Below are 144,179 nucleotides of genomic sequence, written 5' to 3'. Positions count from 1 at the left end.
GGGATGTTATTCGAAAACATAATGTTAACTTTCACTGCTATGCGGATGACACACAGCTGTACATTTCAATGAAACATGGTGAAGCCCCAAAATTGCCCTCGCTAGAAGCCTGTGTTTCAGACATAAGGAAGTGGATGGCTGAAAACTTTCTACTTTTAAACTCGGACAAAACAGAGATGCTTGTTCTAGGTCCCAAGAAACAAAGAGATCTTCTGTTAAATCTGACAATTCATCTTGATGGTTGTAAAGTCGTCTCAAATAAAACTGTGAAGGACCTCGGCGTTACTCTTGACCCTGATCTCTCTTTTGACGAACATATCAAGACTGTTTCAAGGACAGCTTTTTTCCATCTACGTAACATTGCAAAAATCAGAAATTTTCTGTCCAAAAATGATGCAGAAAAATTAATCCATGCATTTGTTACTTCTAGGTTAGACTACTGCAATGCTCTACTTTCCGGCTACCCGGATAAAGCACTAAATAAACTTCAGTTAGTGCTAAATACGGCTGCTAGAATCCTGACTAGAACCAAGAAATTTGATCATATTACTCCAGTGCTAGCTTCCCTACACTGGCTTCCTGTTAAGGCAAGGGCTGATTTCAAGGTTTTACTGTTAACCTATAAAGCGTTACATGGGCTTGCTCCTACCTATCTTTCCGAGTTGGTCCTGCCGTACATACCAATACGTACGCTACGGTCACAAGACGCAGGCCTCCTAATTGTCCCTAGAATTTCTAAGCAAACAGCGGGAGGCAGGGCTTTCTCCTATAGATCTCCATTTTTATGGAACAGTCTGCCTACCCATGTGAGAGACGCAGACTCGGTCTCAACCTTTAAGTCTTTACTGAAGACTTATCTCTTCAGTAGGTCATATGATTGAGTGTAGTCTGGCACAGGAGTGTGAAGGTGAACGGAAAGGCTCTGGAGCAACGAACCGCCCTTGCTGTCTCTGCCAGGCAGGTTCCCCTCTCTCCACTGGGATTCTCTGCCTCTAACCCTGTTACAGGGGCTGAGTCACTGGCTTGCTGGTGCTCTTTCATGCCGTCCCTAGGAGGGGTGCGTCACTTGAGTGGGTTGAGTTACTGACGTGATCTTCCTGTCTGGGTTGGCGCCCCCCCTTGGTTTGTGCTGTGGTGGAGACCTTTGTGGGCTATACTCGGCCTTGTCTCAGGATTGTAAGTTGGTGGTTGAGGATATCCCTCTAGTGGTGCGGGGGCTGTGCTTTGGCAAAGTGGGTGGGGTTATATCCTTCCTGTTTGGCCCTGCCCGGGGGTTTCTTCGGATGGGGCCACAGTGTCTCCTGACCGCTCCTGTCTCAGCCTCCAGTATTTATGCTGCAGTAGTTTATGTGTTGGGGGGCTAGGGTCAGTTGGTTATACCTGGAGTACTTCTCCTGTCTTATCCAGTGTCCTGTGTGAATTTAAGTATGCTCTCTCTAATTCTCTCGTTCTCTCTTTCTCTCTGAGAACCTGAGCCCTAGGACCATACGTCAGGACTACCGGGCATGCTGACACCTTGCTGTCCCCAGTCCGCCTGGCCTTGCTGCTATTCCAGTTTCAACTGTTCTGCCTGCGGTTACGAAACCCCTACCTGTCCCAGACCTGCTGTTTTCAACTCTTAATGATCGGCTATGAAAAGCCAACTGAGATTTATTCCTGATTTATTATTTGACCATGCTTGTCATTTATGAACATTTTGAAAATCTTGGCTCTCTCTAATTTTCTCCTTCTCTCTTTCTTTCTCTCGGAGGACCTGAGCCCTAGGACCATACGTCGGGACTACCGGCCGTGGTGACTCCTTGCTGTCCCCAGTCCGCCTGGCCTTGCTGCTATTCCAGTTTCAACTGTTCTGCCTGCGGTTATGGAACCCCTACCTGTCCCAGACCTGCTGTTTTCAACTCTTAATGATCGGCTATGAAAAGCCAACTGAGATTTATTCCTGATTATTATTTGACCATGCTTGTCATTTATGAACATTTTTGAACATCTTGGCATAGTTCTGTTATAATCTCCACCCGGCACAGCCAGAAGAGGACTGGCCACCCCTCATAGCCTGGTTCCTCTCTAGGTTTCTTCCTAGGTTTTGGCCTTTCTAGGGAGTTTTTCCTAGCCACCGTGCTTCTACACCTGCATTACTAGCTGTTTGGGGTTTTAGGCTGGGTTTCTGTACAGCACTTCGAGATATTAGCTGATGTACGAAGGGCTATATAAAATAAAATTGATTGATTGATTGATTGGTTTAACCTGCTTCATTTATTTTGATCTGTTATGTTCTCTCAGTCTAGATCATGGAAATATAATTTACTCATTAGAATGCATTCTAGCTGTGTTTAGGATGAAAACCATTATCTGATTGCTTTATTCTGCTGGTGCATTAACCCATCTATAATCATGACACAGCTAGATCCAGATAGGATGCATGTATGGAAACAATCACTAATAATTGCCTTGCCTTCATTTACCTTCTACTGTAGTCTCAGGAAAATGACTGGTAAATGGCCTGTGAAATACTCGGTTTACTGTACACACACACATATGCTGTGTATTAGTATTTAGCTAGATATCAAATACCGGATTTAAAATGACACACTAAATCTATAGCACGTTGCTTAGCTTTATGAACAAGCGCGACGCCTAGTGACATCATCCTGCATTAAAATTGGATTTAGAGGTCTGTGCTGGACACATTTCTTCATTACACCGCATCTTTTCATACGACATCCGCAATCGCAAAAACGGGTCCCAAAGCCAACCACTGTTCCGCAATGTTATTATACGCGTATGTGACGCAGCTCACTTTCTAGCCATGGTCCCAGCAATTGTGCGCCCTATAAGCAATATTAAAATGCGCAACAATAACTTAAATAGGTTAAATGACCAGATTCTCACGTGGCCCATTATATTAGACCATGGGTATTACTGGGCTATATTAGCCAATATACTAGATGTAGTTTGACGAGAGCAGAGTTGGAGAGACACTCACTTCATTTTGAGCTATTTTTATAGCCTACCTTTTAGGTGGGAAGATTTTAAGACGGAGAAATATAGGTGATCATTATGTATTTATAGGAAACGTAGTAAGCTACAGCCTAATCATATTTGGGAAGAACATTTCCTTGAAAATATAACTGTCCCGTTCTAGCCTACTCTAATTGAGACCACAGGCGCACCTGATCTCACACGTATGGCTACGGAATTTGAAGCAAGAATGATGAAAGCGGACACATGCACTTTCTCTTGCGCTAAATAGTGCATATAGGATATAGCCTACCTTTTAGGAGGACGACTTGCAGGCAGACGAATGGGTAATCAAAAGTTAATTAAAAGACGCAATGCTCGCTCGTAGCTGGCGCTCGCGTTTTCAATGTTGATCATGTTTTTTTGATTGCACTTGGGTCACGTTGGTTGAGCGCCCTCCACTTTTTTCCATTATCAATATATATTTTACAGACTCTGTAGTAAACTATAGTGTAATCCAGTGGATGCTGCTGTGGGGATGACGGTTCATAATAATGGCTGGAACTGAGCTAATGGAATGGCATCAAACACATGTGTTTGGGGTATTTGATACCATTCCACTGATTCTGCTCTAGTCATTACCACGAGCCTGTTCTCCCCAATTAAGGTGTCACCAACCTCCTGTGGTGTAATCATTTTAAAAGTTACATTCCTTGAAAATAGAACTGCCACTTCATTCTCTGCCCAGGCATAGGCAGCCCACTGTTTCAATGTAATACAATAGGTAGGCCAACTCGTAAAGCAGAAAGACAACCATATCCAAATAATCTACAGGACAATACAAATGTTTTAATCCCAATGTAGTCTGACTGCACGTGCTCACCCGGAAGCATCAGAAATGCGGACCGCACCCCAATGATCTCTGTTGGGACCCAACTGAAAGCCAGAGTCCATGACCATGACTACACTTGGCAGACTGAAAAGGTTTTTAATTATTTACAAATGAAAATACACCATAACATCTCCAACATCAATCTCCCTATTTATGTCATTTACAAAATGGACAAAAATATATAAAAAATGCATAAAAAGGTTATTCAAGGTAGCCAATTCAAGACCCAATTCAAGGTAAATCTTTTGTATTTACAAATGGAGTAGAGACGAGACATGGCAGTAATACCCATCATCCAGGGTTGTGTACATTAGGCTCGTGTTGACAACGTTTTGTTACGAAACACAAAAACAAGTGTTTCTTAGTGGACAAGTTCACACAGCATCTCCTTGTTCCACTCAGTTTCAGACCACTTTCTTTCATTCTATACCTACTGAACAGCACCCAGGAGTATCAAGGTTCTCAGGGAGTTCTATCTCCGTGCCGACCGGCTTTCTAACAGCTGGATGACCAGGCGGGTCTTCAGCGACGGCAGCTTGTTGCTGTAGTTCTGTTGGAGCACGGTGCTCAGTCTACTGCGCAGGCTTCGCAGGCATGGCAGGGAGTCGCAGTCAGGCACATTCAGCAGAGTGTGGAAGAACTCTGTCCACAGATCACTGTGGGGATTTCTGGAGAAGAGAGAGGGAAGGAGAAAGTAGTGTGAATTTGAACTATGCTAGAAATATTTTGGGTCAAAAAGGGGAGATGTTTTCAAAACACAAACAAAAATATTCAAGCGATTACTTGGAGCAACAAAAAGTAGTGAAACCATAAAAGCCATTAGCACTCCTACTCAAGGGTTACCTTCTAAATACTGCATTTGTCTTCCACACACCACCCTCCTGTGTTACTTGCATGTATGTTCCAAAAATCATGCAGTACACCGTTCCAGCTATTCCAAAGTAGTCGGTCTAAAACACAAAGAAACGTAGTTAATATTCTCAACAGGTCGTATCGGACATCCACCCATATCACTACAGGACACGCACTTGACACCGACAGACACACTTTACCTGGTAGTTCCATGGTCTCCCACTCTTCATCTCTGTACACTGGAAGCCTGAGGTCATACACTTGGCAGTGAACGAAGTGCCCTCTGGGAACAGAGTCATGTCAATGCTCTGACCCAGGTCAATCAGGGCAAGGCCATGATCCAGGTTATCTGGGTCAAAGGACTTGTTCTCCAGGAACCTAAAACACAACAGACAATTAGCACAGTGAAGAGCCACTGGTAATCCCTGGTAGAGTACCGCATCCACCCGTTACTAGAAATGACTACAGGGAAAACAAAAACACATCAGAGAGACATAACCACCAGTAAGGAGCCATCCCTACCTATCTCCCAGCAGGAAGTTGTCTGGTTTGATGTCAGCGTGAACGACGTGGATTCTGTGCAGCTGTTCCACCATGTGCAGCATGCAGACAGTGAAGTAAATCACCAGAGGCTGGGGCATCACCTTGTCAGTCAGGTTTTTGTACAGGTTCACAGCGTTCTGGAGGGGAGTAATAAACATGTTTAACTCCATTTAGTGCTCCGGTGTGGCGTCTTTGGGTGCATCCCAATCTCCTTTCTCTTTTAGTGTAAACTTGTTCATTACTTCCCACATATCTAAAAGCATTGGATTGGTAGAGACATGGGCTACTGGGAGTTTCCATCATATTTTTAATACCAGTCATTTCCTTTCAAATCAGTGAAGGGAAGTGAACAAGTGCACACAGACGTAGCCCTGACGTTCAATTGTTTGAGAAAATATGGTGGGTGATGAAGAGCGGTTACTACCCACCAATAGGGTGCCACAGTTGTGGAGCTCGCCCAATAGCACGCTGCCATTCTGAAAGAAGTGGGCAGAGTGGATGTTGCTGAAGAGGTGGCGCACGCTGGGCTGCAGCCGGGCATTCAGCTGAGTGTTGATGTAAAACTCCCATGGATTGGCTGGTTTCTGCACCTACATGTACAGATCAAGATACATACAAGAACTGACAATCAAGCATTCAATAGGAGTGCATGAATTGTGAGGATACGGTCACTATAAAGCCATCATGTTATCATTCCTACCTTTAAAATCATCTTCTCTGAGGTTGTCAGGTCAGTTGCCTGGTAGACCGTGGCAAAGGCACCCTGTCCGAGGACGCAGTCAACCCGTAAGGAGCCTTCACCTGTGGATGACCATCAAAGCGATTTTTAGATTTTAAAAAAATAGGGTGAATTCTTTTTAAGTCACTGCCAGTAAACACACCAAGACTTTCTTACCCATCTTGATGGTCATCTTGGGTGCCACGCTGGGGACTTTGCACTGCCAGGTGATGAAGTTTGGCTGGGAGGTGAGTGGCATGGGCAGTTTGGAGAGCAGGGAGGAGATCAGCTCATCGTCCCAGGGGTCAGAGAACAGCTCTGACCCTTGGTCTTGGCTCATAGGAATATCCATGCCGTACCTCACCTCTGGAGCTGGACTCATAGGAATATCCATTCTGAACTTTGATGACGGATGGACTGGACTCATGGTAACATCCAAGCCAAACTTTGATGGTTCTGGACTCATAGGGATGTCCATGGTCTTCAGAGGGAAGCCATCTGTTCTCTGACCCTGACAGGGACTCATGAAGGCATCCAAGTCCAGGTCGAGTTCAACCCCAACCTCTGGGCTTTTTACCACTAACCAGTCTGGCTTGGGTGCACACTCTGGGCTCATTGGGATATCAAAAGCAGGTGTTGGGGCTTTCTCTGGACTAGTTGAAACATCAAAGTTGGATTTGAAGGCATCAATCTGGCTCTTTGAAAGGGATGCCTCTTCCACAGGTGCACGCTGTGAGAGAGGACAGGCTGGCTTTAAAGACTGCTCTGGGCTCACATAGACATCCCAGTCTGGTTTAGAGGCCTTGGGAGGAGGGCTTTTGGCCCCTGCCCCCTCAGTATGAGCCAGGGGGGCAGTCTGGTCTCTGAAGGACAGTGCGGCCGGGGCATGATGCTGCACCTCAGTCATGGAGCAGGCAGCCAGGCTTCGCTGGGCCAGGGCTAGCCCTTCACCCACGATGGTGCCCTGCTCAGCAAAGCCCTGCGCTCTCATAGAGCACTCAGTGCCGGTCTCAGATATCCCATCAGGTGGGCTCTGCTCTATGATAGGGCTGAGGGAGGGAAACAAACTCATTATCTCCACCATGGAGGCAACTACATGCATTTGACCCAAACACTTGACTACACTTCAAAAACATTGACCAACGAGCATTCGAGTGAAAATGTACAGTACACTGCAGTTACTGGTAGTCTACAATATCAGGTTACCAGTAAGTACCTGAGTTTAGTGGGCTGTCGCAGGAAAGGGCCCTCTTCTGGACCACTAAAGCTTCTGGGGTGATCATTTTCTAGAGGGAGGAGAAAAGAAAAAAAAGTCAGACAAAAAAGGTCAAGTACTTGCTTTAGACCACATTGTTGTTCTGAACTACAGACACCGTTTACCAGGTGAGGGCATTTGATTTCTGAACAGCTCATGGTTGCATCCCAAATGGCACCCTATTCCCTATGTCGTGCATTACTTTTGACCAGAGCCCTATGGTGGCAATTGGGATGCATGCATGAGCTCAGATAGAGGGCTACCTTGGTCCTGCTCAAAGTTCCAGGAGGAAGGAGCTTTGTTTTGGAAGGGGGTGGAGACCAGGTGGGCCGACAGGGAAAAGTCTCTGGTGCTGTTGGGGCAGGTGGCCAGGGAGTTGTAGCGTGCTCCCCACATAGTGCTTTCATCTGGTATCAATTCCGAAGGAGATTCCTGAGCAAACACACACACACGAAACGATAAAGGTTTGCATTGTGTACACAACTTAACATAACCCAACCATATTCTTTCATTGAGTCCTTGCTAAATGAAGATGAGTACGTCACCATGTAATTTTGCACTTACATCTTGTTTCTCTCTTTTTGATACAGCGATTTCTGCTAGGGCCCTTGGTGGCTTAGCCTTGTCCACCATAGTAGCACTAAATGGAGCAGGAAAAGCACCATAAAGCAGTGTTCATAAATTTACTTTGAGAATTAAAGAGATAGCAAAGAAAATGGGATGCAGGAGAAGAACCGCATGCTTCACCTGCAGTTCCCCTTGTTTTCGTTCTCATCCTGAAAGATTGCGAAAGGCACTGCATTGGGGGGCTTGCTGAACAAAGAGGTGCTTCCTTTAAATAATAATTTAAAAAAGAGAAAAAAAGACATTTAACCACAATGTAAAATCAAAAAGGGTGACCTGCCATTATGCATCTTTTATTGATTGTTGTTTTCTTTTACCTCTCATTTTACTGTGAAGTGTTTTGCAATTGTAAATACACTTCTGATTTGACCTACAGACAAACAAAAAGTTGAGAAGTTACAATCGAAGGGGGAATTGAATTACCCATTCTGTGGTAGACAGCATCAAAGCTCTTCTCAGCCTGATGCATTGACATGCTGGGGAACTGTTCCTCCTGCATGAGGGTTGGAGCCTGGAACATGTCCATGATCGCATCTGGAGGGGAAGGTAAAGAGAGGTGAGATACTAAAAAGGACCATATAATTAGGAATTAGAATTCTAGAATGGACATGAACCTTCTAATGGATGGGATGATAAAGGTCAGCCATTTTGGTCAGGGAATTGGTAAACCATGGTTTGCCAGTGCTGTGATAAGATCGTGTAAAATAATGAATTTGAATCATTTATCTGCACTGCATGTTTGTTAGCTACTGTAGCTAGCCAGCTAGTTTTACAGGAATAATTCCATAAATTTTTCTAATTAACTGCCAACATTCCATTCAAACAATATAGTCAATTCACAGCCATTATCCATATACTGGCTGAAATCAGTTGACGATAGGATTGGACATGTTGTAAATGCAACGACTACTGATATTCTATCATATAATAGCACACAGCTTTCCAAGAAAAGCAAATCTGATATATTTATGGTCTGTTTCCATATATTTTAGAGGCTATTTATACAGAAAATGTGTATAAAACCTGTATAAACTATGTATAATTATATGACAATATTAGGTTGACAATTCCATTACACAATTTCTGATATATAGTGCATTCGGAAAGTATTCAGACCCCTTGACTTTTTCCACATTTTGTGACGTTACAGCCTTATTCTAAAATTGATGAAATAGTTATTTCCCCTCATCAATCTACACACAATAGCCCATACTGACAAAGCAAAAACTGTTTTTTAGAAATGTAATAAAATACTGAAATTTTACATTTGCATAAGTATTCAGACCCTTTACACAGTACTTTGTAAAAGCACCGTTGGCCGCGATTACAGCCTCGAGTCTTCTTGGGTATGACGCTACAAGCTTGGCACACCTTCATATGGGGAGATTCTCCCATTCTTCTCTGCAGATCCTGTCAAGCTCTGTCAGGTTGGATGGGGAGCATCGCTGCACAGCTATTTTCAGGTCTCTCCAGACATGTTCAATCGGGTTCAAGTCCGGGCTCTGGCAGGGCCACTCAAGGACATTCAGAGACTTGTCTCCAAGCCACTCCTGTGTTGTCTTGGCTGTGTGCTTAGGGTCGTTGTCCTGTTGGAAGGTGAACCTTAACCTGCTCCAGAGCGTTCAGGCTGAGGTGTTCATCAAGAATCTCTTTGTGGGGCCTCCCGAGTGGCGCAGTGGTCCAAGGCACTGCATCGCAGTGCTAGCTGTGCCACTAGAGATTCTGGGTTCGAGTCCAGGCTCTGTCGCAGCCGGCCGCGACTGGGAGGCCCATGGGGCGGCGCATAATTGGCCCAGCATCGTCCAGGTTAGGGGAGGGTTTGGCCGTCAGGGATATCCTTGTCTCATCGCGCACTAGCGACTCATGTGGCGAGTCGGGCGCAGTGCACGCTGACATGGTCACCAGGTGTACGGTGTTTCCTCCGACACATTGGTGCGGCTGGCTTCCGGGTTGTCAAGAAGCAGTGCGGCTAGGTTGGGTTTCGGAGGAGGCATGGCTCTCGACCTTCGCCTCTCCCGAGTCCGTACGGGAGTTGCAGCGATGAGACAAGACTGTAACTACTACCAATTGGATACCACAAAATTGGGGCGAAAAAAGGGGTGAAAAATACACACAAAAATAGAAAAGAATCTCTTTGTACTTTGCTCCGTTCATCTTTCCCTAGATCCTCAGTAGTCTCCCAGTCCCTGCCGCTGAAAAACATCCCCACAGCATGTTGCTGCCACCACTATGCTTCACCATAGGGATGGTGCCAGGTTTCCCCCAGACATGATGCTTTGCATTCAGGCCAAAGAGTTCACTCTTAGTTTCATCAGACCAGAACATCTTGTCTCTCATGGTCAGAGTCCTTTAGGTGCCTTTTGGTATACTCCAAGCAGGCTGTCATGTGCCTTTTATGGAGGAGTGGCTTCTGTCTGGCCACTCTACCATAAAGGCCTGATTGGTGGAGTGCTGCAGTGATGGTTGTCCTTCTGGAATGTTCTTCCATCTCCACAGAGGAACTCTGGAGCTCTTTCAGAGTGACCATCAGGTTCTTAGTCACCTCACAGATCAACGCCCTTCTCTCCCGTTTGCTCAGTTTGGCCCGGGCGACCAGCTCTGGGAAGAGTATTGGTGGTTCCCCCCAATTTTGTGGTATCCAATTGGTAGTAGTTACAGTCTTGTCTCATTGCTGCAACTCCCGTACGGACTCGGGAGAGGCGAAGGTCGAGAGCCATGCATTCTTGGGGACCTTCAATGCTGCAGAATGTTTTTGGTACTCTTCCCCAGATCTGTGCCTCGACAATCCTGTCTTGGAGCTCTACAGACAATTCCTTCAACCTCATGGCTTGGTTTTTGCTCTGACATGCACAGTCAACTGTGGGACCTTACATAGACAGGTGTGTGCCTTTCCAAATCATGTCCAATCAATTGAATTTACCACAGTTGGACTCCAACCAAGTTGTAGAAACATCTCAAGAATGATCAATGGAAACAGGATGCACTTGAGCTCAATTTCAAGTCTCATAACAAAGTGTCTGAGTACTTATGTAAATAAGGTACTTCTGTTTTTAATTTGTAATACATTTGCTAAAATTTCTAAAAACCTGTTTTCACTTTGTCATTATGGGGTATTGTGCGTAGATTGACGAGGGGAAGAAATTATTTCATCCATTTTAGAATAAGGCTGTAAAGTAACAAAATGTGGAAAAATGGAAGAGGTCTAAATACTTTCTAAAAGCACTGCATCACATACCTTACTTTTATTTTCCTGCATAAGAAAAATCAGGATTATCACCGTACTGCCATTCATTCCTCCCTGACCAATATGGCTGCCATTTTCACCCCATTCTGGAACTTTTATTCAGGTTCATGACATAGCCCCTCTAGTAACTTAATAGGATCTCTCTATGCTAAATCTCCATTGGTTGTACTGCCTTTACCATACACATGTATGGTAATACATTTGAATTATCTCCACCAAAAAAGGGATTGACTGTAGCAGATAGCACAACGGAAGTGATTGATTTGAGCACCAATTGTTTTTCTGCCTTTGAATTTAAATCACCAATATCTGAACACAACACACTATGATTGATTGACCAATACATGTATGAAGAAATGCCTTCATTTCAGTAAATGAAAATAGTTGAGTACCCCACTCACCAAGTGCCTCCCGTGTGTTGACTGTTGGGGATGGGAGAACCCTGGACGGGGTGGCTTGCACCAATCCCAGAGAAGTGTTAGGAGTGATATGGGACAGGTTCCCAGTCCCTCCCTGTGATACTGACAGAGAGAGTGAGGGACGGTGTAATTAAACCTTTTAATTCACATACGGAAACTAATTAGGGGAATAAAGAGCCCAGATTATGATATTTTACTTACCATCTAATTTCACCTCCGACTCAGTACCTTCACTGACAGACACCTCACTGGAAAAACAAAGGGAAATGATTAGCTTCGACGATAAAAGGCTAAATAATTTAAAACAAATTCATTATCTACATCTCTGAGGTGTCTCGCCCTGCCAGAGCTAAATAGGCTAGAGACACATAATAAATTCTGGTTGTGAATAATGACATCTGAAACCAGGACTAATCTTTAGACATGATGACTCATTATCACTTACTGGGAATCTCTGCCATTGTGCTGCTGGAAGCTGCTGCTGAGGTAGTTCACTAAGCCACCGAGTTGGGACTGGGAGCGAACATCCTGGAGAGGATCTGCCCCATGCTGCAACTCAGATTCATAGGCTGCTGGCTTCTTTGGGGCCGATCCAAATGACAATCTAATAGGCTTAGGGTTTTGTCTTGGTTGGGGTTGAACCAGAGAGGCCTGTAGAGAATATGCCTGGGGAGCAACTGCAGATGGTTTTGGTGCTTCTGTACATTGACGCAAGTGACCCATTGGTGCTTTTGGCAGGTGAAAGGAGCAGCTATGGGAGGTGTTTTCCTCTTCCACCTGTCCAGATGGGGGAGAGGACATCTGTGAGAGCAGGGTGTCTGTGATGGGAACCCTGAGATGGACGCGCTGAGTGTGGGCCGCAGGTTCCTTCACTGTGCCTTTTCTGGGGTCCTGTCCACTGTTCAGTCTCAAGCCTGGAGTAGGTTTGATTCCGAGGTTGTTTGAGAGTGGAGGGTGCCTAAAGGACTGTTGTAGGAACCCAGGATTCAGTCCTGTTGCAGGTGTGCAGGATGCCTGAAAACAGAAGTGCATGCCACATTTAAAAAAAGGGTCATACAAATTCTATGGGAACCACGACAATAGAAACAACTGAAGTTAAGGAGCCATGTGGATTCTCTTACCTGCACTTGTGGAGCAATGGCTGAGCTTCCCTGGACTGTAGAGCTCACACCGAGGTTACTCTCCAGCTCCTCCAGCAGTTGGTTCATCCTTATCACTTCCTCCTCCTGCTCTCTAGCCAACCTCTGACGTTCCTCTGGTAATATAACACAAACAAACATTGGTCAAAGCTCACAGTTGGCACTGTGGTAGTGAGGCACACACTCAGCTGTTGGTGCATTTGATTTAGATAACGGGTGTCTGTAAAGGATGTCATGTGGCCAGTTCATATTGATGTCTGACTCCACGATAAAATACAGCCTTGCATTTCTACTGTTAGAGGAGTGGGATGCAACAGCGCTGCGTTAGAAAGTCATATGATCCTACCAAACTCTCTCTGCTTCTCCACTTGCTTGCATCTCACAAAGTATCGTCTGGCTCGGACCTCCTCGAAGCAAAGTTCAGACCCTTCGCAGATGAGGTCTTCAGTATGGTACATCGACACTGTTTGCAAGTTTACAGCCGGGCCTAGATTGGGTTTATTTACCACCACATTTTCAGACCGGGAGATTCTGCGGGAGAGTCGTCTCATTAGAGGGAATATACAATGTAACTTTTCAACAAACAAAAAATATATACACACACGCACACTAAAACGTTTTGTTATTACGCTATAAAGACTTACATGCGAACTGTTCTGTCGGCAGGGAATTGGGACAGACCTTCGGGGTCCTGTGGCAGAAACATTTATATTTCTCTGTTGATCACTTTCTATGAACAAACATGAGAAATGATTCTGAAGCCATTTATAAACATTTTGAAGACAAAAAAAATGTGGTAACTCACCTTGTACTGTGGGCCAGGCTCTCTGTGGGATTGCAGCTGATTTACCAAGTGAGAAGTCTGAAGAGGATTCCGTACACCTTCTGTTTTCATAAACAAATTCAGGTTAGATTGTGGATACGTTAGTCAAAGAACCAGTCCACAAGGAAGAAAACAGTCTCACCTGATGCCCCTGTCCCACCTCTAGAAGTGCTGGTTTGGAACCTCCTGTGAATACATTTAGATGTATCAACAATAAACACAACATGGAAAGGCTAAAACTTTCAGTCAATAGAGTCCTTAATTTTGACATGTAATTCAAACTAACCTGTATTGCTGAAGGACAGTGTCAACTGGCTCAGCTTGGTTCTCCATGGCTCTCTGGTAGACGGCGTCAGCCTGTTGAAGCAGGCCCTGCTGCTCAAACTGTTGAGCCCACGCCACATAAAGGACTGCAGCTCTGGTGCCAATACCCTTACTGTATATGTGACTGTACAGTTTGATGGGCTCATCATAATAACTTGCACATTTGATGCAGTAGTTTACGTATCGGATGTCATTGGAGTAGCGCTCCTCTTGGAGAAATCTTTGTACTAGACGATCTAGCACAAGAGACATCCCCTTGGCGTCTTCAGCAGGTAATCTCTTCTCTAGATATTCAATAAATCTGAAATAATGTAAAAGTATGGTAAAGATAGTTACACATCAATAAATATTCACACACAAAAAAAAGTTGTTACTCACAAACCAGGTGAGATTTGCATGCAAAAATATCCCATCAATGACAGATGCATAACCCTTAATGGTTTACTTTTGTTGGTGGCCCCCTCTATGAAGATAATAATGGAATAAAACGCATGCACAAGTTACAGTACCTGTCCCATGGATCTAGGGGGTCGTCTCCAGTATAGTTGCTCAAACTTTCCTCAAAGCTCCTGTAAAGCCAATTACTTTGATTAAAAACTCAACCGCAGTTTGAACCCCTTTCTCTTCTGCTTAACTGTTACTGTAGCTAGCTAACTTCTAGCATGGATGACAATACGTTTATGTCAATCAAAACAAAGTATTACTGTAAATTGTATCAGCAAAGAAACTCTAGTATCAAATCTTGTATTATTCACCAAGCAGCAAAATAGGAAATAGTTACTTAACATTAGTTGGCTAGCTACTGTTAGCTAGCAAGGAATCAGGATTAACGTTAGCTGGGTGTGGAAGCTAGCTAAGATACCGAACTTACTGTAAATGTGAACCAACATTCATGGTGTGGACTGAACAGCAGACTGGCGGTTCCCACTCCAAATTCCAACAACACAAATATGAGCAATTACACGCAAATCTAAGTTACATTAATTCAGTAACTAAATACCAAGTATTGCATTCGCGTCGCTAGCAAAGACACTGGTGGCTTATTCTATCTGTGTCGCTAGCATGGCTGGTGTCACAGAGTACTGTGAAACTGTCTTTGCCATTGAGCTATAATAAGAACGGACTTTGCTGGTAGGGTATTTCAAATTCCGCGCCTAGCTGATACGTCAAAAATCAGCATCATAAATGAATGCATCCAATCAGCGCCTTTGGAGCGAGAAAAACGCGATTTCATTGGCTGGATGAAAAAAAAGATATTCACCTACGTGAAACTTTCGCTAATGCCTGAATCTGCCATTTTGAATCGTTTGATGAATTCGATTATAAATATGTTACAAAATGTGCAAATAAAAAAGTGCTATATCTTAAAAAGGAATGACAACAAAAATATGCTTTTTGGTCTTAATTTAAAGTCAGGGATAAGGTTAGCATTGTGGTCAGTGTTGGTGAGTAGTGAACCACATGTAGTTCCACTACTAATTTAACTCCATTTTGCAGTAGCATGGTGGTTGTAGAACTACATTCAAATCTTGGTAAACTATATTTTTCTTAAGGGTAAACTATATTTTTCTTAAGGGTAGCTTTAGTGTAGCTTAACTTCTTCCAGTGTGAAGTAATTGGTAGCTTGTAGCTTGTACATAATATTTTCGAAGTAGCTTCCCCAACACTGAGTGTGGTTAGGGTTAGGTTTATGTTTAAAATCAGTTTTTAAAGCTGTAATATGTAACTTTTTGGGAGACTGACCAAATTCACATAGAAATGTGAGTTATAGATATGTCTCTCATTGAAAGCAAGTCAAAGAAGCAGTAGAACTGTTCTATTTCAGCTATTTCTATGCATCCAGTTCTTAAGTTTCATTTTTGCGTCTTTTACTTTCGGTTTTGTACACCAGCTTCAAACAGCTAAAAATACAATATTTCTGGTAATTGAAAATATATTTCACATTATTTTAGATGGTACAATGATTCTCTACACTATACATTGCTTGTTTTGTCATATAAACTGAAATTAGGCGAACTATTAGAATTTTAGCAAACAAGAAATGGCAGAGCGATTTCTGCATATTGCACCTACCGTGGGGAGAACAAGTATTTGAGACACTGCCGATTTTGCAGGTTTTCCTACTTACAAAGCATGTAGAGGTCTGTAATTTTTATCATATGTACACTTCAACTGTGAGAGACAGAATCTAAAACAAAATCCAGAAAATCACATTGTATGATTTTTAAGTAATTCATTTGCATTTTATTGCATGACATAAGTTTTTGATACATCAGAAAAGCAGAACTTAATATTTGGTACAGAAACCTTTGTTTGCAATTACAGAGATCATACGTTTCCTGTAGTTCTTGACCAGGTTTGCACACACTGCAGCAGGGATTTTGGCCCACTCCTCCATACAGACCTTCTCCAGATCCTTCAGGTTTCGGGGCTGTCGCTGGGCAATACGGACTTTCAGCTCCCTCCAAAGATTTTCTATTGGGTTCAGGTCTGGAGACTGGCTAGGCCACTCCAGGACCTTGAGATGCTTCTTACGGAGCCACTCCTTATTTGCCCTGGCTGTGTGTTTCGGGTCGTTGTCATGCTGGAAGACCCAGCCATGACCCATCTTCAATGCTCTTACTGAGGGAAGGAGGTTGTTGGCCAAGATCTCGCGATACATGGCCCCATCCATCCTCCCCTCAATAAGGTGCAGTCGTCCTGTCCCCTTTGCAGAAAAGCATCCCCAAAGAATGATGTTTCCACCTCCATGCTTCACGGTTGGGATGGTGTTCTTGGGGTTGTACTCATCCTTCTTCTTCCTTCAAACACGGCGAGTGGAGTTTAGACCAAAAAGCTCTATTTTTGTCTCATCAGACCACATGACCTTCTCCCATTCCTCCTCTGGATCATCCAGATGGTCATTGGCAAACTTCAGACGGGCCTGGACATGCGCTGGCTTGAGCAGGGGGACCTTGCGTGCGCTGCAGGATTTTAATCCATGACGGCGTAGTGTGTTACTAATGGTTTTCTTTGAGACTGTGGTCCCAGCTCTCTTCAGGTCATTGACCAGGTCCTGCCGTGTAGTTCTGGGCTGATCCCTCACCTTCCTCATGATCATTAATGCCCCACGAGGTGAGATCTTGCATGGAGCCCCAGACCGAGGGTAATTGACCGTCATCTTGAACTTCTTCCATTTTCTAATAATTGCGCCAACAGTTGTTGCCTTCTCACCAAGCTGCTTGCCTATTGTCCTGTAGCCCATCCCAGCCTTGTGCAGGTCTACAATTTTATCCCTGATGTCCTTACACAGCTCTCTGGTCTTGGCCATTGTGGAGAGGTTGGAGTCTGTTTGATTGAGTGTGTGGACAGGTGTCTTTTATACAGGTAACAAGTTCAAACAGGTGCAGTTAATACAGGTAATGAGTGGAGAACAGGAGGGCTTCTTAAAGAAAAACTAACAGGTCTGTGAGAGCCGGAATTCTTACTGGTTGGTAGGTGATCAAATACTTATGTCACGCAATAAAATGCAAATTAATTACATAAAAATCATACAATGTGATTTTCTGGATTTTTGTTTTAGATTCCATCTCTCACAGTTGAAGTGTACCTATGATAAAAATTACAGACCTCTACATGCTTTGTAAGTAGGAAACCCGGCAAAATCGGTAGTGTATCAAATACTTGTTCTCCCCACTGTATAAGAAGAGAAATTGTAGAAATAAGCGGACACCATAGTGCCCACAAAACTCATCACTAAGCTAAGTAACCTGAAACTAAACACCTCCCTCTGCAACTAGATCCTGGACTTCCTGATGGGCCGCCCCCAGGTGGTAAATGTAGGTAACAACACATCAACCACACTGATCCTCAACACTGGGGACCCACAGGGGTGCGTGCTTAGTCCCCTCCTGTACTCCATCTTCCCCCGCGACTGCGTGGCCAAGCACAACTCCAACACCATCATTAAGTTTGCTGATGTCACAACAGTGGTAGGCTGATCACCGACAATGATGAGACAGCCTATAGGGAGGACGTCAGAGACCTGGCAGTGTGTTGCCAGGACAACAACCTCTCGCTCAATGTGAGCAAGACAAAGGAGCTGATCGTGGAGAACAGGAAAAGGAGGGCCAAACAGGCCCCCATTAAAATTGATGGGGCTGTAGTGGAGCAGGTCGAGAGTTTCAAGTTCCTTGGTGTCCCAATCACACCATATCACCAACAAAGAAACGCCACCTGCTGAAGGGAGACAGATTTTCTGCCAAGTTGGGCCTCTCTCTTCCTCTTCCTCACAATGGTGTAGCCGCAGGACAGCTAGTTTCCGACATCCTATGGGTACATTGACTTTAATACAAAACCTAGGAGGCTCGTGGTTCTCACCCCCTTCCATAGACTTAGACAGTAATTATGACAATATCCAGAAGATGTCCTCCAACCTATCAGAGCTCTTGCAGCATGAACTGACATGTCCACACAATCAAAGGATCAGAGAATGAATCTAGTACTGAAAGCATAAGCTACAGCTAGCTAGCACTGCAGGTTATATTATGTGGTGAGTAGTTTCTTCCAAAATGAAGGAGAAGCAAGAGATAGAGAGTCTTTTTATCCCCAGTTTCAGTTTCACTTACTTAGCTAGCAAATGCAGCTATTTAGCCTAATCAAACACCCTGCTCAAACATAGGGATGCTACGTTAGCTAGCTGGTTATGACTATCAACAAAACACTGGCAATCTTCCACTTCAAAGTAAGCTTTTGGTTTTACTAATGTATTGTTTTCCGTAAACAAGCGTTGTAACATTTATGGCCCTATAAAATCTGCAAAAATGTTTGCCTGATTCAGTTGAGTTTTTCCCCAAATTCCTTTGTCTCTGTTTAGTTTTTCCAGGTTTCCATTTCTGAGTGGATTTTTGAGTGGATACCCTTTAATTCCAATGGGCACCTAGCAAGAGGCTGTTTAGTGGCATTTTTGTAGCGCACGTGATGGTATTTTGCAAAACAAATACCCACTGGATTGATGTAAATTATATCATTCATGATATCATTCTGCCACCTTGTACTGTAGTTAACTGTCACACCCTGATCTGCTTCACCTGTCTTTGTGTTCCTAGCTCCAACAGTGCAGTAATATCTAACAATACACATAAATCAGAAGTTCAGACCTCAAGAAAAGACCCAGTGTCACGTTCCTGACCTGTTTGCTGTTGTTTTTGTATGTGTTTAGTTGGTACGCACTGTTCCTTCTCCCCGCACTCGCCCTGAGGTGCGTGCCCTCAGTCCGGTACCACCAGTTCCGGCACCACGCACCAGGCCTATAGTGCGCTTTGAGAAACCAGTGTGCCCTGTTCCTGCTCCCCGCACTAGCCTTGAGGTGCGTGTCTCCAGCCCATTACCACCAGTGCCTACACCACGCACCAGGCTTCCTGTGCGTCTCCAGAGCCCTGTACACACTGTTCCTTCTCCCCGCACTCGCCCTGAGGTGCGTGCCCTCAGTCCGGTACCACCAGTTCCAGTACCACGCACCAGGCTTATAGTGCGCTTCGAGAGTCCAGTGTGCCCTGTTCCTGCTCCCCGCACTAGCCTTGAGGTGCGTGTCTCCAGTCCGGTACCACCAGTTCCGGCACCACGCACCAGGTCTACTGTGCGCCTCAGCAGGTCAGAGTCGGCCGTCTGCCCAACGCCGCCTGCACTGCTCGTCGGCCCAGCGCCGTCTGAGCTGCCTGCCTGCCCAGCGCCATCTGAGCCACCCGTCTGCCCAGCGCCATCTGAGCCATCCGTCTGCCCAGCGCCATCTGAGCCATCCGTCTGCCCAGCGCCATCTGAGCCATCCGTCTGCCCAGCGCCATCTGAGCCGTCCATCTGCCACGAGCCTTCAGAGCCGCCCGTCTGTCCCGAGCCATTAGAGCCGTCCGTCTGTCCCGAGCCATTAGAGCCGTCCGTCAGTCAGGAGCTGCCAGAGCCGCCAGCCAGTCAGGAGCTGCCAGAGCCGCCAGCCAGTCAGGAGCTGCCAGAGCCGCCAGCCAGTCAGGAGCTGCCAGAGCCGCCAGCCAGTCAGGAGCTGCCCTTCAGTCATGAGCTGCCCTCCAGTCATGAGCTGCCCTCCAGTCATGAGCTGCCCTCCAGTCATGAGCTGCCCTCCAGTCATGAGCTGCCCCTCTGTCCTGAGCTACCCCTCTGTCCTGAGCTACCCCTCTGTCCTGAGCTACCTCTCTGTGCTGGGCTACCTCTCTGTCCTGGGCTACCTCTCTGTGCTGAGTTGTCTCCTCTATTTAGGAGGGGCCTTGGTGAAGGTTCCTGGACCATGGTCGGGGGCGAGGGTCGCCACTCAAGGGACGCTAAGGAGGGGGACAAAGACAATGGTGGAGTGGTGTCCTCGTCCTGCGCCGGAGCCGCCACCGCGGACAGATGCCCACCCAGACCCTCCCCTTGAGTTTTAGGGGTGCGCCCGGAGTTCGCACCTTGAGGGGGGGGTCCTGTCACGTTCCTGACCTGTTTGCTGTTGTTTTTGTATGTGTTTAGTTGGTCAGGGCGTGAGTTGGGGTGGGTATTCTATGTTATGTGTTTCTATGTTGGGTTAAATGTGTTGCCTGATATGGTTCTCAATTAGAGGCAGGTGTTTGACGTTTCCTCTGATTGAGAACCATATTAAGGTAGGCTGTTCTCACTGTTTGTTTGTGGGTGATTGTCGCTGTGTCTGTGTTTTGTTGCACCACACGGTACTGTCTTGTTCGTTCATTCGTTTTTCCTGTTCGTGCGTTCTTCGTTTTATGTAGTTCTCATGTGCAGGTCTGTTTAACGTCGTTTGTTGTTTTATAGTTTATTCAAGTGTTTTGGTAGTTTGTCTTGTTATAATAAATCATTATGTCTACCTACCTCGCTGCGTGTTGGTCCGATCCATGCTCCTCCTCGTCTGAGGAGGAGAACGACTTCGACGACCGTTACACCCAGATGCAGACAGTTCGAAGTAACAAAGGTTTATTACAAAAACAGGGGGCAGGCAAACGACAGGTCAAAGGCAGGCAGAGGTCAGTAATCCAGAGCAGAGTCCGAAAGGTACAGAACGGCGAGCAGGCAGAGTTCAGTATTCCAGGGCAGTGTCACAAGGTACAGAATGGCAAGCAGGCTCGGGGCAGGCAGAATGGTCAAATCCGGGAAAACTAGAAAACAGGAACTAGTGCAACACAGGAGCACGGTTAACACTGGTAGGCTTGACAAAATGAACTGGCAACAAACAGAGAACACCGGTATAAATACACTGGGGATAATGGGGAAGATGAGTGACACCTTGAGGGGGGTGGAGACAAGCACAAAGACAGGTGAAACAGATCAGGGTGTGACAGTACCCCCCCCCTCTAGGGGCGCCACTTGGTGTCCTACCTTGTTGACCGGGGTGCTGCCGTTGGAACTCAGCTATGAGGCCTGGGTCCAGGATGTCCCTAGCAGGGATCCAGCACCTCTCCCTCCCAGTCAAGACACATGAAAAGTGGGATGTATACGGAGGGTACGGGGCAACAGAAGACGAACAGCAGAGGGGCTAATGATCTTGGAGATGGGGAAAGGGCCGATAAAATGGGGGGCTGGTTTGCGGGACTCCACCCGGAGGGGCAGATCTCAGGTGGACAGCCATACCCTCTGCCCGAGACGATACAGGGGAGCCAGGGTCCAGTGGTGGTCCACTTGTAGCTGATACCTGGAGGTAGAGAGCCGACTGGACTCTCATCCAGGTACGGCGATGGACAAACATCTGGGCAGAGGGTATGCCGACCGCTTCCTCTTGCTCCGGAAAGAGTGGGGGCTGATAGCCCAGGGAACCATCGAAAAGGTGAGAGCCTGGTGGCAGAGCAGGGGAGGGTGTTGCGGGCGTATTCAACCCACACGAGTTGCTGGTTCCAGGTGGTGGAATTGGCAGAGACCAGACAGCAAAGAGTCGTCTCCAGATCTTGATTGGCTCACTCCGACTGGCCGTTGGACCGAGGGTGGAACCCGGAGGACAGGCTGGCTGACGACCCAATGAGTGTGCAGAACGCCTTCCAGAACTGGGACGAGAACTGCGGATCCCGGTCGGAGACCATGAAGGAATGTGTCGAACAGGGATTCCAGGTTCCAGGCACTCTCGGCAGCCAATGTGTGGAAATCAACCACATAGTCCGCCACACTGTGGGAGTCTTGGCAAAGCTGGAGTAATTTACAGGCAGCCTTTCTCCCGGACAACAGAGAATCTAAAACATTTTTCACCTCAGCCATGAACTTCTCCAGGCTGAAACACACGGCAGATTGTTGTTCCCACACCACTGTAGCCCAGGCAAGAGCCCTCCCGGACATTAGCGTTATGAGACACGCCATCTTCGAGCGGTTCGAGAGGAAGGACGAGGGCTGCAGCTCGAAGATGAGGGAACACTGGGAAAGAAACGCCCGACAGGTTCCTGACTAGGGTTGCAAAGGGTCGGAAACTTTCGGGTAAATTTCTGGAATTTTTCAGAAAAATTTCCATGGGAAGTTCAGCCTGTGAATTTTGCTTAAATTCATCAAAAAAAGTTAGCTAACAGTTAACCTTTGTGAGATAAACAAGGCATTTCTAGGTCTTGTGGCATATTTTGGTTAAACTATCCCCAATTCAATGGAATTGCAACCCTCTGCATGCACAGTGCATTCTTCCATCACATGTGCAGTGCACTCTCCCATCACATGTACAGCTGATTCTCAAGATCTTGCACCCTAATGAGATGCTATTGAGCCCACACAGTTTCCATAAATGTTCCATAAAAACATGTATCTTACAAAGGAGTTGTTTAATCTAACTGCTTAACTATTTATCTGTACATGGAATTGTATTTGTTTTTTAAAATCTATTTTTTCTCATCTTTAAAGGAAAATGCCACGGGCACTATCTGATGTGTGGAAACATTTCACTGCAGCTAATGTAGAAGGAGAAGCTGTGTACATTTGCAAATACTGTGCCAAATCATATGTGAAGAACATAAGACACAGAATCTGGCGAAGTGCATATAAAGTTCCCTCAGAGCTCACAACCTCTGACAAAAGTCCCTCTACTTCTAGTCGAGGTGAAAATGATGAATCAGACACCTTATCGATAGCAACAGCTCATGGTCCTCCTGGAATCAGACGTGTTTGACTCAATGGAGGAACGTAGTCAGAGAAATGCTGATGAATGTCTTGCTCGAGCGGTGTATGCAACTGGTTCACTTCTGGAGTCCTACCCTCACATCACACCCATTGGCTGTGCTGCTCATGCATTGAATTTGCTCCCCAAGGACATGGCACTGAAAACAATGGATACACTCTACAAGAGAGCTAAGGAAATGGTTAGGTATGTGAAAGGTCAACAAGTTATAACAGCAATCTACCTCACCAAGCAAAGTGAGAAGAATAAGAGCACCACATTGAAACTTCCCAGCAACACCCGTTGGGATGGTGTTGTCATCATGTTTGACAGTCTCCTGGAGGGCAAGGAGTCTCTCCAAGAAATGGCCATATCACAGTCTGCCAATATCGACAGCCCCATCAAGAGGATTCTCCTGGATGATGTATTTTGGGAGAGAGTGGTAAGCAGCCTGAAACCTATAGCAGTAGCCATTGCACGGATTGAGGGAGACAATGCCATCCTGTTTGATGTTCAGACTCTGCTTGCAGATGTAAGAAAATAAATCTGTACCTCCCTGCTCACTTCACTGTTGCTCCAATCAGAGGAAACTGCAGTTCTGAAATACATAAAAAAAGGGCGAAGACTTGCAGCGTACATATTGGACCTCAAGTATGCTGGCAAGAGCATCCTGTCTGGTGCAGAGATCAACATTGGTTATTAAGGGTTACTAAGTGTGAGAAATACTTTGTTACGCCTTGTTGAATACTGTACGTGGTTTTGAGAAACAACTTTCTTTTTGTGTTTCATGCTAGTAGTTGGAGAAATCAGTCCACTGCTCTTTATTATTTTCATTGAGGGTTATCAGTCTGAAGCTACAGTATATCAGTGTTTGATTGTATACATTGACTATTGAGGCACCATACTGTTGCTTTTGTTTTGGTGTGTTGACTATCAAGATTCCCGACTCTATACCACTGCTCCTAGTGGATGAACATTGTTTATGTGAAACATTCTATAATTCTAAAGGAAGAATAGAAGAGACTGAGACACTTCGTATGAATGGGTGGAATTAAACCAAAGAATTCTAAACGTTTATCTGGACTCACTGCGTGGATTGATTAATAGAGGCCATGCTATTGCACTCTTATTACACTCTTACGCTTAGATTGTTATGAGTTTACTGGATGTACATTGAGTATACAAAACATTAAGAACACCTGCTCTTTCCATGACAGACTAACCAGGTGAATCCAGGTGAAAGCTATGATGCCTTATGGATGTCACTTGTTAAATCCACTTCAATCAGTGTAGATGAATGGGAGGAAGTGGGTTAAAGAAAGATTTTTAAGCCTTGAGACAATTGAGACATGGATTGTGTATGTGTGCCATTCAGAGGGTGAATGGGAAAGACAAAATATTTAATTGCCTTTGAACAGGTAATGGTAGTAGGTGCCAGGCGCACCAGTTTGTGTCAAGAACTGCAAAGCTGCTGGGTTTTTCATGCTCAACAGTTTCCCGTGTGTATCAAGAATTGTTCACCACCCAAAGGACATCCAGCCAACTTGACACAACTGCTGGAAGGATGGTCAACATGGGCCAGCATCCCTGTGGAACGCTTTCGACACCTTGTTTAGTCCATCCCCTGATGAATTGAGAATGTTCTGAGGGCAAAAGCAGGGGGGGTGAAACTCAATTTGAGGAAGGTGTTCCTGATGTTTGGTATACTCAGTGTAACGACCATGACATTCTGGCAACCTTGAGAAAAACTATTTTATAGCAGAGTTGTGCCTGTTGTTCACACATGCATCTGCCCTCTCATTTGCTAGAATATTCCCACATGATCTTGCCTCCTCCCGCCTGCTTTTCACATGCATTTCCATCTTCTTTCATACTGGACGCAGACATAAAAATAGTATCCACGTGTTCATCTGACTCTGGGGAAGTACAGTACCAGTCAAAAGTTTGGACACACTGACTCATTCAAGGGTTTTTCTTTATTATGGCTATTTTCTACATTGTAGAATAATCGTGAAGACATCAACACTTTGAAATAACACATCGAATCATGTTATTCACTCAGCTTCCCTTTATCTAATATTAGGTTTTGGTTGAAAAAAAAGTGTACAAAATGTGGGAGCCAGAAAGGGGCAAATACTTTTTTCACGGCAATGTACATTGTTGCAATAGGTTTCACATACAAACTTTATAGCCCATGTCCGAACTCAGAATCAAATAGGCTTTGCAACAAAAAAAACATGGTCGCTGTTATAGAATGTTTATTTTGGTTGCCGATTTTCTGCATTTACTTAAGTTCCATGGCATCAGGTAGACTGATTTCAGATGTGTCCATGTAAACAGGATTATTAGGGAAATTGATCTTCTTGCAAAGCATGTAAATGTTTTAACTATTATATTAATCTGACTATCCACAATAATCGTATTATTGTGTGCATGTAACCATACTCATTGTGATCTGTATCAGGGCTGACCATCACTGGCAATGCGGAGACTACAGTTTTGCCTTATTTTAATCTACAAAGCTAAATGACAAAGTACTAAATTAGCGCTGAGTTTTTTCATATTGACTGTAGTGTTTTGTGTATTAACTCTATTAACTTTTCTTTTAATAAAGATAATTTAGCCAAGTGCATTCTGTCTTGAGTTTTTGGTTTCACTGCTTAGGGGTTTGTCACCTAAGCATCATTCTCCTTTGGCTGAGAATGATGGCTTGTGGAATCTAATGACCTCACCATGTCTGATCTTATGAGAGAATGTGTCATTGTTTCAATTCTATAGAGCTAAGTTCTCTAAAAAATCATATTGGGGATATGTAATTCCTAAGGAACAGGCCATGTTCAATTTCATAGTGGTATGACACAGCTCTAATGAATTTGGCATAATTGGCTCAAGGTGAGGGAGCAATTGTCATTTGAGAGAATGGAGAAAGACTATTCTGTAGAGGTAAGGTTTGACAACTGATATTTAAAATGCTTTACACGTGGCTCTCTCAACATGGACCTTATCAATCAAAACATGTTTCAAGGGTGAAAGTTTTCCACAGCATTGCTTATTATCCACAACGTGGAGATCTACAAGATATTAGACTAATAGTTCCAAGGACCTTACCATAGACTCTAGAGGAGATGGTGTTGCACTTGGAGCAAGTCGTAATGACATGCATGAACCACATGTGATGTTGGGTTCGAAGAGTCGCCCTGGCCCATAGAGTCCGAGGAGAGATGTAAGAAGGTAATACCTTTGACCCTTTGTCAATTCATACTTCCTCAATTCTCCCCGTCCTTCTCAAAAGCCATTGGAAAAGGTAATAGGGGAGGGCCTCCATCACTTTGCAATAATGTAGCTATGTTTTTCATTTTACTGTAGCAGCACAACTGAAGCAATGCAAATTGTGTTCCCTCCCTAGGTTGCTGTGGTCAAGCCCAAAAACCGAACAGTGGCAGGTGGAGAGCATGGGACTATAGTCCCCCAGAGGTTGCAAGTCCTACATCAGGCAGAACCTATCCAGGAACATCCTCCTGTTGACGTAATTCTGTTTTTAACCATAGCTACAAATTTAAAGTGAATACATTTGAGCTTTATTTTATTTCAAGGGACAGTTTCCTGGACTATAATGCACTTTCAATTAAGATTCTGTGTCTGGGAAACCACCCCTAAAAAAAAATCTTAAATTGTGTACCTTGGGTGCTAGTGAAATGCAATAGATGACCTGAAGGGGTGAAAGTAAGGTACTGGTAATTTACCAGGTATTTCTCTTGAAAGGCAGGTACCAGTTAATGAGCTGAACAGTTCAGACCAAATTGTAGAGGAGCATGCACCTGAACGTGATTCCAGAACTGCGCTGGCTGAGTCAGAAGCCTCGAGCACCATAAGCCAACCAGTCAAGCAGAAGACAGTCCCCATCAAGGATCAGGATCTCTTTATCTCAGACAGAGTCCGAAAGCGATTCAAATATTAAATTGGATGCATTGTTGGCCTCGTCTGACTCTACATCTGACTCATCTGAAATGTCTGACTCATGACTCTTTGTCTGACTTAATCTGAATCCAATTCATCTGACCCCGAGACAGAGGCATAAACCTGAATGAGATGAAATTAGCTCTAAGGATCAGTACTAGCACTGCATAATGTAATATGAAATTATGGTTGTCTTGTCCAGAATAATTTACATTTCTTTATGAAATTATGTGAAGCCTTAAAAAATAATGCTTTTGAAATGCTTATTTGCCTGGCTGTTCTGAAGATTACATCATTTGGGTCCACCTACAGTGCCTTCAGAAAGTATTCACACCCCTTGACTTATCTCACATTTTGTTGTGTTACAAAGTGGGATTAACATGGATTTAATTGTCATTTTTGTTAACGATCTACACAAAATACTCTGTCAAAGTGGAAGAACAATATACTGTATAAAAGTGGAATTTCTTAGATAAGTATTCAGCCCCCTGTCAATACATGCTAGTATCACCTTTGGCAGTGATTACAGCTATGTGCCTTTAACATGCTGACCAGACCAGACACGTCGCGTGCGCCGCAAAATAAATTTAGAAATCCATGTTATTCAATTATTGCGCGCCAACGAGCGTCTGCGACGCCAAGGGATCAAATAGAACTCATTTCTATTTCTGACGCAGATCGCGCTGCAAGTCTTGCCTCTCCCATCTCCTCATTGGTTTATAGAAGCAGGTACCCAGTGCCATCTCCTCATACCCACGTGGGTGATTGAAGAAATGGTTTGCCGTAGTAAAAGTGTAGATTCCATTCACCATATAAATTCAAAGATGAAAAAGCCTGGAAGGAGCAGAGATGACTAGAAACGATTCGGTTGGCCATTGTATGTGGATTAATTGTCGGAGTAGAAGACCTTGTGCATTTCAGGTAAAATAACTCAATATTTATATCCCAGGACAAATTAGCTATTAACAGCAAGCTAGCTAAATAGGACAAATTGTCTAGCTAAATTGCCATACATGTTTAATGCTTTTCGACCTGTCCCCACATTAATGTAATTGGTTCAGAGTTTGTTTTGATATTTTAACCTGCATGTCGTGATCGCGTTTGGTGTAGGGGGACAAAATAAATGTATGCACGATAGTGTGCAGCCTGTTTGGGTTCCGTGTAAGAGCATTCCAAACCTGGATTGTACAACATTTGGCCATTATTCTTTAATCAAACTCGGTCAAATTGGTTGTTGATCATTGCTAGACAAACATGTTCAGGTCTTTCCTAGATTTAAGCAGATTTAAGTCAAAACTAACTTGGTAAGCAACTCCAGTTTAGATTTGGCCTTCTGTTTTAGGTTATTGTCCTTTTGAAAGGTGAATCCATCTCCCAGTGTCTGGTGGAAAGCAGACTGTACTAGGTTAACCTTTAGGATTTTGCCTGTGGGGGGGTTAAACCTAAATTTATTTAGGCTTGCCATAACAAAAGGGGTTGAATGTTGATTTCAGACATTCCAGCTTTTCATTTACGCAATATGTCAAAAAAACAAATTCCACTAACTTTTTGGGGTATTGTGTATAGGTCAGTGACAAAAAAAAACTACATTTAATCAATTCAAAATTCAGGCTGTGGAAAAAGTCAAGGGGTGTGAATAATTTCTAAATGCACTGTACACTTTCATTTGGGTCCATATGCCCCGATACCTTTTCTTGTGAGAATAACTAATTCATGGGACATGAAGAGTGATGAAGATAGCTATGATGCCTTAAATATTTAACACCTTTGTCTCCGTTTGTTCTGGACAAATAAAGTTACTATGCCATTGCTTCTGTTCTGTGCCAAAATGTGCATGCTCCCAGTCCCGCGAAAATACAACAGCCCGTGGTTAGCAGTTGCTGAAACCCCATATATGTAGAAGCACTCGGAGCGCAATGTCATCAGTTACCACAGCTACAAAGTCATAAACCCCGCCTATTTCTACCAAATCTATTTTTCAAATCTGACTTTAAATCTAACCACATGCCTAACCTAAATTGAGATCAAAACGTATATGTTTTCATTATTTATAGTCAGTTTTGACTTTGTGGCTGAGGTAACTAGTGACAACACTCGCAGCGTCAGTCAACTAGCCGCCATTTCGCATTATCCGGACAGGAGCCTGACCTAACCTTATGCCGGGAATCGTAGTTTTTTTTTTTTTTAAACACCCTGAAATCAGACAATCGGCAACGTGCACCTTGGTGAACTATCGAATGGTAAGTATTTACATGTGTAAACTGCTGCATTCACGCGGATAGTTGACTTTAGTTCTGGCTGTGTTTTTAAAACAATGTGGAAAGTGGTTAGCTAAGTAACGTTACTCCTAAGAGTCCTACTCGACATTTTGAAAATGAATTCCAGAGTTTGCTATACATTTTGCGCCTGGAGACCAGGCCGGCGCCAATGGAGTAGTTCACTAACGTTGCGGAAGCGGTGTGACATTTCAGACGAGAAATGCATGACAAAGGTTAATTAACGTTTGCTAGCTAGTTTGTTATTCGCTTTAGTTAGCAACCGGTTACGTAGAACTATGGCTAACATTGGCTACGCGGCGTGGATGTCTCGTGTATGGGCTGGTTAACGGGATTGCAAACACGGAAGTCTTAACATCGTTAGCTAAGTCATTTACATTTAACTGACATTCAAGCATTTCTTGGCTAACTATTTAACGTTAATTGTTTCCAAGTATGTTACAGTAACGTTTAACGTAGTTAATCTGCACTCGCTGGCTTGTTTAGCAATGCATTGGAAGCTAATTAAGTGGCAGACCGTAAGAGCTTAGCCAGAAAAAAATATCGTTGTGCACAAAAGCACATGTAACGTTAACTACAGTAAGTAACTAGTTGGTTCTGCTCGAATTGGTAGTCACACAACTCAAACCAAATGTTAGCTAGCTAACTGAGTGTAGTTAATGGTAAACCAATGACTCCCAATTCAGTTAAGTAGCAATATGTTCAGTATAATGCCTGGTGTCCTGACAAATTGTTCAGGCACTATAGTAGCTAGCTAGAACAAGACCATCGACGTAACATAACTGATGGCTTTTATCACGTTAGTTATTTGTCTTCATTGTAGTAGTTTCGTGATTAGCATGAGCATAGGTGGGTTGATTTGTCACCTGTGCACTAAACTTGCCAGGACAATGAATTAAATGCTTGTCTGTATGCAATGTTGCCTGTAAACCCGACGTTGAATAACATTTAATTCTAAATTGGACAGAAATTAGCTTTTGAATCAGTCCCGAATGTTGAATAAAATTATATTTTAACATACTTTACCAGTTGGTCTTTTTGGCATTAGGAATGTGTAACGGATGTGAAATGGCTAGCTAGTTAGAGGGTACGCGCTAATAGCGTTTCAATCAGTTACGTCACTTGCTCTGAAACCAAGAAGTAGTGTTTCCCCTTGCTCTGCAAGGGCCGCGGCTTTTGTGGAGCGATGGGTAACGACGCTTCGTGGGTGACTGTTGTTGATGTGTGCAGAGGGTCCCTGGTTCGCGCCCGTGTCGGGGCGAGGGGACGGCCATAAAGTTATACTGTTACAAATGTATAATTACATCCAATTTTCAGAGCGCTGGTAGTGCATTCAGATTCTAGAGGTTAAAGAAACTCACACCTTTTTAGGCTAGGTGAGTGGAACACTTAAAAAAATAAAGGAGAGCCGCACAAATTAGGAGCTCAGATGCAAAAATATTTATGGCTAACGTTTCGACACACAAGCTGTCTTCATCAGGGTATAATGACAAACACTGCGGGATGACTCATTTATATAGTGTCAAAAGACACACAGGTGTCTGTAATCATGGCCGGGTGTGGCCTGATATCATTGGTTAATTCTCATATTAAAATAGCATACAAAAAAACATAAATGGATAGCGTACGATCATAGATACAATTTGGCTACATAAGCCTACAAACATTTACAATAGCATAATCACAAGAATGGCTTCAGATCAAAGTCTGAAGGGTCTTTAAATTAAAGATCCAAGCAGCCTCTCGTTTTAACAATAAATTGTCGAGGTCACCCCCTTTCCTAGGGAGGGTGACATGTTCGATGCCAATATAACGTAGAGACGAAACCGAGTGGTTTTCTTCCAAAAAGTGGGCCGCAACTGGTATGTCGAGTTTTTGCACCTAATGGTGCAACAATGCTCCAAGATGCGTACTTTTAATTCGCGCTTTGTTTTACCCACATCATTTTTTACCACAAGGACAAGTTATAAGATAAATAACTGGCTTAGTGGAGCACGTGATAACACCTTTAATTGGGATCTGTTTCCCTGTTTCCCTTTTTCAAGGTCACTCTTGCAAAAATAAGCATTCTTGCGTTCTAACTACCCGCTATTCAAAGTGCTCTGAACAAATTAAGGGAATCGTTCACAAACATTGGCACATTCTAAGATCCGATGATAGTATCGGTAATGTGTTTTCTGCCCCCGTATTCTCGCGGGGCAGAAACCTCAGAGATCAACTGGTAAACTCTGATTTACCACCCCAAGATATCCCTGCACAACGTGTATTTGCTCCTCTACTGGATGGAAACTACAAGTGTAATGGCTGTGCTCAATGTAATGGCACTTATAAATGTAGATCCTTCAAACACCCCCAAGGGTGCTCAATGTAATGGCACTTATAAATGTAGATCCTTCAAACACCCTTTGAAGGATCTACATTTATAAGTGCCATTACATTGAGCACAGCCATTACACTTGTAGTTTCCATCCAGTAGGGGAGCAAATACACGTTGTGCAGGGATATCTTGGGGTGGTAAATCAGAGTTTACCAGTTGATCTCTGAGGTTTCTGCCCCGTGAGAATACGGGGGCAGAAAACACATTACCGATACTATCATCGGATCTTAGAATGTGCCAATGTTTGTGAACGATTCCCTTAATTTGTTCAGAGCACTTTGAATAGCGGGTAGTTAGAACGCAAGAATGCTTATTTTTGCAAGAGTGACCTTGAAAAAGGTCACGTTTTGTTTTGAATTGAATTTTCTCAACGGCAGTATTAATCTGACCATTTTTGTACCCCCTCCCCTTGAATTTTCTTTGCGTCTCGGCCATATTTCTGTTGAAATCTGATTGTTTTTTACAAATTCTTTTGATTCGACAGAATTGGCTGTAAGGCAAACTGTTTTTCAAGGGAAGTGGGTGACAACTATCAGCCCTCAACAAACTTACGATCAATATACCGTTTCCAAATACTTATGTTAGGCAAGAAAACATTTTTGAGAGGATTGAAAATAGACTGTTTCTCCATGTAACCCACATACAAATTAGCATAGTTAGGAGCCATGGGGGATCCCATAGCAGTACCCTTCGCCTGAAATTAAGAAATCATTCACCTGAAGCATGCGCACAATATAAAAAAGATATGCAGGAGATGCATGCATACTTGTTGAGCTCATTTACATGGTTCTGTGCATGCTTCAGAGATCTGAACACTACCAGCACTTTACAGAGTTGATGTAATTGTACATTCCTGTGAATATATTGTCTCACATTGCTGCCGACAAAAGGACCCACTGCACAGACAAACGTTAAAGTATGTTAAAATATAATTTTATTAAACACTCTGGCTTGTAGAGGGAGGAAACTTTCCTGATTCAAACACTCATTTCTACCCGACATAGTATTAAATGCAATTCAACTTTGGATTTCCAGGCAAGCAATGATGATATGCCTGAATGTTATGTTTTGCTTATTTGAATTGGCTAAGTGCAGTAGGTGCTTAAGTTATTGGAACAGTCATTCAAATCATTTTACTCATCATTGCATTAAACAGATGGCGACCGATCAGATGACCGATCATGTAAATGGGAATGGTACAGAGGAACCAATAGACATAACTGAAGTGGACACAACTACAGCTGAAGTTATCCATTCAGACAATTTCCAGACTTTATTAGATGCTGGTTTACCACAGAAAGTTGCAGAAAAACTAGATGCAATTTACATAGCAGGTAAGTGCATGTTATGCATAACCTAACTGTTTTTTGTTGTTGTCATGTTCTTCCTTTTTAGTTTGTATTTCTATTAGAAACTTGTATTTATTTACCTTTGCAACTTTGTGTGATATATTTACAAACAAAGCTATCCCCACCATAACAAAGAACTGTGAATTTCAATCCATTGTTTCTGGGTGGAGTTGACGAGCTTTGCTATGGCTAACACTAATTCTGCTAATAGGTTATGCATGTATAAACTACACATTGACACATCCAGCCCAAAGCGGGAGCTTTAAAATATGCTTTGTAGTTGCTAACCAAAGTTCCGGAGCATGTCTTTATTTAAGGATGGAACTCTGCGAATCCTGGGGGGGGGGGGGGGGGGGGGGGGGGGGTTGTGTTGTTGTCTTGATATGGTCTCCGGGGGGAGCAAAAGAAAGGCGTAGGGGGGGGGAGGGGTGTTCAGATGTCTGAATTGACTTGTGCATGTACAGCTGACCTGGTTCATGCAGTAGGATTAATGCTTTGGTTGTGGGTGCAGTTAGCGAGATACTTTTTCCCTCCTTTGATGAGCTTGTTCGTGTGTATTTCCTTGGTTTCTGTAAGCATAAATCATTATTCTTCAAATTTTATAATGTACAACTAGCCTGGCTGGTTGCTATTTCTAGCAATGGTGACAATTTTGTTTTTTTTTGGTTGTCCACATGATGATCTCTATACTCAAATACTGGAGCAACTCAACATTGCTGTGATGGTTTACCGCTAAGATCTGATTGGACATAATCCCATGAGTTCTTTGTGATTTCATTAGCAAACAGTGGTTATATTTGAAATGTCACCCTTCTACAGGCCTGGTAGCGCACAGTGACCTAGATGAAAGGGCTATTGAAGCATTGAAAGAATTTAACGAAGAAGGTGCTCTACAAGTCCTGCTTGATTTTAAGGAAAGTGATCTGTCGCACGTGCAAGTAAGTGGCCGCTGCGTTACACTTAGTTGAGGATTATTTAATGAAACGCAGGGAGTACTAAAAGCGTAAACTTTCCTTTTCAGAACAAAAGTGCCTTCCTCTGTGGAGTAATGAAGACTTATAGACAGAGGGAGAAGCATGGGACCAAAGTTTCAGATCCCACGAAAGGACCAGATGAGGCGAAAATAAAAGTATGTCAACACCAGGAAGGAAGTTTACTCTTTGTAGAGATGAAGGCATGCCTCTTTTCCAATATCTTGGCATAGCAGATTGTAAGAGTCTTGCTCATTTGTTGGCAGACTTGATCTTGACTTAGCTCGTCAGAGTATTATACCAATGTTACAAAAGTCTGTCAGTTTAGGCTACGCGGTCACATTTTTTGCATAGCTGATTTATTGTGGTTGTGTGAAAAATCAAGCGGTGTCTGTGTGTGGTTACAGCAACATGAAATATTTTTATTTTGATAATGACAGGCTCTGCTTGATAGAACCATCTATACACTTGATGTGACAACGGGTCAGCGGAAGTATGGAGGCCCCCCCCCTGAGTCTGTGTATTCAGGTGCTCAACCCACTATTGGAACAGAGGTACGGTCTTTATCTTTCAGTGAACAAACACTTTTGAATAAGACCATCAAATGTCGACAAATCTCTGTTTGGCCTAATGATGACGTTTGTAATTCTGGAGTGACTCTTGTTACACTGAGAGCTTACCGCTAAGATCTGACTGGGCCAAATAAAAAATACCGCTCGTCTCCTTGATTCCCATAAATATTTTACATTTCCAGAACTGACCACTTTCTTAGCTGCTCACAAATGTTTTTTCATGACTTGTTTCATGACCTACCTTCGCAGATATTTGTTGGGAAAATTCCTCGAGACTTGTTTGAGGATGAGCTGGTGCCCCTTTTTGAGAAGGCGGGACCTATCTGGGATCTACGTCTAATGATGGACCCCCTGAGTGGCTTGAACAGGGGCTACGCCTTTGTTACCTTCTGCACTAAAGAGGCTGCCTCGGAGACTGTAAACCTGGTCAGTGTATCCCCATGCTTCCAGTTATGGTCTGTCTCTTCAGCCTATCAGTCAGTTTGGAAGTATGAACTTTGGCATAGTCTGTGCCATGGCTGTTTCATATTTATCCTTGTCACACTGGTTGATGAGTTCCTCTTTCCCCAGTGTAATAATCATGAAATACGCCCCGGCAAACACATTGGAGTGTGTATATCTGTTGCCAATAACCGGCTGTTCGTCGGCTCCATCCCCAAGAGTAAAACGAAAGAACAGATTGTGGAGGAGTTTGCTAAAGTCACAGGTAAGAAAGATCTTTGTTTATGGGTGAGATGGGCACTTTTCATTTGATTAAGTCAACAACAGGTCTTGTAGTTGTAACTAAATACATAATCACATTTTGCTCAAACCTCGCTTAACTTTTTCTATTTCTAACAGAGGGTCTTAATGATGTCATACTGTACCATCAGCCAGATGACAAAAAGAAGAACAGAGGTTTTTGCTTTTTGGAATACGAGGACCATAAAACTGCTGCTCAGGCCAGACGCAGGCTAATGAGTGGCAAGGTGAAAGTGTGGGGGAACATGGTTACTGTGGAATGGGCAGACCCCATCGAGGACCCAGATCCAGAGGTTATGGCCAAGGTAAGTGATCTGCTGACTACAAAGTGATGAAACACTGGAGAAACAAGGTGTTATGTCCCAAAGGGCACTTAATTCCCTATATAGTGCACTGCTTTTGACCAGGGCCCATTGGACCTGCTCAAAAGTAGTGCACTGTATACAGTGCCTTCAGAACGTATTCATACCCCTCGACTTATTCCACGTTTTCTTACAGCCAGAATTCAAAATGGATTAAATAGATGTCTCACCCATCTGCACACAATACCCCATAATGACAAAGTGAAAACACGTTTTTAGAAATGTTTGCAAATTTATTGAAAATGACAGCCGTTATCACATTTACATATGTAGTCGCACCCATGTTATAATCACATGTTAGAACCACCTTTGGCACAGATTTGCAGCTGTGAGTCTTTCTGGGTAAGTCTCTAAGAGCTGTGCACACCTGGATTGTACAATATTTGCACATTATTATTTTTAATATTCTTCAAACTCTGTCAAGTTGGTTGTTGATCATTGCTGGACAGCCATTTTCAAGTCTTGCCATAGATTTTCAAGCTGGTTTTAAGTCAAAACTGTAACTGTAAGCAACACTGGAGATTTTCATTTGATATATTTCCAACCTGAAGTCTCGCTTTATAGGCTTGCAGTTGATGCTTGATCAACCTTGGATGTCTTTCATTTAACAAAATACAACCACTAGTCTTTAAGTGGGTGCAGATCACACTGATGCCTGTGTGTAACCCATGTAGTTGAAGTTCTTAACACGTTTCCCATTGTGCATTTCAACCCACAGGTCAAAGTTTTGTTTGTCCGAAACCTTGCGAACAGTGTTACGGAAGAAATACTTGAAAAATCCTTCGGCCAGTTTGGGAAACTGGAGCGAGTGAAAAAGCTGAAAGATTACGCCTTCGTTCACTTTGATGAGAGGGACGCTGCAGTCAAGGTACTTTATATTGAGTGATAATATAATGAGAATACACTGTGGTAAGTAAATGACATTGAGGGTGTGTAATTGTATGATGACTGTAGTTTGCCATCATCTCCACAGGCGTTGGCTCAAATGAATGGCAAAGTTCTGGAAGGAGAGCACATTGACATAGTCTTTGCAAAGCCCCCCGATCAGAAGAGGAAGGAACGCAAAGCTCAGAGACAAGCAGCCAAAACAAACATGTAAGACATGTCTTTATAAAATATATTTTTTGCGCCCAATTTGAAATTGGTGCATGACTGATTGATTCTAAAGCCTTGTTTACACTGCAGGCCCTAATGTTCACATCTGTTTTGTTTTTCAAATCTGTTTTGAAGTACTGACTGTCAAAATGGCAAGGTACAAGTGACCAAATCAGATTTGTGGGTGTTCAGATGGAAGTTATTTGCTGACATGGCTATGCTAGTTGTCATAGTAATGACGGGTGTGTGTGCAGTGGTGTAGGCTGTTTTGGCGGTGCTTGTGCTTCCTATCAATCATTTGTTTGTAAACAGTTAACAAGCTAGTTACCTACAGTTTGTTATTGTCAAACTGTCAACAGAGCAGCTAACAAGCAACAAGATGTGTTATTAGGCAGTCTAAAAAAACTTGGGGGCAAATAAATCATATTTTACCATTCAGAAAAGTCGCATGGCCAGGAATCAGATTTGTATCTGATTTCAAACCACCTACGAAGGTGGTTTAAAATCAAAGTTTATTTGTCACATGTGCTGAATACAACGGGTGTAGACCTTACAGTGAAATGCTTACTTACAGGCTCTAACCAACAATGCAAAAAAGGTATTAGTTGAACAATAGTTAAGTAAAGAAATAAAAACAACAGTAAAAAGACAGTGTAAAATAACAGTAGCGAGGCTATACACAGAAGTGAGGCTATAACAGTAGCGAGGCTACATACAGGCACCGGTTAGTCGGGCTGATTGAGGTAGTATGTAAATGTAGATATGGTTAAAGTGACTATGCATATATGATAAACAGAGAGTAGCAGTAGCGTAAAAGAGGGGTTGGCGGGTGGTGGGTGGCGGGACACAATGCAGATAGCCCGGTTAGCCAATGTGCGGGTGCTCTGGTTGGTCGGGCCAATTGGGGTAGTATGTACATGAATGTATATATGAAGGTTTGAAATGTGTGTTGAATTATCTGATTCCATCTGATTTTTGGCTGTTCAGCCTGCAGGAAAAGTAACAGATTCTAATGTGATATGTATGAAAATTGGATTTGAGTCACTTTAAACTGCCAGTGTGAACAAGGCTTTAGTCATCAAATCAGAACAATGAGTCCATGTGTGTTCAGTGCCTTGAACATTTTTGTCAGGTTCTGCTTGTTTCTCCCATAGGTATGATGATGATGATTATTATTATAACTACGGCCCCCCTCAGTTGCCCCCTCCCACAAGAGGCGGCCGAGGTAGGGGAGGTTATTCTTACCCACCCGACTATTATGGCTACGATGATTACTACGATTATTATGGATATGATTACCCCAACTACCGCGGGGGATACGACTACGACTACTACGGCTATGATGACTTTCAGGCTCCCGCTAGAGGAAGAGGGGGCAGAGGTGCACGGGGGGCATCCCCAGCCAGAGACAGGTCAGGCGCTCCCAGGGGCAGAGGTGGCTTTTCCCCTCGTGGTGGTCCAGGATCAAGCAGAGGAGGTGTGCAACAGAGAGGCCGCGGCGGGGTACGTGGTGCGAGGGGTGACCGCGGTGGAAATGTAGGAGGAAAGCGCAAAGCTGATGGGTACAACCAGCCAGATTCCAAGCGGCGCCAAACCAATAATCAGAACTGGGGCTCTCAACCCATTGCTCAGCAACCGCTCCAAGGTGGTGATCGTTCTGGTAACTATGGTTACAAATCTGACAACCAGGAGTTTTATCAGGATTATTTTGGGCAACAGTGGAAGTAGAACATTAGGGCTTTAATTCCAAATCCTTTTTTAGAGACTTGATCTGATTGGCCCTAAATCCATATAGTTGCCTCACTTTTTTCCCAATTTGGTGACATCTGGCAAGATTTATTTTGTATATATTTTAATAATCCGCTTGGATTTGAACAGTAGTCACACTTCCAACTGTTTTTGGCTAACTGGTTTTTATTCTTTCAAAGTTGATTAATGCGATTTCCATAATCAGGTTTAAACATTTAAAAATGTGCAATCATGTGATCCAGCTGTTTTTATTTGGCTGTAGTTTTATGTATGTTTTTAGTGATTCCATGTTTTAAGTAGCTAACAGCAACTAAACTAATGTCTCCTAAACATGTACCTATTTAAAACAAATGAAACCACAATTTGTATGTTACAGAAGATAATGCTAGGAAATGGCGTGTCTTGTAAAAAATCAAAGAAGAAAAAAAAGACTAGTCCTATTTATTGGGCTTTACATTTTGGCTTGTATTTTTTTGCTATTTGTCTGCTTTAATAAACATACACGCAGAAGTGTACAAAATCTCAAATTGTGTTTCAAATTCATGTTTCGGAAAATTCTCTTCAAATTACCTTCAAATTTAAGGCTCCTTGTGGAAGAAAATAACTAAAGGTTTGCCACGTGCAGCAACTTCACTTTTGCAATGTATTACTTATTTCAGTAGTCGGCTTATTCCACAATTGAAGTGTTACGTATGTGTAGAGACGTTCTCCATTTGAGTTAAGTTTTTTGATTCGAGACCATATCTCAAAAATTCTCGATTTAGATTTCACAATTTCGTAGCCCAAATTAAATGGATTCCCGTTTTAAAGAAATGTCATAAAGTGGAGTCTTTCTCTGATGGTCAGTTCAAATATATCCCTTTGGCTATTAAAAAATTAGTCTGTGAAGATGTTCTTGTCCCCGAAGGCTCTATCTCAAATTGAGCAACGATGGGAATAATTGTCATGCATGAACTGTCTGTACATAGTGCTTGTAGTTTGGACATAACCCCCAATCTTTCCATATCCCAACCACTTGACTGGTCACCTTTAAAATAACACAGCAAGGCCACTGTTCTGCTCTACCTTTTCCTGACGGCATAGCCTTGTTGCATGTGAAGCTGAAGGGTGTAGACGTCTTGGTGAATGACTAGAACCCTTTGCTTTTTCCTTACTCAAGTTAATTTGTTTGTCTTTAATGTGCATTGGACTGTGTTCTGTAGTTACTTGTGGGTAGCTAGCTGGATGTTATGTGGTCATCTGTTGTGATCTATCTTCTAATTGCGTCCTTTTGTTACCTGACTAGCAGGGAAAAGTGGTCGAGGCCGGTCCTGACCTGTCACTATGAAGACTGACCTGCTATGTGGGGTTATACTGGAAGCTGCCAATTGAAGTGCTGGTAAGGTCAACTCAATGGTCCAATGATATTCCAACTTTACAGGAGCATATCTGCCAGATTAGAAGATAATCAAAAGGGCAAACTCAAGATACTTGTTGCTTGGACTTTTTAGACCGTTGCTGCAAATAGGGTTTTCACACCTCTGAAAACCTCTCTCAAAGCTAAGGATCGGGATCATATTCTGCACATATAATATTTTACATGCGCATGTTCTTTTACGCACACTTTGTAGCTGCTGCTCACACTCCCCTCACGTTTCTCTTTTTACTCACCCTCTTTTGGGCCATGCTGATGTAGCCTATGTCTTTCTCATATTTCTGAACAGCTGAAATAACCCCAAAGTGATTTGATCTAATGTTCCCCAAAATATATTATGAAGGCTGTACAACCATTGTCTGTTGTAACGGATATTGCAGTTGCACAAGTGTAACAGTTTAACTTTAAACTGTCCCCTCGCCCATACCCGGGCTCGAACCAGGGACCCTCTGCACACATCAACAACAGTCACCCACGAAGCGTCGTTACCCATCGCTCCACAAAGGCCACGGCCCTTGCAGAGCAAGGGGAAACCCTACTTCAGGTCTCAGAGCAAGTGACGTAACCGATTGAAATGCTATTAGCGTGTACCCGCTAACTAGCTAGCCATTTCACATCCGTTACACAAGCAGGACACAGTCCTTACACATTCATTCCATTGGAGAAAAAACAGTCAGGTGTTTGTGTGAAGTAGGCTAATGCTTTATAGTCATATCGTAGCCACTAGCCAGAGTTCCTGGGGGAAAAAAGAACACTACTACTTTGTCTGCCTCCTGCTTAGCCAATGCTTGTAATGATGAGAAAATAACATTAAATCGCTAACTAGACTGTGTCTCTGTGTCTTGCTTGTGTTTCATATGCTGCCTAAATAGCTGCATGGAACTACCCACTTGAGTTTTGCTTTGGGGCAAAAAATGATCTGCATTTCAACCACACCCAGACCCTACTAACTACTAATTTGCGTTTCAATTATCATGCAAGTACCGCACGAGTAAGCGGCCTAGCTGTTCCAACTCTGGACAGTTGAGCATGTATTTTGACCCGTAACCAGTGTCTGACAATGGGCGAGTGTTTTGCATCGCCCGGCGCGTTTATTATTGCTTGCGTCGTTTTGTCAACTACTGCTTAGACTGCCTACTATTTGTCATAATCTTCATAGTATGCTGCCATATCGTAGCGATGATTGCTGGAAAAAATAACTAGCCAATGTTTGCGATGAGAAAATAACATTAAATCACTATTTTGACTGCCTGTGTGTCTTGCTCGTGTTTGATATTCTTGCCTAAGTAGCTGCATGTTTAACTCGGCAACTAAAAAGAACATGGACTCGCTAGACTGCTTATGTTTGCAACAGACAACTGTTACAACCGACAAAGTTTGTACGAACATGATGGCTGCATGTAACACCCCTCCTGAAAATAATTACATTAAGTCACGCTTGAGGCATGGAAAGCATAGGGTGAACATGTTGACCATGTCTTAAGCATAGACTAAAAAAACATATCTCTGTATATAGTGTAGGCTACAACATTAAGTGGAAGCAGCAGTGGAGCACTGAGCAGACACTACTGTGAGCAGCAGTTACGTAAAAAAAAAAGATACTGCACATGTGCAGAAAGCTCATTATCCACGGCAAGTGTTCCAGAAAATCCTAAACCACAGCCACGCCTTTGTTATTATAAGCTTGCCACCTCCCCCATGTCTCCAAATAATATGCCATTTTTAAAATGACTATTGAATATGTTGAGTTCCCAGTGGACTGTTCATCCCGAAATGTAGTTATGCCTTTTGCACTTTGTCTAAGTTTGAAGTGGCTCAGAGGAGCTTGACGCCAATGTATATTTTGATGCATAATGCAGCTTTACGATGGAATAGACATATTTAATTCTGTTTTGATTTTGATTGGCTTTAATATAATGTTTAGCAGGTTTTTAGGTTTAACCACCTGGCATAAATGGTCAGGCATTACAGGAAAGTGGTTATTTTCAGAACTTGTCTTTAAAGGGTTGGTTAACTACCTCAGTACAGAGGATACAACTGCCCTGTCTACTGTAAGTATGGAAACGTAATTGATGAAAGCAGGGCTTGTTCCACCTACTAACAAGCACAAGGGCAACAGCAGAGCACATGTAGTTTGTTTGTTATAGGTGCTGCATGCTGTTATTCTAACACTGCCAAGTCAAGCTGGGCATGTTAAATAATCTCATGTAATGAGTGAATGAAGGAACAAACCCTGCTTTCATATGGTTTGAACTGCATTGGCTATGTGCTTATTCATATAATGTATTTACAGGTTGTATAATAGTTCAACATAATAATTCAACATTCTTGTAAAAGCTTGAAGGAAAGACATGCTTTTTTCAGAAGCATTGCATTGTCCCTTTTTCTTTCTGGGATAGGATAGTAAGTATTTTGTATATGATCCATTCCTTTTGGTTGCCTGGAAACCCAATGTAGCATTATATGCAATTCAACATTGGGTTTTCAGGCAACCCATTTGGAAGGTTGCATTCACATTTAAGTTTGAGAGCCATCAGTCTACTTTGTGTACAGAAATTTGCCTAATCATGATGTACAACATGAATATCGATCAGACATCTATGAGCTGCCTTTTTGTCACATTTTAAGTATGTGACAAGTGTTTTGAATATGCATCATGTTGAGCATGTAATTAGTATCTGAGTTAGCTGGATATGACTTGGTTTATCCAGTTCAAATGGGATACTGCAGCTTAAAAAAAAAAATGTATTTCCTGGATCGCATAAAGGAGACAACAACTTAATCAGGTTTTGTACACAATTGACTCTGAAAAGCTGTTACCAGTTTAAACAGTTGTTGGTGGCTAACAATTGTTTTTGCATTCTTGCAAATAAATTGTTTTATACTGTTAAGTGAGGCGCGTGAAACTTATTTTAAAAATAAAGGTCTTGATTTTCATCCCTGTCTTATATTTTTATATTGTATTTGATCAATTTATGACTATTCGTCCAACATAGTTGTATACATTTAAATGTAGATTTTATGGAAAAACGCAAACAATTCAACATGCTGCTTTGTGCACCACACCTTGGTATGGAATTTACGGCAATGGAATTAATTTCTTCACTGAAGTTCGTGTTACTTTCAAACATACTATTTCGTTTAGGAAATTAAATAGTTTATGATTATGAATACCAAGCAATTACCAGCTGAGACTACAGTACTAAAGATTTTCCAGTAGCTTCGCCTATCCCTCCCTCTCTGGTATGCTGGCACTTCCTGTGGTGAGGATTAGAACCGGAAGTGACGACCATCGGATTAAGGGAACTCGATCTGTCAAGGAAATCACACAATACTTTCTGAAATGGGAAATAACAAAAGTGCTAACCATAATTAAAAGGAAGACCTATCGTTGAAGAAATTAGATAACAATGTGAAACCTGCACAAAGTTATGACATGGTTCGCTGTTTGAAGTACTAGTTGATGGGATTATATTGTGTATTAGTAAATAGCTAAAGTCGCGAGCCTTCCTTGTTAACTTTAGCATACGCATCAAACGTTATATAACGTTAGACCTAGCGAGTACATTTTAGCTGGTGTTATGGGTTACTTGTTTAGGGTGTCCATCTAGCTTTTTAATGTTTACTTCAACAGACCCCATTGTAAAATGGAACGTATTCGAGTTTATCTGGAGAATCTGAAGCAAGGACTGCAAATTGATGTCCTGAGGGAAGTTGGACGTCAATACCCTGTCTTTTGCTTTCTTCTGGTTTTCATGTTTTCATCAACTATACTTCTTAATAGGTAGGTTTTGTTGACATACAGTGGATATTTGTTCATGTGGGATATCGAATGTTTTGACTCAGTCATAATGTCACTTGAAGTACTTGTAGTTAAAGTTCTCTTGCTCATTCTGGAGTGACAGGAAAAGTTAGTTCAGCATCCTGTCTAAACTCATAATTTCAGAATGTTTCTTTTTTAGTTCCGGTATTAACCAGACATCTAGCTATATGTGTCTGACCAGGTTTTTCTTCCAGGTATCTCCACATTCTGATGGTGTTTTGGTCCTTCCTGGCTGGAGTGATTACATTCTATTGCTCCCTCGGCACAGAATCCCTCCTGCCCAACATCCTCTTCACCATGAAGCCCAAGAACAAAGTAAGTTGAATGTTAAAAACACTAATACCAGTAGTTGGAGGGCAATGCAGTGTCACTCCAGTGGTGAAGTGACTCAGTTGCTTAACTTTTCTAACGGTCAGTTCCCATTTGTCAGTGGGATATCCAAAAGTAAGTTTTGTAGCTTTAGGATCTCCCTCTATTTCTACAGCAGCAGGAGCAACAGGAGCTGTTTCCATTGGGACACAGCTGTGCAGTGTGTGGGAAAGTAAAGTGCAAACGTCACAGGTATGTCAGCACACCAGTGATTTTAGGGTTGACTCATAACCCGCAGTCCCTGCGCCTGCGTGTTAAGGGTCATTAAATATTGTGTAAGTAAAGGGCGGGTCGCGGCCAGGTTTTATAAAGAGAAAACAATGCATAAAAAATTCATAATGTATAATTATTGTACAATTCATCTCTATAGGCTACATTGAGGTTTTTCTTAATTTATTTTTATTTTTGGTGTTAGGCCCTAAAGCTTAGGTTTATACGCACTTAGGCTTATAACTGTATGTGCGCCAAATACACTTCAATTGCCAAAACTTTTCTGCCCAAGTTCCCAAAAGCATAACGTTGATCCACTGATGCAAAGAGGACTTTGTCACAGTTTAATTCAATAATGAAAGCTGCGAAATGGAGAGTTGAAAATAAAGAGAAGGGTGGGTCAGAACAATAGCCTAATGTTTTGGACAGTCACAAGACAGGGTCATCAAATATGGCACATGAAAGGAACTGTACTGTTCAGATGGGTTAAATATAATACCAACTGAAATATGGACATTGACTGTAGGTCTATAACCTCTCACATAGCCTAATATAATATTAACCGTGAAATCATACACCAAATGTACATTTTGACTCTGGAGAGAATAAATGCGTGTAACGGCTCTCATGTGGCACATCGACAAAGGACACAGTGCTGTTCTCTTTTAACAGTTTATTCTCCAAAGTTGAGCAACTCTTGCACATACATACACAACACTGTGTAAACTTCAGAACAACTGCAAACCCACCTAGCAAAGTTGAACAACTCTGGCTGGATGCTGCGTGATCATGTGCATATATACAGTACCAGTCAAAATGTTGGACACACCTACTCATTCAAGAGTTTTTCTTTATTTTTACTATTTTCTACATTGTAGAATAATAGTGAAGACATCAAAACTATTAATTAACACATATGGAATCATGTAGTAACCCAAAAAGTGTTAAAACAAATAAAAATATATTTGAGATTCTTCAAAGTAGCCACCCTTTGCCTTGATGACAGCTTTGCACACTCTTGGCATTCTCTCAACCAGCTTCACCTGGAATGCTTTTCCAACAGTCTTGAAGGAGTTCCCACATATGCTGAGTACATTTTGGCTGCTTTTCTTTCACTCTGCGGTCCAACTCATCCCAAACCATCTCAATTGGGTTGAGGTCAGGTGATTGTGGAGGCCAGGTCATCTGATGCAGCACTCCATCACTCTCCTTCTTTGGCAAATAGCCCTTATAAAGCCTGGAGGTGTGTTGGGTCATTGTCCTGTTGAAAAACAAATTATAGTCCCACTAAGCGCAAACCAGATGGGATGAAGTATTGCTGCAGAATGCTTTTACCATGCTGGTTAAGTGTGCCTTGAATTTTAAATAAATCACAGAGAGTATCTCCAGCAAAGCACCATTACACCTCCTCCATGCTTCACGGTGGGAACCACACATCTGGAGATCATCCGTTCACCTACTCTGTGTCTCACAAAGACACGGCGGTTGGAACCAAAAATCTCAAATGTGGACTTATCAGACCAAAGGACAGATTTCCACCGGTCTAATGTCCATTGCTCGTGTTTCTTGGCCCAAGCAAGTCTCTTTTTCTTATTGGTGTCCTTTAGTAGTGGTTTCTTTGCAGCAATTTGACCATGAAGGCCTGATTCACACATTCTCCTCTGAATAGTTGATGTTGAGATGTGTCTGTTACTTGAACTCTGTAGCATTTATTTGGGCAGGTAACTAATGAACGTATCCTCTGCAGCAGAGGTAACTCTGGGTTTTCCTTTCTTGTGGCGGTCCTCATGAGAGCCAGTTTCATCATAGTGCTTGGTGGTTTTTGCGACTGCACTTGAATAAACTTTCAAAGTGCATTGACTGATGTTCATGTCTTAAACTAATGATGGACTGTCGTTTCTCATTGCTTATTTGAGTTGTTCTTGCCATAATATGGACTTGGTCTTTTACCAAAGAGGGCTATCTTCTGTATACCACCCCATACCTTGTCACAACACAACTGATTGGCTCGAATGCATTAAGAAGAAAATAAATTAAAGCTGTCAAGGCAAAGGGTGGCTGTTTGAAGATTCTCAAATATAAAATATATTATATTTTGGTTACTACATGATTCCATATCTTATTTCATAGTTTTGATGTATTCACTATTATTCTACAATGTAGAAAATAGTAAAAATACAGAAAAACCCTTGAATGAGTAGGTGTTCTAAAACTTTTGACCGGTAGTGTATATTGACGATTCCCATCGGTCTGCCACTTTCCTCTTGCCTCTTTCTTTCTTGTTTGTCAACAGTACTTGATCGCCAACTTCTATGGTGGCCCCTTGATCTTTCTGTTGTAAATCTGTTTTTCGGTTCTGTTCTTTTGCAACATGTTCCAGTGCTATCACCATAGCATCCTTCAGATCCTTGGAGAGCGAAACCACATACTTGTCGTAACTGGTAACAGCTGGATCGTTCATTGTTTCTTAAAAGCACATTTACTGGCAGACGAGGGATCCTTCCATACATCAGGTAGAAGGGGGCGTACCCTGTCTTCTCATGGGTCGTGCAATTGTACATGAACGTAAATGTTTGCAGGTGTCTCGGCCAGTCTTGCTTGGTGCTAGAGCTTGGATCATGCTGCCAAGTGTCCGATTTGAAACGTTCCACGCTGCCATTCCCCATCAGGTGATACGGTGTTGTGTGCGACTTCCTCACACCAGAGACTCTCAGTAACTCGCTGATCAACTGTCTCTCGAAACTTGTTCCTTGGTCACTAGGAATTCTCTCAGGAAATCCATACACACAGAAGTATCGGTCCCACAGGATTCTTGCCACCTGCTTAGCTGATTGGTCTCTGCAGGGAAATGCTTGAGCCATTCTTGTAAAGTGATCTGTTATCACTAGTATGTCAAGGAACTTGTTGTTTGATCATTCAGCATACCAGAAATTGATACAAACCAATTGTAGCGGCCCCGTCGAGGTGATACCTTCCAGTGGAGCCCTGCCCTCGGGCTCAACTGTCTTGCTGACGATGCAACAGTGGCAACCACGGACATAATCCCTAACATCTCTGTCAAGGTGCAGCCAGAATAATCTCTGTCTAGCTAAGGCTTTTGAACTGACCCTGATGACCTGCATGATCATGAACACCCTTCAGGACTTCTGCTTTGAGAGACTCAGGAACTACGTACTGGAACCACGTTGTCTTTGATATCTGATCTCGTGAGACTCTGTACAGTATGTCATTACTGACAACAAGCTTCTCCCAGCTCTTCAAGTGTCTGATGGCTGAAACTGTTTCTCTTACTCTTTCCCTTTTTGAAGGCCTGCGTTGTCTCTCCACATAGAATAGTACATGAGAAAGGGTCCTATCGTTGAGTTGCTCATCACAAAGCTCCTTCTCAGAGTAGGCAGGTAAGGTGTCTTGACCAGGAGATATCAGTTGAGGTAAATGATGCACGTGTTCTAGCTCCTGTTTCCTAGTTGTCATGTGACTGGAGTATGGCTGATGTATTTGCTGCCAAGGACTAAGAACACATGTAAACAGACATGGAAGTTCTGTGAGCTTACACATTTGGGGCTGCCTTTGAGATAGCTTGACCTCCTGAAGGCATCTTGGACTGAAGTGTTTGACACTGCCTGAACGTCACTAAGGAGGTTTTCCATTGGGCTCACAAAGCAGTCTGTTGCCAACAGCTTTGATAAAGGGCACTCGACTTGGAGCATTAGCAACCATATTCTGAGGACCTGGCACGTACTTGATGTCAAAATCATAACTGGCTAACTTGGCCACTCTGCGTTGCTCGCAACAGTCCAGCGTCAGCTTGGTCATAATGTGAGTAAATGGATTGTTGTTAGTCCAAACAGTAAAGACATGACCTTTCAACCAGTGACTGAACTTGTCACAGATCGACCACTTCATTGCCAGGAACTCTAACTGCTAAGCTGGGTAGTTCTTCTGAGACAGACAAGGACTTGCTAGCAAATGCAATGGGTCTGGCACAAGTTTCTACATCTTGCAACTGTGACAGGACAGCACCAATGCCGTCCATGGACGCATCTGTCGATAACATGAACAGGCGAGAGAAGTCAGGATGTGCCAACACCACCGTGTCTACCAGAGAGGTCTTACATTTTTTGAAGGCCTTCTCATGTTCAGGTGTCCGACGCTCAATTTTCGACGCTGAGGAGTGCTTTACTTTCTGACGACCCTTGGGTTTTCTCTTTGATCCAGTCAACGAGAAGAGGTTTGGCTATTGCGGAGAAACCAGGCACAAAGTGTTAGTAGTAGTTTACCATGCCAAGGAATGACCTTACCGGTTTCTGTGAAGGAGTCACCATCAAATTCCATCAGATCACCAATGCTTATCTTAGGGATGCTGTCGGCTTTATTAGAATCTGTAGACACACCATTTTCCTAAATTATATGACCAAGGAACTTGACAGACTTCCTGAGAAAAAGCACTTATATGGGGCCAACTTCATGTTGTGACCATCTTCAAGGGTTCCAAGGCCTTCTTCTCGTCTGGGCCAAAGACCAACAGATCATCCAAGTAACACAGCAAACACATGAAGTTCTGATCTCCGAAGATACTGGCCATCATGCGCAAGAAGCTTCCAGGGATGTTACAGGAGACCCTGATGTAGACGGTTATATTCAAAGAGCCCCATAGGTGTTGTGAAGGCTGAATACTTCCTGACATCTTCGTGCAGTGGCATGTTATAGAACCCAGAGGTGAGATCCATTGTGCTGAAGAGAGCGTTGCCGCCGAGCGCAGCCAAGAAGTCCATCTAGTGCGGGAGAGGATGTGCATCTTTCAGGGTCTTCTTGTTCAACCAGCGGAGGTCTGTACAGATACGAAGGTCTCAATTTTTCTTATAGACTAGCACCAGGGGAGATGCTTACTCGCTTGTCGATTTCCAAATTAGATATTTTTCCCCCTTCTCACTCAAGACCTGGCGCATCTTCTGGTATTGACATGGAGGCACTCTTTGGAACGGAAGCCGGAACTGTCTATTGTCGGTCATGCGGATTCTGTGAACAAATCCTTTAGCTTCTCTACAATCAAGATGGTGACGTGAAAAGATATCCTCATAGCGCACTACTAGGTCAGCCAGTTGACTCTTGCACTTCTCATACACATCACGGGCTGAGGTCCAAAGCACTCAACTCCAGCAGTCTTAGCTTCTCTTCCGTGGAATGTGTCTCTTGTGGCCCGTCACATCGGACTCAGACGTGGCTTGAGGACAGCTGACCAGGTGGACTACACTGTTCTGGTTCGGTGACTTGTATGTCCTCCATTGCTACACATGGGAAGATGTCTGCAAGCTTTACATTGCGCTTCAGCCACACTGGACGGCCAGACGTGTTGATCAGCTTCAGTGGGACCCATCTGTCTCCCCACACAGGCGTAACAATCCTTGCCAACATGATCCCCCATAGTGCTGAGCGAGACGTAGTAGGTTCTGTCATCACCGCGCTGCCAGGAGACGCAACAGTGGTTTTTGTTTAGCTTTTCCCAAACCAGATACTCGCGACCACGGTCAAGGCAAATGGCTGAGTTACATCTCACTGTTCCTATCTTGTTAGAGATGTTGTCGCCTCTCCAGTGGTTGATTCCAGCTAACATGGTGAGAAACTGCTCGGATTCCATGTCTGTGATGCAGGGGGCCGAGACTGCTTTCCAATAATTGTCACATTGTTTTGATTCACGGAGGATGTGCTTGATCACGTTGGTTTCCAGTATTAGTTCATCATGTTGACCTTCTACTACCAAAGTTGGAACAACCATCTTGCATCCATAGACTTCAATGTTTGTTGAATGCAGACTTAGGCCTCATAAGGCGTCCTCCACTGCCAACAAGTACGACATCTGAGTTAAACTGGCTTTTCACATCAACTACCCCAGCATCTATAAACTTCAGCTTAGCCATCTCACTCATTGTGCACGCCATTGACCCACTGTCAAGCTTAGTACCGAGAGTCACTTTGTTACCAACAGGTGTGTAAAACAGGCTTTTGCTTCTTCCTACTATATGTGTGTTCTGGTACACAACATATCCAGTCATGTCATTAGAGTCTTTGGCTGACATGTATAGAGCTTCGGCATTGGGAGTATCTTCATTTTTACCTGTACTGCCTCCCTCAAAACACAGACTGGCTAGTTTTCCTCAGCCGGACTGGACTGTGACAAAAGCCTGGGGCATGCATCTCTCGTGTGACCAGGAGTGAAACGGAGGAAGCACATACACTCTCCCATGCAATGAGACTGTGCTGAGTGCCTAGTATCATTACAGACCCTGCAGGCCTGGTCACTGGTACGATGTTGAGACCTTGGGTTGTGTGCAGGGGGGTTGTGTTCACGGGAACCACTTTTGTCGCTGCACTTTCTCCATCATTAGTTCCAACATGTCCATCTCATCTGGCTGCTGCTGTGCATTGAACCAAGGCAGGAGTTATGGAAGTATTGCAGGAGGATGGGGTAGATTAGATCTAGGTTCTGTTTGATGTCCAACGACTCTTCACTACATCCCTGGCTTTTCCCATTAACCTGCTCATGATCTCTTCTGCTTGATCAGGCACCTCACATCTTTGCTTTTTGAAATAGTCTGTCATATCAACCCACTCCTGAACTGTGTACCCGCGCTCCTAACACAATCAGCTAATGACTGATATATCCCCACTCCCCGACCATGAAACCCACTGGACATTGCATTGCTACCTGTATGTTTACCAAACACCCCTCCCTTTGGCAATAGTAGGAGTAATAAAATCTTCAACTATTTCACTATCAGTTGAAGATTTGTGAGCCCTGACACCGCCCTTGGATGAAACAAATTAAATGTCAAAGAAAAAGTTAAAGAAAAATTGACAGAGAAAATAAAAACTGGAAAAAACACTCAACACTGAAATGACAAAACAGCAGCCCTATGGCATGAAACAAAAAATCTGACCAGAAGAGCACACTTGATCTTCACTTCCCCCGGTGATCTGCGTCAGGCTGATCATGAGGATCATCCGGGTCACGGCACCAGTGTAACGGCTCTTGTATGGCTCATCGACAAAGGGCACAGTGTTGTTCTCTTTCACTGTTTATTCTCCATCAAATTTTAACTCTTTGATGGATCTGCAAATACATTCACAACACTGTGTAAACTTCAGAACAACTGCAAACCCACCTAGCAAAGTTGAACAACTCTGGCTGGATGCTGCATGATCATGCGCACATATACAGTACCAGTCAAAAGTTTGGACACACCTACTCATTCAAGAGTTTTTCTTTATTTTTACTATTTTCTACATTGTAGAATAATAGTGAAGACATCAAAACTATTAATTAACACATATGGAATCATGTAGTAACCAAAAAAGTGTATTTTATATTTGAGATTCATCAAAGTAGCCACCCTTTGACTTGATGACAGCTTTGCATACTCTTGGCATTCTCTCAACCAGCTTCATGATGTAGTCACCTGGATTGCGTTTCAATTAAAAGTTGTGCCTTGTTAAGTTCATTTGTGGAATTTCTTTCCTCAATGCAGTTGAGCCAATCAGTTGTGTTGTGACAAGGTAGGGGTGGTATACATAAGATAGTCCTTTTTGGTATAAGACCAAGTCCATATTATGGCAAGAACAGCTCAAATAAGCAAAGAGAAATGACAGTCCATCATTAGTTTAAGACATGAAGGTCAGTCAATGCGGAACATTTCAAGAACTTCAAGTGCAGTTGCAAAAACCATCAAGCGCTATGATGAATCTGGCTCTCATGAAGACCGCCACAGGAAAGGAAGACCCAGAGTTACCTCTGCTGCAGAGGATAAGTTCATTAGAGTTACCAGCCTCAGAAATTGCAGCCCAAATAAATGCTTCACAGAGTTCAAGTAACAGACACATCTCAAAATCAACTGTTCAGAGGAGACTGCGTGAATCAGGCCTTCAAGGTCGAAATGCTCCAAAGAAACCATTACTAAAGGACACCAAAAAGAAGATGCTTGCTTGGGCCAAGAAACAAGAGCAATGGACATTCGACTGGTGGAAGTCCAGTTTGGAATTTGGAAGTCCAAATTTTGAGATTTTTAGTTCCAACCGCCTTGTCTTTGCGAGACGCGGAGTAGGTGAACGGATGATCTCCAGATGTGTGGTTCCCACCGTGAAGCATGGAGGATGTGGTGTGGGGGTGCTTTGCTGGTGACATTGTCGGTGATTTATTTAGAATTCAAGGCACACTTAACCAGCGTGGCTACCACAGCATTCTGCAGCGATACGTCATCCCATCTGGTTTGGGTTTAGTGGGACTATCATTTGTTTTTCAACAGGACAATGACCCAACACACCTCCAGGCTGTGTAAGGGCTATTTGACCAAGATGGAGAGTGATGGAGTGCTGCATCAGATGACCTGGCCTCCACAATCACCCGACCTCAACCCAATTGGGATGGTTTGGGATGAGTTGGACCACAGAGTGAAGGAAAAGCAGCCAACAAGTGCTCAGCATATCTGGGAACTCCTTCAAGACTGTTGGAAAAGCATTCCCTGTGAAGCTGGTTGAGAGAATGCCAAGAGTGTGCAAAGCTGTCATCAAGGCAAAGGGTAGCTACTTTAAAGAATCTCAGATATAAAATATATTTAGATTTGTTTTAACACTTGTTTGGTTACTACATGATTCTGTATGTGTTATTTCATAGTTGTGATGTCTTCACTAGTATTCTAGTATTAGTGTTCTAGTACACTAGTATTCTAAAATAAAGAAAAACCCTTGAATGTGTAGGTGTGTCCAAACTTTTGACTTGTACTGTAAGCCTATCTAAATTGGTCTTAAAAAAAGAAAATCCCACACCCCTGTCAAAAAATTGTTCCGACATCTCTTACTGTGCAGCACAATTTCTATACTTGTGGGTTAGGGTCGGGAGCAGGGCTCATTTTCACTTTATCACATAGTCTGGCAGTTGTAGATGGGTTATTAGCAATTGTGTGCAGGTGGGGTGCGCAAACGGCTGACACGCGCATCACTACAGCTCACCACTCACGTTTACATTGTGAATGCTTAAGAATAAATCTTGTGTTTAGCAATGAACAGCAGTGGCATTGATGAGTAACATGCCAAGAAGGATTTTTGCCCCATTGGTTAGAGGTGCATCTGGAGTTAATCTGCCATCTAGTGGACACAAGATTACGGTTACATTAACACTATGCGATTGTGAATTGTCAGATTAATATAGCGTAATAGTTTGAATATAACCTTTACATGCTTTGCAAGAAGAACGATTTCCCTAATAATCCTGTTTACATGGACACATCTGAAATCAGGCTACCTGATGGCAGAAAATCAGCAATCAAATAAAAGGTCCACCACCGCGACCATGTTATTTTTGGGAAGCATTTCACATTGAGTTCGGACATATAAAGTTTGTTTGTGAGAACTACTTCTAAGATGCATACATTCAGTTGTTCCGAACTCACTTCACTCACGCTTGAGGAGGCTCGCTCAGCTGGTGTTAGCGCATGCGCAGATCAAATACACCGCTGGAATGCCGATTTTAAGGCTTTTACATGTCCTAATAATTTGAAAGATTTCTCAGAAAACCAGGTGATTTAATTGTTGTATGCTTACTTTGATTTTGACCGTACGCCGATTTAAGAAGAGCAGAGTAAGGCGTTTACTTGACTTGCGTAATCTGCCTACTGCCATAATCAGTTTATTATTGAATTATTACTTTGCATGTAAACTTATGTGCTGCACAGGACCGACTGACACATTCACACATCACTATGCCATTAATTGCTTGCAAATTATTGTGTGATAAATATATGACTGAATTGTGATTTGAAATGTAAAAATACAATTTTAAAATCTTGAAATATGGTGTCCTTCACAGACCAACATTACTCCTAGAAAACTATCAGCCATGGTTGGACTTGAAAGTCTACTCAAAAGTGGATGCTTCTATGTCAGAGGTAGAGTAATGGGTCATTTCAAAGATATAATTTTAATTTTGAAAATCACAAATGCAATTAATAATTATTGATATTTGGCCCTTAGTTGCTCGAGTTGGTTCTGGAGAATTTTGTATATCCCTGGTACAGGTGAGTAGTTTCTACCACAGTTTTGAACGATTTGACTTGGGTTTTCTGTCTGGATTTTGGAATGCGTATTTCATTATGCTTTTTATTACTTTACTTTATAGGGACATCACCGATGATGAGGCATGCGTAGATGAACTGAGAATGACTTTTCGTTTCTTTGCATCTGTGTTAGTTCGACGCGCTCAGAAGGTGATATATAGTTCTGTCTATTCATCTCTTTCACCCACATTCTGTTCTCCGAGTAGTAACCTTTGTCAAGAAACCTTAGCATATATTAGAGTTGTTGTATGTCATTTGAATCCACATATTGCTAATGGGTAATACCGTGTTAATGTGCTGTGGCTATTTTTCAGACTCTACGCTAACTGTGTAATTGTTTCACACAGGTTGATGTCCCCTCACTTATTTCTGGCAAAATGATGAAAGCTGCCATGAAGCACGTTGAAATCATTGCAAAGGCCAAACAAAAAGGTTTACAATTTGTTTTGTAGATTTGCATGTTTTCATTCTCACAGTAGTATACTGCACTGCAAGATGTTGGTCAATAAAGAAAACAAAATGTGTACTGGCTGTGCAAGGTTTAATACTCTGTGTGTGTGTTCTAGTGAAGAACACTGAAGGTTTGCAGCAGGCTGCTCTGGATGAGTATGGCCCTGACCTGCATGTTGCTCTGCGCAGTCGCAGAGAGGAGCTGCTTTATCTCAGGAAGGTGACGGAGATGCTCTTTGCCTATCTCATGCCACCCAAAGCTACTGACTGCAGGTAGGCCCACCCAACCAGGCAGTCCATGCACCTCTGTCAGTCAAAATCGTATATATTTTATCATTCTTATCACTATCTTGTTATCAAAATGATAGACATTTAACTGTTTATTATTGATCTTAACCACTAAATATACTGAGTGAACATTTTTTCTGTCAGATCTTCCTCAAGGAAAAACAGAGAACTCTACTGTTAAATACATTTGACATAAGGCACTTTATCTGAATCCTATGTCTTCCTGATTGTCAGATCTTTAGCTCTGCTGATGCGAGAGGTCATGGTAGGGTCTGTGTTCCTCCCCACCTTGGACTTCATGGCTGATCCTGTAAGTAGAATGTTGTGTGCTTAGTGATATAGGATATGAATACGAACGGATATAAATGAGCAACATATACTTCTGGAATGGTAGCAATTTAACTGAGCGGTGGTTGACATATTCCATCTTATTGATGCATTCCTCCTGTTGCTTTTCAGGATACTGTGAACCACATGGTTCTAATATTTGTTGATGACTCTCCAGTAAGTAAATTGGGCATTTTACCAAACCTCATGTGGAAGCATCATGCTGTAATGCATTTGTGATTTATTCCTCAAATTGTTTCCCCAGCCTGAGCTGGCCATGGATCCACCATCTGCCCTGGTTCCATTCCTGCAGAAATACGCTGACCCTCGTACCAAGAAGACATCTGTAAGTACCGTAATTTCTGGACTATTAAGCGCACCTGAATATACGCCGCACCCACTGAATAAAAAAATAAAAAAAGTATTTTGTACATAAATAAGCCGCACATGTCTATAAGCCGCAGGTGTCTACCGGTACATTGAAACAAATGAACTTTACACAGCCTTTAAACGAAACACGGCTTGTAACAAAAATTAAAAAAAATAGCAGTAAACAGTAGCCTACCAACAAAGTCTGCTCTCTGTGTGTTGACCCAGGCTTCAAGCTCATTTTCTAGTTCGGGCCGTTTTCTTCCCTCTGAAAGCTTTTGTTGTCTTTTTGCACTGAGTCAGTTCCTCACGCTGCTGTTTCCAACGTCTTATCATCGACTCATTAAGGCCAAGCTCCCGTGCAGCAGCTCTAGTTCCTTTTCCAACAGCCAGATCGATCGCCTTCAACTTGGAAGCTGCATATATGCATTTATCCGTGTCTTTGCCATGATGAGGTTGACAAAATGACTACCGTAATCAGAATGATGGGAAGTTTGAGCGCGCTCGATTTACGTCACATTATGTGACGGTGCTCAGTTTTTTGGCGGCATGAATCTTGTGAAAGCGGGAAAAATCCATAAATTAGCCGCGTCATTGTATAAGCCGCGAGGTTCAAAGCGTGGGAAAAAGTAGCGGCTTATAGTTCGGAAATTACGGTACTTAGTACCTTCGGCATTTGGAACAGAAAGCCCTTGTTAGTTATGTATCCATTCCACTGACAATTAATACCTGTACTACTGTACCCTCCTAGTTCTAACAAGCACAATTAGAAAGGTAGTCAGTGAACTAAAATAGAAGACATGACAAAATTAATAAAAATGAAGGCAATAGTTAAAGTATTGGTTTAGAGTTTTGCATGGACAAGCACAGTTTCTGAACTCTGTGGCTGTCCTCCGGCCTGTGGATTCCCAGGTGCTGAAGCTGGAGCTGAAGGAGATCCGGGAGCAACAGGACCTGCTCTTCCGCTTTATGAACTTCCTGAAGCAGGAGGGGGCCGTGCAGGTTCTTCAGTTCTGCCTCACTGTGGGTAAGGACAGCACTACTTTCAGAGATCCTCATACAAGGCTATAAAAGGCATTTTGTTTGCCTCCTACCACGTTCTCACCCCTTAAAATATTTTTTGAATTGAGTTGTTTGTCCTGAAAGAAATACATTTGTACTGCCATCTTTCCTGCATGCTACTCCCATATTGAGAGGCATGTATATTGAAGACCATAAGTCCATGATGACACAGAATAACCATAGCCAGTGATGTCTAGAGAGTAACAACACTCAACCCCACTTCTCTTTCTTTATTAGTGTGCTTGCTGAAGGCAAGACACTATATTTCTTATTCGACTTCTTCAGGCCCACTCTAGAGCTTAAAAGATGTAAGCTATTAACACGAAACCAGATTGCCCCAGTTTAGATTGTTTGAGAAAATATTTTTGATAGCGTTTATACTTTTTTTACTACTGAAACATTTAAATGAGCTCACAATTCATTTCAATCGCAAATAAACGGCCCATAGACTAAAATGGTTTAAAAATATATAATAATCTAGACCTATCAACCCTTTTACTGTTTAAGCTATAAACTCCAAACCAACATTGATATGTTCAGACTGACCCTACTTAGATTGCTTGTCAAAAACCTGTTGATACTCTATATACTTTTTGAACTATAACCATTTAAAATGTGTATACATAATCATGGGTTTAAATGAGACCCATAGGAATACAGAGGTAGCAATTCAAAATGTGCCCCTCTGTATGTGTAGCCCATTTATCTGATGTCTGGTCAAAAAGAGTATGATATTGTTGTCGCCTAGGGCTGTTGCGATGACTGTATTACCGCCACATCGGCGGTCACGAGTCAAAAGGCAGTCAAATTCCACGTGACCGTTTAGTCACGGTAATTAGGCTTCTCCAAGTTCTAATGCTGCTGATGGTCATTAGTAGCCTACCAAACTTGCTAACTGCCTGGTACTCAGCACTCTATTGTCCCTCTAATCACTCTGACATCAATGCAAATGTGTTTGAAAATCTAATCAAACATTTCAGGAGAGCCCATGAGCTCCTGTTGCACAACATTTCTATAGGCTATGCAATTGCACGAGAAAACAGTGATGGCCTCTATTTTAAAAAGAGGAGCATCCCATCTTTCTATAGGCTAGGCCTACTATATTTATTTCTCAACTTTCCTAATATTAAGCACATTGTTTATCTTTACAACAGGAGTATAGCCTACCTGGCTGGCATTTAAAATGAACCATGGGAAAAGCGCCCTCCATTCGCTACTTAAGTGCATAGATGACATGTATTTTTTACCGCTGCCTCTGTTTCGAGACAGGTGCATGATATTGGGCCATTCTAAATCAAAACACATTTTACACATATATTATTTAGTACATGTAAAGACAAGATTAAGTCAAGAATAGTCTGATGGGTGGCAATATTAGCCTATATATTATCACTTCTGAATGATGCCCAGCATAAGAAACTGCCTTCCCCCCCGACTTTTTCTAATCATAGTCGCACACATCCTGTAGCCTAGCTCATAGGCCTATATGTTTGATCAGGTTTGTATCACAACTAAAGTGGCCAAATAACTTCTAAAAATGAAGCACATTAATCTGCTTTACAAGGCGTTTAGAGCATACATAAGTAGTGCGTTAGTTTCAAGTTTGGGGAAGATCATTTTCACCATAAAAATGCACCTTTATAATAAAAGCATTACATACATAATCACATTTGCGTCACTTTTGATAATGGTGTTTTCCCGCTAATGGAACATAAGAGCTTATAGCCTACTGCCATGTGCGCATTGCTGCGCTTATAATGTGAAGAAATAGCCGGATATTTCTAAATGTTCTGATCTGTTGCGTCAGCCACATTGCTAGTGGTTGTATTCATTTGTGATCTATTGCATCCCACAACTGTCCCAGACTATGTTTGGAATATTTATTTCTCGCACAGAATAGAATATGTCGACTTTTGTACTATGGGGGATAGTAGACTTTGATTTTGCTGTTCGTTAGGCCTACTCATCTTGTTGGCTGACGAAAAGTAAATGTGGACAGTTCTTTCAATATGCACCTCGAAATTGGATAAGGACGTGCGCAGTTGCATCCCGGATGTGTCGGTCTTCACTTGTAGCCTGTGAGAAAGACCCAATCACGTGATGGAGAGCCATGTGAGTGAGCGGTGCTTAGGAGCGTACAGCAGTCAGGAAGAAGGGTACAACGTAGCACTCCGGGCCAAGGGCACAATGGCCACTGGCTGCAAAAGGCATGTATTTTTTAGGGTGCATTACGGACACAAAGGGGATGCCAGCGTGAAATTCGAGGCATTATCAAGTGCTTGTCTAATTGTGAATGAGAGACTAATGAAGTGTGTACAGCTTGCGCAAAAAAACAAAGCAGAGCTCATGCCTTTTCAAGCGACTTTTTTCAAATCATTAGTTGCATCATGCAGCCTTACAATGTATTAAAAATCTAAACATATTGCCCAACGTTTGTAGAACAACTAAAGTTACATTAATAACTCTAAATGAAGCATATAGTAGTACCTCATTTATGTTAACCGCTCAACACAGAATAGCCGCATGTGCGCACGCCCTCAAATCGTTTGGGAAAAATATTGATATTTTGTTTAGCTTTGTTCAATTGTATTCTTCATACTATAAAATAATGCCATGGAATTCTAAGCAAGTCTTGTTTACTAAATGAACTAGTGTAGCCCACAGCCATTTGGCATAGCCAGTTCAGGACCTAACATAAGGACAACTCAGAGTATGCTATTCTGTTCTTCTGAAATAGACTAGATGTTCTTCATATAATGCTTCTTAAGACCTATATTACATGGATTTATTAGACTTTATAAGGCTATGTGTGGAAGCCAGGAGACGCTAAATGTGTATGTTAATATACGGTCAATTACTGTGAGCCCGACAGTTATTTGCTTGACAATCACAGGCTGACTGAATTTCGTGACCGCCACAGCTCTGTTGCCGCCCGTAGCATTGAATGCAAGGAATGCCAGATAGCATTTGTTCTCCCTTGATAAACAATTATACAATAATAGGCAATCAGCTTTGAGCTAAACTGAGTGAGCTCAGCTCTGAATAGACATATCAAGGGAAGCCAGTTTGGATTTGGATTCACACCAATCACATCAAGCCAAACTTAATTGGCAGAAAACTTGAATTGTTGCATCTCGTTGTGTTGTTCTCCGGTGGCTAGCTAGCTAGCTGAAATTGGCCTTTTCCTAAATTAGCCATGGACGGAGGTAGGAATTTCGACTTGTGGCTTTACTTACTTCTCTGTACTGGCCAGTGATTATAACGGTGATTCTGATCCAACCATAAATTCAAACATTGTGCCTGAGAGGATGGAAGTTCAATATGTAGTAGGCTAATGTTAACTAGCTGGCTAATCGTTGCCCATGAAGTCAGACTAGCCAGCAAGCATTTTAGCCAGGTAGCCTAGGACAACAAAAACTTAGTGTGTGCTATATGACAATCATAGACCGTTTCGGCAACATGAAAGAGAGGAGGATGACATTGGTGTTTTTCTACACGTAGGGTGAGTCAACATGTTTTTTTTACTTACTTACATACACGCGCACACACACATCAGTACCATGGACAGCCACATATCTAGATTATGTTGATTGGACTAAATTGTTTTTGAAATATTTTAGTTGTCACTGTATTAGACTAAGCATAGGTGATTTGATGATGTTGAAATGGTGCTGGAATAGTGGAGGCAGCTCCCTGTTTTCTTTGCGACTTGTGTTAACCCTACGGTGTTCTAAATCAATAGTTGTTTAGTATTCAGAAAATGTTGGAAACATTAACTTGCTTAACCATGCTGTAGGTCATGTAACTGTTTGTTACATGCAATATGTTTTGTGGACTTCACCGGACAGATGTTGCTCTCTGGTTTTGTGTTGAAACAAAGGTGTGGTTGAATTTATTCTGCCCACTGTGTCTAATTGTCTCGGCTTTTAAGCCTATATATCAGGGTCGCAAGGCATATGAACTAACAGGTCATAGAACAAACAACGCAAGTATCACAACACAGGTCGTAATATGGCTTTTTCCCCCTGGCTTGGCTTCCCCAGTGATTTTACCCATGCACTGCTACTGTGAATTTGGAAGTTTTATAAAACATTGATCAATCAAGTAACACTTTAACAGCATTCATCTACTTTTCCTTCATGTCATTCCAGAAGAGTTCAATGATAAGATCCTGTGTCCGGAGCTGAGTGACTCTGAGCTGCAGCGCCTGCATGGAGAGGTGCAGCATCTCTATGAGACCTACTGCCTGGAAGAAAGCATCGACAAGATCAGCTTTGACCCCGTCATCATCGAGGAAATACGAAACAGTAAGCGCTGCTAGATTCTCAGTACACAATCATCGTTCAACATAGTGTGACGTGCGCCGCCTTTTTCAATCAGATATGTGCTATCTTCTCAAAGTCCACAAACCTTGAAAATATATATGACTTGCTCTTTTTAATTTTTAATTTATTTTACTGCACTCTGTCATAATTGGCACTAGTTGCACAGGGGCCGTACGAGGGAGTGGTGAAGCTGCAGACCATGCACTGCCTGTTTGAGGCCTATGAGCATGTGCTGTCCCTGCTGGAGAGCGTCTTCACCCCCATGTTCTGCCACAGCGATGAGGTGAGCCCAAGTACAGCACTTACACTGTACTATACTATCGTCTGTGTTCTAAATTGCACATAGGGCAAACATACAATGACAGAGTCAAACGATATACAAAAGCAAGTTTCGGTATACAAAAGCAAGTTGACAAATGGATAATATTTTCCCACATTTATAGCTCTCTTTCTCTCTGCAGTATTTCAGACACCTTCTGAGGGGGGTGGAGTCTCCAAAAATGGACTCCAGAATGAACAGGTTTGTGCTCCTGATGGCAATGACTACATTGGAAAGATGTCTAATGTTACTCTAAGCTGAAGTGTTTAGTGTAGTTAGTTTTATAGTTTTTTGTTGTTGTCATATAATGTAGTCCACAAATGTTCCCTTTACATCTAAATAGAGACTTAATTGGAGAGCTTTAATATTCTTCCAAACAGAAGTGTTAAGACTAGTTTCATTATGTCGTTCATGTAATACACAGAATGCCTCCAAGTCTATATCAAGTTCACATCAACACTACATTAGGGTGGTGTATTATTTTTGGCCCCAGTAACAGACCTGTTGACGCCCACCACATCCCCACAAAGGGCACTGAGGCTAATTTGGACTATTTGTGGGCTGGTCCTGTTTATCCTGGCAGCCTGTAATTCATTGTGCCTATTATTCCAGGAATAGTCTGAGTTTGGATGATATGAGGTGAGTATGTGTTTTGAATGATGCAGGCCAAGCTAATGTCCCTCGGCTGGCTGCCGTTGATTTAGCTGCATGCAAGAAATGCGACTTAATATGCCCAGAATGAAGTGAAGGAACCAAAATTTGCCTGAGAACAAAAGCATTGTGGGGCAATAAGCACTTGTCTTCAGTAGGCTTTTGCAATCTAGTGTTTGTATGTGTTTTTGTATTGACTTACTCTTTACCGTGTTGAATTGCTATAACTGAACAAGATTTGGGGTTATAGGCCTATGTACCATTTTGGATAGATGCATTGGTCTTTATTTTAGTTGCACCTTTTGAATATACAAAGTCGCAAGTGTTTGAATGGAGGAGGAGAACGATGGCGTTGCCCATAGCCCCATTACAGATCTCTTCTCATGCCGTTTTTCTCTTGGTCTATCTATCCATTTCTTGTGTGAGTGTCCATAGTTTTCTTGTGCATAACAGCTGCCTGACCAAGTCCCCCTTTTTGGGGCAGTGTTGAAGGGCCTCAATTTCACGCCATCTCTCTTCAACCCTCATTGGTTGTCCCCAATATTTGGTCTGTACTAACTTTCCCATCCAACATTTCTAACTTCTATTGACATATGGCTAGCTATGAGCCTCAGTCTGTAAGCATGGACTCCTGTAATACACAACTTCAAAGTACCTCATCTGTTTTCGTCTGGCCGTTAGTTGAATGTGCAGCGCTTCATAATGTGTGCTCTCGTTGTGTGTTGTTCGGATTTGGAAATCAGCATGGCATTTTGACATGAGGCAAGGCTGCATTAACATCAGACATTTGCATAAGTGGCCTCAACAACTGTTGACAGGAACACATGCAGTTGCACACAGCTCCCTTTCCGACTCTCCATTTCCTAGTTGGTGTGTTCACTTGTGTTGTTCACGCATATGTTTTTGTGTGTGCCTGTGAAGGAACATCTCAAAACGGGGGGAGTCCTTCGGGATAAGCAGGATCGGCAGCAAGATCAAAGGTGTCTTCAAAAGCACTACCATGGAGGGGACTATGCTGCCGTACGCCATGGTCAACGCTGAAGATGAAGTGGTGAGCGCTTCCCCTCCAAATGGCACTTTATTCCTGATATAGTGCAATACTTTAAAACTGACACCCAAAGAGAAACCAATATCACTTCCTCATCCTCCACTATCTGTATATGAATAGGTGGTTTTCATGTTTATTATCACCAAAGGGTTTATTTTTTAGCTAAGTACAATTAAAGGGGCGTTCTGCTATTGGTACATACATTTTTTGACTTATGTAAATTATATGATTCTAGAAGAATATAACTTCTAAGTGCCTCATGAGCTTAGTTCAACTGTCGTCCCACACCTCCCATGTGTTGCAGATTGAGGAGGCCACTATGGTGGTGGAGGATAACACCCCAGTGGAGGCTTGCAGTACTCCAGGAGTCCTGAGGAACCTGTCAGCCTGGAGCATCACCATCCCCTACGTTGATGAGGTCAATAGGGAGAGGGTCCCTGTGTTCTGTATCGAAGTGGAGCGCAACGACAGGAAGGAAGGTGAGGGCACAACCAAAGATGTTTATGAGTTAGTCCCAAATGGCACCCTATTACCTACATAATGCACTACTTTTGATCAGAGAGTCCTGGTCAAAAGTAGGGCACTATGTAGTAGGGCTGGGGGATATGGCCTAAAGATAGTTTTGGGTGATTCAAGATATATTGGGGTTGTGTGGTATACTGGTATGAAAGTGAATACCAGTATGACGTTGTGCCATGATGTGGATTTTGCCATATCATGGTAAATTAATAAATGTATGAAATAAGGCGTTTTTGTTTTGTTAAAAATTTCAAGTCGAGTGATACAGCCTAGTGGGCTAGTTCAAATAGTTTTATCTTTTACATAGCTTCTTCTTTTTAGCAAAGTAGGAGCATGGACGTTACACGCGATCTGCCTGCCAATCAAAGTCAACAAACAAACATGCAAGAAAACATTTAGTGAAGTAAACTCCTTTCGTTAGCAAAAGTGTCTGAAACTCAAGCGCAAAAATGTAAGCAAGCATTGAGGATGACTGAAGAAGAGGAAAATAATGCTATTGAGGTTGATTTGCAGGACGACGAAGAATTGGTTCGAAAAAAGGGGGCCTCTGTCGTTTGGAACTGGTTTGGCTTTAAGATATCGGACCTCAACCAACAAACAGTATTGTGTAAGTTGTGTAGACGCATTGTGCTAGCCAAAGGTGGAAACACCAGCAATCTTTTTCACCATCTGAAAACCCTGCATGTGCGCGAATATGAAGAATCTACCAGAATGCGTGCTCATGTTTATTGATACTTACGTTTTAGTAGGGTCTGCTCTGTTATGAATGTTGGGAGTTGAGACATATAAAAAGAGTATCGTTCTCCTCTATTACAGAAAAATAATGTCTTAAGTATTTCGGTGTCCATATGACCGATTCTGTTGGCCCAAACCTCAAATGCAAATAGCAAGTTTTAACTGCTTGTTGTCAGAGAGCAAGAAGTTATCGTTTGTCGTTGTTGTGCGTGGCATGGGGAGGGGCTTAGTGTCTGTGTGCGAGTGAGAAGGTGCACAGAAGGAGCGAAGGAGATGAGACCAAAAATACATAAACGCTCATAAAAACAGGGAAAAAATGTACTTTTGATTCTTGCGATACAAGCATTTGGAACATCGCGCTAAAACAAATTCAAATCAATCGAATGAATTCTATATATCGGCCTACCTACTATGCAGGAAATAAAGTGCCATTTGGGAAGCAGCCATACATTTGATGATTATTGACAGTTGGGAATGGGAAATATAAAACTGCAATATTGATGTTGGTTTTCAATTCTGTTGATTCTTGAGCGGTTTTCTCAGTGGGGCATGAAACGGAGAACTGGTCCATCTTCAGAAGATACATGGAATTCTACGTTCTAGAAAATAAACTCACAGAGTTCCATGGTAAGATGTCACTTATACTTTCTCACACATTTCAACAGAGGAAGTGTACCTTTTTTGGCTTTATTTCAGTCCTGTGGCTGGTGGATGCTGACAGAACTTTTGTTTCCTTTTTTGACACTATAAATGTCACTAGTAAATTGACCTTGTTCACTTTTGCACAGGCTCATTTGCAGATGCACAGCTTCCCTCCAAAAGAATTATTGGACCAAAGAACTATGAGTTCTTGTCATCCAAAAGGGAAGAATTTGAGGAATATTTGCAGGTAATGATTCATAGGCCTGTTGCTCTGCATAGTGTGCAGTAAGTAGTGCATTCAAGGCATTAAAAAACAATAAAATGACTCTAATATATCTTCATCTCTCTCGCTTTTGGTGAGTCCTGTGCTTGTGTGCATATGCGTATTTGTATTGTGTGTGTGTGTGGTGTGTGCATCTATGCGTGCATCCGTGCCTGCATCCATGCCTTTATCTGTGCGTGTGTTGGGAACAGAGACTGATGCAGCACCCAGAGCTAACTAACAGTCAGTTGTTGGCAGACTTCCTATCGCCTCACAGCATGGAGTCTCAGTTCATGGACAAGATGTTGCCTGATGTCAACCTCGGTATGGAGCATTTTCTAACACATTCACACAGTACATCATTAACATCTATGGAGCATTTTCTAACACATTCATACATTATGACACGAGGAGGGCTGAAGATGCCCTGGAGAAGTACATGTTCTGGGTCCCAAATGCCACCCTATCCTCTATATAGTGCACTACTTTTGACCATGCATTCATACAGAATTTATAGGGCTGAAAATGCCATGGTGAAATACATGAGAAATTCATCATTGATTAGCTATGTAGCTCCACGTGGATCTGTATTGATTTTATTCCTTCTCAGGTAAAATATTCAGGTCTGTCCCTGGAAAAATTATAAAAGAGGTAAGAGGCATTTTTCCAATGTGCTTTTAATAGTAGAATATCTCTTGGGGTTCCGGCCAATACCAATATATCAATGTTATAGTTCATCTCTGAGACTAAATTTAACTGGAAAAGGAAGTAGATATGATCAGACAATATTCCGGCTCAGTCGACTGATATTAATCACAATGTTCTGTCTTTGTTTTCCTCTGCATCTCTGCCTGCCAGAAAGGACAGAACCTGGAGCCCTTCATCCAGTCCTTCTTCAACTCCTGTGAATCTCCCAAAGCCAAACCTAGCAGACCAGAGATGACCATGCTCAGCCCTACTGCTGAGAAGAACAAGAAGGTGAGGCTAGGGTTGCACAATTCCCCAAAGTAACCAAAACATTTTCCCCAAATTCCCAAGTTTTACCTTTACAATTACTGTGCGTGCCAATGGTGCAAAACTCCCCATTTGCCCTGGGACCACGTACACACTTCACAGTGAACACTGATTGTATACATCCATCCCATCAATCTCAGATATATCTAGGGATGTGTCCTGCTTCAGTGGACAACCTTGACCAATGTTCCCTATAAGGCTTGTTTTGAGATCAAAGCGAGAGCTGCATGTAGCCACATGTGCACATTTGTTCATATCCTTTGCTAGTTAGGGAGTTATTAGCCTAGTTATAGATAATTTGTAGTCAGCAATGGGGGAGTGATTGCTTCCTACAAGAGCATCTTTGAAAAGTGAGTCAGGTAAAAAGCTTTTTCTTGTCTTAAAGGGGCAATGTTGTATTTTGAGACAGGCTTGAATAAGCTAAGTAGCCAATAGGCAAAGTGTAGCATAATATTTTTGATTCTCTATAATAATGGTATGGGAACAAGAATACATTTTATTTTGTAAAGTGGTTTAATTTTCAGTCACCTTCCTTGTCTAAAGGACAACTGCATAAACAGGTTAATGTCAAGCCCTACATGTTTTTTTCAAAAGTGTTTTGGAATGTGGGCCTACATTGAACACCAAACATTGCCTGCTACTGTAGGCTGAATGATAGAACAGCTATTTCTGTGTTAAAATGTTATGGGATGAATTTACTCCATTGTTTTTGATGGTAGGCCCTTCTGATAGGCCTACATTATGATCAAATAGCCACAGTAGCCTACTTGACCTCTGTCTGAAACTAACTTAAAGTGGGTACAGCCTCAGTGTTCACAGTAAACGAACGCTGGAAGTTGCACTGCATTTTCACAACATACAAGCTTGCGCTCAGCAGACCTGAAATTTGCTCAGTGCCGAAAAACATTTGAAGGAGCATTGGCCTTGACCCCAACTAATAAATTAAAACCATTTCTCTTAACTCTCAGGCGTTTTTACAAATGACCCCACGATGAATGCTGGAACCAAATATTTTAGTGTCTTCCGTTAAAAAACAACAACATTTTTGTCACAGTGTCAAATACTTAGCCCTGCCCTTTGACAGGATGTGCTCATTTCAGTCACAATGATGAATATTTGCATGTTCCTTCCACTAACCAAAATGAGAGAATGTTCCGGTCATTCCAGGGTTTAGCACTTTTGAAAGAACATATTCCATGGAAATCTTGCATGTAAAATCTCAGATTTAAATGATCAAGTAAGTGTCAGACTGTTAGTTAGAAACTGATTTAACTGACTGGTTTGACTCACTCTGAGCTTACTTGAAAGACTGGGTTGTGTGTTTTGTAGTCTTTAATTTCTCGTGAATATAAAAGATTCCAATCTCCCTAGCTATTCACTGACCTGTACAAAAACAACGCTAACCTGCCTGAGGGCCTGGAGAAGAAACACAACCGGAACTGCTTTATGGAGGTGATCTCAGTGGAAGGGATGTATGACTACATGATGTTCATGGGTAAGTGACCAGGCACCAGGGAAGAAGTAGTCCCTTGTGACTGAACCATGATTTGAAATATGGTAGTCACACAAATAACACAAACATCTTGAGCATAATACGGCTGTCATTAGAAGTGAATCTAGTGAAAGAATATGGAGGGTTTTAGTATTGCCAGTGATGGCCACTACAGTACATGTAATGATATGAAGGTTGTAGGTAGGCTTGTGGCTGTAATTGAATAACCGTGTAACTGACGGTAATGAATGAAGTCCAACATGACAGTAAAATAAGTCTAAACATTTTATTTAGGCCTACATTCATTTTAGGATTTTTAAAATCTTTTAATGAACTTTATTTTCATGTTTATTTTGTATTTCACCTTTATTTAACCAGGTAGGCTAGTTGAGAACAAGTTCTCATTTGCAACTGCGACCTGGCCAAGATAAAGCATAGCAATTCGACACATACAACAACAGAGTTACACATGGAATAAACAAAACATACAGTCAATAATACAGTAGAAAAAAAGAAAACAGAAAGTCTGTATACAGTGAGTGCAAATGAGGTAGGATAAAAGAGGTAAGGCAATAAATAGGCCATGGTGGTGAAGTAATTACAATATATTAATTAAACACTGGAATGGTAGATGTGCATGAGATGAATGTGCAAGTAGAGATACTGGGGTGCAAAGGAGATGTAGATACACTTGACCTAATAGCGGGAGTGTTTACTATTGATTATAAGGAATTGTTTCTGTAACTTAGTATGTCTATTAAACGTTTTACATCTCCTATTTCCATCTGTCCTTTGATGCTACAGCAGCTAATCACTAGATGAGCAGGAGTGTACAGCATTATAGGCTATGACACTTCAGTAAAAAAATTGCTTGATTTGTGGACTTTCTTGTTATACATTGCACGTATTTGTTTGCTAGTAAATAAATAAATCGTGTCTTTTAAAAAAGGTTTGTGTTTGACTATTCATTAGTTATTCAACAGCAGTTGCCAAGATTAATCTGGCTCTGAGGCCTAGAATGCGCTAATGTTGTGCAAAAAAATGGACAATGCGCCAATCCTCTCCAACCTGGTATGATATAATAACAATCTTTATTTAATTTATAGACTAATCAACGCTGATCAGGCCCGGTCCTGGCTGATATGCCAACCTAAGCGAGACGACAAAAAAATTATGCCATCCTATCCCTGCAGAGTAGAATAGTAGCCTAAACTATACAGTTTTGCCCGCAATGCACTTTTATGAATGCCCATGTGGTAGCCAACCGTTTGTAAAACCGGCAATTTACTATTAATCCCTGTCATTTGGTTACATTAATTTCTGTTAATACATGTATTAATTACAGTAATTTCATTCTTGGAGTGGAAACGTTGTTTGCAGAGTTCACAACCTGCTACAGAATAAAGTTTTGGTTGATTTCATGCCATCGTTTACGTGCACCATGTGAGCAATGAGCATTTGTCTGGTTTCTCTGTCCTGTTAATGTTGACGGAGCGTGGGCGCCTGAGCACACATAGAAGTACCTAGCCTGCTTCTTGTAAATGTCAAATGTAGGAAAGTGCCCAGCTGGGCTTCTTAGTAATGTTTTTTTTACCTTCACCTTTCCAGTACTTTCCCCCCCAATGATAAATAGGCTATGTTGCGTGTATTTATTATTGCAATTGTTTTTGTTTTTTAAAAGATATAAAGAGGGGTGTGCGTGTGAGTTCGCTGATTCTCTCTATAGGCCTATATGCCCATTCAGAAAGTTTCCTCAAGTAGCCCATCTGAACTCTCTCTTTTAATAAAAATCAAATACTCCTGTCATGATTTAATCTTGTAAAAGGCCTATTTGCTTTGATTGATTTGACTTTCTGTAGCTTAGGCTACCTCATTTTTCTCATTACGGCATCCTCTCTCTGAAGAACATATGCCAATGCCATCTAATGACAGCAGCAGGGTTTGTGACGTAATGCGAATATTTCGGAAAAAGCGTGAGGAAACCCATCGGCTTTATTTGAATCGTTTTGTGCATCAAAATAGGATCTGTATATAAAAATAAATGGTATGCAGAAAAGCCAACACAAGGACAAAGTAGGCATATATTTATTTTGTCTCCATTAACGTTGTCAATACGAAAATGCGACACTCTCCAACCTGGCATTTCTTAATTTGGTGATTCATATTTATAAGTAACCTTAATAATAATAATGAAATGGAATGATGATAATAACAAAGTGTAATGGCTTTTTAAAATAGCTTTTATTAAGAACCATATTCATGCAAGCAAGTGTACAAACAGAATTGTGACCGTCACAGCGCTAGTTGTAGCCACCTATTGCCCAGCCATGATTCTTCTCATTGTGTTTGGTGCTGTGTTTGTGACAACTGCTCATGTAACGAAATGATTGTTTGACTGACAGGTCGAGTGGTGTTCCACATGCCAGACTGGTTGCACCACATCCTGTCAGGGGGACGGATCTTGTTCAAGAACACGCTGGAGGCCTACATGGATAACTACATCCAGCACAAACGGGACATAATCCTGCAGGAACACCATGTCGTCTCTCTCGTCACCATGCTCAGAGGTATGGTGAATGTGTGCGTTTTTCTTCAGTAATGTTTCCCCCTTTATAAACCTTTTGACTGTTTTTCTTCCCCAACCCCTCCTATTTCCTTCCTAAGGCTCCACCAAAGGGTTTTAGGGCAATACACACAATCACTTTAGATGTTGCTGTTCCACTTCAGTGCTTAGCCAATCTCACTATGTTGTTGTTGTGAATTCCTGTCCATTATGTTCTGGAATTGCCTTGCCTTGATCCACTTCTCCCAGACTCATGATGATGTTTTCTGCCCAATCTTAGATGCTGTGTTCTGTGAGACCAGTGAGGAACTCGCTACAGGAGACAAGCAGAGAAGAGCCAAGAAGGCATTCGAAGAGATGATGAATTATTTGCCAGGTTCGATCCAAGCTTTTAGCCTGGTCATGGCATGATATGACAAGGAGTTGGTATGATAGCAGAATCAGACTGGCACTCGCCGACGGTGTCTCAGGGGGAGTTGGGATATGCAAAAAACATTTCCAATTCACACATGCGTGAAATAAGAAAATATAAGCACCCACCAAATTGTTATTACATACAAACAGACTGGAACTCAGGCTACCAAGCATTGGCTGACAACTGATATGTTCTCTAGTATTCTTTTGCTGTATCCATCTGCTTCCAACTGTTGCACAGATCCAGTATGCACTCTCTACACAAGATATCTAGCTCTCAGCATGATGGATTCATGTCTTAACCACAGTTCATTAGCCACCGAGCAAGTTCTGTTTTATTACATTGTGTTGACAAATGACATCCAGACACAGAGAATAGTTTTCTCCAAGCCCAGATATTTTCCATTTCATCATATCAATAAGTCCCATTGCCTGTGCATATGCCCCTATGGGCCCTGGTCAAAAGTAGTGCACTATAAAGGGAATTGGATGCCATTTTGGGACACACTCCCTGATTTATCGGTTTCATTCTAATCTCTGGAAGCCTGGTCCTACTTTTGAAAGCATGTCCTGGCAGAAACGCTGCATGTTGAACAAGTGCAATGGCATCATCCATGGAAATAGTAATAATTTGATGGAATCACCTGCCAAAGGTATAGTTGAGTTTTTATGGATAAAGTGGGCCTCAGTTGTACTGTATTGATGTCTTTGTCTTTTCACCTCATAGACTTTGTGGAAAAGTGCATCGGACAGGAGGCCAAATACGAGGGCATCAGGCTTCTCTTTGACGGTTTTCAGCAGCCACTTCTTAACAAGCAGGTAAAGCTGAAAGCCAAACAAGGAGACAATTTTCTCTGCAGCCAAGGTCTCATGGTGCATTATCTGTTTTTTCTCTTGTTTCTGTCCTCTGCCCCTCAGATGACTTACGTTCTGATGGATATTGCTGTCGAAGAACTGTTTCCAGAGCTCGGCAAGGTAAATTCCTAAGAATCGGATACACAAGCCAACCATGTCTTTTCCAAACTATTTAGACACGCTTATTTATAAAGTAGGAAGGTACCAGGATGTAGTTTGTGTACCTTCCTGCGGATACCGTGACAATGTTGTCTATTCAGCAGGGACAGAGAGAGCCATCGGCCGATAGTAACCAGTGGATGTAGATAACAGCACGCTTCCCTTCCCTGGAACGAAAGTGCAGTGCAAATTCCAATGTCTCTGGGATCTTATCAACATTCCAATGTACAATAATAAAGTATATTTATTGATTTTACAGGGTGGTCATATTTTATCTGGCTTAAATAATTCCTTGCTGACTGCTGCACATAGGTCCATCTTGATGTGTCAATGTAAGAGGTCTTCCCTTCGTGAGATGATGGTTATCCAGACTGTATGTGTTTTGTATGGTAACTATGGTTTAATTTGTGTATTTTTACAGCAGAGATGGAGGCTGGAGCAATAAGCTGAGCTTAGACCTGTGGTTAGGGGCATGTTTAGTTTCTCACATCCAAGTCAGCTTCTCAGTTTTCTAAATTGAGGTTGTGTCCTAATACATTTCCATCTGCCCTCCCTTGGAATCTTGTTTCTCCCACTGTGGAAAGGAGATACTTTCCATGGTAATACCACGTGCATTCCCAGTCCACTGGTGCCAGCGGTGGGTGGAGATGAATGGCTGGCACCTGTAAAGCCTGTGGGAGCAAGTGTTCCTTTTCCTCAGAATACTACTCTGCCTTGAAACAGTTCTGATCAATGGTGAGAGCAGCAAAGCCACACCCCTCACTCAATTGAGTCACTTCATATTGTTTCCTTTTTGAAATGCTACATTAGATGGAATGAGGCATTGTACTTTTTTTTTTTATGAGCCAGTTCAAGATCAGAGATATCTGTCTAAATGTACTGCTATCAAGCTTATTTCAATATCACAACAAAGCCAAATATAAAACATTACATTTCACATAGGCTATTTACATGACCTCTTTGGTTCTCAATGTATTTCTCTAGAATTAACAGAGGGGGATTTGAAACAAGCTAACCAACTTTAGTAAAGTCCTAATCAGATTTTATAGCGTTCATGACCATAAAAAAGTCGCTAATTTGCCCTGTAAAGAATACTATAAATATTTACACAAGGTTGATCACCAACTCGTTTATCTCCTTTTGAGATACCTCTCTGGTCCCACAGAGCTTGTTGTTTGTATATCTTCTCCCATAAACTAATGCTGGTTAAGCAAGCATACTCTGCCCAGTGCACACATTAAAACAGGCAGTGGTCATCTGTTTCCATCTCTGCTGAAGTTTGCACTGTATGTGGTACTATTATATAAACAGAATTTCTGAGCAAGAGCGTGACAGCAGTTACTGTACATGAGACTTGACAAAGCAAAACCTGTAGAGGAGTCCAGTGTGTAATTTACATAGAAATTTCTAAGCAGCTTGTTAATGGATATTTCACCAATGTCCTTCAAATTTGTACTCTAGTTAGTCTAACTAGAGTTGAGCTCTTCCCTTGGATGCTGAGAAGAACACATCCAATGGCGAGCTAGCGTTGCAGGCAGGGATCTCATAGGCTCCTAGACAGAGCCATCACCAGCCCTATCAGGATTAACAGAGTTGTGTGTCCAGATCCTCCTGAATTTGAGTTGGAAATCTTGATACGTCCTTCTACAGCTGGATGCACCTTCTTCCTCTCAGTAATGTAGCTGGCCACCACCGAAATGTCCATGTCACCTGTAAGAGAAACTATCTTCAACCCCCATGAACCAGTTACCAGATAAGTTGTTGGTTAAGTAATAGTTGTGCAACCACAGTGCAACAGAAAATGCTCAAGGCGTTCCTGTTCATGTGAGTCTGCAGAAAGGCGCTCATCCCTAGAGATACATTATCTGCGTCCCAAAAGGCACCCTGGCCTATTCCTTATTTAGTGGACTACAGGGTTGGGGTCAATTACATTTCAGATTGCAGACAATTCAGGAAGTACGCTGAAATTCCAACTTCAATTCTCTCTTAATGCTTTGAGGAAAATGTAGAATTTGGTTTACTTTCTGAATTGACCCCAATCCTGGTGCACTATACAGGGAATTGGTTGTCTCCAATGGCACCCTTAGTGTTCTAATCTATTCAATTCTGTGAGCTCACCACTGTCGTGTTTTAGCTTCTCCTCTTTGATCATGGAGAATCCGTCTCCTCCTTCCACCAGGTAGGAGGGCAGGACCACCTTGTATAGTCTGCTGTCGTCCAGTGGCTCATAGACGGGCACCCGGCAGTTCGTACAGATCACACTGATACTCCTGGCACGTTCCCCTGGGGGCCTTGACATATCATACTCTACATGGAATCCTATTGAGATTATAGGAGTGAAATAAAGTCAGTCAAACACTTGTCCTCATTCCTCTCCATGTAGTTTGACTAAGAGGGAAAAGCAAAACAATAGTACATTCAATGTAGGTGCACAGGTTCTTGGGGCTAGATAGCTGGAGACAAGTACCGGATGTCAACTGGTTTAGGTCACATTATGACCCTCTTTACCAATGAAAATGAAACAGACTGATACCTGATACTTGAAGGAATTCCCCTGTGCTCCCTCCATATCTCCTGACAGAGTGCTCAAAAGCTTTCCTCAGAGTGGAGCCCTTCAGCTGCACCAGATCATAGGTGCCTCCAAACGGCAACACAGCAATCAGGTCTTCCATCGTGATGGAACCTAACAAAATAGATTTCACTCAGTTTCCACATTGAGGGAAAACCCCCAGAAATGGCAAACACACAAGGCTAGTTTCCTGGACAACAAAAAACACAGGCTCAATGGAGAATCTCCATTGAATTTTCTGCTATTGTCCAGGACTAAGCTTAATCTGTGTCCGGGAAACAGCCCCATAAAAAAGGCATACACTCACCATTTCGGCTGCGTTCATCTATGGATGACCGTATTGATCCCCCTTGGACGATGCAGGAGCTGACATGGTTCCACTGAAGCTCATCTGCATATTTAATGTTGTGGTGTACCTACAGCAAAATAACAGGATTTCATCAGTAGGCTACAGACTGACCGAAAAGGTACCAGGTTTGGGTAGCTGTCCTGGGTACTATTAACTCACCATAGCGTCGCAGATTAGGTTTCCCAAGTTGCACTCTCGGAACCTGCACTCTTCAAACGTTCCATTGAGATACACCAGGGTCTCCCCCACATACTGGGAGGAGTAATTTGCCAGGGCCTTTTTCCACTCGTTTACGTCAGCAAGAATACTGGGGTCTGACAAGAGGAAATCATATGCAGTTACTGGGTTGATTCAGTGCCTTTTGAGAAGTGTAACTTGATTTCACCTCAATTTAACATTCGGTCATGATGAACATTTTAAAATGACATGTTTTCCCCATCTCAAGAGGTTAAATAAAATGACTATTGTAAGTGCCAAATAAAGTGTTGATGATAAAGAAACTTGTGACACGGGGAATGGAAGCTTGTGTGCAACAGGGAGTGGCAATTGAATGCAAGCTTCACAAAACAGACAGATTTAAAACATTTCTAGCCTACGGGTACCCAGCTAGCAATGGAGAAAAAAACTAAAATAAATGTAAAAATTCAGCCCAAAACTAGACCTCTTCTGGGGGGCTGGAACTGATTGAGTCATCCCAGAATCGGGTGTTGCACTTGGCCCGGAATCAAAATGAATGACTGCCCAGAATCGGCCCAAGTACATCGGGCCATTTCCATCTACTGGAATTCAGTCAACTTTGCCGGCATCTTACCAGAATTCCCCCAGAAGCGGCCCGATGCAAATTTAAATGACTGTATACTAAATTACTATTATACATTTTATGCATACAAATTATACCCATCCACTCAAAAGAAAAAGTATGTCGGAAGAAACACCGTACACCTGGTGACCGTGTCAGCGTGCGTGCGCCTGACCCGCCACAGGAGTCGCTACAGCACGATGGGACAAGGACATCCCGGCCGGCCAAACCCTCCCCTAACTCGGACGACTCTGGGCCAATTGTGCGTTGCCTCATGGGTCTCCCGGTCGTGGCTGGCACGGGTATCGAACTAGCATCTGTGGCAACGCAGTTTGCACTGCGATGCAGTGTCTTAGACCGCTCCCCCACTCGGGAGGCTCCAGCCACAAAATTAATGCTTATCAATTGCCTTGCACAAAGTAATACTGCCGAAGGCAGCCCAGACTCAGGCCACATGACGTCGGCCGAGTCTGACTCTCACCCGGAATCGGCCCAGATCCACTGTGCTAGCTGGGTTACTAGGTTGATGTGTTATGCTTGACCCGCTCAGTTTTCCACCAGAAAATGGCCAAAAAGAGTAGAACTTGCTCACCTGCTTTTACTCTGATTTGACTATTCGATGTTCAATGGAATAGTTTCACCTTTTTAAAACGAGAGTTCAGTTCACCTTAAAATAAGGGACAGATGTAAATGAATCACTAATCACATTAAATAAATAATGATCTTCAGAAGTGACTGTCGAAGAATATAAATAACTAGGGCTTTACAATGATGGTGAAACTTGGAGACAGTGGATTAAAATCTTCCTAGAAGTGACAGGTTTGACAGATGCTGAATTTTGGCACTTTAGCAAGCCTTTATTCATATTAAAAATATTTATTGAATTCTCCATGTGTCTATATTAAAGTGCACGTCGTTTAACAGAACAGGCTTTTAAAATTCAATATTGGTGCACAATTTCTACTTTAATGTCAAAGGTATTTTATTAGGATCCCCATTAGCTGTTGCAAAAGTAGCAGCTACTCTTCCTGGGGTCCACACAAAACATAATACAGATTAGACAAGAACAGCTCATGGACAGAACTACATAAAAAAAAAGGCACATGTAGCCTACATATCAATGCATACACACAAACTATCTAGGTCAAATAAGGGAGAGGCGTTGGGCCGCGAGGTGTTGCTTTATCTTTTTTAAACCAGGTTTGATGTTTATTTGAGCAATATGAGATGGAAGGAAGTTCCATGCAATAAGGGCTCTATATAATACTGTACGTTTTCTTGAATTTGTTCTGGATTTGGGGACTATGAAAAGACCCCTTGTGGCATGTCTGGTGGGATAAGTGTGTGTCAGAGCTATGTGTAAATTGACTATGCAAACAATTTGGGATTTTCAACATGTTATAAGAAGAAGAGATGCAGTCAGTCTCTCCTCAACTCTTAGCCAAGAGAGAGACTGGCATGCATAGTATTAATATTAGCCCTCTGATTACAATTAAGAGCAACACATGCCACTCGGTTCTGGGCCAGCTGCATCTTAACTATGTCTTTCCTTGCAGCACTGGACAATCAAGATTAGACAAAACTGGAGCCTGCAGAACTTGCTTTTTGGAGTGTTGTGTCAAAAAAGCAGAGCATCTTTTTATTACGGCTAGGCCTCTCCCCATCTATGCAACCTTTGAATCTATATGTTTTGACCATGACAGTTTAAATTACTTGGCGTTACCTTGGATTGTAGTCTCCTCAACTTGCTCAACAGCCACACCATTCATTACCAGATTCAGCTGAGGTCTAGCACTTAAGGAATGATTTGTACCAAATACAATGCTCTTAGTTTTAGAGATGTTCAGGACCAGTTTATTCCTGGCCACCCATTCCAAAACAGATTGCAACTCCTGAGGGTTTCAGTGACTTCATTAGCTGTGGTTGCTGATGCATACACTGCTCAAAAAAATTAAGGGAACACTTGAACAACACAATGTAACTCCAAGTCAATCACACTTCTGTGAAATCAAACTGTCCACTTAGGAAGCAACACTGATTGACAATAAATTTCACATGCTGTTGTGCAAATGGAATAGACAAAAGGTGGACATTATAGGCAATTAGCAAGACACACCCAATAAAGGAATGGTTCTGCAGGTGGTGACCACAGACCACTTCTCAGTTCCTATGCTTCCTGGCTGATGTTTTGGTCACTTTTGAATGCTGGCGGTGCTCTCACTCTAGTGGTAGCATGAGACGGAGTCTACAACCCACACAAGTGGCTCAGGTAGTGCAGTTCATCCAGGATGGCACATCAATGCGAGCTGTGGCAAAAAGGTTTGCTGTGTCTGTCAGCGTAGTGTCCAGAGCATGGAGGCGCTACCAGGAGACAGGCCAGTACATCAGGAGACGTGGAGGAGGCCGTAGGAGGGCAACAACCCAGCAGCAGGACCGCTACCTCCGCCTTTGTGCAAGGAGGTGCACTGCCAGAGCCCTGCAAAATGACCTCCAGCAGGCCACAAATGTGCATGTGTCTGCTCAAACGGTCAGAAACAGACTCCATGAGGGTGGTATGAGGGCCCGACGTCCACAGGTGGGGGTTGTGCTTACAGCCCAACACCGTGCAGGACGTTTGGCATTTGCCAGAGAACACCAAGATTGGCAAATTCGCCACTGGCGCCCTGTGCTCTTCACAGATGAAAGCAGGTTCACACTGAGCACATGAGCACATGTGACAGACGTGACAGAGTCTGGAGACGCCGTGGAGAACGTTCTGCTGCCTGCAACATCATCCAGCATGACCGGTTTGGCGGTGGGTCAGTCATGGTGTGGGGTGGCATTTCTTTGTGGGGCCGCACAGCCCTCCATGTGCTCGCCAGAGGTAGCCTGACTGCCATTAGGTACCGAGATGAGATCCTCAGACCCCTTGTGAGACCATATGCTGACACATGCACATTCACATTTGCAACATCAGCCAGGAAGCATAGGAACTGAGAAGTGGTCTGTGGTCACCACCTGCAGAACCATTCCTTTATTGGGGGTGTCTTGCTAATTGCCTATAATTTCCACCTTTTGTGTATTCCATTTGCACAACAGCATGTTAAATTTATTGTCAATCAGTGTTGCTTCCTAAGTGGACAGTTTGATTTCACAGAAGTGTGATTGACTTGGAGTTACATTGTGTTGTTTAAGTGTTCCCTTTATTTTTTTGAGCAGTGTATATGGTTGAATCATCAGCATACACGGACACACATGCTTTGTTTAATGCCAGGTCATTGGTAAAAATAGAAAAGCGTAGAGGGTCTAGAGAGCTGCCCTGCGGTACACCACACTTTACATGCTTGACATTAGAGACGCTTCCATTAAAGAAAACCCTTTGAGTTCTATTAGAAAGATTGCCATATCGTGGATTCAGAGCGGAGGTTGAAAAGCCAAAGCACTTAAGTTCTCAACAACAGGTTATGGTCAATAATATCAAAGGCTGCACTGAAATCTAACAGTACAGCTCCCAATCTTCTTAGCAATTTCTTTCAATCAGTAATTTGTGTCAGTGCAGTACATGTGGAGTGCTCTTCTCTATAAGCATGCTGAAAGTCTGTTAATTTGTTTACAGAGAAATAGCATTGTATTTGGTCAAACACCATTTTTCCCAACAGTTTTCTAAGAGCTGGCAGCAAGCTTATTGGTCTGCTGTTAGAACCAGTCAAGGCCGTTTTACCACTCTTGGGTTTGCGGAATTACTTTGAATTCCCTCCAGGCTTGAGGACAAAGACTTTCCACTAGGCTCAGATTAAAGATATGACAGATAGGAGTGGCTATAGAGTCAGCTACCATCCTTCGTAGCTTTCCATCTAAGTTGTCAATGCCAGGAGGTTTGTCATTATTGATTGTTAATAATTTGTCAACCTCTCCCACACAATTCAAACTTGCACTGCTTTTCTTCCATTTGTTTTTTTATACATGAATATAATTGCTCACTGTTTGTCATGGGCTTTTCCTGCCTAAGTTTGCCCACTTTGCCAATGAAATAATCATTAAAATAATTGGCAACATCAAATGGTTTTGTGATGAATAAGCCATCTGATTCGATGGAAGATGGAATTGAATTTGTCTTTCGGCCCATAATTTCATTTAAAGTACTCAAGTTTTTTTCCATTCCAGTCTTCACGTTAAAGTTCTAATAAATAGCAGATTGGTAACAGTGAACTCATGCTTAAGACACAGTGAAACGCATTCTCATTGAATTAGTAAATATAAGCCTGAAGTAGAAGGTCAACGATGGTATGTGTCCACAGTAATGTTCAGTAGTGTTCTCCACCAGACATTCAAATGATTACAAACAAAACATAGGACAGTATCACCATGCTATACAGAGTCAAGAAAACCAAACTTGTTATTTTCACACTTACGTCACAAGTGATATAAATAACAGCAGCACTGTTGATGCAATCGGAAGTCCATTTCACTGTGTAGGTCTGAAATGGCAACCCTATTTCCTATACTACTTTTGATAAGGGCCTATAGGGCTCTGTTCAAAAGTAGTGGACTGTAGAGAATAGGGTGCCATTTTAGACACACTTACTGGCAACTTCACCTCATGTTACTCAGTAGTACTGTACTCACCCTCTGGTACAGAGCTGTCCAGCAGGATGGGGTTGCCTGTGGACTGGACCACATTGCCAGCCTCATCAAATGTCACCTTGAGGTAACCCAGATATTTCCCAAAAGCAAAGGCCTGCACCACAGGGACGTCCCGCCCATCCTCTGATTTCACCATGACGGGGTAAGGACCTGCCGGAACCTCAGAGGAAGGTTTCTCTCCTATCGAAACAGTGAATGTAAACAATGGAATTAATGAATGTTTTCTATATCAATCATCAGTTGCATTGTAATCATGCTTAAGAAAACAGCCTAGCAATTAAACAACGCCTAAATAACTGTATGAATGCATTAAGATAGACTGGGTTTCAATCAGCTGCTGTATAATGGAATGACTCCAGGCCATAGACTTCTTTGATTCTTATGTTCTTACTTTCCCACCACATCAGCCTGAACTACACTTATTTACAGCCGGAATTACTGAACACAGGGCTTACTGTTTGTGGTTTAGTGAACTCTTCTAAAGTTTAGGCCTCACATCAAAGGGAATCCTTATAGTCATCACAGAGTCCTCTCTTTAAAATAAAATAAAAACAGCATAGCATAGGTACTGAACTTGCAAGCATGGGAACCAGCCAGTACACTGATTCTAACCAATATGAATCATGGCTGCGGTTGTGGAAAAAGCTCAGCACAGCACAAGCTAACTGGGGCTACATCCCAAAATGCACCCTAATCTCTTTGTAGGGAGTGCCATTTGGGACGCACACAAAACAAAAGGCCAGGATCGGCATCAGGTAAGACAGGTGGCAGATACTCATTGTTCCAGCTTTTTGATATTGCACTAATTAAGGATGTGGATGGCCTCAAATCACAGACCAAGAGCTGCTGAGGCATAAAGTAATATACTGCCTGTGTGGCAAAAACAGCATGGTGTGGTTGTTGGTTGAGCTATTAGTAAGCCTTTTTCCTTCAGGACTGAAGGCAGAATTTATGTGCTTTGGTTGGACACATGCATGTTCAGTTCGGGAATCAACTGTAGGTTCCACAAAAACCTATGACAGTTAAAAAGATGGTGTTCGTTCGGATGAAATACAATCTCTCCTATGATTGTAACCTCGTCCCCAAGCCCAGAGACAGCCCTGGCTGGCAGATGAAATTACTATGATTGTAGATATTAAACAAAAGTAGTCTGTGGTAAACAATGCATACCGTACCTGTGTACAGAAATGTGTTGCTGTGTCCTCCAATGACCACATCCACACCCTTCACCCTTCTGGCTATTTCTTTGTCCGTAACGAAGCCAGAGTGACCGAGGGCGATGATCTTGTTGACCCCCAGGGTGATGAGTTTGTCGACCTGGGGCTGAAGGGCATCAATCTCATCCTCAAACACTAAGTTAGGTCCTGCAGCAGAATGGAACAAAAATACATTTTATATCAGGGAAATTATTCAAATGTATCTGGGGCAGCGTTTCCCAAACTCGGTCCTCAGGACCCCAAGTGGTGCACGTTTTGTTTTTTTGCCCTAACACTACACAGCTGATTCAAATGATCAAAGCTTGGCGATTAGTTCATTATTTGAATCAGCTGTGTAGTGCTAGGGCAAAAAACAAAACGTGCACCGCTTGCGGTCCCGACGACCGAGTTTGAGACACCCTGATCTAGAGGAAGGCATTATTAAAATCATAGTGTAAATATTGGGAACAAACACGAAGCAACCGGGACAGAGCGATCAATATGGATTATTGTGACGAGAGTAGGAGGAGAGGAGCGAATGCATGAATATGAAGCTGAATAGAGGGAGAATAAAAGGAAGATACATTAAGAGAGGGGGGGGGGGGGGGGGGGATGTAGAGAAGCTAAAACTTCAAGCAAAACCTTAATCAAGTCAAAACATAATTGTACCCGTTTGTGACAGGGCAGGTGTTTCCTTTGAAGTGTATCCAACCACGCCCACTTTCTGAGAGCCGACATCAAATATCTTATATGGGAAATAAAGACCGCTGATGTGTGGCGAAAGTGTGTCATCTGCTTTGATGTTAGCACTGAGGACTGTGCACTTCACCTCCTGGAGAAATGGCTTGATAAGTCCCTCCACGTTATTGTCAAACTCGTGATTCCCCAGAGCCTATAAAGTTACAAACAAAGGCAAAGGTCAACCACAACATTTCCCGATTAACAACAATGTTCAACCAACCATACTGTTCTGGTGTTGTTGTGCTGCCAAGTCCATTTTAGATGAGTTTATCTAATGTTTTTCTTCATCTAATTGCTACGTAAGTGCATGTCCACCAACAACTGATGGAAAGAAAAAAAAATCTGTTTTATACCTGACTAATTAGCGTCCTCCTGGGGAAGGCTTCCTGACCATATTATGAATATGGCTTCAATTATTCCCAGCCAGTGTCACACTGAGAATTGAAGACCTTTGTCTGGACTAGTCTTGTCCACTACATTGACACCTTGCTCCAGGCTACTTGTCCCTTGTACGTCACAGATTAATACACCGCGGAGTACCCTATCCCTAAAGACGCTACGGAAAATATATCTCTATACACCAAGGTGCATCCCAAATGGCACCCTGTTCTTATTCTCTTTACAGTGTACTACTTTTAACAAAAAGGGCCCTGGTCAAACATAGTGCACTCTATAGGGCAGGGTACTCAACTCTTACCCTATGGAGGTCCAGAGCCTGCTGGTTTTCTGTTCTACCTGATAATTAAATCAAATCAAACTTTGTCACATGCGCCGAATACAACAAGTGTAGACCTTACCGTGAAATGCCTACTTACAAGCCCTTAATCAACAGTGCAGTTCAAGAAGAGTTAAGAAAATATTTACCAAATAAACTAAAGTAAAAAATAAATGTAAAAAAAGTAACAATAAAATAACAATAACAAGGCTATATAGGGGGTACTGTAACCAAGACAGTGTGCTGGGGTGCAGGTTAGTTGAGGTAATTTGTACATGTAGATAGGGGTGAAATTACTGTGCATAGATAATAAACTTTGAGTAGCAGCGGTGTACAAAACAAATGGGGGGGGGGGTCAATGTACATAGTTTGGTGGCCATTTGATTAATTGTTCAGCAGTTTTATGGCTTGGGGTTAGAAGCTGTTAAGGAGCCTTTTGGTCCTAGACTTGGCGCTCCGGTACCACTTGACGTGCAGTATCAGAGAAAACAGTCTATGACGTGGGTGACTGGAGTCTCTGATCATTTTATGGGCTTTCCTCTGACACCACCTATTATATAGGTCTTGGGTGGCAGGAAGCTTGGCCCCAGTGATGTACTGGGCCGTACGCACTACCCTCTGTAGCGCCTTACGGTCAGATGCCGAGCAGTTGTCATTCCAGGCGGTGATGCAACCGGTCAGGATGCTCTCGATGGTGCAGCTGTAGACAGACCTATATCTATCCTACCCTGCCTTTCTAAGGTCTTCGAGAGCTAAGTCAACAAACAAATTACTGACCATTTCGAATCCCACCGCACCTTCTCCGCTATGCAATCTGGTTTCAGTGCTGGTCATGGGTGCACCTCAAGGTCCTAAACGATATCTTAACCGCCATCGATAAGAAACAATACTGTGCAGCCGTATTCATTGACCTGGCCAAGGCTTTCGACTCTGTCAATCACCACATCCTCATCGGCAGACTCAACAGCCTTGGTTTCTCAAATGATTGCCTCGCCTGGTTCACCAAGTACTTCTCTGATAGAGTTCAGTGTGTCAAATTGGAGGGCCTGTTGTCCGGGCCTCTAGCAGTCTCTATGGGGGTGCCACAGGGTTCAAATCTTGGTCTGACTCTCTTCTCTGTATACATCAATGATGTCGCTCTTGCTGCTGGTGAGTCTCTGATCCACCTCTACGCAGACGACACCATTCTGTATACTTCTGACCCTTCTTTGGACACTGTGTTAACAACCCTCCAGACGAGCTTCAATGCCATACAACTCTCCTTCTGTGGCCTCCAACTGCTCTTAAATACAAGTAAAACTAAATGCATGCTCTTCAACCGATCGCTGCCTGCACCTGCCCGCCCGTCCAGCATCACTACTCTGGACGGTTCTGACTTAGAATATGTGGACAACTACAAATACCTAGGTGTCTGATTAGACTGTAAACTCTCCTTCCAGACTCAAATCAAACATCTCCAATCCAAAGTTAAATCTAGAATTGGCTTCCTATTTCGCAACAAAGCATCCTTCAGTCATGCTGCCAAACATACCCTCATAAAACTGACCATCCTACCGATCCTCGACTTCGGCGATGTCATTTACAAAATAGCCTCCAATACCCTACTCAATAAATTGGATGCAGTCTATCACAGTGCCATCTGTTTTGTCACCAAAGCCCCATATACTACCCACCACTGCGACCTGTACGCTCTCGTTGGCTGGCCCTCGCTTCATACTCGTCGCCAAACCCACTGGCTCCAGGTCATCTACAAGACCCTGCTAGGTAGAGTCCCCCCTTATCTCAGCTCGCTGGTCACCATAGCAGCACCCACGTGCAGCACGCGCTCCAGCAGGAATATCTCTCTGGTCACCCCCAAAGCCAATTCCTCGTTTGGCCGCCTCTCCTTCCAGTTCTCTGCTGCCAATGACTGGAACGAACTACAAAAATCTCTGAAACTGGAAACACTTATCTCCCTCACTAGCTTTAAGCACCAGCTGTCAGAGCAGCTCACAGATTACTGCACCTGTACATAGCCCATCTATAATTTAGCCCAAACAACTACCTCTTCCCCTACTGTATTTATTTATTTAGCTCCTTTGCACCCCATTATTTATATTTCTACTTTGCACATTCTTCCACTGCAAATCTACCATTCCAGTGTTTTACTTGCTATATTGTATTTACTTAGCCACCATGGTCTATTTTTGCCTTTACCTTCCTTATCTCACCTCATTTGCTCACATTGTATATAGACTTATTTTTCTACTGTATTATTGACTGTATGTTTGTTTTACTCCATGTGTAACTCTGTGTTGTTGTATGTGTCGAACTGCTTTGCTTTATCTTGGCCAGGTTGCAATTGTAAATGAGAACTTGTTCTCCACTTGCCTACCTGGTTAAATAAAGGCAATTCTTTTTTTTTTTTAAGTTACCAGTGGCTGAAAACACAATCAGAGGGATGAATGAGTGACGAATTTCCAGCCAAGAGTGGTCCATTTAAAAATAATTTCTTCCTTCCTCCCTCGCCCCTTGCGAGCGGTGTATACTCGTCAAACGTCATGAAACGTCATCAGAAGTAAGTGTCCACTTAATTTGAGGGCTGAGGGGATAGGGGGTGTCTTTTAAATGTTTGGAACGCAACCTAGGTTTTTACTCCAACCCTAATTAAGCACACCTGATTCTAATAATTAGCTGGTTGATAAACTCAACTGGGGTTAGAGCAAAAAACCTACAGGAGGGAAGCTCTGGGTTGGGAATCCCTGACTATATAAACTCAGCAAAAAAAGAAATGTCCTCTCACTGTCAACTGTGTTAATTTTCAGCAAACTTAACATGTGTAAATATTTGTATGAACATAACAAGATTCAACAACTGAGACATAAACTGAACAAGTTCCACAGACATGTGACTAACAGAAATGGAATAATGTGTCCCTGAACAGGGGGGGGGTCAAAAGTAACAGTCAGTATCTGGTGTGGCCACCAGCTGCATTAAGTACTGCAGTGCATCTCCTCCTTGTTGACTGCACCAGATTTGGCAGTTCTTGCTGTGAGATGTTACCCCACTCTTCCACCAAGGCACCTGCAAGTTCCAGGACATTACTGGGGGGAATGGCCCTAGCCCTCACCCTCCGATCCAACAGGCCTCAGACGTGCTCAATGGGATTGAGATCCGGGCTCTTCGCTGGCCATGGCAGAATACTGACATTCCTGTCTTGCAGGAAATCACGCACAGAACGAGCAGTATGGCTGGTGGCATTGTCATGCTGGAGGGTCATGTCAGGATGAGCCTGCAGGAAGGGTACCACGTGAGGGAGGAGGATGTCTTCCCTGTAACGCACAGCGTTGAGATTGCCTTCAATGACAAGTTCAGTCCGATGATGCTGTGACACACCGCCCCAGACCATGACAGACCCTCCACCTCCAAATCGATCCCGCTCCAGAGTACAGGCCTCGGTGTAACGCTCATTCAGACAAAACCGTGACTCGTCAGTGAAGAGCACTTCCTGTCTGGTCCATCGATGGTGGGTTTGTGCCCATAGGCGACGTTGTTGGGGGTGAGGACCTGCCTTACAACAGGCCTACAATCCATGAGTCCAGCCTCTCTCAGCATATTGCGGAAAGTCTGATAACTGATGGAGGGATTGTGCGTTCCTGGTGTAACTCGGGCAGTTGTTGTTGCCATCCTGTACCTGTCCCGCAGGTGTGATGTTTGGATGTACCAATCCTGTGCAGGTGTTGTTACACGTGGTCTGCCACTGCGAGGACGATGTCCGTCCTGTCTCCCTGTTGCGCTGTCTTAGGCGTCTCACAGTACGGACATTGCAATTTATTGCCCTGGCCACATCTGCAGTCCTCATGCCTCCTTACAGCATGCCTAAGGCACGTTTACGCAGATGAGCAGGGACCCTGGGCATCTTTATTTTGGTGTTTTTCAGAGTTAGTAGAAAGGCCTCTTTAGTGTCCTAAGTTTTCATAACTGTGATCTTAATTGCCTACCGTCTGTAAGCTGTTAGTGTCTTAACGACCGTTCCACAGGTGCATGTTCATTAATTGTTTATGGTTCGTTGAACAAGCATGGGAAACAGTGTTTAAACCCTTTACAATGAAGATCTGCGAAGTTATTTGGATTTTTAAGAATTATCTTTAAAAGACACGGTCCTGAAAAAGATACGTTTCTTTATTTGCTGAGTTTAGAAATAATGATGCTCAAATTTAAAATCATGACAAAAAGGTCCAATGTAGCTGTTTTTATGTCATTATTAAATCATTTCTGGGTAAAAATGAAGTACCTTACAGTGATTGTTTTCAATTAAAATGGTCTTCTTAGCAAAGGGCAATTTCTCAAGCAAGAATTTTGCTCGGACTGTGGCAGTGGTCTGAGTGGGGAGGGAAAAACTGAAAATTAGCTTTTATTGGTAGGGGTTTATAACTCTTTTTTATTGGTTTATTAACTGAGTTACCGCATGGTGATGTCACAATGGATGGCCAAAACTCCATCCCACCAAAACTGCCAGACATTTCAGGCAGCCTTTTCAAACAGCTCTTACACTGAAAGGGGATTACCATCATTTTCACAATATTATTCCAACCTCATGCAGAGCAAGGGGAACCACTACTTCAAGGTCTCAAAGAGAGTGACATAACCGATTGAAACGCTATTAGCGCGCACCACCGCTAACTAGCTAGCCATTTCACATCCGTTACACTCACCCCCCTTTCAACCTCCTCCTTTTCCGCAGCAACCAGTGATCCGGGTCAACAGCATCAATGTAACAGTTTAGGGACCAGGGACCCTCTGCACATATCAACAACAGTCACCCACGAAGCATCGTTACCCATCGCTCCACAAAGGCCGCGGCCCTTGCCGAGTAAGGGGAACCACTACTTCAAGGTCTCAAAGCGAGTGACGTAACCAATTGAAACGCTATTAGCGCGCACCACCGCTACTAGCTAGCCATTTCACATCCGTTACACTTAGCCATAGCATATTGGCCATATACCACATATTGTATATGGGCCATATATTGCTTAAATATAGTGTAACGACCATGGGTTTATAAGCGCGGAAATCGACTCTGCCGTTTGAGCATGCTTTTGCGGCACAGTTGATAGCGCGCCGGACTTCGGGCTAGAAGGTCGAGGGTTCGAGACCTGCTCCCTGCCTGTTTCATTACAATATCATAAGGATGTGGTACTGGTAATGTTGAGAACCCTGACTGACATAGGTATGTGGAGCCAAACAGGACCAGAACATCTAACGTTAGTGCTTTCTCAGTTAGGCAGGAGACAGCTTCCTGCTGTAGATGAACAACCCAGAACTGTGTGTTTGCCTCAAAAAGTATCTTGCTTCAATCAGTTTATTCCAGTTCAGAATAAAAATGACTTGTATTTTGACAACAACGGTTCCAACCTAGACTTGTTTCCAACAATCATTTCTACAGTAAGATGTACAGTAGGCCTGATCATTTTTCATCTGTACTGTTACTTAGGGTTGAACTATCAGTAGCTAGCTAACTTGCTTTGCATAACGTTAGCTATTAGCTGTGTAAAAGGCCAGGGGATTGTTTGAAAGAGAAACTCACAAATACCACTGAGTTAGTATTCCCTTATTTATGCTTATCATCACCTTTTATAAAATTAAGTTACTAAAGACTTCCCCGCACAAATCACATTGAGGGAGCTCCTCGTTAATTCTCAAAGTGTGTATGAAAGAGAGGAACTCATCGGTGTATTGGCTTTTCGTGACGATTGAGCTCAGTCAGAACTTGTTGCTAGCATGAGTCCATTTGGCGAGTGGGAATGACAAGTCAGTGGCTGACAGCGCATCACCTGCTGTTAAACGACAGCGCTGCAGCTTGTGTCACCGAGTGAGCGTCAAGAAAACTCCAGAAAAAGATCTGGTAAACCGCGAAGCACACCGGCAGCTGCCAAACTGAGCAGAGACCGCTGCTAAGCAGTGAGCGCACTGAACAGAGACCGCAGTTGCACTTGGCCAAATCAATTCACTAAATAATTATACATTTACTCTGACACGTCGCGACCCATACTTTAAGAAAGGCTGTGTTGGAGATTTTTCCAATCGTTGTTGAGATCTGATATTCTGCATAGTGCAAGAGGAGAGGTAGGCCAGACAATATCATAGGCCTATCATATCACATTTCTCAAATCCTTTCGGCTAAATTCAGGCAACGCTTGGAGAGGACAGTTAGACCTAACAATAATACTTACACAACGCGTGCTTGTGACGAAGAGCTACCAAGTAAGTAACTGAAAGATAGTGTATAAGGTAATTTCTTCAAACTTGTGAGGGTAGCATATTCTCCGCTACTTCACTCAATCCCGTTTTAAAAAGGATAATTTCCTAACTGTTTTACATTCCCTTACACCAACCAGAAAATGTTTCCTTGGACACATATTTCCAGATTTTCATAAACCAGCTACACATGTGGTCAAGATTCTGCGTCGCCAAATTTTGCCCGACGTATTTGAGTAGGCTTGTCTTGGTGCGCTTCAATTAGCTCGTTCAATACAGCTGAGCAGGGGTAGCGTCGCACCGCCACTTCTCACAACAGTGGTCCTTTAGTAAAGTTTGATCAAAGCTGAATCAATGTCTTGGAAGATCATAATGATTCATTAGTATTCTACATATCGGATACAAACATCACAGCGTAGTATAACGTTACTGTTACACCAAAAACACCACCTCATTTGTTATGAGATTTTAGGATGGTTAGCTAGATAGCTGAATAGTAAAACAAATATTTATATAATAATATATATGGCCAAAACATAACAGCGCGCGTCACTAAGCAGAATGTGCTTTTATTTAAACAAAATACTGGACGTTTAAAACCATCTGCTCTAATTTGCTCACAAATTCTAAATTCAGATATTCCCATGAGGGTAAAACGTTTAGAATTATCATTCACGATTGACAGTGATGATGGCCTATTTTGAAATAGTGATAGTGTCCGGAGAATGTCGTGCCAAATCATCCTGTTGTCACGCATTTGGGTATTTTAAATGTGGTCACCCAGAGAGCACCCTCCGTTATGAAATGATACAGTCGCCCACATTAATATTCTACTGGAATGATGTAAACTGCTTACCATCGCATCGTAGCCAAGTTTATTCATAAAATAAGCAGCCTCGGCTCCCTTATATACATTAAACCAAACGGTTCCCTGAAATTGGTCGCCTGCATCCAGCAGCATCACGTTCTTCTCCCGGCTCCGGATCTCCTGTATTTTCGTAAACCTCCTTGCCACACCAGCAAAACACGGAGGCTTGGTGCATTTGCCGTAACTGTTGCTCGTTTCCTCAACCCTTGCGTGGACGTCGTTGGTATGAAGCAGGGTGAGTTCCCACGCTTCCACAGTAGAAACATGACTACAGATGCAGAGGTAGAATAGAAGACCCTTCATAGACTCACTCACTCCCATCCTGTCGTTGACAGCGCACTGTATTAGAACACAGAAGTTCACCCGTACATTGACTGCACCAGAAGGCGTGGACACAAGAAGGGGTGTTCTTCTCCAATCGTAGCATATAAATTACATGGCTTGGGTTGGTTTATGTGTTTACAGTGTCCAGTAACTTGACAAGGAATGCCCACACGCAATTCAATATTACTTTCAACCTAATAAATAAAAGGCGTACAGCCATGCACAAACACAGCAAAGTGATACAGCCCACTCAACCATCGCATTGAACAGGTACAACTCTGGGTGATGACATCATCAAATGGGAAAGGTCAAGGCCAATGCCAATAATAACCATGAACACATGAATAGTAATCATACTATATTGCAGGTAAGTACAATAACATATTCAATGTAATTATTTATATAATGTCCACACTATAACACTTCTCCCGCCTTAATTTCAATCCCCCTGTGAGAAAAGAACATATGATTAACAAGTGAACCACATCAGTGTTTTCTTTTCAACATTTTAGAACTTCTGCTAGTGTTACTGTAAATGGAAATAAACAAAAATTGACAGTCCTTATTTATTTTCAACCAAGTCTGCTGTTCCAAACAAACACTAACACCACAAGCCTCGTCGTCTCAACTACAGAGTTAGTCTTTCAGGACGCTCGTGACTACGCTGTGATCTGCGCACTACTCCTGGTGTGCAACAAGACACAGGTAAGGCGTGTCCCAGTGGAGCTGGGTCTGAGGGCACAGGAGCTTGTTGGGTGTTTGTTAGAGGAAGTCCATCACCCTCTGCAAGAATCACTGAATGCCCCTGTTCCTCATGAACTGTTTCCTGTGGGGTTTTCACTTGTATACTACCACCCGCAGCTGTTCCGTCTGAAAACATGCCATTTTCTTTGTCATAACGCAGGCGAATGTGGTCCTGGTGTCTGTGCATGAATCGACCATCAGTCAGTTTGACCACAAAGGAGACTGGGCCACTGACCCAGAATGGTACTTGACTCTTTAGAATTGGCCATATCGAATATTCTCTTTTAGCCTTTTGGGGTGAAAGCTGTCTGCCCTCAGAATCCAAAATTTGGGATCCTTCTAATAACCATTTCTTTGACCGGATTATATGGTGGGGACACTATATTGATGATGTTTGCCTGTTTTGGTCCGGCTCAGAAGATGAACTTATTTCCTTCCACCAATACCTTAACAGCATTAACCCTAACATCAAACTAACTATGGAGTACAGCAAGGATAACATACATTTTTTGGTCCTCGACATTAGTAAAAATGACAAAGGTTGTTTGCACACATCAATCTTTAGGAAGCCTACAGATGGGAATACCATTCTGAGGGCAGACAGCTTTCACCCCAAAAGGCTAAAAGAGAATATTCCATATGTCCAATTCCAAAGAGTCCGCAGAATTTGCGATCAGGAAACAGACTACAGTGTCAAATCTGCTGAATTGGAGAATTGCTTCTTGAATCGGGGCTACAGCGTTCAGGTCCTGAAAGATGCAGATATAAGAGCTGGATTACTTGACAGAGAGAACTTGTTGCGAAGGTGAGTTCCTCGTGATACATCAGAGAAAGTGTATTTTGTTACAAAATACAGCACTGAAGCAGAGAACATTAAAATAATCATTAAAATAATTGGGGAATCATCCAAAGTGATACGCTACTACGCCAAGTCTTTCCTGAGCCACCAGTCATAAGCTTTAAGAGATGTCCTACCCTAAATGACAAATTAGTCCACAGTTATCTTGGTTTGGTTTGACCACAAACCCAAGGGCTCTTGCAACCATTGCAACCATTGCAGAAATATTGCACAGAAGAAGTATTTTGTTGACACAGCTTCCAAAACGGAGTATTACGTCAAGCATTTCATTAACTGCAAAACCACTCATATCATCTATAGATTGGAATGTCCACAGTGCAAGATGTTCTACATTGGACGGAGAAAGAGACGCCTTCAAGACCGCTTAGCGGAACACAAGTACGCCATACGGGTAGGCAATGAAGACTACCCCATGGCAAGGCACTACAAGTCCCTACACCATGGCAACCCTGCCTACCTACAAGCTATGGGTATTGATCATATTCCGGCCTCTATTAGAAAAGGGGACCGTCTTAAACAGTTAAACCAAAGGGAACGTTTTTGGATTTACAAACTACAGGCCACTAAATACCCTGGTTTAAATGAAGATATGGATTTCTCACCCTTCCTGTAGGGTCGTGATGGGTCCATTTGCTGTCATCTAGTGGACATTTTGCTCAATTGCCCTCAGCTATGTTTAGACTGTTGTTGTTCATGTTTTGCTGTGTTCTAGTGTACTATGGAATATATTGCTTTCTTATTATTGACACTTCTCCCAGTCATATTTAAAGTTAGAACTACCTTTATGTGTTCTGATACTTCTAGCTTGGAGTTGTATTTTTATGATAACATAGCTACAGTATTTCACCTTTTAATGTCTATAGTATTGCTTACTGGGTGTGTCCAATCAATTTTGTAACCACTCCCTCTCCCAATTAGGGCTAATTGGAAAAGCTGTTCAAAAGAGGACATTGTATTCCTTTTTTTTTGTACTCCCTGACGAAGGCCATGCAGCCGAAACGCGTCGGTTTTTGTTTCTATTGAACATGCCGTACTAATAAAGGCATTTTAATTAATTATATGAAGAGTGCCTTGGTCCTCCTTTCTTTTTGATTACTTTCCTTTACTTTCAACCGAATAAATAAAAGGTGTACAGCCATGAACAAACGGTACAAACACAGCAAAGTGATACAGCCCACTCAACCACACTATAACAAGAATAACCTGTTGCCTCTTACCATAGCCAGCTATCTAAGATGGCTAGCTAGCTAGCTACATATTAGCCGTCATGTTGCTAGTTTTTGTTTCAGCACCTTGCTTGCCCGATCTGTCTCCCCTTTTACAGAGAACTGCTCGCACACGCCTGCTAGTTTTAGCAACAGTAACTATGTGGGAGAGAAGCAGCAAATCAACATCCCAAAGTTTTTTTGAGACGCAGATTTGTGCGACTGTCAAGTCAGATGTTAGCAGTCAGATCTGGCATCAACACCGGTTTAAACCCTATTGTGTCATACATACACACCTAGTAAGACATACATTATGTAAAGGCAATTATCTCGACAAGTAGTTTCTTCTAGAGATTGTTGAATTGAGTTATAGCATTTACACAAATGTAACACTTTTGCATTCTCTCTGATACCGATTTACATGCCAGCACAATGTGTCTGTGCATTATCAAAGAGCACGAACACGTCACCGGATGTTAATGTTGGATGTTAATGTTGTACTCAATTTTCTCATTCAAACACTAGGAAAATAGTGATTCTCTCAAGGTATGCTTAATGCTCTTTTTTTATTTTTACATATGATAGCAAGGCTCTGCACCGGTGGCCTGGCCACCAAAACACTATAAAATGAACCTTATGCTAGTATGCAGGTTCTTGTGCCACGTATTGTGAGAACGTGAGGCGAGTGTATCTAACAGGTTTACAAGAGAACACGGGACACAATCTTGGAGAACCATGCAACCATTACTCCTGTAATATTCCCTGTCCTTGGAATACAAAGTGCATACATGGCCATATTACATGTTTCAAGTTAGAAAATGAAAACAGTCATTGAATCCAGGTCGGAATGGATCGCCTTCCATGGGAGCAGACGGAGGCAGCGAGGGAGGAACAACGTCGACACCGGGGCGGAGTCAGGGTTTAGACCTGAGCCAGTTTACCGTGGGGAGCGAGTGACTGGTCAGGCACCGTGTTATGCGGTGATGCGCACTGTGTCAAACAGACGATGTACGCCTACCACTCTGCACCTTGGTCCACTTTTCCTTCTACAAACGAGAGCCGTTACAATAGCCTCCAGTAATTTGTTGTATACTAATTGCCTCTGTATACTAATACTAATTGCCTCATCAGAACTGCATTTAAAGTTTAACTGAAAATAACACTATTCATGAGTTTGATACAGGTTTTATCTAAAATTCCGTTTCCTACTTGAATTCACATGCCTGTAGCTCTGTGCACTGATAGTATCACATGCAAAACTTGTAGTTCGCTTGCAGTGGTGTAAAAATACTGTAATGAAACAGGCAGGGAGCAGGTCTCGAACCCTCAACCTTCTAGCCCGAGGTCCGGCGCGCTATCGACTGTGCCGCAAAAACATGCTCCAGCGGCAGAGTCGATTTCCGCGCTTATAAACCCAGGGTCGTTACAATACTTTAAAGTACAACGTAAGTTGTTTTTTGGGATATCTGTACGTTACTATTTATATTTTTGACAACTATTACTTCACTACATTCCTAAAGAAAACATTGTACTTTTTATTCCATACATTTTCCTTGACAACCAAAAGTACTCGTTACATTTTGAATGCTTAGCAGGACAGGAAAATGGTCAAATTCAAGCACTTGTCAAGAGAACACGTGGTTATCCCTACTGCCTCTGGCCTGGTGGACTCACTAAACATAAATGCATCTTTTGTAAATAATGTCTGTGTTGGAGTGTGCCGCTGTCTATCCATACATAAAAATAAAAAAAACAAATGGTGCTGTCTGCTTTGCTTAATATAAGGAATTTACTTTTGATACTAAAGTATATTTTAGCAATTACATTTACTTTTGATACTTAAGTACATTTAAAACCAAATACTTTCAGACTTTTACTCAAGTAGTATTTTACTAGCTGACTTTCACTTTTACTTGAGTAACTTTCTATTAAGGTATCTATACTTTTACTCAAGTATGACAATTGAGTACTTTTTCCGTCACTGCTTGATTATAATGACCTTTGGGTAGGTGTTTGTGGGTGGTACATTGAGTGCATGTAGCCAAAGCCATGTTGAGCCCCTTTCAATCAGGTGGATGGAATTTAACTATGGTTTTCACAATAGTCCAATAATACTAATCATCTCAGTAATTTCAGAAGAAATTAAAAACTTTGGGGCAACTACAATAAAGTTAAGTGATAAAGGTTGTAATTCCCCTTCACTATCGCTCAGTCTGGGGTTGGTGTTGTGAAGTTGAGATTCTATATGAATTATATGAATATGCATGATTTGAGACTGATGCATTTGTTTACTGTGTTCTATTGGTTTTAGATGTGCGGAGAATGAGTGAGACCTTTGGAGAGGAGTTCATGTGGACCTGATGACCTATGAAGAGGATGGACTGCAAAACGGCAAACCAGTATGGTTCGTTAAGCCTCCTTACTTCCGGAATGATGTGCTCTCTGCCCTTAGTCAAGAACTACACATGGTGAGTTTTCATCAAGGCAACCTATATCCCACGGACCCCTCATCTCTCAACACTATCGCACCCCAAATGGAGGTTCGCCCTGTGCCAAGCTGAATGACTTCTGTCAGTACTGTGCTTGATTCTTTTGAAAACACTTTTGTTGATCTTTGAATAGGCTCGTTCATATTCCTCCATGTGAGTTATATCCCTCAGCCCCTTTAATCCATGTAGGTAGGTAGGCACCATATTCGAAATTCAAAGATTAATGAATTTTCAAAAGACTTGCACAAAATACTGGCAGGAATCATCCAGCTTGGGCCAGAGCTAGCCTCCATGGGGTTACTTTAGTTTCAGGCCCTGCTTAGCCTAAATGCAGATGTTATTACCCGCTTTCTCCTGCTCTACTTAAATTAATTGTTATCCTTCAGGAGGTGTACAGTGCCTTCGGAAAGTATTCAGACCTCTTGACTTTTTTTTCTTCACATTTTGTTACATTACAGCCTTATTTTAAAATATATTAAATATTTTTTCCCCCTCATCAATCTACACACAATACCCCATAATGACAAATTAAAAACAGGTTTTTAGAAATGTTTGCTAAAAAAAAATGGAAATATCACATTTACATTAGGATTCAGGCCCTTTACTCACTACTTTGTTGAAGCATCTTTGGCAGCGATTACAGTATCGATTCTTCTTGGGTATGATGCTACAAGCTTGGCACAGATGTGAAGCTTGCCATTCAGGCTAAAGAGTTCAATCTTGGTTTCATCAGACCAGAGAATCTTGTTTCTCATCTTGTTTCTCAGAGTCTTTATGTGCCTTTTGGCGAACTGTTTTATCAAAGTGGGCTGTCATGTGCCTTTCATTGAGGAGTGGCTTCTGGCCACTCTACGATAAAGGCCTGATTGGTGGAGTGCTGCAGAGATGGTTGTCCTTCTGGAAGGTTCCTGTCTCGGAGCTCTACGGACAATTCCTTCGACCTCATGGCTTGGTTTTTGCTCTGACATACACTGTCAACTGTGGGACCTTTATATAGACAGATGTGCCTTCCAAATCATGTCCGATCAATTGCATTTACCACAGGTCAACTCCAATTAAGTTGTAGAACCATCTCAAGGATGATCAATGGAAACAGGATGCACCTGAGCTCAATTTCGAATTTCATAGCAAAGGGGCTGAATACTTATGTAAATAAGGTATTTCTGTTTTTTATTTTAAATACATTTTCAAAAATGTCTGGGGTATTGTGTGTAGATTGCTGAGGATTTGTTTTTATTTAGTCAATTTTCGAATAAGGCTCTAACGTAACAAAATGTGGAAAAAGTCAAGGGGTCGAAGTCGAAGGCACTCTATCTGTGTTTTACCCCCTTTTTCTCCCCAATTTCGTGATTACGATCTTGTCTCATCACTGCAACTCCCCAACGGGCTCGGGAGAGGCAAAGGTCAAGTCACGCATCCTCCGAAACATGACCTGCCAAGCCGTGCTTCTTAACACCCACTTGCTTAACCTGGAAGCCAGCTGCACCAATGAGTCGGAGGAAACACTGTTCAACTGACGACCGAAGTCAGCCTGCAGGCGCCCAGTCCACCACAAGGAGTTTCTAGAGCGCGATCAGCCAAGTAAAGCCCCCCCGGCCAAACCCTCCCCTAATCCGGACGACGCTGGGCCAATTGTGCGCCGCCCTATGGGACTCCCGGTCACGGTTGGTTGTGACACAGCCTGGGATCGAACCCCAGGCTGTAGTGAAGCCGCAACAGTACCTTAGACTGCTGCGCCACTCAGGAGGCTCTGAGAGTTGTTTTAGTATAGCGATGTCATGGGGTGCTGGAAAAACCTTGATACTGGTGCTTGAGTTTTATTTCTGAAAAAGTGTAGGAACCCTGATGTGTGATAATAATTCAAAGTTATTTATTAATTCCTTTCTAATTTACTCAAATGTATTCATTAATTTAATAATTAATTGTGATTTTAATATACTAGTTACAGCCACTAAGGCAAGCTAGCAATGACTAGCATTAGCATTCAGTGGTGCGAATAAGCATGCGCAACATTGAGCAAATGCACGGCCATTTACTGACATTTATTGGAGAGACGTGGGCAGACGTAAAAGGAGTGCACTGGAATTTCAAGATGTGTCCTGGTTAGTGGGTGTACGCGTGTGGTCATTTCTGGGGATTAACTGAAATGTTTCTGGACATATACACATCCGTGCACAGGGCCGAACCCTGCTGGACACGTGCCTGCAAATTTCCTAGAAACTGTACTTTTTCAGACTTGTGCACTGGAGTGTTTCGACCCGTAAATGTGCCTTTTCATCCAGTGGCTACTGCGTAAATACTGAATTGATCCTCTAATATTCATTTTCAAGGTGATGATTGCAGTTTTCTTCCCAACACAATACTACAATAAATGTGAGTCCACATTTCAAATATTTTTTGGTGCCCTATGCAGGATTCAAATTTTGCCCGCACTGCAACGGGAAATAGATGTCAGGAACTCAGGGACTTACTACTGTGAGCTAACTATCTGGAGCCATGCACATCATTTTATTATCAGAGCGTGCCAGTGGACTTCTGGTAAGTATGCTTTAGTGAGAAAGTGTTGCGATCAGGTACAACTACAGTACGTTTACCCACCCCCAAAAGGAATATTTATGAGCAATTCCCCCACCCACAATTTCTCACCTGAATGCATTTGAATTTTCTTATTTGAAGGGGTTGGGCAAAGGCTGAAATTGGGGTTGAGAGATACCCTTTAATGCCTTATTTACTCAAATAAGCTAGTAGTGTTATTAAAAGTCTCATTGAAACATTCAGTGAAAGTTAAGGAAGTTATTCAAAAACCTCCAAATAACCTATAATTTATTTTCTGAAAACATTAATAAAACCTCAGAGAAAAACTTTCAAGGAACCAAAGTAAAACCTTTTCAAAACCTCCGTGCAACCTAAAAAGAAACGTTCCCAGAACAGGCACATTTTTCATATCTATTCTTAAATCATTAAAAAAAAACATATATTTTACAGGTCAGGATACTATGGCTTCGCTCCCACAACCAATATGAAATGAAAAACATACGTTCCCACAACTTAAACGAAATGTGCTAGCTAGCATGCACGTGCGTGTGTGAGAGCAAAACCTTCCCAGAAATCTCTTATGCCTGCACCTCATGTAAACTCCTCTCTCTAAACCAGGGGTGTCAAACTCATTCCACGGAGGGCCTAGTGTCTGCAGGTTTTTGGTTTTTCCTTTCAATAAAGCCCTAGACAACCAGGTGTGGGGAGTTCCTAACTAATTAGTGATGTTAATTCATCAATCAAGTACAAGGGAGGAGCGAAAACCCGCAGACACTCGGCCCCCCGTGGAATGAGTTTGACACCTGTGCTCTAAACAATCCACATACAGTATAGACAGGTGACTGCCTTTCCAAATCATGTCCAATCAATTGAATTTACCACAGGTGGACTCCAATCAAGTTGTAGATACAGTGGGAAGAAAACGTAAATGAACCCTTTAGAATTACCTGGCTTTATGCATAAATTGGTCATAAAATGTTATTTGATCTTCATCTAAGTCACAACAATAGACAAACACAGTCTGCTTAAACTAATAACACACAAACAATTATAATTTTTCATGTCTTTATTGAACACACCCTGTAAACATTCACAGTGCAGGGTGGGAAAAGTATGTGAACTTTAATAACTGGTTGACCCTCCTTTGGCAGCAATAACCTCAACCAAACGTTTTCTGTAGTTGTGGATCAGACCTGCACAACGGTCAGGAGGAATTTTGGACCATTCCTCTTTACAAAACTGTTTCAGTTCCACAATATTCATGGGATGTCTGGTGTGAACCGCTCGCTTGAGGTCATGCCACAGCGGTCAGGACTGAATGGGCCACTCCAGAAGGCGTTTTTTCTTATTTTCAAGCCATTCTGTTGTTGGTTTCCTTCTGTATTTTGGGTTGTTGTCTTGTTGCATCACCTAACTTCTGTTGAGCTTTAATTGGTGGAAAGATAGCCTTACATTCTCTTGCAAAATGTCTTGATAATGCTGGGAATTCAGTTTTCAGTCGATGATAGCGAGCTGTCCAGGCCCTGAGGCAGCAAAGCAGCCCCACACCATGATACTCCCTCCACTATAGTTTACAGTTGGGATGTTAGGTCTTTTGAGATCTTTTTAGTTCGAGGCATAGTTCACATCAAGCAATGCTTCAGAGATGGTTGCCTCGTTTCGCGTTCTTAGGAAGCTATGCAGTATTTAAAAAAAAAATGTATTATTTCTTATTTGTTACCCCAGGAAATCTTAAGTCTTATTACATACAGCCGCGAAGAACTATTGGATATAAGAGCCACGTCAACTTACCAACATTACGACCAGGAATATGACTTTCCCGAAGGGGGTCCTCTGTTCGGACCACTACCCAGGACAATGGATCTGATCCCAGTAGGCGAAACAAATCAACGGCGCCGCAGAAGGGGTAGACGGAGCGGCCTTCTGGTCAGGCTCCGTAGACGTGCACATCGCTCACCGCTCCCGAGTATACTACTCGCCAATGTCCAGTCTCTTGACACCAAGGTAGACAAAATTCGAGCAAGGGTTGCCTTCCAGAGAGGCGTCAGAGGTTGTAACTTTCTCTATTTCACGGAAACATGGCTCTCTTGGGTTATATTGTCGGAATCGGTTCAGCCACTGGGCTTCTCCATGCATCGCTCCAACAGATCTAAACACCTCTCTGGGAAGAGGAAGGGCAGGGGTGAATGCTTTATGATTAACGACTCATGGTGTAACAATACACAGGAACTAAAGTCCTTCTGCTCACCTGACTTAGAATTCCTTACAATCAAATGCCGGCCATTTTACCTACCAGGAGAATTCTCGTCAGTTATAGTCACAGCTGTGTACATTCCCCCTCAAGCGAACACCAAGATGGCCCTCAAGGAACTTCACTGGACTCTATGTAAACTGGAAACCATATAACCCGGAGGCTGCATTTATTGTAGCTGGGGATTTTAACAAAGCACATTTGAGAACAAGGCTACCTAAATTCTATCAGCGTATTGATTGCACGACTCGCAGGGCTAATACTCTCTACTAATTACTGCTACTCTAACTTCCGTGATGCATACAAAGCCCTCCCCCGCGCTCCCTTCGGCAAATCCGACCACGACGCCATCTTGCTCATTCCGTCTTATAGGCAGAAACTCAAACAGGATTTACCAGTGACGAGAAACATTCATCGCTGGTCGGACCAATCGGAAGCTGGTGTGTTTACGGACATATTTAATCGCTCCCTATCCCAGTCTGTTGTCCCCACATGCTTCAAGGTGGCTACCATTGTTCCTGTACCCAAGAAGGTAAAGATAACTGAACTTAAATGACTACTGCCCCGTAGCACTTACTTCTGTCATCATGAAGTGCTTTGAGAGGCTAGTCAAGGATCATATCACCACCACCTTACCGGACACCCTAGACCCACTTCAGTTTGCATACCGCCCCAACAGGTCCACAGATGATGCAATCACCATCACACTGCACACTGCCCTATCCCATCTGGACAAAAATAATACCTATGTAAGAATGCTGTTCATTGACTACAGCTCAGCATTCAACACCATAGTACCTTCCAAGCTCATCATCAAACTGGAGGCCCTGGGTCTCAACCCCGCCCTGTGCAATTGGGTCCTGGACGTTCCCAGGTGGTGAAGGTAGGAAACAAGATCTCCACTTCGCTGATTCTCAACACTGGGGCCCCACAAGGGTGTGTGCTCAGCCCTCTCCTGTACTCCCTGTTCACCCACGACTGCGTGGCCATGCACGCCTCCAACTCAATCATCAAGTTTGCAGACGACACAACAGTAGTGGGCCTGATCACCAACAACGACGAGACAGCCTACAGGGAGGAGGTGAGGGCACTCGGAGTGTGGTGTCTGGAAAACAACCTTTCATTCAATGTCAACTAAACAAAGGAGATGATCGTGGACTTCAGAAAACAGCAGAGGGAGCACCCCCTTATCCACATCGAAGGGACAGCAGTGGAGAAGGTGGAAAGTTTTAAGTTCCTGGGCGTACACATCATAGACAAACTGAAATGGTCCACCCACACAGACAGTGTGGTGAAGAAGGCAGAACAGCGCCTCTTCAACCTCAGGAGGCTGAAGAAATTCGGCTTGTCACCCAAAACCATGACAAACTTTTACAGATGCACAATCGAGAGCATCCTGTCGGGCTGTATCACAGCCTGGTACGGAAACTGCACCACCCTCAACCGCAAGGCTCTCCAGAGGGTGGTGTGGTCTGCACAACACCGTACAACTGGCGACCGAAGTCAGCGTGCATGCGCCCGGCCCACCACAAGGAGTCGCTAGAGCGCGATGGGACATCTTGGCTGGCCAAATCCTCCCTTAACCCGGACGACGCTGGGCCAATTATCCACCGCCTCATGGGTCTCCCAGTCGCAGCCGGTTGCAACACAATCTGGGATCGAACCCGGGTCTGTAGTGATGCCTCAAGCACTGCAATGCATTCCCTTAGACCGCTGTGCAACTCGGGATGACTCAGACCCTTTGCTATGAGACTCGAAATTGAGCTCGGGTGCATCCTGTTTACATTGATCATCCTTGAAATGTTTCTACAACTTGTAAATTCAATCGATTTGAACATGATTTGGAAAGGTGCACACCTGTCTATATAAGGACCCACAGTTGACAGTGCATGTCAGAGCAAAACCCAAGCCATGAGGTCGAAGGTATTGCCCGTAGAGCTCCGAGACAGGATTGTGTCGAGGCACAGATCTGGAGAAGGGTACCAAAGAAATTCTGCAGCATCAATGTTCCCTAAGAACACAGTGGCCTCCATTATTGTTAAATGGATGATGTTTGGAACCACGAAGACTCTTCCTAGAGCTGGCCGCCCGGCCAAACTGAGCAATCGGGGAAGAAGGGCCCTGGTCCGGGAGGTGACCAAGAACACAATGGTCACTCTGACAGAGCTCCAGAGTTCCTCTGTGGAGATGGGAGAACCAGAAGGACATCCATCTCTGCAGCACTCCACCAATCAGGCCTTTATGGTAGAGTGGCCATACGGAAGCCACTCCTCAGTAAAAGGCACGACAGCCCGCTTGGAGTTTGCCAAAAGGCACCTGAAGGACTCTCAGACCATGAGAAACTGGTGTCTGGTCTGATGAAACCAAGATTGAACTGTTTGGCCTGAATGCCAAGCGCCACGTCTGTTGGAAACCATCCCCACGGTGAAGCATGGTGGTGGCAGGGATGTTTTTCAGCAGCAGGGACTGGGAGACTAGTCAAGATAGAGGGAAAGATGAACGGAGCAAAGTATAGAGTGATCCCTGATGAAAACCTTCTCCAGAGCACTCAGGACCTCAGACTGGGGTGAAGGTTTACCTTCCATCAGGACAACGACCCTAAGCACACAGCCAAAACAACACAGTAGTGGCTTCGGGACAAGTCTCTGAATGTCCTTGAGTGGCCCAGCCAGATCCTGGACTTGAACCCGATCGAACATCTCTAGAGAGAAATGAAAATATCTGTGCAACGAAGCTCCCCATCCAACCTGACAGAGCTTGAGGGGATCTGCAGAAAAGAATGGGAGAAACTCCCCAAATACAGGTGTGCCAAGCTTGTAGCATCAAACCCAAGAAGACTCGAGGCTGTAAACACTGCCTAAGTTGCTTCAACAAAGTACTGAGTATAGGGTCTGAATACTTATGTAAATGTCACATTTCTTAAATGTCTTGTAAATTGAAATGCTGTTGTCAAATGTCCAGTGCCACATTTTCACAACGGAAACCCTCGTCTGGCGTCATATACACTCAACGGCCAGTTTTTTAGGTACACGTGTATAGTACCTGGTTGGCCCCCTTTTGCCTACAGAACAGCCTGAATTCTTAGGGGCAGCTATTCTACAAGGTGTCGGAAACGTTTATTGCTCAATTAGTACTAAGGGACCTAACGTGTGCCAGGAAAACATTCCCCACACCAGTACACCATCGCCACCAGCCTGTACTAGGCAGGATGAGCCTATTGTGTCATGCTTCTTACGCCAAATCCTGACTCTGCAATCCACATGACGAAACAGGAACCGGGATTTGTTGGATGTTTTTCCACTCCTCAATTGTCCAGTGTTGGTAATCGCGTGCCCACTAAAGCAACTTCTTCTTGTTTTTAGCTGATAGGAGTGGAACCCGGTGTGGTCGTCTGCTGTAATAGCCCATCCGTGACAAGGACTGACGAGTTGTGCGTTCTGACGTGCCTTTCTGCACACCACTGTTGTACTGCACTGTTATTTGTCTGTTTGTGGCCCGCCTGTTAGCTTGCACGATTCTTTCCATTCTCCTTCAACCTCTCTCATCAACAATCTGTTTTTGCCCACAGGACTGCCGCTGACTGGATGTTTTTTGTGTCGCACCATTCTCGGTAAACCATAGACACTGCCGAGCGTGAAAAGCCCAGGAGAGCAGCCGTTTCTGAGATACTGGATCAGGCACACCTGGCACTGATGATCATACAATGCTAAAATTGACTTAAGTCACTCGTTTTGCTCATTCTAACATTCAATCGAACAGAAACTGAATGTTTCCATGCCTGTCTGCCTGCTTTTTATAGTAAGCCACGTGACTCACTGTCTTTAGGAGAGATCCATTTTTGTGAACGGGGTGGTGTACCTAATAAACTAGGCTATACAGTGCATTCGGAAAGTATTCAGACCCCTTCACTTTTTCCACATTTTGTTACGTTGCAGCCGTATTCTAAAATGTATTAAATACACACTTTTCCTCATCAATCTACACACAATACCCCATAATGATATTATGAAATATTTTGCAAATGTATAACAAAAAAAAAGAAATACCTTTACATAAGTATTCAGACCCTTTGCTCTGAGACTCAAAATTAATTGTGGCCTATTGCATTTGGAGTTGTTGAACACTGATTGGACTTATAAAAGAGCTGTCTGGCAGATTTTCAGCTCAAAAGGTTTGTACTTTATCTGTATGCTGTGCGTGTGTGATAAGATACATAGCAAATATACACACACACACACACACACACCAATTTAATTCCACAAAATTATGCAAATGAACCCATAGACTGATAAGCATGATCGGTCAAATATATTTACAGTGCATTCGGGAAAATATGCAGACCCCTTGATTAATAAATAGGCCTACAATAATAACAATGATATCCAATAATGATAAGGATCAAACTAATTATCCTTATAATTAAAACAACATAAATGATGTAGAATGCATGAAATGTGTTTATCGAAGGCAAAACAAATTCCACACCCAGCTAAAAAGAAATCCCCATGTGTGGAAAACAAAATGATTCGTAAAAGCACATAGATGTGTATGAAACGATAAGCAAAAACGTTGAATTTGGTCATATGCGGAAATGTGCCTTACTGCCTTTTGAATTTTGTGTAGTCTAGTCAAGGAAGCATCATGCAAAATATATTGGCACACTCCACTTACCAAGACCATTGCCAAATAAGGTGCACTGTCACCTGCTTTTATAGTAAGCCTTGAGGTGTTACCACACAGCACATCTAGAAGGGAGTGTATTTCATACCGAACTCCTCCCTTGAAATGACGTAGAGGCTGCGTCACAATTTCAAATGGTAGAGTTGAACCGCTACGGGCAAAAAGAGCTAAATTTACCAATAAAATACCAAAATATATCACTTTTGCAACGAACTGTCAAAATGAAGACCAGAATTGACTTGTTTCACTATAACTAAGCTTAAAACATCTGGTTAAAACATCTGGTTTTCATAAAAAGAAAACAAAAATGTTTTACTCTTTTTAATCACGCAAACACCTTTATTTTTTTTATTATGACACAGCATTAGTGAGATTCAAATGTATCATCTTTTGCTTTCTATCCATGGAATTAGTCCACTGCGCCACCAGGAGGGAGCTAGCATGGCATGTTTTTTGACGTCGTTCATTTTAGTCTATTCAAACAGACCCCATTTCAAAGGAAACAAACACTCATTAAGATCAGGTGTGGCCAATTAGTGAACACGGCCAACACACTTAAGATAGAGGATAGAGTTTTTTGTTGATGCTGAGAACGGAATGTATATGTTTTTAAATAACATTCTTAGATTTCTTGTGTTTTTTTATGTTTTCTTGTGCATTTTGTTGTGTTTTTTATGTGAAGTTTTCTTTACGTTCTAGGAACAATTTGAGAACATTATTTTAAATGGAACCATGAGGAAACCTGTAGGAAATGTTATGCTGAAGTACTGAAATTCCCACAGATGAAAGTTGTGTCTTAATATTCTCTGAACTATTTTAGAACATTCCCAATGTCAAACCAGTTGGAGAACGTTCTAGAATGTTACCAAAATTGTTTGAACTTTTAGGAAACGTTTTGTTAAAGTAATGAAATACAAAGACATTTTTTTTTTTTTTCAAGTTCCTTAAATGTGCAGAGAATGTTCCAAAGCCAAGCAACTATCCTGCACCATTTTTAGAAAGTTGTCTGCAAAATAACCACAGGACAACCACGCTCCCACCAAGCTCGAAGAAACATATAATTTGCTAGCTGAGAGAGAGACAGAGAGAGATGATGATACTTCATAAAGATCTAGAACATTTCTCCCTATTGCTGTCACCACCCACTGGATTATAGCAAAGTACACTGAGGGGAATTTGTCAATCCACTCTCTCCCTCCCCTAACCCATCTGTATCTGTGTGGGCTGCTACTGGTATCCTCATTTTGAATGATAAATGACCGTTTGGAACACGTTGTACAGGTAGAATAAGAGAGCTTTTCACTTTGTTTTATTTATTTATTTACATCTCCCAATAAATATTTCTGTTTCACACAAACACAAAATACCAGATACGCTGTGCCATGTCTGCTGTGTTAAAATTGCCTGACAATTTTGACATCCGTTTTGAACCAAAAGATAGTTTGACAATAATTTGAAGGAAAGGGGAGGTTTTCCCCCTGACTTACACTAAGTGGGAAGAAAACTACAAAGTCTGCCAAGTCATCACCACAAAGGGAGGAGGCTATAATCACTGCTCACAGTGCATTCGAAAAGTATTCAGACCATTTTGACTTTTTCCACATTTTGTTACGTTACAGCCTTATTCTAAAATGTATTAAATCGTTTTCCCCCCCTCCCCAATCTACATACAACTCTCCATAATGACAAAGCAAAAACATTTTTTTTTGTTTTTTTTGCAAATGTGTAACATTTTTACAACTGAAGTATCACAATTTACGTAAGTATTCTGAGCATTTACTCTGAAGCACCTTTGGCAGCGATTACAGCCCTGGGTCTTCTTGCGTATTACGCTACAAGCTTGGCACACCTGTATTTGGGGAGTTTCTCTCATTCTTCTCTGCAGAACCTTTCAAGCTCTTTCATTCTCTCAAGCTTGTTCATCTTTCCCTCGATCCTAACTAGTCTCCCAGTCCCTGCCACTGAAAAACATCCCCACAGAACGTTTCCTCCAGATGTGACGCTTGGCATTCAGGCCAAAGAGTTAAATATTGCTTTCATCAGACCAGAGAATCTTGTTTCTCATGGTCTGAGATTCCTCTAGCTGCCTTTTTGGCAAACTCCAAGCGGGCTGTTGTGTGCCTTTTACTGAGGAGTGGCATCCATCTGGCCACTATACCATAAAGGCCAGATTGGTGGAGTGCTGCAGAGATGTTGTCCTTCTGGAAGGTTCTCCAATCTCCACAGAGGAACTCTGGAGCTCTGTCAGAATGACCATCGTGGACAAGGCCCTTCTCCCCTGCTTGCTCAGTTTGGCCAGCTCTTTGTGGTTCCAAACTTTTTGCATTTAAGAATGATGAAGGCCACTGTGTTCTTGGGGACCTTCAATGCTGCAGAATATTTTTGGTACCCTTCCCCAGATCTGTGCCTCGACACAATCCTGTCTCGGAGCGCTACGGACAATTCCTTCGACCTCATGGCTTGGTTTTTGCTCCGACATGCACTGTCAACTGTGGGACCTTATAAAGACAGGTGTGTGCACCTTTCCAAATCATCTCCAATCAATTGAATTTACCACAGGGGCACTCCAATCAAGTTGTAGAAACATTTCAAGGATGATCAATGGAAACAGGATGCACCTGAGCTCAATTTCGAGTCTCATAGCAAAGGGTCTGAATACTTATGTAAATAAGCTGTTCCTGTTTTTAATTTTTAATACATTTGCAAAAATGTAAAAAAAAACTGTTTTCGCTTCGTTATTATGGGGTATTATGTGTAGATTGATGAGGAAAAGGTGAATTTAATCAATTATTGTAACGATCGTCCTGGGAAGAATGAGACCAAGGCGCAGCGTTCTTTGAGTTCCACATAATTTTAATCACGAAGTGAAACTACGACACAACAAAACAATAAAGAATACGACGACCGAACAGCTACGTCGTGCAACCTAGCGGCACACAAACAAAGAACAAGATCCCTCACAGAAAGAGGGAAAAAGGGCAGCCTAAGGATGGTTCTCAATCAGAGACAACGATAGACAGCTGCCTCTGATTGAGAACCACACCCGGCCAAACACATAGAAATAAACAACATAGAACCAAGACATAGAATGCCCACCCCAACTCACGCCCTGACCAAACCAAAATAGAGACATAAAAAGGATCTCTAAGGTCAGGGCGTGACAGTACCCCCCCCGGCCGCAAAACCTACACATATAAGGGAGGGTCTGGGTGGGCATCTATCCGCGGTGGCGGCTCTGGTGCGGGACGTAGACCCTCGCCCCGGACTGAGGACCCTCGCAGCGGGCCCCGGACAGGAGGGCGACTCTGGCGGCTCCGGACAGGAGGGCGACTCTGGCGGCTCCGGACAGGAGGGAGACGCTGGAGGCTCCGGACTGGGGATCGTCGCTGGAGGCTCCGGACTGAAGGGCGTCACTGGAGTGGAGAGACACATAGGAGGTTTCATTCCATGGATCATCACTGGAGGCTTCGTGCCATGGATCATCACTGGAAGTTCTTGCTATGGATCATCACTGGAGGCTTCTTGCCATGGATCATCACTGGAGGCTTCTTGCCATGGATCATCACTGGAGACTTCTTGCCATGGATCATCACTGGAGACTTCTTGCCATGGATCATCACTGGAGGCTTCTTGCCATGGATCATCACTGGAGGCTTCGTGCCATTGATCATCACTGGAGGCTTCGTGCCATTGATCATCACTGGAGGCTTCGTGCCATGGATCATCACTGGAGACTTCTTGCCATGGATCATCACTGGAGGCTTCTTGCCATGGATCATCACTGGAGGCTTCTTGCCATGGATCATCACTGGAGGCTTCGTGCCATTGATCATCACTGGAGGCTTCGTGCCATGGATCATCACTGGAGACTTCTTGCCATGGATCATCACTCGAGGCTTCTTGCCATGGATCATCACTGGAGGCTTCTTGCCATGGATCATCACTGGAGGCTAAAAAAAAATAGATAAGGATCTTAGGTCAGGGCATGACAATTATAGAACAATGCTGTAACGTAACAGAATGTGGAAAAAGGGAAGGGGTCTGAATACTTTCCGAATGCACTGTATATTTATATTTATATATAGAGATAAAGACTACAGTTATGGCTCACAAACATCATTTCACTCTCATGTCTGCTGGCTAATGGGCTAGAGGCGATAACAGCATAGCTGTCTACAGAATGCTTGCACAGTATATGTCTGTGACCATTTGGGACATACAGGAGCCTGAGTATTTGTAGCTTCACATTAAAAGCTCTATGTAGTGGGTGTTGTCATCCATTCTTTTCTATGTACCGTTGTCACGTTCCTGACCTGTTTTCTGTTGTTTTGTATGTGTTTAGTTGGTCAGGGCGTGAGTTGGGGTGGGTAGTCTATGTTATGTGTTTTCTATGTTGGGTTAATGTGTTGCCTGGTATGGTTCTCAATTAGAGGCAGGTGTTTGACGTTTCCTCTGATTGAGAACCATATTAAGGTAGGTTGTTCTCACTGTTTGTTTGTGGGTGATTGTTCCTGTGTCTGTGTATACCACACGGGACTGTTTCGTTTGTTCGTTCATTTTAGGTAGTCTGTTCCTGTTTCGTGCGTTCTTCGTGTTCTTATGTAAGTTCGTTTGTTCAGGTCTGTCTACTTCGTTTATTGTTTTGTAGTTTGTTCAAGTGTTTTCGTGTTTCGTTTTTCAATTAATAAATTCGTTATGTATTCATCACCCGCTGCGCCTTGGTCCGCTCATTCACCACAAGACGAACGTTACAACCGTACAAGTTTTCCAGAACAACTGAGAACAGCAAGACATTTAGTAGTTTCCGTGGAAAGGCTCTTTTTTTCAAGGAAGATTTGACATCAGGGCCCGATGTGGTAGACATTTATGGCCAGTTTCCTTGACAATTTCAATGGAGATCTCCATTGGACATTCTTATTAGACTAGGACTAAGCTTAATCTCTGTCCGAGGATCCGGCCCCTAGGGTCCATCAAAGTGTGTGGTTATGAAATGCTGAACAAATTAAACATTGTACTCATAACCATGTAATATGAAAGAGAATTTCCCATTAATTAACTGTCAATTCACATTATTGCTCCCATAACAATCCTGTGTTTAAATATTATTTTTATCCTTCCACAAAGTCCACTGAATTCCCATGAACTCTGAGCAGTGATACATGTATTTACACCTCTTCTTTGGTTGTTCATAACACATTTACTAAGCCTTTATTTGGTATGTTTCAATGCTTAAAAAAATCGGAGTGATAAGTTCTCATTAGTTAGACATGCTGCAGGGACACCTTAGATGCACAAGGTGGCAGTACACATTAAATAATGGCGATATGTAGCCATACCCAGAGAGGAGGTAGGCAAGCTGCATGTGGCAGTATTTTGTAGTAATATAATACTCAGTTCTAGTAATACGTCTGTTGTATCATCAGCACCTCTCCAACCATAAGACATGGTAACATTTGAAATAATAGGAACTACTACTTCACTAATTATTTGAAATAAAAGCCAGGCCTGAGGTTGAATGAAAAATTAAATAGATGAAACCTTTCGCAGAACGTCTGAGAGCTTCTCAAGAGAAGTCCTCTGTTTTTAAATTACAGCTGCTCACAAAATGAATGAGGATCTCTGTGTTTATGTGGGCTTGAACTGGGGAAAGCACACTGACAATCTCTCTCACCTTTCCACTTCATGTTCAACACAAAATTACAAACGTCCGCAACATATCGTAGACCTGCATGAGTGAGTTTCATTTTAGGCTGAAAGAGAGAGAGTGGAGGCACTACATGTGGAGAGGGAGGCCTTCCATTAGAAGCAACTCTCTTCTATTTCATGTCTGATGGCCATTGGCCAACCTTCTCATACACCAGGCTTAATATGATGATACCTATGATGATAGTGTTGGTGATAATCTGACAGACATGACTGATCATGGCCTTTTGTGCAAGGCCCCTGTAGCCACCCTGTAGCGACTCATGACTGGGATTATCAAGTCAAGAGAGGCTTCTCATCCTCGCATGCCCGTCGCATGTCCTCAGTCACGGATGAGACCCATGGAGTTGACATGGGGTACATCCCAAATGGCACCCTATTCCCTATATAGAGTACTACTTTTGACCAGGACCCATAGGGCTCTGTTTAGAAGAAGTGCACTATATAGGGAATAGGATGTTAGAATGGGCTGGAACGCATGGGCTGGAACGCAGCCCATGGACCCATTGACATGAAGAGGCTCAATCACAGATGCTCTCTGAATAACACCTTGTTTTGAATAGGTGAGGAAGTGGACCTGCTCGAAATGAATGGGGATTGATGAGGCCAAAGGATGAGGAGCTCTGGGTGGGAAATTACATTTTCGCTGGGCTCCTAGGGAACTGTGGGTCGAAATAGAGTGATAAAATTACCTGCTGTGCCAGTACTGCGTGTTCTTGTCCTCCATCCAGACCTAAAAGTAAAGGGGGTTGGAGGAATTGATAGAATGATGAGGTTCTGAGACTGTCAGAAATGATAGCTGGAGGGGACCGAGGTGTGAGATTGAGACAGGAGGAGTTGAAAAGGAACATGATGCCATCAAAGGGAAAACACAAATCTATTATTATAGAATTTGTTCTGAGAGGCACATTCATAATTCCAAGAGAGAAGTAATTTGTGTTCCCTTTGTGTTTTTTTCCCCATAAAGACTGAGAATTCTTTATGCAAACCTTTGGCACAATAGCTTTATCAAAATATTACATTTACCTCTCAATTAAGTGTTAACATGCCAGATTGCAACCTTTTCTAGACTGATTTTCTTCTCGAGATAGATTGAAATGGAGGGAATTCAGTGCCTATTCTTCAAGAAAGGCATTTGAAAATATGTTTTCAACATGCCAGCTGTGACTTCATGACACTTCATTACAGCTTTCCATTGGAAGAACTTGTGTTTTGTTTGATTCCTTGTGAGTTAATGAACACAACAAGTAGGTAGCCTTGTTTTTTGCAATGTGGAGAAGTTATGTGATAACAGTTGCTGTTTTAATTTGAAATGGTCACAACAGTATGGGTGGTATAATTGTATACAGTATTAGCAAATCCATAAGCATTGCACGATTTTGGACTTCTCAAATCATTACTGAGTTGAGACTTTTAGTGTTTGACTGAAGGTTGAGAAAGTAAGCAGTGACTTTGGCATCATCAAAAGAACAGAACATAGGGATGGTGGTGTGGGAAACCAGCCCTCTTGCCTTGCCCGATCCCCCTGCCAAGTTAAGCCACAAGCACCCTTGTGGGTAGCAGCATGGATCAGTGAGACTCTGGTACATAGATCCAAGCTTGTACATAATGTTATGAAAACCATCCCACTGGGCACAGATGTCAGTTCAACGTCCAGTTTTGATTTACATTTGTGTGGTCAACTAATATGAATTCAACGTGAAATCAACATATCATTTCACCATGTCATTGGATTTAGGTTAAAAGTTGGGTAAAAGAAAAGACGAAATGCCCTTACGTTGATGAATTTTTGGTAATCCAATCAGTTTCCCATGTTGATTCAACGTCATCACAAAGGTATTTTGGATTGAAATGATGTGGAAATCACACTATGAATAGCATAGCGCCACAGGTAAATAATATTACTAGAAAATATTCATATTCATGAATTCACAAGTGCAATATTGCAAAACACAGCTTAGCCTTTTGTTAATCTACCTGTCGTCTCAGATTTTGAAATGATGCTTTACAGCGAAAGCAATACAAGCATTTGTGTAAGTTTATCGATCGCTCGACAAAACAATAAGTACACTTAGCATCAGGTAACTTGGTCACGAAAATCAGAAAAGCAATCAAATGAATCGTTTACCTTTGATGATCTTCGGATGTTTTCACTCACGAGACTCCCAGTTAGACAACAAATGTTCCTTTTGTTCCATAAAGATATTTTTTATATCCAAATACCTCCGTTAGTTTGGTGCGTTATGCCCAGGAATCCTCCGGAAAGAGCGGTCACGACAACGCAGACAAAAATTCCAAATTATATCCATAATGTCCACAGAAACATGTCAAACGTTTTTTATAATCCATCCTCAGGGTGTTTTTCAAATATCTATTCGATAATATATAAACCGGGACAGTTGGCTTTTCACTAGGACCGGGAGTAACAATGGCCGCCTTTCTCTTTTGCACACAACTCACTCTGAGAGCCCCCACCTATCCACTTACGCAATGTGGTCGTTCACGCTCATTCTTCAAAATAAAAGCCTGAAACTATGTCTAAAGGCTGTTGACACCTTAGGGAAGCCATAGAAAAAGGAGTCTGGTTGATATCCCTTTAAATGGGCAATAGGGATGCATAGGAACAGAGAGGTTTCAAAAACAGGGGCACTTCCTGATTGGATTTTCCTCCGGTTTTCGCCTGCAATATCAGTTCTGTTTAACTCACAGACAAAACTTTGACAGTTTTGGAAACTTCAGAGTGTTTTCTATCCTAATCTGACAATTATATGCATATTCTAGTTTCGGGGGCTGAGAAATAGGCAGTTTCAAATGGGTACGTTTTTTAGCCAAAAATGAAAATACTGCCCCCTAGCCTTTTAAGGAACTTGCCAAAAAAAACATTATTTTCTTAGCATTTCATTACTTTTACAGAATGTTTCCTAAACTCAAACAGGGTTACATTTATATTGGTAATGTCCTAGGAACCTTCTCCAACTGGTTTGACATTGCAAATGTTCTCAAATAGTTCAGAGATAGATAACTAATAGATCACTGTGTGTGTTTATTTTTTTATATGTAACTTCAAAATATATATTTAATTATTTATTTCCCTGAGCCTCCTTGGGCCAGTGAAATGCTCAGTCTGATCGTGTGGGCATTAGGAAACAAAATTGAATATGAAATTAGATATTTACATAGACATCCTGATTGGCTGATCGTAAACAAGGTTATAATGATGGCATGTAAGTATGTTTTCAAGTTCTTGTTCTGGAAGATTCTCCCATCTCCACAGAGGAACTCTGGAGCTCTGTCAGAGTGATCATCGGGTTCTTGGTCACCTCCCTGACCAAGAACCTTCTCCCCCGATGGCTCAGTATGGCCGGGCAGCCAGCTCTAGGAAGAGTCTTGGTGGTTCCGAACTTCTTCCATTTTAAGAATGATGGAGGCCACTGTGTTCTTGGGGACCTTCAATGCTGGCAAAAAATGGTGGTACCCTTCCCCAGATCTGTGCCTCGACACAATCCTGTTTCAGAGCTCTACGAACAATACCTTCGACCTCATGTCTTGGTTTTTGCTCTGACATGCACTGTCAACTGTGGGACCTTATATAGACAGGTGTGTGCCTTTTCCAAGTTATGTCCAATCAAGTTGTAGAAACATCTCAACGATGATCAATACAAACAGCATGCACCTGAGCTCATAGCAAAGAGTCAATACTTATGTAAATATTATTATAATTCAGTTTTTTATTTTTTTATAAATTTTGCTTTATCATTATGGGGTATTGTGTGTAGATTGATGAGTTATTTTTATTTAATTTGATCAATTTTAGAATAAGGCTGTAACGTAACATGTGGAAAAAGGGAAGGGGTCTGAATACTTTCCGAATGCACTGTATGTATAGCCAAGCCAACTGCTATAGTAACATGGCATGATAACTATCATACATAAGGAGTTATTAAGACAGAATAAACAGATCAGGCTATAGCATTTCTACAACCTGCACCACCAGCTTAGTATGTACAGCAGCCACCACCAGGATCAGCCTAGGAGGGTTAGGGGGAACCAGTTCAGCTGCTTCTCTGCCAGTCGATGTTCACCTGTCTGTCCTGTGTGTGTGTGTGTGTGTGTGTGTGTGTGTCTCATACTCTTCATCCTAGTCTTTACCAAGTAGCTTCTCATCAAAAGCATCTTCCTCCAAGAAGTTCATGACTTCATTATCCTCCTCATCCTGCAGACCTTCCTCAGCGATGACCCCTTTAGCACATCAGAAAGGGGATCGTGAATGAATGGAAGGGAATTGTCTAGTTACAAGTTATCAACCTGTTGGCAAGGTGACAAAGTTACATTTTATTGACACTCACATTTGAGAAAACGTAACAATTTCATATCTGATAGTCCATAACTGAAATCATTTGATATTGTATGCCTGTAGCAAAGTCAAACCAGCTAGACCTCCAGCCTGAGCTTTCATAAGTCATATGATCTATCAGAAGGGTTATACATTCATTCTTGCATTCAACAGCCAGAAGGCTAACTATTTTTGAAGAATCATATCACAGATAAACATACACCTAATGATATATCTAGCTAGCCAATAATAATAATAATAGCTTTCTTCTGGCTGGCAGGCAAGTAGCTACAAATCCAATCACAAGAAAACACAAACGTATAAAAGACAAGACACAAGATAAATCATGGTCTGTTTTGGGTGACTGACTGACTGACTGACTGACTGCAGCTTGAACAACAGTCAACAGGCTAGCTACCATAAGTTATCTCAGACTTTGGTAGCTAGCAGTCTAGCTAACATTATCTGAGGAGACACTATAATTGCTTGGAGATGCGCAAAATAAAGATGTTTTATTGTCACATAATGACATTGCTAAAGTAGACAAGTAATTAGCAGGAAAGAACTTTGCCATCAATATCATGTCGTCAAATTTAGTTTAGAGAGATGGCAATTGCCATCGCGAGAAAAGTTAGTCAAAAATAGCTAGCTAGCTATGCTAAAGTTTACATTTTTTATTTAACCTAGGCCAGTCAGGTAAGAACAAATTCGTATTTACAATGGCGGCCTACCAAAAGGCAAAAGACCTCCTGAGGGGAAAGGTGCTGGGATAAAATTTTTAAATTAAAATATAGGACAAAACACACATTGCAATTTTTTTAAATTTAACTAGGCAAGTCTTTTAGAACAAATACTTATTTACAATAACGGACCAGGAACAGTGGGTTAACTGCCTTATTCAGCAGCAGAACTACAGATTTTTACCTTGTCAGCTGGGGATTCAATCTAACAACCTTTCGGTTACTGGCCCAATGCTCTAACCACTAGGCTACTTGCAGCCCTGGCTACATAAGAGAGACCTAAGACAACAACATAAACTCAGCAAAAAAAAGAAACGTCCTCTCACTGTCAACTGCATTTATTTTTAGCAAACTTAACATGTATAAATATTTGTATGAACATAACAAGATTCAACAACTGAGACATAAACTGTACAAGTTCCACAGACATGTGACCAACAGAAATGGAATAATGTGTCCCTGAACAAAGGGGGGGTCAAAATCAAAAATACCAGTCAGTATCTGGTGTGGCCACCAGCTGCATTAAGTACTGCAGTGCATCTCCTCCTTGTCGACTGCACCAGATTTGTCAGTTCTTGCTGTGAGATGTTATCCCACTCTTCCACCAAGGCACCTGCAAGTTCCCGGTCATTTCTGTGGGGAATGGCCCTAGCCCTCACCCTCCGATCCAACAGGCACCAGACGTGCTCAATGGGATTGAGATCCGGGCTCTTCGCTGGCCATGGCAGAACACTGACATTACTGTCTTGCAGGAAATCACTCACAGAACGGCTGATGGCATTGTCATGCTGGAGGTTCATGTCAGGATAATCCTGCAGGAAGGGTACCACGTGAGGGAGGAGGATGTCTTCCCTGTAACGCACAGCGTTGAGATTGCCTGCAATGACAACAAGCTCAGTCCAATGATGCTGTGACACACCGCCCCAGACCATGACAGACCCTCCTCCTCAAAATCGATCCCGCTCCAGAGTACAGGTAACGCTCATTCCTTCGACGATAAATGCGAATCCGACCATCACCCCTGGTGAGACAAAACCGCGACTCGTCAGTGAAGAGCACTTTTTGCCAGTCCTGTCTGTTCCAGTGACGGTGGGTGTGTGCCCATAGGCGACGTTGTTGCCGATGATGTCTGGTGAGGACCTGCCTTACAACAGGCCTACAAGACCTCAGTCCAGCCTCTCTCAACTTATTGAGGACAGTCTGAGCACTGATGGAGGGATTGTGCGTTCCTGGTGTAACTTGGGCAGTTGTTGTTGCCATCCTATACCTGTCCCGCAGGTGTGATGTTCCGATGTACTGATCCTGTGCAGGTGTTGTTACACATGGTCTGCCACTGCGAGCACGATCAGCTGTCCGTCCTATATCGCTGTAGTGTTGTCTTAGGCGTCTCACAGTACGGACATTGCAATTTATTGCCCTGGCCACATCTGCAGTCCTCATGCCTCCTTGCAGCATGCCTACTTGCAGCATGCCTAAGGCACGTTCACACAGATGAGCAGGGACCCTGGTCATCTTTCTTTTGGTGTTTTTCAGAGTCAGTAGATAGGCCTCTTTAGTGTCCTACGTTTTCATAACTGTGACCTTAATTGCTTACCGTCTGTAAGCTGTTAGTGTCTTAACGACCGTTCCATAGGTGCATGTTCATTAATTGTTTATGGTTCATTGAACATGCATGGAATACAGTGTTTAAACCCTTTACAATGAAGATCTGTGAAGTTATTTGGATTTTTACAAATTATCTTTGAAAGACACGGTCCTGAAAAAGGGACGTTTCTTTGTTTGCTGAGTTTAGAACTAATGATGCTCAAATTTAAAATCGTGAAAAAAGGTCCAATGCACCTGTTTTTACGTCATTATCAAATCATTTCTGGGTAACAATTTAGTACCTTAGTGATTGTTTTTAATTAAAATGGTCTAAAATTAACAAAAATAGCTTCTTAGCAAAGGGCAATTTCTCAAGCAAGAATTTTGCTAGGACTGTCTGGAAGTGGTCTGAGTGGGGAGGGAAAACTGAAAATGAGCTTTTATTGGCAGGGGTTTGGAACTCTTTTCTATTGGTCTATTAACTTAGCATGGTAGCTTAGCATGGTAGCAACACAACATGGCAGCAGCACAAAACATGCTACAAACATTATTGGACACAGACAACAGTGCACAGGGCAAGAAGGTAGAGACAATACATCACGCGAATCAGCCACAACTGTCAGTAAGAGTGTCCATGATTGAGTCTTTGAAGGAAGAGATGGAGATAAATTAGCTAGCTAAAATCCGGTCCTGCCCCTCAATTTTAGCTAGTTACAGTTTACTCCATCTAAAGTCAATATGGCGACATCACAGTGATGACAAAAGGTTTTCCTACTAATGATTTGCCTCCTTTAGAAATGTCATTGTTTTGTCATCCTTTAGAAAAATCACTATAATGCTCATTAGATAAAATCTTCATCACCATATGGCGGCTCAGAGAATGCCATTGAGTAGCTAGGAGAACATTCATTCTGTTATTGGTCCTCAAGAGAACGGTCAAAGCAATATTGTGACAAAGCATGCAACCCATGAATAGCATGTCCTTTACTTATAACAGAAAAATAACTATCTAGACATTTACTTCATGAATGGTTGCTGCTGCTGCTGCCGATTTCAAGATCCATGCGATACTTGATGGAGCTGCTGGGAAATCCACATGTACCTAGCCTGATTTACAAAGTAGTCCGATTCAAAGTGTGCCCTACAGGAGGTTCGACTGAACTTCTCTGACAGTTGATTATGAAAAATAATTCACAGCCAAATCAGATAAACTTATTGTTCCAATGGAATACAGTGCGAAGGCAGCCATATTGAACAATCTCTCTTGCTTTTGGGCTGGACCTGCACCGAAACAGAGGGAATATGTAAATAGACAATGAATGTTAAATTGGTCTATTATAATCAGATCGCCCGGTGACGTTATGCGGTGGGCCAAAATTAAATCCCACACAAACAGGCGAAAACTCCAGGCGTTTCTTTTTCAAACAGCTCTTACACAAAAGAGCATTATCATCATTTTCACAATTTCAGTGTTACTTCAACCTCATAGTGTGGAAATATACAAAAATTACAGTAAAAACACGTTTTATTAACTGCAAACAATGTTCTTATGTGGGACTTTCAGTACTTTAGCATAACGTTCCCTCATGGTTTTATTTAAAGTCATGTTCTCAAATTGTTCCAAGATCATTAAGAAAAATGTCCATAAAACCACAAGAAATCTTAAGTGACGTTCAGAGAACGTTCTAAGAATGATATTTAATACCATATATTTTCCGTTCTCAGCATCAACAAAACTCTCTATCTTGTTAAGTGTGTTCAGGTGTGTTGGCCGCGCCCACTAGTGCTTATTTCCCTTGAAACGGGGTCTGTTTGAATGGACTAAAATGAACAGCTTTGTATTCGTAAGAAAACCTAGAATGCTATCTCCATCCTGGTGGTGCAGACTAATTCCATGACTAGTGAACAAAGATTATAGGTTCAAATCTCACTGATGCTGTGTCACAATAAAAAAGAAATGTGTTTGCATGATTAATGCCTAAGGAAATTAATTTCCATATGTGCTTGGGGGTCAACAAAGTTAACCCATAAAGCTAGCAATGTTATTAAGTCTTATTGAAACATTCAGTGAACACTTTAAGGAAGTTATCCAAATAACCTATAATTTCTGTTCTCAAAGCATTAATAAAACCTCCCAGGACTGTGACAGTGCCTCTTCACTGAAGACAATGTGGCCATAGTATTTATATATTTTAATTGGGAGCAGTAAGGGAGCGGTCAAAACGTAAACAATTGTTTCCCGGAGGAAAATGGGGGTCATGCTTATTCAATTTCAGTTAGGGTTTAGTATTTTTTTATTTAGTCCACGGGAGGGTCATGTAATTTTGAAAATTAAATGTCATATTGTGTTTGAGAGTTAGTTGCTTATTATATCTTGATGTGTGCTCGATGCTGCTCCTCATTCCTGATTCTCTACTGTGTGCGCAATATCAAGTGGTCTCAATCAAATAGCATGCTCAGAGAAGAGTAGCACAGGGCAAAGTTATATTTCTAATAAAATGTACTTCCTTCCCGAGTTTGGGATGGTGTATTTAAAACTAGGCTACAGATAATTACACACTGCATTGGATAGACTGTCCCAAACATGAGCCCTGGCCTGCCCTACTCTTGCTGATGTAAACCCTTTTGTGCTACCTAACTAATGGCTGTTCTGTGTACAGTGGCACTTCAGGAGGGGAATCAAAGGCTTCTTCCAAAAATATGTTTTTATTTGTAAAATAATATATATATATCTGTGCGCACAGACTAGGCCTACTGATGTCCTGTTCAGTTTGAGAGAGAGAGTGCGAAGATGAGAAGGAGGACCGGAGGTAAGCTTGACAAAGCGAAAACAGATTTTTAGACATTTTTGCTAATTTATAAAAAATAAACAGGATTGTGTCAAAGCACAGATCTGGGGAAAGTTACCAAAAAATGTTGGCAGCATTGAAGGTCCCCAATAACACAGTGGCCTCCATCATTATTAAATGGAAGATGTTTGGAACCACCAAGACTTCCTAGATCTGGCTGCCCGGCCAAACTGAGCAATCGGGGGAGAAGGGCCTTGGTCAGGGAGGTGAACAAGAACCTGATGGTCACTCTGACAGAGCTCCAGAGTTCCTCTGTAGAGATGGGAGAATCTTCCAGAAAGACAACCATCTCTGCAGCAACCTACCAATCAGGCCTTTATGGTAGAGTGGCCAGACGGAAGCCACTCCTCAGTAAAAGGCACATGACAGTCTGCTTGTAGTTAGCCAAAAGACACCTAAAGGACTCTCAGACCATGAGAAACAAGATTCTCTGGTCTGATGAAACCAAGATTGAACTCTTTCGTCTGAAAGCCAAACGTCATGTCTGGAGGAATCCAGGCACCATCCCTACTGTGAAGCATGGTGGTGGCAGCATCATACCGTGGGGAGGTTTTTCAGCGGCCTGGGACTGGAAGACTAGTCTGGATCGAGGGAAAGATGAACGGAGCAAAGTACAGAGAGATCCTTGATGAAAACCTGCTCCAGAGCACTCAGGACCTCAGATTGTGGTGAAGGTTCACCATCCAACAGGACAACAACCCTAAGCACACATCCAAGACAACACAGGTGTGGCTTTGGGACAAGTCTCTGAATGTCCTTGAGTGGCCCAGCCGGAGCCCGGACTTGAACCCGATCGGACATCTCTGGAGAGACCTGAAAATAGCTGTGCAGCGACACTTCCCATCCAACCTGACAGAGATTGAGGGGATCTGCAGAGAAGAATGGGAGAAACTCACCAAATACAGGTGTACCAAGCTTGTAGTTGGTGTGCCAAGCTTGTAGAATGTTGGCACACCTGTATAATACGTTATCAAGAAGACTCGAGGCTGTAATCGCTGCCAAAGGTGCTTCAACAAAGTACTGAGTACTTTCTTATGTAAATGTGATTTCTGAGTCAATACATGTTAGAAACACCTTTGGCAGCGATTACAGAAGTGAGTCTTTCTGGGTAAGTCTAAGAGCTTTGCACACTCATACATACAATACTTTTTTCCCCTTCAAGTTCTGTCAAGTTGGTTGTTGATCATTGCTAGACAGCCATTTTCAAGTCTTGCCATAGATTTTTCAAGTCGATTTAAGTCAAAACTGTAACTAGGCCACTCAGGAACATTCAATGTCGTCTTGGTAAGCAACTCCGGCACAGGAGCTTGGTGGCACCTTAATTGGGGAGAATGGGCTAATGTTAATGACTGGAGCAGGATGAGTGGAATGGTATCAAATACATCAAATGTTGTTTCCAGGTGCTTGATGCCATTCCATATGCCTCGTTCCGGACATTATTATGAGCCGTTCTCCCCTCAGCAGCCTCCTGTGTTCTCCAGTGTATATTTGGCTTTGTGTTTTAGGTTATTGTCCTGCTGAAAGGTGCATTTGTCTCCCTGTGTCTGTTGGAAAGCAGACTTAACCAGGTTTTCCTCTAGGATTTTGCTTGTGCTTTAGCTCTATTTCGGTTATTTTTATCCCAAAAAACTCCCTAGTCCTTGACAATGACAAGCTTACCAATAACATGATGCAGCCACCACCATGCTTGAAAATATGAAGAGTGTACTTAGTGATGTGTTGTGTTGGATTTGCCCCAACCATAACACGTTGTATTCAGAACATAAAGTTAATTTCTTTGCACATTTGTTTTGCAGTAATACTTCAGTGCATCTTTTTGAATATTTTTATTCTATACAGGCTTCCTTCTTTTCACTCCGTCATGTAGGTTAGTGTTGTGGAGTAACTATAATGTAGTTCGCCTATCACATCCATTAACTTCATTAGGGTAGGGGGCACTATTTTCCGGATGAAAAGCTTGCCCAAAGTAAACTGCATGCTACTCAGGCCCAGAAGCTAGGATATGCATATAATTAGAAAACACTCTAAAAGTTTCCAAAACAATGTATGTGAGTATAACAGAACTGATATGGCAGGCGAAAACCTGCGAAAATCCATCCAGGAAGTGGGATTTTTTAATGTTTGTAGTTTTCTATTGAATGCCATTACAGTATCCATTGACTTAGCTTCCACTAGATGTCAACAGTCTTTAGAAATAGTTTCAGGCTTGTATTCTGAAAAATTAGGGAGTAAGACCAGTCTGAATGAGTGGACACTGCAGTATCCCAGAGGTTTTTCATGCGCGCCTTTTTTGTTTTCCTTTTATATTGACGAAGCTTTTGTCCGGTTGAAATGTTATTGATTATTATGACTAAAAACAACCTGAGAATTGATTAATAATATCGTTTGACATGTTTCTACGAACTTTACTGATACTTTTCGGATTTTTCGTCTGTCATTATTGCCTTTGAGCCTGTGGATTACTGAACAAAACGCACGAACAAAACTGAGGTTTTTGTATATAAAGAGGGACTTTATCGAACAAAACAAACATTTATTGAGTAAATGGGAGTCTTGTGAGTGCAACCATACGAAGATCAAAGGTAAGTGATTAATTTTATTGCTATTTCTGACTTTTGTAACTCGTCTACTAGGCTGGTGACTGTTTGTAATGATTTGTCTGCTGGGCGCTGTTCTCAGATAATCGCATGGTATGCCTTCGCCGTGAAACGTTTTTGAAATCTGACACCGTGGTTGGATTAACAAGAAGTTAATATTTAAACCGATGTATAACACTTGTATGTTTTATGAATTTTTATAATGAGTATTTCTGTTTTTGAATTTGGCGCTCTGCAATTTCACTGGATGTTGGCCAGGTGGAACGGTAGCGTCCCTCACCCCCTAGAGAGGTTAAACTCTGTAACTGTTTTAAAGTCACTACAGGCCTCATGGGGAAATCCCTGAGCATTTTCCTTTCTCCCCAGCAACTGAGTTAGTAAGGACGCCTGTATCTTTGTTGTGACTGGGTGTATTTGTTGGGGTAGGTTCCTTGTTCCTTGTCAATCATTGGCTTATTGGTGAAATCAGCAATCGGACAATATCTTCTTTAAGTAAATCAAACCTTTATTAATGCAATTGCAAACAGAAGTTGACAACGGAAACACAGCACGTATGTTTGAGTAAGTTCTGCAAAATAAAAAAGGTCAAACCAGGAGGGTATGACTGACAAACCAAAAATCTCACCCGGGTGTAGGCCATGACCATAGACTTCCTGATTGTCTTGGATGAGGCGTTTTGCGCGCTTCAGTTCCCCAGAGTTGGTTTGACCTGTCTCATTGAAAAGGTCGGTGACCGGAATTCTTAACATGTAAGTTTCTGTTCTCCCCAAATAACAACACCCCCCCCCCATCCAGGAGGTAAAGTGAGGTACCCCTTGTCACTGCATACCCACATCCATCCAAAAGGTGCTCCCATGCCTTCCTCTATCCTGGAGAGGTTTACACCTGTCACCTGTTGCTGTAAGTCTAACACACTAAAATCCCCTTTAGCATAGTTTCTCCTATCACTATACTCTTCTCTCAGTTGACCCATATATACATGACAAGCTCTAGTATCTCCCATATCTTTCTTCCCATCATTACAAAGACACAGGGCTGGGGTTGACTTCGGGCTTAGGGAGGTCAGTATGGGAATGATGCTAAAGCTTCCTGTCACGATCGTCTTGAGGATAATGAGTGGACCAAGGCGCAGCGTGTGAAAAATACATCTCTTTTATTTGAGACGAGTGAAACACGAAACGAACACTTATAACAAAACGAAACAAAACAACAAACGACCGTGAAGCTACAAACGTAAGTGCAATACAAAAGCTACAAACGTTCTACATAGACAATTACCCACAAAACCCAATGCCTATGGCTGCCTTAAATATGGCTCTCAATCAGAGACAATGAACCACAGCTGCCTCTAATTGAGAACCAATCTAGGCAGCCATAGACATACAAACACCTAGACAAGGCCCTGACCCATTTAACATACAAACCCCTAGACAATCCAAAAACACATACATTCCCCATGTCACACCCTGACCTAACTAAAATAATAAAGAAAACAAAGAATACTAAGGCCAGGGCGTGACAGTACCCCCCCCCCCCCCCCAAAGGTGCGGACTCCGGCCGCAAAACCTAACACAGAGGGGGAGGGTCCGGGGTGGGCCTTCCTATGGCGGCGGCTCGGGTGCGGGACGTGACCCCCACTCCACCATTGTCAATACCAGCTTTGGTGTCTCTGGTAGATCCTGGCTGACTGGCGACTCTGGCTGCTCATGGCTGGCTGGCGACTCTGGTAGATCCTGGCTGACTGGCGACTCTGGCTGCTCATGGCTGGCTGGCGACTCTGGCTGCTCATGGCTGGCTGGCGACTCTGGCTGCTCATGGCTGGCTGGCGACTCTGGCTGCTCATGGCTGGCTGGCTGCTCATGGCTGGCTGGCTGCTCATGGCTGGCTGGCTGCTCATGGCTGGCTGGCTGCTCATGGCTGGCTGGCTGCTCATGGCTGGCTGGCGGCTCTGGCTGCTCATGGCTGGCTGGCGGCTCTGGCTGCTCATGGCTGGCTGGCGGCTCTGGCTGCTCATGGCTGGCTGGCGGCTCTGGCTGCTCATGGCTGGCTGGCGGCTCTGGCAGATCCTGGCTGATTGGCGGCTCTGGCAGATCCTGGCTGACTGGCGGCTCTGGAAGATCCTGGCTGGTTGGCGGCTCTGGAAGATCCTGGCTGGTTGGCGGCTCTGGCGGATCCTGGCTGACTGGCGGCTCTAGCGGCTCCTGACTGACGAACGGCTCTGACGGCTCGGGACAGACGGGCGGCTCAGACGGCGCTGGGCAGACGGACGGCTCAGACGGCGCTGGGCAGACGGACGGCTCAGACGGCGCTGGGCAGACGGACGGCTCAGACGGCACTGGGCAGACGGACGGCTCAGACGGCGCTGGGCAGACGAGCAGTGCAGGCGGCGTTGGGCAGACGGCCGACTCTGACCTGCTGAGGCGCACAGTAGGCCTGGTGCGTGGTGCCGGAACTGGTGGTACCGGGCTGAGGGCACGCACCTCAGGGCGAGTGCGGGGAGAAGGAACAGGGCACACTGAATTCTCGAGGCGCACTATAGGCCTGGTGCGTGGTACCGGAACTGGTGGTACCGGGCTGAGGGCACGCACCTCAGGGCGAGTGCGGGGAGAAGGAACAGTGCGTACAGGGCTCCGGAGACGCACAGGAGGCTTGGTGCGTGGTACCGGAACTGGAGGTACCGGGCTGGGGACACGCACCTGAAGGCTAGTGCGGGGAGAAGGAACAGGGCATACTGGACCCTGGAGACGCACATTAGGCCTAGTGCGTGGTGCCGGCACTGGTGGTACCGGGCTGGGGACACGCATCTCAGGGCTAGTGCGGGGAGCAGTACGGACGGCTCAGGGCTAGTGCGCTCTGTAATCCCGTTACTTCGCGGGTGATAGATGGACACAAACTTCTGGTCAACACCCACCATTTTGGCCACTTGGGCAACCACATCTCCTATGAGATGGGTACCATTGTCTGCAGATAAAACATCAGGCACACGGAACCTGGGTATAATTTCCCAGACTAGCAATTTTGCAACTGTTCGCGCATCGCAGTTGGTGGTGGGAAATGCTTCCACCCACCTGGTGAACCTGTCAATTATCACCAGGCAGCATCTCTTTATTTTCCCTCTACCATGTCTATGAAATCCATAGCAAGGTGGACAAAAGGTCCTTTTAGTGTGGGGAACTTCCTTGGTTGCAGTGGAGTTCCCTTGTCTATGTTTTATAACAAACATGTTGCGCAATGGTAAATGAACTGTTTTACGTGCTGCGTCAAATTCGGGCAAAACCATTAGGCCGAAATCTTCTCTACCATATTCCCCCTTGAGAATGACTCACTCTATGAGCCAATCAGCAAACAGTAGAGATCATGGTTGATGGTAAACAGGGCATGCCAGACAAAAGATGTAGCCATAAGCCAGACCTAGGACAGAGAGCAAACCCTCTCCACACTTGGTGATTGAGAATATCAGCCTGCTGCTGTTTCTCAAGATCAGTAGTTTCAGATGACACAAATGACTAAAAATAGAATGCATGTGTGTGACAAGGGAAGCAGCCAATTTGGCCGCCTCATCAGCTATGCTGTTACCAATACTAGCATAATCACTCCTACCCGTGTGTGCCTCAACCTTAACAATAGCCAATTTGTTAGGTTTTCGCATAGTTTCAATCAACTGTTCAACATAAGGTCTGTTTTTAATAGGTGTGTCTGTGGTATTAGTAAACCCTCCTGCTCTCCAAACCCCACACCATGACAAACAAACCCCAATAGCATTTGCTGAGTCTGAGTAGACTGTAAGGGCCTTCCCTTCCCCCAATTCACAAGCTGTTTTCAGAGCTAATCATTCTGCCTGTTGCGCTGATAAATGTTCTGCTAGGGGCTGTATAACCTCAATATCACCTTCCACAACTACTACAGAAAATCCTACATGTTTTTTGTTGTTGTTTTTTTAACCTTTACTTTGATCTATGTAGGCAGAACCATCAACGAACAGCACCATGTCAGAGTCAAGCAGAGGTTCATCAAACAAGTCTTTGTTCAGTACACATTCCTGGGCTGTCCCGATGTCCCTGTTATTGTTACTGATGATTTGCTCAGGGAAGCCCCAACAACTTCTCCAGGTTTGCCTAAACAGGAACAGTGAGCTCCAGTGTCTATTAGAAATGGTAAGTCATGTCCATTAACATTAACAGTAACCATTGGCAAACTTCCTTTGCATATATTCAACATGCATGACAGGCTTCATTGCTCCTACTTCCTCATTCTGGTTTGACTGTGCCATGGTGCTCCGGCTTTTTATTTAGATAGTCTGCGGGTAATGTGTTTTCTAATTTCTATAGGGTTATCCTGAAGTGGGTGTAATATGTATGAATATGCCTATATAAATTATTCTCTGTCTCCTTTCCATGTGTTTTAAACAACAGTGGGTGATACTGTAATCCTAATTCTACTCTCACTTAATCCAGGCCATAGTAAATGGTTCTACTAAACTTAAATATATTTCACACACGGGCCTCAGAGACAACCGCATGATAGACTTCAATTCCTAATATTATATCTTAAGGGTGTAACAGTAATATTTTATTCATCAGCGCCCCTGGTGATAGCGTCACAAAGTAATTTTCTATGAAAATCTCTACAGAACACAACTTCCTTGTAATAATTTTACTGGTATACTAAGGGTTGTACATGTCCTATACTGTCCTATGGTAGGAAAGTGTCACTAACAAATATGTTCAACCTTTTATTCAAATAACTTCTGTCCTACTCCTAACTTGTTATTCCACCATTTGGCCATTACCCAATAAAACCACCATAATCCACAGACAAACAAACAATTAAAACATACAACACAATATTCATAAACAATTCAACTCATTAGGTAATTATCGCATAATTTTCTCTCCAAAACAAAATAACTAGTATTCAGGTAATTGTCGCTGAATTACCTCCCAAAATTAAATAGATGATTATCCCTGAGTCACCTCTGCAAAATAACTAGTATTTAACTCATAACCGGACACCCCCGTAGGATAGGGCAGCCTCAGGCAGCCTCGTCAAGCCACCTCTACAAAATCATCCTAACACTCCGGAGTACTACATTTATTCATCAATCATTCATTCCATTCATCATATATTGACATCATGCATTTCACCAATAGCCAGTTATGTAATATCTCCCAATCTAGAATTCAACTATGTCATATTCAAAGTTTATGTATATATATATTTGGGTTGAGTGAGGTGCCACTTACTTGTTAGAGGGAAACCACACCAGTGAATGCCAATTAATTACAGACTTAGATTAAACAGGTGTCTGCTTACCTTGTTCAATTTGGAGCTCTGGCACCATGGTGTAGAATCTCCTCCAACCGGGGTGGACACTCACTCCTGGCAAGCTCACCAAATGTTGGGGTAGGTTCCTTGTTCCTTGTCAATCATTGGCTTATTGGTGAAATTAGCAATCAGACAATATCTTCTTTAAGTAAATCAATCAAACCTTTATTAATGCAATTGCAGACAGAAGTTGACAACGGAAACACATCACGTATGAATCAGAGTAAGTTCTGCAAAAATAAAAAAGGTCAAAGTTGCTTTAATATACTTGCAGTCAACCCCTAGTGATGTAACTGCCTACGTCAACACCTTCTACTCATGAGACCAAGCCCATTCATATACAGTTTTCTGAACGTGCAGGATAAAACAATAGTTGAGTGTTTTCTAAGGGCTCAGCAGTAATTTTCCCTTCGTGTGTGGCTTACAGTGGTATGTCTGACTTGTCTCTTATCTATTTACTTGTTAGCTTAAGACAATTATGTACCTGATTATATAGTCATTTAGGTTAGCGAATTTACTTTTAGAAACACGAGTTTAGCCAGTCTTGTCACGACTTCTGCCGAAGTTGGTCCCTCTCCTTGTTCGGACGGTGTTCGACGTCACCGGCTTTCTAGTCACCACCGATCCATGTTTCATTTTCGTTTTGTTTTGTCTTATTCATACACACCTGGTTTCCATTCTAGTAATTAATGTTCCTATTTAACTCTCTGGCTTCCCTCTCTGTTTTGTGCGTTATTGTTTGTCATGTGGGTTCGTTCTGTTGTGCTCTGGAATATTGTGTTTTTCCTTGTTGGAACATTACTTATATTTTGAGTAAATTCGGATTATTACTCATATCTGTGTCTTGTGCCTGACTCCGCATTTTTCCATTCACCAACAACCTCACAAGACTTTGGTTTGAGGATCACGCGATGAGCTATGCATCCCTAGTTTGTTAATTTAGCTTAGCAGATCATCTTCTATTCCTGTGCCCTAATCATGGTCAACACATCTACACTCAGTGTACAAAACATTAGGAACATCTGCTCTTTCCATGACATAGAATGACCAGGTGAATCCAGGTGAAGCTATGATCTCATATTTATGTTACCTGTTAAATCTACTTCAATCAGTGTAGATGAAGTGGAGGAGACAGGTTAAATAAGGATTTTTAAGGCTTGAGACAATTGAGACATCGATTATGTATGTGTGCCATCCAGAGAGTGAATAGGCAATAACAAATATTTAAGTGCCTTTGAACGGAGTATGATAGTAGGTGCCAGGCGCACCGGTTCGACTGTGTCAAGAACTGCAACACAGCTGGGTTTCCCGTGTGTATCAAGAATGGTCCACCACCCAAAGGACATCCAGCCAATTTGACATAACTGTGGGAAGCATTGGAGTCAACATTGGCCAGAATGCCTGTGTCGAACACTTTCAACACCTTGCAGAGTCCATGCCCCAACAAATTGAGGCTGTTCTGAGGGCAAAAAGGGGGTGCAATTCAATATTAGGAAGGTGTTCCTAATGTTTTGTACACTCGGTGTAAGTCCGAAAATCGATTTAGCAACTAAGGATTTTAGCTTTAAAACATGAACCGGTGACTAGAAACTCTCAGTATGAGGAAAAACACCAACACTTGATTGTAACTCCTTGGGTGCCTGGTATGTATTCAGACCCCGTACAAGCCACACAAACATGATGTCCTTATCAACCCCGCCCCCTTCCCCTCCCAGTCCTGAGTGATGGAAGAGCCTCTTCTCCGACTGCTGCTCTTGCTCACCTACTGATTATTATTAAGACTGTTGTGGACAGTTGTGGACAGAGCATGGCAATCAAACACTCCCCGTCTGTTCCAGCCAGGCCTGAGCTGTCCAGATAGCCGTTCCTCTCAGACCACCACTGCATAATTCACCAAGGCACTGCCTATTATTTGCTCTAATGTTGACTGTGGGTCGCCCATTCAATTATAAACAGGGATGCACAGCAGAAGGATTGTATGTTGTTTCTCACTGGGGAAGTGGGTGTACATCAACACTGCATCAAACAAATAGTCTTTATGCGAATATTTCTTAATGTTTCTCAAACACTGCTGCTTCGATCATCCCCCTGAGGTATAATACGTTATTTATTTGGCTGGAAGCATTAAGAGTACATAATTGCAACTGATAAACACAAAGTAAATACAATAACAAACAGTACATGGGATTATAAGGAACATTTATTTATTTTTAAAATAACCCTATTACCACAGTTGGAACTGCACGATAATGTCCCTTTAAAGATTTTCCAGGACGACACTGTGCATAACAAAAGAACGATCCTAAGAAAAGTGGAACATTACAGAACTCCTCAAAGTCAATGTCAGAAGGAAGACATACATGGCCTTAAGAACGTATTCATACCTCTTGACTTTTTCCACATTTTGTTATGTTACAGCCTGAATTTAAAATGAATTACATTTAGATTTTTTGGTCACGGGCCTATACACAATAACACATAATGTCAAAGTGGAATTATGTTTTTCAAATGAATAAAAAATGATAAGATGAAATGCTTTGAGTCAATAAGTATTCAACCCCTTTGTTATGTCAAGCCTAAATAAGTTCAGGAGTAAAAATGTGAAACACATAAGTTGCATGGTCCTGGCCATTCTGCCACTCTAGGGAGACCCCAAAATTGCGCAACTACTAGAATAGTCCCAGCAAGCAAAATTATGTTGAAGTTAGGTTTCATTTAGATACTGAATGAAAAGGTGAAAATATGTATTTTCCAGATGTTGAAATCAGGTACATTTTTGGTTCTGAATGAAAGTTGAACATACGTATTTTCCGAACATTGAAAATACGTATTTTCCGGACTGAAAGTTGAAAAGACGTCATTTATAGATGTCTATGTTTGGGCCAAATCAAGGCTGGTCCAGACCGAACAAAATCTGAACTAAACATAGACGTTTATCACTGGTTCACATTTGGTCCGTCCTAGTTGGTCCGTGCTAACTGGGGTGTAGACTACCATGTCGGCCACAATGGAATTTTATGAATTCCCATCCATGTAGTAGGGCCACCGTCTGTAAAACAGGCAATTGCATTGGCTTTATTAGTCCTGATTCCTGTGACTAATCAATTTAGCTATTTAAGCTCTGAATATCAGCTATCCAGTAGGAGTAGCAATGTGTTTACACAGCGGGAAGTGCAGAAGTATTTTCCTTTTTCGCTATGATCAGCTTTAAAAAAATGTACGGAAACAAACTTCAAACCACTCATGACAACTTAGCCCACGGGATGAACCTCCTGGACTTCAGTTGTGAGTAGCCTGATTGTCAATTTCATACTGTCCTGTTTTTAGGATATGTTGTTTGTTAGCATGTCAGTACATTTTTTATTTGATTGGACGCCATTTAGGTTAGGCTATTTGATTGGGTGTAAAACGTTTCCGTCTTATTACATTGTCATACATCTTATCTCCAGCCTGTAGGCTACAGAAAAGGCCACATATTCTTTCTACCATATGCTATATCTGCTTCATGTTAGATTATTTTTTTGACGGAATGTTGGTGGAGCACCACAGCGATGTGTCTCTCCAACAGCACCTTGGAGAGGCGGGCTGGGAATGGACAAGATAAATAAGTGGGCACTGCTTTTCCCAGGGCGGCATCAGCACTCACCTAAAAAGCCCATATGCCACTGGTTGAGAGAAATTGTCATTGTTTTTGGGCAGAATTATGTGAAGTTTTATGTGTTGTTGGAGGTGCATCTTGGTCAGTTTAGCTCAGAAAATCCCGCCCTCGTCAATCTGCCGCCAATCCTGCCTGATGGGTGGCCGGGCCAGCTCTGTGTGCAATAATAGTGTTTAACATGATTTTAGAATGACTACCTCATCTCTGTACCCCACACATACAATGATCAATAACATACAATTATCCCTCAGTTGTGCAGTGAATTTCAAACACAGATTCAACCACCAAGACCAGGGAGGTTTTTCAATGCCTCACAAAGGAAAGCACCAATAGGTAGATGGGTAAAAAAAATGCAGACATTGAATATCCCGTTAAGCATGGTTAAGTTATTAATTATATTTTTGATGGTGTATCAATACACCCAGTCACAAAGATACAGAGATACATACACTACAAATAACTTTTTGTCCTGAATACACAGTGTTATGCTTGGTGCAAATCCAATACAACACATAACTGAGTACCTCTCTCCAAATTTTCAAGCATAGTGGTGGCTGCATCATGTTCTGGGGATGCATGTAATCATTAAGGACTGGGAGTTTTTCAGGATAAAAAAAGAAAAGGAATAGAGCTAAGCACAGACAAAATCCTAGAGAAGAACCTGGTTCAGTCTGCTCCTCACCAGACACTGGCAGATGACTTCCCCTTTCAGCAGGACAATAATCTAAAACACAAGGCCAAATCTACACTGGAGTTGCTTACCAAGAAGACAGTGAATGTTCCTGAGTGGCTGAGTTACAGTTCACTTAAGTCTACTTGAAAATGTATGGCAAGACCTGAAAATTATTGTCTAGCAACGATCAAAAACCAATTTTACAATTTTTCAGGCTTTAACACAACAAAATGTGGAATAAGTCAAGGGGTATGAATACTTTCTAAAGTAGTAGTTCTGGAGAAACACAAAGACCTGTCTCAAACCATCACATTTTACCTCTCAGCTGCTGAAAGCAGCATCCTAATCGTTTCTATTTCAGAGCAAACGGTCGGTGGGCTTCAAAAAGTGTTTCCCTCACACTCGTTGTCACCGCAACCATCCCATCCCCTGGTCATCGACTGACCTGTGTGGAGGCCAGGAGATTTAGCCCAGATTTGAGTTCAGACGAGGGCTGAGCTCATCAGAGGAGCTTGCTGCCCTCATATGGGTGGGTGCAGACGCTGGCGCTGCCTCCTCTCCTCTGGCTGGATGTGGCTGGAATACTAAGAGTCTGTTTCAATAGAGACGGACCCCAGCATCTTGATTGCCCCTCTGATCCCGTCTCCCTTCTTCCCTCATGAATCTTTGAAGCGCTGCTATAGCCAAGGTAAATTCTACACAAGACACATCAATCTCCCCACGGCAGCAATTGCACTGATTAATCAAGGATGTCATTCTTCTTCTGTTGAATGTTGGCTAGAGTGGATGAGTGACAACACCTCACACACACTGCGTTCTTAATATGCATATAGAATAGTATGGTAGTAAAGTTATGTCGACTTAACTGTAAGATGAAAGATCTGTTGATGTCAAAATAACGTTCAAAAGATAAATTGTTCAGCAACAAAATAAATAGAATGGTTTGACCTTGGTTTTATGGCGGACCGTTGATATAAGAGCAGCTCAGATCTCAAACTGTCATGAAATTGAAACATGTTTACTTCCATGACTCGGACTATCAGTCAGCATAAATGTACTTCTCCAGCCATATGACGCAGGCTTTTGTGAGAGAATGGTTGATAAAAAATGCCTCGTCATAAAAAAAGTATGCCGCATTACGACAACAGAGTTTGGAATGTTCTAAATTCTTTCCACTCTGTGTCACACATGCTTTGAAAAACTTCTCCCTGGGCCAAAGGACTGCATGCATAGTTTCAAAGGGAAAAAACAATCAATAAAACTATATCTCTGTATCATGCTCCAACTGTTCTGCGGTTATTTTGCCATTGGTGTGTGTGGAGTCCAAGATGTATTAGCACTACCTGACTTACTTTCTCCAAGCACACATCCAGGGGTTCAATAGAGAGAATGGAATGGAGACTTTCTTCATCTTTGAAGGAATCATCCACTTCCAAATGATATTAGCACTATCTGATTGAAAACAGTAGCACATCAAACAATTCACATGAAAAAATACTATAGCATACTATGGTCTAAATACTGTAGTATTACTATATTTATATACTATAGCATTCACTGTAGTGCTTTTGCGAAGCGTTTTTGCAGACATGACTGTAGTATACTATAGTATTCACTGTAGTATTTTTGAAGACATGACTGTAGTATACTATAGTATTCATTGTGTTTTTGCGGACTTTACTGTCGTTTTCACTGTAGTGTTTTGCGGACATGACTGTAGAATACTATAGTATTCAATGTAGTGTTTGTGGACATTACTGTAGTATAATGTAGTATTTACTGTAGTGTTTGTGTACATGACTGTAGTATATTGTAGTAACACCTGCCGACTAGGGTTAGCTAAAATGGCACAACTACCAGACTATGCTAGTTACTGTTTAATGAAGGGAACACCTCACCCAGAGCATATTTATTTGTTAATTTATTTGTATCCCCATTGGCTTTTGCAGAGGCAGCAGCTATACTTCCTGGGGTCCACGAAAAACTAAAAGCATGATAAGTAACAAAACACTGATGTACTGATAGACAAGCACAAACACAAACTTAAAAAACAACAATGCAAAATATATATACAGTTGAAGTCGGAGGTTTACATACACCTTAGCCAAATACATTTAATCTCAGTTTTTCACAATTCCTGACATTTAATCCGAGTAAAAAATTCCCTGTTTTAGGTCAGTTAGGATCACCACTTTATTTTAAGAATGTGAAATGTCAGAATAATAGTAGAGAATGATTTATTTAAGCTTTTATTTCTTTCATCACATTCCCAGTGGGTCAGAAGTTTACATACACTCAATTAGTATTTGGTAACATGGCCTTTAAATTGTTAAACTTGGGGCAAACGTTTCGGGTAGCCTTCCATAAGCTTCCCACAATAAGTTGGGTGAATTTTGTCCCATTCCTCCTGACAGAGCTGGTGTAACTGAGTCAGGTTTGTAGGCCTCCTTGCTCAAACACACTTTTTCAGTTCTGCCTACACATTTTCTATGGGATTGAGGTCAGGGCTTTGTGATGGCCACTCCAATATCTGGACTTTGTTGTCCTTAAGCCATTTTGCCACAACATTGGAAGCGTGCTTGGGGTCATTGTCCATTTGGAAGACCCATTTGCGACCATGCTTTAACTTCCTGACTGATGTCTTGAGATGTTGCTTCAATATATCCACATAATTGTTCTACCTCATGATGCCATCTATTTTGTAAAGTGCACCAGTCCCTCCTGCAGCAAAGCACCCACACACCATGATGCTGCCACTCCGTGCTTCACGGTTTGGATGGTGTTCTTTGGCATGCAAGCCTCCCCCTTTTTCCTCCAAACATAACGATGGTCATTATGGCCAAACAGTTCTATTTTTGTTTCATCAGACCAGAGGACATTTCTCCAAAAAGTACGATCTTTGTCCCCATGTGCAGTTGCAAACAGTAGTCTGGCTTTTTTATGGCGGTTTTGGAGCAGTGGCTTCTTCCTTGCTGAGCGGCCTTTCAGGTTATGTCGATATAGGATTCGTTTTTACTGTGGATATAGATACCTTTGTACCTGTTTCCTCCAGCATCTTCACAAGGTCCTTTGCTGTTGTTCTGGGATTTATTTGCACTTTTCGCACAAAAGTACGTTCATCTCTAGAAGACAGAACGCGTCTCCTTCCTGAGCGGTATGACGGCTGCGTGGTCCCATGGTGTTTATACTTGTGTACTATTGTTTGTACAGATGAATGTGGTACCTTCAGGCGTTTTGGAAATTGCTCCCAAGGATGAACCAGACTTGTGGAGGTCTACAATTGTTTTTCTGAGGTCTTGGCTGATTTATTGTGATTTTCCCATGATGTCAAGAAAAGAGGCACTGAGTTTGAAGGTAGGCCTTGAAATACATCCACAGGTACACCTCCAATTGACTCAAATGATGTCAGTTAGCCTATCAGAAGCTTCTAAAGCCATGACATCATTTTCTGCAATTTTCCAAGCTGATTAAAGGCACAGTCAAATTAGTGTATGTTAACTTCTGACCCACTAGAATTGTGATACAGTGAATTATAAGTGAAATAATCTGTCTGTAAACTATTGTTGGAAAAATTACTTGTGTCATGCACAAAGTAGATGTCCTAACCGACTTGCCAAAACTATAGTTCGTTAACAAGACATAAAACGAGTTTTAATGACTCCAACCTAAGTTTATGTAAACTTCCGACTTCAACTGTATATACACTGCTCAAAAAAATAAAGGGAACACTAAAATAACACATCCTAGATCTGAATGAAATATTCTTATTAAATACTTTTTTCTTTACATAGTTGAATGTGCTGACAACAAAATCACACAAAAATTATCAATGGAAATCAAATTGATCAACCCATGGAGATCTGGATTTGGAGTCACACTCAAAATTAAAGTGGAAAACCACACTACAGGCTGATCCAACTTTGATGTAATGTCCTTAAAACAAGTCAAAATGAGGCTCAGTAGTGTGTGTGGCCTCCACGTGCCTGTATGACCTCCCTACAACGCCTGGGCATGCTCCTGATGAGGTGACGGATGGTCTCCTGAGGGATCTCCTCCCAGACCTGGACTAAAGCATCCGCCAACTCCTGGACAGTCTGTGGTGCAACGTGGCGTTGGTGGATGGAGCGAGACATGATGTCCCAATGTGCTCAATTGGATTCAGGTCTGGGGAACGGGCGGGCCAGTCCATAGCATCAATGCCTTCCTCTTGCAGGAACTGCTGACACACTCCAGCCACATGAGGTCTAGCATTGTCTTGCATTAGGAGGAACCCAGGGCCAACCGCACCAGCATATGGTCTCACAAGGGGTCTGAGGATCTCATCTCGGTACCTAATGGCAGTCAGGCTACCTCTGGCGAGCACATGGAGGGCTGTGCGGCCCCCCAAAGAAATGCCACCCCACACCATGACTGACCTACCGCCAAACCGGTCATGCTGGAGGATGTTGCAGGCAGCAGAACGTTCTCCACGGCGTCTCCAGACTCTGTCACGTCTGTCACATGTGCTCAGTGTGAACCTGCTTTCATCTGTGAAGAGCACAGGGCGCCAGTGGCGAATTTGCCAATCTTGGTGTTCTCTGGCAAATGCCAAATGTCCTGCACGGTGTTGGGCTGTAAGCACAACCCCCACCTGTGGACGTTGAGCCCTCATACCACCCTCATGGAGTCTGTTTCTGACCGTTTGAGCAGACACATGCACATTTGTGGCCTGCTGGAGGTCATTTTGCAGGGCTCTGGCAGTGCTCCTCCTGCTCCTCCTTGCACAAAGGCGGAGGTAGCGATCCTGCTGCTGGGTTGTTGCCCTCCTACGGCCTCCTCCACGTCTCCTGATGTACTGGCCTGTCTCCTGGTAGCGCCTCCATGCTCTGGACACTACGCTGACAGACACAGCAAACCTTCTTGCCACAGCTCGCATTGATGTGCCATCCTGGATGAGCTGCACTACCTGAGCCACTTGTGTGGGTTGTAGACTCCGTCTCATGCTACCACTAGAGTGAAAGCACCGCCAGCATTCAAAAGTGACCAAAACATCAGCCAGGAAGCATAGGAACTGAGAAGTGGTCTGTGGTCACCACCTGCAGAACTACTCCTTTATTGGGGGTGTCTTGCTAATTGCCTATAATTTCCACCTGTTGTCTATTCCATTTGCACAACAGCATGTGAAATGTATTGTCAATCAGTGTTGCTTCCTAAGTGGACAGTTTGATTTCGCAGAAGTGTGATTGACTTGGAGTTACATTGTGTTGTTTAAGTGTTCCCTTTATTTTTTGAGCAGTGTATATATATATATAAAATGTGTGTATTAGAGTGTGTCTGTGTGTGCGTGTGTTTACATGTGTACCATCGCAGTCCCTGCTGTGAGATGTTGTTTAATCTTTTTTGAAAGGTAATTTTGCTGTTTGCTTGAGTAATTGGAGATGGAAGGGAGCTCTGTATAATACTGTGCATTGCCGTGAATTATTTTTTCACTTGTGGACTGTGAAGAGACCCCTGGTGGCATGTCTTGTGGGGTATGTAAGGGTGTCTGAATAACTGAATGTTATTTGATTATGCAGACAATCTGGAATTTTCATTACAGTAATACTTCTTATAAAAACTAGAAGAGAATCAGTTCATCTCTCGTCAACCCTCAACCAGGAAAGACTGGTATGCATGTTGTTGGTTCTGTATGTGCAGTTAAGGGCAAGGTGTCCTGGTCTGTTCTGAGCCAGCTGCAGCTTTGCTAGGTCTTTCTTTGCTGCACTTGACCATATTAACTATCAGTAATCAAGATGGGAGAAGACCAGAGCCTGAACAACTAGTACAGTTGATTTTTGTGTCAAAAACGCAGAACATACCCCTCCCCGTCTTCACAACAACTTTGTTAATATGACTTGACCATGATAATTGTCCATCCAATGTTATACCTAGGAGTTTAGCTTCATCAACTTGCTCAATGGTCACATCCTTTATACACTCCAGTTGAGAATTAGGTCTTAGAGAACGTTTTAAACCAAATACAGTTTTTACGGTTTTAGTTGTGGATGTATTTAAGACCAGTTTATTATTGAAATCACCCATTCTGATACTGTCTGTAACTCCTGATTTTGAATGTCAGTGAGCTCACTAGCTTTGGGTGCTGACATGTGGAATCATCCGCATCCATAGTCATTCTAGCTTTGTGTAAGACCAGTGGCGAATCACTTGTAAAAATAGAGAAAAGTAATGGCCCAAGGCAACTGCCCTGATGGACACCACACTGTACATATCTGATATTAAAGAAGTTTGCATTGAAGAACACTCTGGGTTCTATTGGACACGTAACTCTCCAACCATGTGATGGCAGACAATGTAAAGCCATAGCAAGTGAGTTTCTTCAATAACAATTTATGATCAATAACATCAAAGGCTGCACTGAAATCTAGCAATACAGCTCCAACTATCATCTTGTTATCCATTTATTTTAACCAATCATTTGTCATCTGAGTCCGTGTAGTACAAGTTGAGTGCCCTTCTCTATGTACATGCTGAAAGTCTCACAGTAATTGTAACTCACGTAAACACGTTTAGCATCTCCAGGCCTCCATGCAAGCTGCTGATGCACGCCTTTGGAACATCTACATTTAAAAAAGTCATATAAATCAAATAATATACACCATACAATAAATCCATTATTTATTTTAGCCAGGTCTAAAGAAACATTATGATATGAAGAAAATGTATTTCAGAAGAACAGAATATGAGTTGGCCTACTGTATGTTATCTGGCCAAGCGCCGTGCCATAGGCTGTAGGCTTGTTCATTTAGCTGACAAGATATGTGTATAAGTCCTGTGCAGTTATTTTATATTACATGATTTTGTAGTAAGAATGTAATTTAACTGAGATGAATCAAATAGAAAGGATTTTTTTTTGCATTCCAGTGCAAGATCACGCGTATGAAGTGGCTATGTTGAGCATAAAAGTGGTTATTTGAAACTAGTCCTAAGATAGATTTAGAGTTGTTTGGCAACTTTAGTTGTGAATAGTGCAAACCTTAGAATGCCTTGGAAATCAAAAGATATATGGGCTTCATGATGCGACTTTAGGCTATTGATGATTTGAGAAAGCCGCAAAAAATAGCTTGCGCTCTGTTCCTTACCTCAGGCTGCACACACTTTTTTTCTCTCTCATGAAGTGATCAAATTTTCACATCATTTAATCTTGTCTTTACTAATCTGTGAAAATAGTTTTCATTCAGAATGGTCCATTATCAAATGGGCAGGAACCGGGACAGGGGGGGGGGGGGGGGGGGAAGACATGTCATCATGTAGGCCACTTTCCCACAGGTAGGGTGACCACATTTAAAATACCAAAATGTGGGACAACAGAATGATTTTGCGGGACAGTGCAGCCTACATGAATTTTGTCTGGGGCAGCCCACACAGAATATGCATTTAGAACTTCTTGCAATTGAATAACTGTTTTGTGAGCAAATTAGGGCAGATGGTGTTAAGAAACTATTTAGCCCCGTGTGGCTCAGTTGGTAGAGCATGGCGCTTGCAACGCCAGGGTTGTGGGTTCAATTCCCACGGGGGGACCAGGGTTCAATTCCCACGGGGGGACCAGGATGAATATGTATGAACTTTCCAATTTGTAAGTCGCTCTGGATAAGAGCGTCTGCTAAATGACTTAAATGTAAATGTAGCCTTCCTGTATTTTGTTTCAATCCAACCACATTCTGCCTAGTAGCCGACATTTGGGCGCGGTTGAGTTTTCGCCGCATGAGATTTTGTTGTTGTTGGACTATTCATCTAACCATCCTAAATCTCATAAGAAATTAGGTAGTGTTTTTGGTGTAACAGTAACACTATACTATTATATTTGTTTCTGTTATATAGAATACTAATGAATACATTTGTGATCTTCCAAGACATTGATTCAGCTAACTTTGGGCTATTAGATGAGTGAGAAGTGGTGGAGTGACATTCAGGTGCGCTCTGGCAGCACTGCAAGCCCGCATTGAACAAGCTAATTGAAGCGCACCAGCAGCACCTAGCCTATTCTTTTTACTCTAGTATAATTTGTTGACCTCGAAAGGAGAGACCACAAGTGTGGCTGATTTTATGAAAATCTGGAAATATTTGACCAAGGAAACACTTCTGGTTGGTCTCAGGGAATATAAAACAGTTAGGATGAGAGACATTTAAAACAGGCTTGAGTGAAGTAGCAGCAAATATGTTGAATGAGCAACTAATGAGCATTGAGAGCCTCACAAGTTTGACGAAATGACCTTTACATATTTCAGTCTAATACGGCTATTTACTTACTTTTGTAGCTTTTGGAGTATAGGCTAGACCAATTATGTACCAAAGAGATCTTAAATCAGTTTTGTTTTATGTTTTTCTGCCATGTGTAATATGCTGTAGGCTATGTATTGTATAATGGCACAATCATTATTTTAATTCAGCTTTTTTGGGGGCTTGGGCTCATACAGACCTATGCATATGGGTGTGTTTAATTATTCATCACCATAGAAAGCGCTGTACATTTTGTTGACAATGTTATCCACTCAGTTTCAACCTTTCTTCAAATGTATCAATCACAGTGAGGTGAGTTTTAAAAGCACATTTTGTTTTGATGAATTTTTTGAGGTGATTTTCCATTGCATTTGCATTGATGTCAGAGTGGTTAGAGGGACAATGGAGCCCTGACTACCAGGCCGTTAGCAACTGGTACTACCAATGCAAGACCAGAGTGCATAAGAGGAAATCATGATGACTCAATGGTCACATGGAATTTTACTGCAGTCATGACTCATGACTGCCGGTGGAGCGGCAATATGGTCACCGCAACAGCCCTAGTGGCAATACAAGTCTGCTACCATTCTCAATAGTTTCCCATCATGGTTGTCTATACAGTACCTAGCGGCTTAGAATTATTTATGTATAACAATAGCTTTTCCACCTCTCCCACACAAACTTGACCAAATTTCAAAACGGCAATCCTTCTCTTTCATTATTAGACATCTTATACACAAATATGATGGTTCAATGTTACAATGTCACTTCTGAGCTTTTCCACTTTACTAGTGAAATAGTCATTGAAATGATAATATCAAAACAATTTGTTACAAATGAACCATCAACTTCAATGAACAATGTAGATTAATTGGGTTTTCTGCCCTTGATATTTAAGGTACTCCAAAGTCTTTTTACATTGTGTTTTATGTCATTTATCTTTTTTTGGTAGTAAAATTTCTTATTTCTTTGTTAAGTTAAGTCACAAAATGTTTCAATTTACACTATGTCAACCAATCAGCTGAGCAGCCTGACTTTTGCATACTTTCTTTGAACCACAATTGTTCAATTCATCATCAATCCAGAGAGCTGTAACAGTTTTCACAGTTAATTTCTTAACAGGAGCATGCTTGTTAACAATTGGCATGAATCATTTTACAAATACTTCCAGTGCTGCATCTGGATTCCCTTCCTCATACACATCAGACCAACATCATTTGTTTTACATCTTCATCAAAAGAGTTCAGAGAAATAATTTTGTATGATCAATACAAATGAATGTCACAGATCCAACACTATTGGTATCCACTCTAGATGGTTGAGTGATAACCTGGGTCCTATTACAGGAATTAGTCACAGTTAGAAGCTTTCTCTTGAGAAGACCGCTAGTTGCAAACCAGTCAATGTTCAGGTCACCCAGAAAACAGACCTCTTATCACACACACTATCAAGCATTATACTTTAATAAAGTAACTTTAATAACGCTACCTACATGTACATATTACCTCAATTACCTCGACTAACCGCTACCCCCGCACATTGACTCTGTACCGGTACCCCCCTGTATATAGCCTCGCTATTGTTATTTTACTGCTGCTCTTAAATTATTTGTTACTTTAATTGTAATTTTTTTTAGGTATTTTTATTAAAACTGCATTGTTGGTTAAGGGCTTGTAAGTAAGGAAATCACTGTAAGGTGTACACCTGTTGTATTCGGCGCATGTGACATAAAATTAGATTTTGATTTGATTATAGACATATTATCCAAATACTGACTGTTAGCCCTTGGTGGCATATAGCAGCACCCCATAATATGTTTAGATGAGGCAGGTGAACCACAATACTTTAACATTTGACATGAGATCCTCTAAGCTTTACAGGAATATTACTCTGAACATGTACTGCAACACCTCCCCCATAGGCATTCCTGTATTTTCTGTAGATGTTATATCCTTGTATTGCTACTGCTGTATCAGCAAATAATTATCTAAGTCAATTTCAGAGATGGCCAGTATATGAATGTTATTTGATGTTAGCAAGTTATTGACTTCATTAACTTTATATCTAAGGCTACATACACTGAGTATACCAAACATTAGGAATACCTACCTAATATTGAGCCCCCCCCCTTGCCCTCAGAACAGCCTCACTTCATCGGATGGACTATACAAGGGGTCGAAAGCGTTCCACCGGGATGCTGGCCCATGTTGTCTCCAATGCTTTCCACAGTTGTGTCAAGCTGGCTGGATGTCCTGTGGGTGGTGGACCATTCTTGATACACACAGGAAACTTAAGTGTGAAAAACACAGTAGCATTGCAGTTCTTGACACAAACCGGTGTCTTGCCTATTCACCCTCTGAGTGGCACACATACACAATCCATGTCTCAATTTTCTCAAGGCTTATCGAAGATAGACATAATAGGGAGAGAAAAAAGTACTCCACGCAATTCCAGCCCAGCACAGCTCGCAGGGCCGAAGGAAACAGCAACAAAAAGCAGAGATTTAAACAGACACAAGCCCGGGACTATCATGCCACAAGGGCTAACCACGTCACAGACTGTGTTCAAACTACCCAGGAAACCTGGCTAGCTAGCAAACCAAGTCTCAATTCAAGACATGTCTCATGTCAACTGTAAATTATTCCCTGCCATGTATCATCTCCATTACCTGAATCTATAAAGACTCTTAAACTGAACTGTATCTCTGCCTCCGCCTGCTCTTTAACCCGAGTCCCACAGTAGATGGGCATCCCCATAACACTCACCTGAACCTAATTCAGTTACAATCTTGTAACTGAAGAATATTGTGACAGGCTAGGAACCAACGTTTTTGTCAGTGTTTCCCTGGGCACCATTATTAGGGGAGGACATGCAGGAAATGTATAAAAGCACCCCGTGGTCATGTTCAGGTGAGAGATTTTTTTATATTTTTTTTACATTTTTTTTATTTAGTTTAATTATTTTTCATTTTTTAAATATATATTTTAAATTTATTTTATTTTATTTATTTACCTGGAAGGTCATTTGTGTGTATAGGCTGTATGGTGTTGATGTGGTTGGTTTATTTATGTGAGAAACCCTTTTGTGACCATGCTGTCTTGAAGAAATGTTTGGCTTGTGGTTGATTGTTTTGAGTGGTATGTTTTGAGTTTGACCATCAGTAAGTTATTAATGTGTGACAATATTAAAGATTTGCATTAGGTAAAACCACTGCATTTATTTTCAGTTGGTTTGTTTGGAGAGACTTTGCTGGTTTTAGGTCCAGGCAGTTTATTGGTAGCACCCTCCAATAAGGTGACTGTCTTTAAGTAAAGTAATTTGTATTTTTAAAATATATGTTTTTAAATGCAGTTCACTGTTTCTTTTCTACTATCAAAAGGTACAGTATTGTTTGTCACTATTTTTGGTCATCTTGTGAACTTGGTCAGCTGAATCTCTGAAAGCACTGTTTCAGAAGGCTATCTAGCGGAAGTAAGATCTAAGAAGTTGTTTTGGTGTACTCTTGTTAATGTGTTATTTTGAAG

General features: G+C 42.5%; 4 protein-coding genes across 11 annotated transcripts; 2 read left to right on the top strand and 2 right to left on the bottom strand.

The window, feature by feature from the left end:
• Positions 1 to 3,934: 3,934 nt before the first annotated feature.
• LOC120019645 (mitotic checkpoint serine/threonine-protein kinase BUB1-like) lies at positions 3,935 to 14,880 on the bottom strand. The gene is made up of 23 exons (XM_038963011.1): positions 14,663 to 14,880; positions 14,301 to 14,360; positions 13,754 to 14,092; positions 13,610 to 13,653; positions 13,450 to 13,529; positions 13,289 to 13,335; positions 12,991 to 13,175; positions 12,627 to 12,760; positions 11,951 to 12,519; positions 11,707 to 11,753; positions 11,488 to 11,607; positions 8,266 to 8,376; positions 7,966 to 8,050; positions 7,783 to 7,858; positions 7,482 to 7,650; positions 7,180 to 7,249; positions 6,141 to 7,012; positions 5,946 to 6,046; positions 5,674 to 5,835; positions 5,225 to 5,382; positions 4,903 to 5,080; positions 4,694 to 4,800; positions 3,935 to 4,518 (listed from the first exon to the last, which is right to left on the bottom strand). The coding sequence occupies exons 1-23, from the start codon at positions 14,683 to 14,685 to the stop codon at positions 4,323 to 4,325; spliced, it is 3,933 nt and encodes a 1,310-aa protein (XP_038818939.1). The 5' UTR covers positions 14,686 to 14,880; the 3' UTR covers positions 3,935 to 4,322.
• Positions 14,881 to 28,947: 14,067 nt separating this feature from the next.
• LOC120019643 (heterogeneous nuclear ribonucleoprotein Q-like) lies at positions 28,948 to 43,874 on the top strand. 5 transcript variants are annotated; one of them, XR_005472348.1, is made up of 13 exons: positions 28,948 to 29,085; positions 32,655 to 32,832; positions 33,667 to 33,785; positions 33,869 to 33,976; positions 34,259 to 34,372; positions 34,640 to 34,816; positions 34,961 to 35,096; positions 35,231 to 35,436; positions 36,212 to 36,361; positions 36,467 to 36,588; positions 37,743 to 38,233; positions 39,623 to 39,715; positions 43,769 to 43,874. XR_005472348.1 is itself a non-coding variant. In XM_038963006.1 (12 exons), the coding sequence occupies exons 1-12, from the start codon at positions 29,002 to 29,004 to the stop codon at positions 39,649 to 39,651; spliced, it is 1,914 nt and encodes a 637-aa protein (XP_038818934.1). In that variant the 5' UTR covers positions 28,948 to 29,001; the 3' UTR covers positions 39,652 to 40,236. The 5 variants fall into 5 exon arrangements, 4 of the variants coding, with proteins under 4 accessions (XP_038818934.1, XP_038818935.1, XP_038818933.1 ...); XM_038963006.1 differs by lacking the exon at positions 43,769 to 43,874 and having other exon boundaries at positions 39,623 to 40,236; XM_038963007.1 differs by lacking the exon at positions 43,769 to 43,874 and having other exon boundaries at positions 28,949 to 29,085; positions 39,626 to 40,236.
• Positions 43,025 to 72,009, top strand: LOC120019642 (sorting nexin-14-like). Of its 4 annotated transcripts, XM_038963001.1 has the most exons (29): positions 43,025 to 43,190; positions 43,386 to 43,535; positions 43,769 to 43,889; positions 44,059 to 44,135; positions 54,013 to 54,091; positions 54,177 to 54,220; positions 54,322 to 54,409; positions 54,607 to 54,691; positions 54,826 to 54,982; positions 55,232 to 55,307; positions 55,457 to 55,501; positions 55,590 to 55,670; positions 56,606 to 56,720; positions 60,907 to 61,062; positions 61,239 to 61,363; positions 61,542 to 61,600; positions 62,972 to 63,101; positions 63,403 to 63,577; positions 64,884 to 64,979; positions 65,141 to 65,241; positions 65,469 to 65,580; positions 65,867 to 65,907; positions 66,115 to 66,234; positions 67,642 to 67,765; positions 70,165 to 70,329; positions 70,606 to 70,701; positions 71,467 to 71,558; positions 71,658 to 71,714; positions 71,855 to 72,009. In XM_038963001.1, exons 2-29 carry the CDS (start codon positions 43,399 to 43,401, stop codon positions 71,897 to 71,899), a joined length of 2,799 nt encoding a protein of 932 aa, XP_038818929.1. In that variant the 5' UTR covers positions 43,025 to 43,190; positions 43,386 to 43,398; the 3' UTR covers positions 71,900 to 72,009. The 4 variants fall into 4 exon arrangements, with proteins under 4 accessions (XP_038818929.1, XP_038818932.1, XP_038818931.1 ...); XM_038963004.1 differs by having other exon boundaries at positions 43,025 to 43,535; positions 44,062 to 44,135; positions 64,896 to 64,979; XM_038963003.1 differs by having other exon boundaries at positions 43,025 to 43,535; positions 64,896 to 64,979.
• nt5e (5'-nucleotidase, ecto (CD73)) lies at positions 69,985 to 90,199 on the bottom strand. Its single transcript, XM_038963010.1, has 9 exons — positions 89,839 to 90,199; positions 81,959 to 82,181; positions 81,269 to 81,457; positions 80,076 to 80,273; positions 74,831 to 74,985; positions 74,630 to 74,738; positions 74,287 to 74,436; positions 73,872 to 74,072; positions 69,985 to 73,463 (listed from the first exon to the last, which is right to left on the bottom strand). Exons 1-9 carry the CDS (start codon positions 90,169 to 90,171, stop codon positions 73,297 to 73,299), a joined length of 1,725 nt encoding a protein of 574 aa, XP_038818938.1. The 5' UTR covers positions 90,172 to 90,199; the 3' UTR covers positions 69,985 to 73,296.
• Positions 90,200 to 144,179: the final 53,980 nt, after the last annotated feature.

This window comes from Salvelinus namaycush, chromosome 24 (assembly GCF_016432855.1).
Source record: "Salvelinus namaycush isolate Seneca chromosome 24, SaNama_1.0, whole genome shotgun sequence".
Classification (NCBI taxonomy): domain Eukaryota; kingdom Metazoa; phylum Chordata; class Actinopteri; order Salmoniformes; family Salmonidae; genus Salvelinus; species Salvelinus namaycush.
Note: the sequence above shows the minus strand (reverse complement) of the source record. Positions and strands in the feature narration are given on the sequence as shown.

Excerpts from the sequence above, each read along its gene's own strand:
- LOC120019645 (XM_038963011.1), bottom strand. The coding sequence starts at position 14,685 with ATGAATGTTGGTTCACATTTACA. Across the intron at positions 14,093-14,300 it reads CCCCTAGATCCATGGGACAG|ATTTATTGAATATCTAGAGA; the intron begins GTACTGTAACTT and ends ACATTATTTCAG. Across the intron at positions 7,859-7,965 it reads GAAAACAAGGGGAACTGCAG|TGCTACTATGGTGGACAAGG; the intron begins GTGAAGCATGCG and ends TGCTCCATTTAG.
- LOC120019643 (XM_038963005.1), top strand. The coding sequence starts at position 29,002 with ATGCCGGGAATCGTAGTTTTTTTTTTTTTTAAACACCCTGAAATCAGA. Across the intron at positions 32,833-33,666 it reads AGATGCAATTTACATAGCAG|GCCTGGTAGCGCACAGTGAC; the intron begins GTAAGTGCATGT and ends ACCCTTCTACAG. Across the intron at positions 33,977-34,258 it reads CAGATGAGGCGAAAATAAAA|GCTCTGCTTGATAGAACCAT; the intron begins GTATGTCAACAC and ends TGATAATGACAG.
- LOC120019642 (XM_038963001.1), top strand. The coding sequence starts at position 43,399 with ATGGAACGTATTCGAGTTTATCTGGAGAATCTGAAGCAAGGACTGCAA. Across the intron at positions 54,221-54,321 it reads TTTGTATATCCCTGGTACAG|GGACATCACCGATGATGAGG; the intron begins GTGAGTAGTTTC and ends TTTACTTTATAG. Across the intron at positions 55,502-55,589 it reads TATTTGTTGATGACTCTCCA|CCTGAGCTGGCCATGGATCC; the intron begins GTAAGTAAATTG and ends TTGTTTCCCCAG.
- nt5e (XM_038963010.1), bottom strand. The coding sequence starts at position 90,171 with ATGGGAGTGAGTGAGTCTATGAAGGGTCTTCTATTCTACCTCTGCATC. Across the intron at positions 74,986-80,075 it reads GGACAGCTCTGTACCAGAGG|ACCCCAGTATTCTTGCTGAC; the intron begins GTGAGTACAGTA and ends TCCTCTTGTCAG. Across the intron at positions 73,464-73,871 it reads GAAGCTAAAACACGACAGTG|GTGACATGGACATTTCGGTG; the intron begins GTGAGCTCACAG and ends TTTCTCTTACAG.